Here is a 144,179-nt window from a genome sequence, read left to right on the forward strand (position 1 = left end):
AGCAGCGACATCAGCGCCGGGTGAGTGGATGCCGGAACAAAATTGCATTTGAAATAACCGTTTTAGAAGGACGATGGTTCGGCACTCGAGTGTCCCGTCTGTTTGTCTGTGGTAGAACTGTCAGTCTGAGAAGTCCTACCAACATTGTCAACGTCTATAAAAGGACCATGCGTCCACATGTCGTTACCTTTCATCCACGGACCGTGGAGGTGCAGTCGTGTCTAGTTCTAACCTAAAAGTCGTAATAAAGATCAATCCCTAAATTGGTGAGTCCTTCATTCGCGCAAGTCCAGAACACTTCAAATTACAGTGTACTGGATGTTTTAGGCTTTTCTGAAAGAGCACACGATTTTGAACCAAAATGCATCAATAACTCAAAAGTGATGAAAATGCATATGGGACATTGATGCGGTCAGGGGCAGTATATACACTGTGAGTTATTTCAAAATGAAAACGACAAATTAAATTACAAGTACCAAAAAATTTGCTCATTTTTTATTTATTTTATAGCATTTTTGTTACATTAGTACTTAGTGCTTTATTGGATAACATTATTGTAAATAATTCGAGGCTATATTATATAGATGGCGAATTTGTTATGCGTTTAGATTGCTTTCTTCTGACTCTTACAAATTGCAACAGAACCATAGTGATTTTACTCTTATTGCTCTTTACTGGTTAAATGTATTAAAATATCCTGCTCCATCTATCTATCGTAGGACGATTATATGCGAGTAAAATGTTGTCAAACTGATGATTGCACAAAAAACGAACTTATGGATGATTGAAATATATTTTTGTCCAACTTTTTCTGGGTTATTTCATTACGAGTGTGTTTCCACTTTAATAAACTTAACCGATATTGTCATATGTTTAGCCTAAAGTAACGGAATAAAATTCTCTAAAACATACGTAAAAAAGCACCGTATATAATAGTGACATAGTACATTTAAATGTTGCACTTTTTTTAGTTAAAACCATCATGTGTGCTCAATCATTTTCAGAAACTTTTTTTTAGTTTGTACATTTTTTATAGAAAGTTTTTTAATGATGTTGGGATGCAATCCAAGCTTTGTTTAGAGTCACAAATTAAAACTTTTTCCAAAGTACTGCAGTTACTACCGATATTCACATAAATGTCTCATATGCAAAAACAGCAAGCTGAGAAAAACGCATTTTTTGAAGTTTGTCAAGGCTACGTGTTATGTTTTTGCGAAAAAACTGGATTTCCTCCCGATTTCTAGAACACTGGATGTTGTAGGCTTTGCTGAAAGAGCATACGACTTTGAATCAAGTTGCATCATTAACTCAAAAGCGATGAAAATGCATATGGGACATTTATGCGATCAGGGGCAGTGTATTCATCCAGTAACTTTGCCTGACTTTCCAGTAAATTTTAGATCAAAGTAGTTTCGCAAATCAGTTTTGAATGTTTTTCAAACATTTCGAACCGTGACTAGCATGAGGCAGGTGGCACACTGATCGCCTCCAGATGCAACGCGAAAAAGTGACAAAGGTGGGCTGAAATTGTGATTTCTTTGAAGGTTTTAAACAACACGAATTTATTTTTTCTACAGATAACTAAGATATGCATGGGTTGCTTCTCGAAGAATATAACATCCAATGAACATAATAAGGCGCAGCATATTTTTCCGTTTGACGCTTTCGAAAACAAGTTTGGGGCTGTAAATGGATAATGTAACAATTATTAACGGATTTAACACGAATGAAACGAAGCTATACCTCAACGTTTAGAGCTAAAAGCATTTAACGACTGGTTACGTCTGTGTCAGTACAGTCCCGTGTTTGAACGGACTGGCGCAGGAATTTTTGAAACTCCCCGGTCGCCTCTCCGTGGCGAAATCACCGAAGGAATATCCTGTAGTCTGGCGCCTTCCGATGTGGTCGATAGAGACGAACCTTTTTTGAATTTTGCTTTGTGCGGCTCGACCGTGGCCACATTGCTATCAACAATTCCATTGTTTTTCACCCAATCTGTGGTAAAATCGTATTCACTGCCATTTCCTTCTGTCGAACTTTGCCGTTCACTGTTTGAGTACTTCGAGAGTAGGTTTTTAACTTTTTCAATTATTTGACTGTCATTTTCTGCAGCAGCTGCTTCCATCAATTGCTGTGCCAGTGTGGACTTTGTTTGGCCAGTTTTATTTGGCGACGTGTTGACCGAGTTACTGACTGGTTTGTTACGTCTACCATTCTTGTCGTACGATGTGGACGATGATCTGGCCGGTGAATTACGGGAGAGAGCCGAGCTTCCTTTGGTATCAAATGTATCCACCGCCAGAGATTGCCGTTGCTTGGTCGTTCTTCCACTCCACGTGTTATCCTTCTGATCAGCAGACGAAGGATTAATCTTGGAGCGTACCGATCGATAGGTTGGAATTTTACGATTAAGTGAGTTTGTCTTCTCGCTCGATGCTGTCGGAGTGTCCGCACTTTTGCGTCTAGATGGTGTGGGAGACATTGGTATCTTGCTTGCGGGGTGTGCTTTAGCAGTGGGAGTGGTAGTCGCGTCGAACAGGGTTTCTGAAAATCCCGTCTTTCTCAACCCGGTACTTCCAGCAATGTCGATAGTGATTTCATCGTCCGTTATAAATACTCCCGACCTGGCAAAATTCGTTTCTGGCGTGTCTGCGGAATCTGTGGTATCCATAAGCTCGCCAATCTTGTCTACATCATCTGATCTGGCTGTGACCTCATCTGAGATGGTAGTAACATCTTCATCATTTACTTTGGAGCTACTAGTTTCATCGGTTGGCGTTACTTGGGAATCCGAAGAATTTTGGTCGAGATGTGCTAAAACAATGATAACTGTTATTACCGCCAAACAAAAAAGTTCAAACTTTCAACTCAACATACCACATGTTTCAGCATCTTCATTCGAAGCTTGACTGTAGAGGGAAATGCGTTTCTGGGCCTGGTTAGAATTGTTGGGATGGATTATTCCTAAACTTCTGTAACCTTCGTCGCTGATTTCACTGCCGTTGTCACTAACGTTTTCGTATTTATTAATTTTGTCCTCGTTAGAAGACTCAGTCTTAACATCACTCACGATGGCACCATCTCGATCGCATTCAAAGTGCACTGTAGCTTGCTGAACCTGGACGCTTGGACCGATGGCAGCGTTAGCACAAGGATTCGCTTCAAGTGAATGTTGTTTTTTCTTCAGCTCAATTTTGCGAGGACTAGGCGACATGGATCGACGTGCCACACTTGGCGAAGCCAAATGGCTTCTATCGTGAGTCTGAAAAATTGCATAAGTGCACGTTAGATATAATACAGATTCCTCGAACCATTTTTAATACTGACCACTGGTTCGACGTTACTGTTAATTCTACGATGAGTGCTAGGACTTCGGCTACGACTGCGAGTTCGTGCCGGTGGTGATAATGTTGTGCTTCCAAGACTATCTGGCGGCGTTCCGTTACCGTTGGTCTTCCACGTTGGTGTTGATGATCTGCTTAGAGAACGAATCTGAAGTTCTGCAAATATTGAACTGCCTATAAACCTACCTATCATACAACACTTGAGCTTTGTGCAGTTCTATTCCGTTGCCCATATTGTTAGTCTTGGTAATAAGTCTTGCGGCAACCGAAGAACGATGCTGAGCCTTGCATCGGCACGGATCGTGCTTATCCAAATAGTGCGCGAGAGTGTCCCAACCTCCACCGACGCGGACCATAACATGGGAGCGCAAGATCTACAAAACAGTAATGAGTAGCATGCAAACAAGGATTCGTTATAGCATCAAAGCATTAGGAAGCTAATTAATTTAATTTAATTTAATAGACCTTAACGCTACGCGCTTCACTTACCCTCACAAAAATAAGTACTTTCGTATCACCAATGCGATATTTTCCTTCCGATACTCGCACCATAGGGAATTGTGAAGGACAAGTGCACTTTGCGACTAAATCGCGAACCTAAAATTAAACATATACATTAAATAATCTATATTTTACGATGAAGCTCAAATTTAGTGCCTGGGACAGATTTTTTAATTAATTTTTCGCTTGTACAGAGTTCCAGAAAGCTATAAGCTTGTTGTTTATACCTAAGGCTACCAACTGTACGGTTTTTTCCTTATCGTACGGATTTTCGACACTCTTCGCGGATTTTTAACTGGCCTAAATTTGTGTACGGATTTTACCGTTTAAAACGGATTTGTACGGAGTTTCAAACATGTTTCTTAAATTGAATTGATTTTTTGATTTTGCCAGTTATTTTACTAATTTGACATTTTTTTCAATTCAGTTTTTTATTTTTGAATAAACAATTTGTGTACAAAACAGAGTTTTAGAGTTCCTTTCAGCTGTGTGTAGCACTAATCCATGTTGGAGAAATTATTGTTTTGAGTTTAACTATGGGCTTAACAAAAAGTTAGAAAAATTCAAAAAAACTTACTAGAGTCACTAAGGAAAAGGGATAAGGGAGAAAAGCTTACAACTAGATCGTAGTAAAAATTCCCCTGGGCCTTGTAAAGTCAAGGGTGCATTAATTAAAATCATTAGTGATCCTAGCGCATTAGTTAAAATTTGGGTATATATTCTTTTTTATAAGCACTATGGACACCACTTCATGATACGAGAACTCGCTTTGCCGCAGCCCCAAGGCTTAAGCGTTGACCGATAAGCTGTCTCCGTGAACTAGGTAATTAGCTTTTTAAATAAATCTGTATCCTTTCCAAATCTATTTGATGTTAAAGTTAGTAGCAATTGTTAAGCAGGAATAATGCTGTCAATAAACTTTGATTGATGTAGAATACTAGGCATTCTTTTATGTCAAATTGTCCATAGAGTATCGATCAATCAATAATGTAATGATATCGGACAAAATTCGTAGATCTGTTGAACTAACGGTTTTCGGATTATGGTTGTATCGACCATTGTTGCGAATCGAGGAACTACGGATCTTTTGACGTAAATGGTTATTTCTTTTTCAAATTGCGACCTATTCCTATTTGTAAATCAGTTCATAATTTTTATTGTTTTTGATAGAAGTAGAACTACAACAGTTAAAGGAATGTTTAGTTTTGAACATTAAGTTTAGAGGATTTTAGATTAAAGTTTAGATTTTCAATCCAAAGTAGTTAGCAAATGAATAATTGAATAAGTTGGACTTATGAATAACACACAACTGTGCATTTATTCTAGAGTCAGATCCATACAGCGTCAGTGTTTATTTGGTCGAAGTGTAGGGGAGTGTGGGGTAATTTGGACACCCTAAGGAAATTGCTCTGTTACGGGCTGTATGGATATTTTAAAGGAATGTGGATGACAACAGAGGATAATAGAGACCATATTTGATGGAAAAATGTCATTCATTTCGATAAATTTTGATGAAAAACCCATTTTATCGCAAAAGTTAAAAGGTGTCAAATTACCCCCACATTTTTGTGTGGGGTAATATGAACACCCTATGGGGTAATTTGAACATGCCTTGTGGGGTAATTTGGACATGCCTTGTGGGGTAATATGGACATACCTTGTGGGGTAATATGAACACCTTTTGTGGGGTAATTTGGACACATGTTGAAGAATAAGTTCAACATTTGATTTTTTGAGCATGTTTTTTATCCTTCAACCTGGTTTTGTAATTGCTTTATGTTTTGAAGTGTTGCTCACAATATTTCATCAATGGTTTAAATAATGATTTTGTGATAGAACTATAATTCAATAGGTAGATAACAAAAAGTTCAGTGTAGTATACATAATTTAATCATTAATACTGAAATGATTTAAACATTGATGCTGGATCAGGCACACTATACTTGTTTTTAGTGATTAAGGTATCATTTATGTTTATATAAATCAATCTTTATATAGAATTTATTAGCCTGAAAAATATTTTTTTAATTTTTACATTCTGTAGCCCTTCAAATTTAAATATTATTGTAAACCAGCATAGAAATTAGAAATGTCAAAGAAGTTAATTAAAAGCAATCAACATTAGAATCTTGTTGAACGCCAAATGTACAGTAATCAGATTTTCATCAATTCGAATATTGGAATAAATTTATCTAAATTAAAAAATAGGGGTTTTGTGAAAGTTCTCATTGCTCACATTCATTTTTGATTGTTTTGACATATTAAATCCCACTAAATTTATCTAAATCTCTTTAAAAACTCATCCAACCATGAAAGTTACTTTTTGTTGCCTGACAGGTAGACTTTCAGGTATGTCCAAATTACCCCACAAGCCATGTCCAAATTACCCCATAGCATATTCTATCATAAATTGCGATTTTTGATGATAAAAATGGATAAAATGCACAATTTTTATGCGTACATATCTAAGGCATCGTCCAAGCAACCCCTTAAACAAAAATGTCCACTTTTTGCCATATAACCCTGCAAAACCTTATTTCCTAACCTTCAAATATTAGAATTTAAGGCAGTGCCAACCGGCCTTTGGAAACTTTTACACATTATACCAAAACTACTTAACCTATTCCAACTTTTTGGTTTGTCCATACTCCTAGGCCATTACTAGTACTAGCCTTATCATTTAAATTGCCGTTTTCACTTTATATCCGAAGAAAACGTGATTTTTAAAGGGGTGTCCAAATTACCCCCACTGTCCATATTACCCCAAACTCCCCTACTAATTCCTTGGCAGATCTGATTCTAGTTGTAATGTACGACAAGACTACTGACGGAAGTGACAGGACGAGGGCCCAGTTTAGAGGTTTCGACATCAACAATGTGCGGCTGGACCACCCTCCAAAAAAAAAAAAAAACAAGATCACAATAAAAATTCATCGAGTATAGATGTACTTGATGATTCATTCGCCTAGCGCCGCTACCGGCAACGACGCTGGCAAAAGATCGTCCCCAGCCAGGAGGAGACGCTGAATTGTTCGACGGAACCGTATGCTGCCCAGCTGCAGGAGCAGTTGTGCTTGTACTACGATGAGGAGGGCGCGATGCTGCAGGTTTCTTCTTCCTCTTTTCCTGATCCTCGAGATATGCTTTCAGTGCGCTGCATCCGCGGTAATTGCTGGTATGATTACCTTCGCAATTGCCACACCTGATGCGCGGCTTATTTTGGGCTGCGTCCGAATCCGCCTTTCGTGGCAGTGAACCAGCCGGACCCTAAGATGACAGTTTTCGTGAGTTGCGCGTATTCACCGACAGATGGCCAGTGGGCCTCGTCGGATCCGCCCATTAATTACGCAACTCAATATTTGCATGGGAATCTTTTTTTTCGTGACGGCTTTCGTGGCACGCTCCTTTCAACTGTTCTAGACTAATATTTGGACGAGGCGTATCTCTAAACAAGTTTTTACAAAATGATTCCAAACTGCTTATTTTGTCGTTTTAAACCGAAACAAGGCAAAAACTATATTTATTTAAACTATTCGCCATTTTCAAAAATTTGGCTACATAATATCAAGGGCCGCCATCTTAGGCCCACTGGGCCCACAAAAAGAGGTACGCTCAGTTTGTATGGGAGCTGTCAACATGCTCCCGGGCTGCAGTGAACACACCACGGAAAGGTGTGTGCCCCCGCATTTCACGCAATGCGGCTGAAGGTTGCAGTCAGGCCTGCAAAATGTTTCCAACCCAGCGTACACATGAAGCAAACCAAAATGTAAGTTCACTGCTAGCATGTGACTGTAAGCCTACTGTGTCCGTTCAACCACTGCCGCCTGACTCGTGCCGGTCGGCTGCTGGAGAATGAGAGACGTGAAAAAATGAGCTACACTCACCCAATTCGTGTCGTATGACTGACTCGTAAAATCCTCTCTAAACACTATTTTGACTATTTTTAAACAATTGAATAGTTCTAGACTGTGCAAAACACTTAAAACAACCTTAACTTATATTCAAAATTGCATTTCTACGCATAATTAGCAACTTTTTGTGTAAAAACTTGTTTCTTTATGCGTGTGCGTGCAACGTCGAATGAGCGTTGGTCGACTACTGCCTCGCATTGCAGCTGCTCAGTGAGCTAGGGCACTCACGACTGAGTCGGGTTTGTTTATGTCACGGTTTTGCGGTTCAGTGAATGGATCTGAAAAAATCGTGTATGCGTCGCCGATTTTCGCGTCAGGACCCCTGACATTTTCAGCTCTGGTTGCAGTGTCGTGAGCCGTGGCCGTACTTCTGGCAACGGTGACATTGCGCTGCGTCGTTCGGGTGTTTCGAGTAAAACCGCCAGTTTACCCAAAAACCGTCCAACGTTTTAATCCGCTGCAGGTCCTGGACCTTGACGGTGTCGCGGTTGAAGTACAACAAGTACAGCGTGTGCGTACCTGTCTCTGTTGTCTTGCGCGAAAGCACTTTTATCTCCCGCGGTCGTACTTTCGTATTTTGGAGGTGTTCCACCAGCGGCGAAATGGGGCGATCCATATACCCACCAAGGACAACTTTCACGGGGACGTCATCAGCATGGTTAAATGTGTAGTGCCTTATGCCATTTGCTTTGAGCGTCGCAATCACATCGGCAAAACTTTTTTTGTCGAGTGTGATCACTTGCACAGCAGTTTTGCCTAGCTTCAACGAATATTTATTGCCCTCGAGGAGCTCATCAATATCGTCTGCGAGATGGCCCAGACAATAGATAGGCGACGGCCTTCGTTCTTGCGATCGCGTTTTATTCTTTTCCTTTGCGCTGGACTCAGGAATGTTGCTATTGTCGTCGTCGTCGTCACTGCTCGTTTCGCCGTCTTCTTCCTCTTTCCCGCTGAGGGGCTCGTACGGGTTGCTGATAGTTATTCCACCCGTTGATTTATTGCCGTCTAGTTTCGGCACGTTCACCTGGCTGGAACCGGCGCCGACTCTCCCACGTGTTCTCACGGGACTACGCGGAGGAAATCCACGTGGGGAGATCCCACGTGGCCGGTATTAGGTTTTACACCGTGACGTCATTTGACAGCTCGTGTGCACTGTTTACATCGTCTTCGTCGATTGTCGACGAATTTCCCCGAACAAAATCGACGACCGCATCGAACTGTGCTAAGTCCATGTAAATAGTGCACTCCTTCTAACCTCCAAATTGAGTCGGCGTAAAACCTAATTCTGGGTGCAGGAGGTCCTTGTCGATGACACTTTCGCTCGTTTTAGCGATGGCGGCGGTTTTGGCGATGGTTTGTTTACCACCTTTTCGCACTCGACCAGCGGAGGAACATCACCGGCCGGGCTTCGGCATCTCGGGGAGGCAGTTTCGCGGATAAACTCGTAACTCGCGACGTTAAAATCGAAAAAAAAACCTGAAGAGCGTCGAACACCGTGTTGTTACTGGCTCAAGCGTTGCCAGGGTTGATTTGACATTTTTATCTAACTGTTAGTTCGATTAAAAAATCGTCAGTTGTGTGCTATCTTGTGACTACGACCATTAAGTACTTTTCGAGAAAATCGATTTTTAAAGTCGCTACTATCGCTTAACAAACGCTCCAAGTTACAACCTGGGTGCTGAATAGTGGTCCGCAAAACGGCCTCAATTTTGAACTGTCAAAGTGGAACCAATTTACTGTTCGCCTAAAGTAGAGAGTATTGTTATCGATCATTAAAAACTGTGTGTGTGTTATTTTTTGCGAGAGCGAAAATTGTGTGGCTTTAAAGGACCTGGAGTTGAAGTCAAGAAATCTTTAAAAAGTTGAAGGCGGGATCTTCATTTTTCATATTTATGAATGGATGTTGTTTATGAAGTCGATGTGTTTGTATCCATCCAGAAACTGTTTTTATTGTTTGATTCAATTTGAAAACCTACTGGTTTAGTGAAAATTTGCAGAATGACACTCTCGCCGCAGTTCTTTGCAACCCGTAAAATTAAAACTTGAAAACAAACAATTTTTCAGCAACAAAATTACAAAAAAAAAAACTAGACAAAATAAAACACATACTACTGATTATAAAACAGTTGATTTACCAGTAAGAAAAAAAGTCATGCTTGTGCATGAACAGCCTCCTACTTTATAGATGTAAACAAAGTGGGATCATTCGAAAATCACGTTACGCATTCTCTCTATTCATCACCCAGGTTACAACTAATTTGGTTACACCAGTTAAAAGATACAGTATATTATGTGATCAAAAATCTGAAAAGCACGTGTCACAAGTGTGTTTCGAAAGTAAATTTGTACTACGTGTCACAATTGTGCACAGAATTCCCATACAAACTAAAATAAGCTCAAATCAATGGTTTAATCGACTTAATCAGTATATTTTTATAAACAAAAGGTTGCTTGCCTTTAGAAAGTATGTGTGTACATAAATTTGTGAAAAACAAGAAAAAATTTCCACATTTTCCAACAACATGTATGACGTGTCGCAAGTGTGCACGATCATTTTGATGATAAATTGGTCTATGTCACAAGTGTGCATTGCGATATCAAGGAAACGGAAGCGAGTTTCCAAAATCGGGTTAAAGCATCTTGTAGTGTTTGTTAAGTATAGCAAAACGTCATCATTAACTCATTTTCGACCAAAATGGTCTATGTCACAAGATAGCACACAGCTGACGAAATGATAACTTATTTATACCAAATTTCTCGCAAGAATTGGCATTTAAATTGGCATTCATCAAAATATCGTCAGCTGTGTGCTATCTTGTGACATAGACCATTTTGGTCGAAAATGAGTTAATGATGACGTTTTGCTATACTAAACAAACACTACAACCCGATTTTGGAAACTCGCTTCCGTTTCCCGGATATCGCAATACACACTTGTGACATAGACCAATTTATCATCAAAATGATCGTGCACACTTGTGACACGTCATACATGTTGTTGGAAAATGAGGATTTTTTCTTGTTTTTCACTAAGGGACCATCCATAAACCACGTGGACACATTAGGGGGTGGTATAGCGATTGTCCATGATCCATACAAAAAGATTTTTTTGTATGGACAATTGTCCACGAAGGGGGGGAGGGGGTAACAGATTCCCAAAAAAGTGTCCACGTGGTTTATGGATGGTCCCTAATTTATGTTGATCAAATCCTTACGTTGGGTCCACGGCGCCCTTGGCGAAGCATCAATTTGGCGCCCCTCCCAAATTTACAAGAAATTTGAAATTGAGGTTAATTTTCAATGATTGCTTCAATGAGTTTTGATTTTATAATTGCAATTGCGGAGACCTTAATATGGTTAAATTCAGAAACACAGTTATTTATTAATTTTTATGTTTAATTTTTAAATAATATTAGACAGGTTGATTTGAAAATTCATTGTGGGAATTGCGTTGGCTGAATCTTTCTCAGATTTCATAGCACGATAATGAAAGCTAGGTTTTGTTTTTTATTAATTTATTTTTCAGATAAATGCACAGAATTGAACTATAAATGTTGCTTTAATTTGTTGGCAAATTTGATATTTTTTTCTAAGCCTGTATAAATCTGATCTAGTATTAAATTTATTGTATATATTATATATAAGCATAGAACTTTACCGGATTCGTAAAATAATTAGTTGATTTGGCTTTGGATTTCATTTTGGTGCAATTAGAAAAAAGAAAAAAATCTTTCTTCAAAATAAAAAAATAATTAGTCGATGCCCGTGTCCTCTTTTGTTTTATCTAGATAGGAATCCCAGCAAGCTTAGTACAATAGAGCAAACCGGCACCGAAGTATAATTTTTCAACATGCAGCGGCAGAGCCATATTTCGTCAAAATCAATTAAAGATCATTCAAAATCCAGCGCAATTCATGATGAAACTTATTTTAATATTTGGGCAAAAATATCAAGATAAGAAATTTTTATTCATTTTAAGTGATTCGCCCATACGAGGCTTGAGAATACACTCAAACCCCGATGGTTTGACACCAACGGTTGTCAAACGAACGGGGTCACTTTTTAGTTTGACGCACTCTTTACACGGAGTTCACATACACTACCAAACGTTTGTTTTGATAGTGTTCGTGAGCGCTGTGTAAAAAGTGACAGTTCGTCACTTTTTAGTTTGACTTTGACCAACCAACGGGGTACAAACTAAAAAAGTGTCAAACGAAAAAGTGACCAACCACCGGGGGTTGAGTGTATTTATCATAATTTTATATTTATAATTATATTTTGCATTGATTTTTTTGATTGGTATATTTTTAATTCGTGACATTAAATTTTATGTTTCAGAAAATTATTTTTTTAAGCAAAGCTATATCAATGTTTTCAAACCTTGAAAAAATATTTTTTTTTGTTTTTACTGGAAAAAAAAGTTTGAATCGTTTCTCATTACCAAAGCTTTTTAGACGATTAAAAAAGTAAACAACACCGGTTAAGCTAAAACTGAAAAAGTGATGTTTAGATCATTTTGTGTGCTCTGAAAAATATTTTTTTTCTTGAAAAAATAATGTTGGTCTTATTAGTGAAAATTTAAAGCAGTTTTCTTATTTCAAAACACTAGTATTTTGAAAAAAGCCTAGGCAAATTTCAAAGCACGAATTTGCATTTAAAAGCGGTGTATGCACTTCGGAAGGAATCGGTCAAGAAAAATTTCAAATGGGCAGCAGCGGCAGCGAAAGCAAGCCAGAGAGGGTGAATAAGAGCCCAAAAAAACGCTCCCTTTCCTTTGTTCTGCTGTTCGTAAAGCTGGGGGGGGGGGGGGGGCGACATAAACTTTGAAAAATATTTGCAACGGCCTAAAATGTAAAAATAATTCCAATTTCAAAGAAACTCGAAATATGACCATCATTTTTGGCTGATTGTGATTTACATCCAAATTAAAATAACATATAGTTGTAAATTTTTGTAGTCTGGAAGGTATTACTTAAACTTCTTTATACAATGTTCCAAACTTTAATGCTGTATTCATTTTGAGAAGCTCTTTTAGAACTCCTTGAACTTTCTGCCACTTGAGCGCCCCTTCTTTGATAAAAAAATAAATTTTCAAAAACACTTCGGTAGAAATATTCATATAATTGATTTTAACGCACCCAAATCATATTTTTTTTATATTTTAAACCAAATTATCTAGTTATTTATAGTTCTACTTTATAATTTGGCACCCATTCTGTTGCAAATACCTAATGAGAATGTTATAACTGACATGAAAATTTTGTACTATCATCGATTTCGGCGCCCCCCAAGGGCTGGCGTCCTTGGCGGTCGTCAACTGCGCCAACCCCTAGGTACGGCGCTGATGTTGATACACATTTTCTGAAGGCAATGCAATCTTTTGTTTTTGGAAATATACTGTCGGTTAAACTATTGATTTGAGGCTATTTTAGTTTGTATGGGAATTCAGTGCACACTTGTGACACGTAGTACAAATTTACTTTCGAAACACACTTGTGACACGCGCTTTTCAGATTTTTGATCACATAATTTGCTGTATCTTTTAACTGGTGTAACCAAATTAATTGAAACTTGGAGCGTTTGTTAAGCGATATTATACGAACCGATTGGTTCAAAAAGTTTAGCTCTACCATTCATAGTTTTTAAAATATTTATCATCAAACTGTTAAAATCGATTTTCTCGAATAGTACTAAATGGTCGTTGTCACAGCTGACGATATGATGAAAATTCTCAAAAATGCCAACACACTCAAAGCGGGGTGGTGGTTTGTTTTCCACGCAGTAATCAGATCGACATTTGCTTAAACACAGCCTGACATTGAATCAACAGAAAGTTAAAAATGAACTGGGTGTTTATTGGGAGTGACAACTTTTTATTTTCCACACATCACGGTACCATAAACATACCCGTTTTCAAATAAATTTATTCGGTTAAAAGCCTTATAACTGAAAACGTCATTTTACCCATACCTTCGTGATTGTGCCATCTTGTTTTAAGTGCAATTTAGGCTAAATTTTGTGCAACTTTCAATGCCTCTCCTTTTGACATTCCTTTCAATCCTGAGATATTCAATAACAACTATCGTCACTATTTGTATGAAAGTAGTTTCGATCTGATCTAGCTATCTGGACAACTTGCCCATGAATATTTTCTACACTCGGGATTCTGTTAAAAAAGTTCAAGATGGTATGTAAGAGACATAACCGAAAGACAAAGGACCAAGCAATTTTAACCCATTCCCGCCCAGTGCAAAATCAAGATTTTTTACGTTTTCCACATTACTCGTAACTGGATCAACCAAATTGGACGAAATTTTAATGGTTATTAGTTAAAATTCTTTATTAACTAATGCAGATTGAAGCAGCTTGAAAAAATTAATGGTTGCAGAGAAATTTAATTTTAAATCCAAAAATTAGTGGTGCTCTGGAGTTACCATGGGCGTTAGAGGGTTAATGGCATTGTTGATGTTTTTGGATTGCTATTGAAATTTAGAATGAGATTATTTAATTTTTGTTTCATGGATTTGTCAGCAAAATTGTCATAAATGTTCCTCCAAGGAGAACCTTCCATGAGGGCATCGGCCACTCCACTGTTGAAATGGCCATTTTCATGTTCAGTATCAAAAACCATGAATTTTGATACCAATATTGCCACAGCTCGTATGTTTCGGTAAATGTTCCCGCGGGCCCCGGGGGAACCTGCTTTGAGAGTACCGGCCAGTGGCCGCATCCGCTCTAACTCCTCTTTTAGAAGAACTTGTTTGGCATTTCGCGTAGATGATGCCCAGCATGTTGTGTCAGTGATTGGAGTACACTAATTAAGCTAATCTTTAAGGCTCCCTAAGACCTTGACAATTAATTTTGAAAACCAAGTGAGATATAGCGTAAGAACCTTTAAGCGCACTCAAAGAGCTTTTAAGAAGTACTTTTAAAGAGCTTAAGGTGAAGCCGTTGATCATTTTCGAAGAAATTTGATCATCACTATAAAATATTCTGTATTAAATTAAATTTAACGAATTTCAGCACCAAAATGAATCAGCATGTGCTGGTTGTTGCCATCTTGAAGCCACTGAAGGAATTTTTGATCTAAATCAATTGTGCTTCAAAATTTATATAATTTTGTGGCACAGTCATTGACGTCCTAGTTGGCAATCATTGATTAATGACGATTTCCATAACTTTACAAGGAATGGGATAATCGTTACCAAAAGGAATCAGCATGTGTAGGGCACTATTCCAAACAACTTGTTGAAGGAATTTTGTCAAAATATTGAAAGTGACGCAAAATTTATATCTTTGAACAAAAATCATGACAATGATGGAAGTCTTCACGTTAAGAGAACATTATACCATGAAAATAGCGCTAAATCGTTTTTCCGAATGAACCAATGTTTTCTACACATTATTGATGCCAAAAACAAGGGGGTTTTGCCTGGCAACAAGCATAGCCAGTGATCCCCGTGCACCGCGTTCAACCGCGTTCTCTGTTTTCTGTACTCGATCAAACACCCGCACCGCGTGTGCACGCGTACAAGCAAACCTAAACTCTGCCGTGTACAGGCTGTACCCGTACACGAACCTCAAGTTTAAACCGAACCTTGCACCTCGGGTACAAACCCCGTGCAGGTCGACGACGCAGAAAAGAGACAACAATATTTCCCTCACGCTCCCTCTGCTGTAAAGTGTTGTTTCATTCTCCACTGTATTCACACTACAGTGTTTTGCCACGGAGAGAGTGAAAAGCAGTCTTTTTTTCGTCTCTTTATACGCTCTTCGCTCGCACGGCGTTGTACCCGAGGTGTGCACCCCGAGTTTACACCTCGTGTAAACTTGAGTGCGCCGTGCGGGGAGAACTCGAACATGGTAGCCTGGTGTGTTTCAGGTTCATCTGCACTGAAAACTTGTACGGCGTATACGGCGTGCGTATGTTTCGGGAAGACTGAGCATAGCATTACTTTAAACGAAAATGCCATGTGGAACAAGCTGAGTGCCGTTAAGAAGAGCTCTTAGTGCCGATGAATGTCTGCCGGTCACTCCACGTTTTGGCCACCACTACTGTTGAAATGGCCTTTTTAATGTTCAGTATCAAAAACCATGAATTTTGATACCCATATTGCCACAACTCGTATGATTCTGTAAATTGTCCCGGGCCAAATTGAACATTGGACCTCGGGTTGCTGAGATGAAGCCGCTTTAAGAAAAAGAAACACGGAAATTGAAGTTTTCTAAGTCTCACCAAAACAACCCACCATTTTATAATGTCGATATCTCAGCAACTAAGGGTCCGATTTTTAATGTCAAAACATGAAACATTCGTAAAATTTTCCAATCTTCTCGAAAAAAATATTTTGAAATTTTTAAATCAAGACTAGCATTTAAAATCGGCGTACTATTCAATGTTTGGCCCTCTTAAAATGATTTTAAAAATTTCAAAACATTTTTTTCGAAAAGATTGGAAAATTTCACGAATGTTTCATGTTTTAACATTGAAAATCGGACCATTAGTTGCTGAGATATCGTCATTATAAAATAATGGGTTGTTTTGGTGAGACCTAGAAAACTTCAATTTTCGTGTTTTTTTTTTCTTAAAGCGGCTCTATCTCAGCAACCCGAGGTCCAATCCTCAATGTCTCTTAGACAATTTTATAGCAAATTGTCTGAACTTCTGAACTGCAAATATTTCACTAAAATCAAACTTTCGGTGGCTATATCTTGAAAACGGAGCTCTTTATTAAAATATCTGTGAAGTACTTTTCGATTGCAAAATCAATTTTGCATTTAAAAAATAATGTCAAACTTGTTTTTGCATGAATCTTCGATTTTTCCAAAATCACTATTTTTCAAAAAATCATAACTCGGCGTCAGACCCTGTTTCTCTATGGCCCAAAAGTTGCGGATTTTTGTCCCCTAAAACATATCAAAAAATCTCGAAAATAAAAAAAAAAATACTTATTTTGGGAAATTGAGTTTTAGTGAAAAAAAAGTTGATTAAAAAATCTGCAATTTTTTTTTCCGTGTACCTATTTTTTTTTTTTTCAAAAGTCCTCAACAATACCTACAACTTTGCCGAAGACACTAAATCGATCAGAAAATTCACTCAAAAGTTACAGCTGTTTGAAGATTTACAAACCATTTTTGTATGGACAGCAGCCAAAATTGTATGGAGACTTGTATGGGTGAACCAATAACGCAAAATAGCTTATTTGGTCATAGGGAAGTTTGAACCAAATCAAAAAATACAAATAAAATCCATTTCCGGTTTTGGTAGAGTATTGCTCCTATGTCAAAAAATCACTGAATACTCAAATTGTGTTTTTTATTGCTTACATTGCATGCCCTTGTTTCTGTTTATTCATGGTAAAAACATTAAAATGCATTTTTTAAAACAATAGCGCACCATTTGATTTTGCTGGCCGTACAAAATTTAACCTCACTTTTTTTCGTGTACGTACACGCAATACATGCGCACGTAGATAATTCTATCAAAGACAATCACACTACTAATATTCAACGGGTCAAACATAGAACGAATAGCTCCAGAAGGATAAGGCGGAATTTGAACCCGCGCCCCATAGCAACTTCGGGATCGGCAGCCGAAGCCGCTTACCACCGCGAATAGTTATTGCTTTAATTTCAAATCAGAGGTGCCCTCAGCTACCAATAAATATGGTCTGATGACAAAACCAAGCGACTATAAAGGGGTGACGATCATTGCCGAGTGGATTTGGTGTCTACGAAATCAGCATATCAATTGAATGCACAGACAATAAGACAATGAGGTCCGTTACAATTGAGATTTTCAAACATTTTGAACGATTGTTCGATCTGTATGTCTATGTGAAAGTCGAGAAACCTCTTTTTAGCACCGCAATTTTGCAACGGCAAGCAGTAGTACGCACTTCCTGCGTCTTAAACGAACAACAGTTTAAAATTAACCATAACTGCTTGAAAAAAAAACATACTTTTTTCATTGAACGTGCCAAAAATGTAAGAAATGTTAATCCTAATTTGCATGTCACCTTCATGGATTTACATCTTTAAAAAACATATTATTTGTTTCTATTAACACAAATTTCAACATACCATTTCATCCAAACTTTTCAAATCGTTAGTGACTATCTGGGGCTGTGGGCCGTACATAAGCATAGGTCCATTTGGATCCATATCCTCGTCTTCGCTGTCGGAATCGAACAGATCACCATCGTTTCCGGTAGCAATGGAGTGTGCGGTATTATCGGTTTGCGTGCCAGTGCCGATGCCATTCGCTTTGTTGTCGGCTGCAATCTCTCTATCGATTTGTCGCTCCATTTGCACCAACATGGGTGCAAGCATTCCTGCTCAAAAAAAATTATTTGAATATGACTGCGATGATTATTCAAATTATGTTTCAACAAACCAAACTTTGCTCCCCGTCGAGCTACTTCTAATAGGCACAAGATTACATGTTTTTCATTTTTTCGCATTATTAAATCGTCTGTCTCGAACAGCAGGCATTCGAAAATTTGTAAACTTTTTCTGGAAAGAAAACAATATTATTTATAAAATAATTACAGCAAAATCTATTCAAACGGAGCACATCAACCAGATACAACGAGATTTTTGTTAGAAACTTTTGAGGAATCTTTAAAACCTTAGTTTAGGCCCCAGAAGATGAAGTCCTATTGATCTTTGAAAAGTCGTAAATCATCGATGATAACTGATAAGACAACTAACTAACTAAATACCGGCGTTATTTAACACTGGAACGCCCAACGCATGTCCAACTTACACGGACGCCCAAGCCTCCCAAAAAAGGTGAAACGGTAACTTCAACTCGCTGGTTCTCGGGCATTACTCAACCAAACGGACGATTCTCGTTTCCAGTGATTTGTAAGAAGGTCTAGATGATCCTTAAAATTTTCAGAACTTGATTTGATCAAATCGTTCCACCTTTTTTTTTAAACAACTGCCTCCGCGGATTTTTCAGCGAATTTTTTTTACACCTGAAAAAAAAGTTGGAACGATGTTTTTGATCGTAAAAATGACAGATTTGATCAAATTAAGTTTAGGATCATCTAGACATCCTAACAAATCACTGGAAAGAAGAATAATCTTGATTGATTGAGTTATGCCCGAGAACCATTGAGTTGAAGTTACCATTCCAACTTTTTTGGAGCCTTGGGCGATGGAATGTTAAACTATCAGGTGTTAACAGCAAACTTACCGGCACCACGCTATGAAGTTTGAGACGTTATCTCGAGCGAAGAATGTCCCACTTTTGGCGGCAGGCAAAAAATGGACATTACCCATACTCAGTATCGGACCAGCTAAGCCGGATGTCATCGATTTCGTCATGGATTTGTTACGTGCTTGTCTTCTCGCCAAATACTCCTCAGCCGCCTTCCGCACGTTGTTTGCATGCTGAATAGAAAAAAAAAAAAACAAAATATGATCGTTAGTAAAGAATACGACTTTCTAGCTGTTGAAGGATGCCTCCTCAAAAATCTCTTCACTTCAGCAAGATTAACCTCAAAGAAGAAGATATCTGCCACCACACGTTTGATTGGCCTTTTTGGCAACGAATAGGCCAGACCAATATTCCGGCATTGAAATGTGAAAACTGTAGGCTTTGGTAAAAAAATGGCCTCTTGCAAACTGACTCGAAGGAAGTTGTCTACCAGACAGAGTGACCGGTAATTGGTTTAAGTCCAATGAGGGTCGCTTTCGCATTGCCACAAATTGCATTCACAAAATGAGCTCAATGGAAAAATAATCTGTAAACAAGGATCTTTTACATTCCATTCACATAAGTGCACGGTGTTCATCAAGAGAAGTCTGATGCACCAAGATTAGGGTGCCCAGAATAAGGTACATTTGTTCAACCCTCGCTCCACAAGCTAAACATTGTTTCCTGGGCTATTTTAAGCCTCTGAGCCAAAGATGAGCAAAAATGGACAATGATTATCGAGGTTGAAATTTGTATAAGAAAAATCGAAACAAGTTTTTCTACGATTTTATTAGCAGGTTGCACTGCTTCCATGCAAATATTCTTAACAGATTTTCAAAGTACACGACAACTTTGTCGAACAGATCTTGATCCTGAAAAGTTATCAGCGATTAAAAAAGGATTTTTTGTTGATAATCGTATTTTTTTCACCGACTTTAGCCTAGGGTATGGTATTGACCGAGCCACGTAGCCTAGAGCTAACGCTTCCGCCTCGTAAGCAATAGATAGGGGTTCGAGTCCCGGCTCGGACCAACACAACTGGTGATCGCTTCTCTTCTGAATTCGATTGCTTAGTCAAGCTGAACCTTATCACGACACCTTAGGGAGGCGACCTATGGAATATTAACATTGACACTGTAATATGTTAACTTTAAAATAAATTAAAAAATATTTTTCACAACCTGGCAACCCTAAGAGCCAGTAACAACACGGTGTTCGGTGATCTTCAAAGTTTTTTGATTTTTAACGCCGCGAGTTACGTTTTTATCCGCGAACCTGCCTCCCCGAGATGCCAAAGTCCGGCCGGGGCCGTGGCAGCTCGAGTGCGGCCTCGAAACATTCGCGAAGTTCTTCCACCGGCCGAGTGCAGAAAATGGTAAATAAACCATTTACCAACCCCGCCGTCATCGGCGAAGCATTTAATCCGGACCTGTTACATCCGGGGTACAAGCCCCCAGCTATTCCGCGTAGTCCCGTGAAAACTCGTGGGAGAACGGCCTTGGGCCCAGGGTTACCAGGTCTGAAGAGTAAAAAATCTGGGGAAAATCTGGCAAGCCACTTTTCTCAAAGTAATAAGTAATTTTTTGTTCAAAAACTGTGTATTTTAACTTTTTATACATTATAGCTTCACAAAATAAAAAAATACGCCAATAAAACAATGTGAGAAAGAAATAGAAAATTATTTTTTTCTAATTGGCGCTCAAAAAATCTGGCAATGCCAGATTTATCTGGCAACCTGGCACCCCTGCTTGGGCCTTGCCGACGTAGACGAGCTCCTCGAGGGCCTGCAATATTGTTTGAAATTAGGCAAGACCTCGTTCCAAGTGTTCACACACGACAAGAAATTTTTTGTCGATGTGTTAAAGACCCTCAAGCAAAACGGGATAAAGCACTACTCCTTTAGCCACGCTGAGGACACCCCCGTAAAAATCATCCTCGGTGGGTATCAGGATCGGCCAATTTCGGACCTGGAGGAACACCTCCATGGTGTGAAAGTGCGACCGCGGGAGATTAAAATTCTCTCGCGAAAAATCACGGAAACAGGTACGCACACTCTGTACCTGCTGTACTTCGACCGCGGCACCGTGAAGATACAGGACCTGCGGTGGATTAAGGCACTGGACGAGTTTTGGGTGAACTGGAGGTTCTACGCAAAATACCCGACGGAGGCAGCGCAATGTCACCGTTGCCAAAAGTACGGGCACGGCTCGCGGCACTGCAACCTCCAGCCGCGTTGCGTGAAGTACGGTGAAACACACCTCACCGAAGTGTGTTCACTGCCATGGAAGGCAAACCTGGGGGAGAATGCGCAGCAACTCAAGGCACGCATCAAGTGCGCCAATCGTGGTGGAAATCACACTGGAAATTACCGTGGATGTGCCGCACGCAAGGCATACCTTGAAGAGCAGGCGAGGAAGAAGAAAACACAGCTTCGCGCTCTCAGCGAAACACGAGCGCAACCGTTCCTGCAGCTGGACAGCGTACAGTTCCAGCGGATACACAGCAAAAAAAAAACGATGGTAAAATCGCATGCAAAAGCATGCACATCACCTTCGTCAAAATAAACACTTAATATTACACACTGCATGTACAATTTTTGCAAACACAAAAAAAAAGTTGCAACCCACAGGATTCAAACCCAGCACCAACAGTAAGGACTGGCGCCTTAGCCCACTCGGCCATCAGACCGATTAAAAGATGTAAGGATAAACGCATATATCACCAAATTTCCAGTTTTTGCTTTTTGGGTGTTTTTGAAACCGCCTTGAGTCAGGGGTTTTTAAAAACACCCAAAAAGCAAAAACTGAAATTTTGGTTTATTGGACCTTTAAAAAAAAACTCCAGATATGAGCTTGTTATTTCGCTCAAGTAGGTTTCCCATACTGATGGGCTACATATTTCAGGATGTAAAATCACATAAAATTGCATTAAATAATGCAATATTTATTTTACACCCAGGCCTTTACACGCAGCTGGATTACTACTTTTTAGCTGTGTAATTCTGCGTTCCCTCCTGGATGGGGACGCTCTTTTGCCAGCGTGGTTGCTTCTGGTAGTGGCAATGCGGCGCAGCAAGAAGTCACCGGTGAAGATCTCTTCACTCTGCCTGAGTTCTTTGCTCTCGCGGGAGAGATGATGACGCGGTTCCGGACTTGCCGTAATAAGGCAGAACAATTTATGGCGCTTGGCGAATTTATGATTAAGTACATCTACAACAGATAATTTTTGACTGTGATCTAGTATTAAGCCTTCCTTCTCTCTCTATCCCTTTCCGTAGCAATGTAGTAAGTATTTTCGATTTTTTCTTACTTTTGATTATGCCTTATTTAACATTTCCAATTGCTCAATAACGAATTATGATGCAAAACACAGCTGAAATGGACTCAAAAACTCTGCAACTCCTACACCTGGACTGAGCTAACGACCTAACCTCTAGGTTAAACCGGGCCCAGCATTTACTTCCCCGTCCGACGGAAGGCGTAAAATAAAAAAAAAAGACATTTCAATTAGTTGTGCAAAGAATTTTGAACTGTTGTGGATATTGAGTCTCGTCTACGCCCAAAGGAAAAATATATCTCAAAATCTGTAACAGTGGATTTGCTGCAGAAAAGCAAGCCCGTACATCATTTTTGCCCGCGTGTAAACATTTCAACGATCTGCAATTCTCACCAACACATATAATGCTGGCCCGTCCTCGAGCAACACTTTAAAGAGAATATGATGGTGCTCTTTCACTCTCAACAGGGTAGGTAAACCATCACCATCGCACTATCATTGATGCATATTTCGGTGCGTTCCTCGTCTCTTAAAATTTCTCTTCTCTTTCGCAGCCGAGTGATGGTCGGCTTGCTATCGCGAATACCGAAAGCCCATCACATCAACAAGAAATACACTATCGCTGGCTCCGATGGAACTATCGTTCCAACCGGAGAGACACGCACACGAAATTGCTGTATAAATTGCCGTTCAAGAGCCAAACGACAGGCGACACCTAGTGTTGAGTAGCAGAACAGAGCGAAGAATGTCGATTGAAATTTCCGCCCTTTGAGGTTATGTATGCGAATTCTGTTTTGTTAAATTCCAGCGTTGAAAACAACTTTTGAGCAAAAATTCGAGCTGATACTTAGTTAACTTTTGATGCTGTATCATTTTAAACAATATTATTTTTTCAAAATTATTTTTTTTTTCAATTTTTTTTATTGCGTTAATTTATAGAGGGCAAAGAGTTAACAATCGTACTACTTAAATTTTTTCTCAAAAGTTGTTCTATGAGCTGTAAATTCAATTTTAAGTTTGCATTCCTATGTAACCGAACAGCGAAAATTTGAATCGTCATTCTTCGATGCTTTGCGCCATCTGTCGGAATTTTTGAGCTTTTGATCGCGAATACACTAGAGCTCACACACACAAATGAACGCATTTCTACAAGGCTTACGGGCGAGAGAATTTCACGATTGCTCTTTCTCTTGCTTTTTGAGCGAGGGGACTGGCTGTGTGAGAGATTTTTTTTCCGTCTTACGCATCGGTTTGTTCGTTGCTCGCTATTTCATCGGCGTCGTTTTCACTTCGCTCTCTTGATGCAGTTTTGGGAGAACGCCGAAAATTTGATGATTCGAGCGAGGGACGATAAATAAAAGTCCTCGCCATCGGCGAGAAACGAAAAATACCATCCCTGACTCTCAATTCACCAAGCGTCCATAGCGCGTTGATAGCGTGTCGGATCAATTACCAAGAAGTTGGTGGTTCAATCCTCGTTCTGTTAAGAGTTTTTTGTGAAATACAACCAAAAAGCCAGGATGCTCCATAAGTTCGAGCAGAACTAGCGTCGGAAAAGGATAAATTCTCATAGAGAATAATCAGCTTTATGTGAATAAAAACAATTATTTTTCTTATAGGAGCGGCCGTGGCTGACTGGTTACGGTGTTCGCTTTGTAAGCGAATGGTTCTGGGTTCGATGCCCATCTGCTTCCAACGAGAAAGTTAAGAACACATAAATTTGAAATGATGAATATGACCGAAAAATCAAAGTCGTTCGAGGCGGAGTTCGAACTCCCGTACTTTGGATTGGTAAGCAAAAATGCTAACCACTAGGCCATGTCGACTTGGTGAGCGTGGACTGGAATTAGGAATACTGTTACAGAGAGCGAGTTGTGCTATAACCACGGCAAATAGTGTCCGGAGTACTAAACCTTCTTAGCATGGTGCTCCCAACGAATACAACCAAATCTCGGAGCGTAGATTCAGAATTGTGTTGTTGTTCGAACACTCCGTGCTCAAACTCAACCCAATAGGGACGTGGCGTTACATCGTGCTGCCACCTGTTTTTTTTAAGCGCAAGAGTGTAAAAGTGCTGAGTCATCGTCTAAAAATAGACGGCGTCCTATCTCTCCCAGCAAAATGAAGTCGATAAAGCAGTCGGTTTCGATGAGAAAAAGTGGAAAATGTGGTCTAAAAATAGCGACGCCATCCCCCTATTACGAGTCATCTCTGCGATACGGCTTTACGCAGTAGGCCTGGCCGTTTTAACGCTTGTGTTGTTTCAATGCATTCCGATGCAATGGCGCACTACAAATGTTAATAAATGACAAGAAGAGTGCTAGGCGTCATCTAACCTTAGGCACTCTCCAGGATCCCTTCGAAAGATTGGCTGCGCTAGGGTCTGATTAGATTAGATTAGATGAGATAAAAAAAATATTTTTTTTATTTTGCATTTGTTTCATTTGAAATTTAAGAAAAGAAAAAAAAACAACCAGGAACTAATGATAAATATTTCATTTCGATAAAAACACTTTATAGTTTTGATAACAATATTTATCAAAATGACCAATATTTTTATCGCTTGGATGAATTTAGCAAGTGACGTTTCTTTATTGACGTTTATCAAATTGATAATAAATTTTGCCAACATGATAAATTTTGTTTATCAAATTGATAAGAAAATTTATTGATTTCGATAAATTAAATTATTGGTTGTCAGGCGATAATTTTATTTATCGAATTGATAATTCATTTTTCTGCGTGAATGCATCAAATTTTTTCTCCAATCTACATACTGTCTTGAACGTTCAGCTTGATCTTTTCTCAGTCCCATTGCCTGGATTGACCCATATAATGATTCATCGCTGCTACCATTTAGAATACAAATATATCAGTACAATATAGATATGGATCGATCGTCATGCGCAGCCCCTTATTGGTCTAATTTATTACTAGAATTGAACAGACAAATGCATCCGAGCCTGCCGCTTCACGCTGGTTTGCCATATTAAGTGCATCTAGCAATTAAATTAATTGGTATTATTTCCGCCATTATGTACATGGCGGCCAATGTACTCCAATTAGAGTCCAAAAAACTACGTTCTATTAATTGCCCTCTAAGTGAAGATCAAGGCTTGTGTGTGACAACATCCTGGCAAATCAAATGAACTGTGCGCAAACAAATAAACTAGATTGTACAGAACAAAGCTAATTCCTTGCTCGCTGGACCAGCAGTAATGATATACCTTCTGAGACAATATCCAATCGATTCCTCAACCTTCGGTAGCTCTCCTATTCGGTCCACCAGAGGCTGTATGGATGGACAATGCTCATAGCGACCATCGGATGTAAAGCCAATCTCAAATAAAGTATGCAAATAATCGTGTCAAGACTAAACAGTATAGCGTTGAATAATGATGGACTACGGCGCCAGATTGATAGTTGGCTTCGTCTCTCCCACACAACTGCGGGTGCCGGCGGTATCGCAACTTAAACAAGTATGTCGGAATAATAAAAGTGCCCCTCTGAAGTGTTGTTCAGCGGTTGTGGCCTCTAGTAAGGAGCTTGAAAACAAAAGGTAATGATTATCCCAGACAAACAGTACAAGAATCTCTGACATTCCTTACGGGTAATGCCTATCTGGGTCTAGCTCATTTCCCCGAAAAGAATTTCCCCTAATTGGCCACATCCATGTCTTTTTCCATGACTAAATAACTTTCTTAATTAATTTCACCGAACAGCTTATTCGGGTATGCTGTTGATTAAATGTTGTAAATTGTTAGATTTTGTTTTTTTGTTCATTTTACATTTGTATTCAACCGTATAATTGACCGTTAAATTAATTAGATGTTGATTTTGAAAAAAATGCAAGAAATATTGTCTTTTTTTTCGAACTTTGTTCAAGAACCCAAAAATTTGATAGATATAGGAAATTCTCTTATGTTCAACCGTATAATTAACCGTTAAATTAATTAGATGTTGATTTTGAAAAAAATGCAAGAAATATTGTCTTTTTTTTCGAACTTTGTTCAAGAACCCAAAAATTTGATAAATATAGGAAATTCTCATATGTTCAACCGTATAATTAACCGTTAAATTAATTAGATGTTGATTTTGAAAAGTTTGCAAGGAATATTGTCTTTTTTTCGAACTTTGTTAAAGAACCCAAAAATTTGATAAATATAAGAAATTCTCATATGTTTGGAACTCGCTTTACTGAAGTTACCGGAAGCTTTACAGATGGTTAATACACCAATATAGACCCCCGTTGATCAGGGAGATCATCAGGTCATAGCTCCCGGGAGTTCCTGGAGGACCCATAACCATCCAATGTACCCCAGAATATCCATCGTGGTTCACTGAAATTCAAAATCAAAAAAAAATCAAACCATCCACATTAACGACCCCCGGGTCTTTTGTGGTCTCTATTGCAAGATTCTGCTCGAACCTAGGAGTCCGAAGGCTTGAATGGGGAGAGCACCCAAACCTCTTTCTACACCAAGGAACCTTCCACCCCAGTGTTTGAACTGACGACCTTTGGATTGCGAGTCCAACCGCCGCCAGCGATTCCACCGGAGTAGGCTTGGTTTGGTGTGTTGTTTGTACTTATGGCATGGAACAGGGCCGTGCACAGGATTTTCGAAAGGGGAGGGTTTTCTCGAAAGGGGCGCATGGGGTGCTTGTTTAGATTGCGAAAGGGCGCTAACAGTCAATCTTTAAACTCAATAAATAATACTTTGGTATATTTTACATATATTTTGCTGGTTCGAATCCCGCGGCGGACGCTCTAAAATTCTAAGTGTAAATATGGGTATCCGGCGCCGTCGCTCTGTGCCTTACTCAAACAGGGCGGCGAAGTCCTTGTAGTTAAAGGATGACAGTGGTTGGTCTAGTCCCGGGTGACAGATATAAAGTCAACTTCGTTTTTTATATATTTTACATTGGTGCAACAAGAGACTACACTTTTTGAATTGGTGCTGCAAATCGTGTTGAATAGCACCATGAAGGGGGGGCGTTAATTCGGAGTTTGAGCGAATTTGAGATTTTTGCGCAAATGAGAGTTTTGGCGTAAATCGGAAGAGGCATGGGCCGTTCACTTGTGGAGCGTAAAACGGGGTTTTAGTGAACAAGTGTAGCGGTAATTGCTCAAAACAAGTTTTCATAAGTTTTTTTTAAATATTAAGAGTAGTTCTCTACGATTTCGCAAATTTTTTTCATGATTTTTAGCTTTTCATTTTTTTGATTTGGATGAAACTTTGCCATGCACCATGCATTCCATATGTCAAAAGAAGCACAATTGCATAATTCGTTTTTCTATACAAATGTCCATACAATTCTGGGGCCGGTCATATTATTCATCTGGTTTAGGAGATATGATTTTTTTGAAGAAAAAAAACGTAAAAGTGGACAAAAATTGTTGAAGCAATTTTGTTAACAAAATGTACCGTTTTCAGGTTAAAGCCAATTTTAGGACTGCATTTTCAATTTATTTTGGTTTCTTTTCAAGAAAATTTTGTACAATTTTCTCTCTGAAACTTTCAAATCGAGCAATTTGTTTCTGAGATACACAATCTTAAAGAAATCAAATCGATGAACTTGATTTTTTCTAAGTGTTAACTCTTTGCTGCCCAATTTTTTTTCGATTTTTTTTAAATTTTTCCCTTGTCATTTTGAGCAACTTTTGTTCTACGAAAAAGTTTACGTCTCTTGTTTTTTGATGTTTTTGTTTCATTTATAGTTTTTATATTTGCATTTATCTTGTTTAGTTGATATTTGTTTTTGGTAGTATTTGGCCTACTCTAGCACCTAATTTGTCAAGTTTTTACAGCCAATTTTTAATTATTTTTATGTATGTTTTCATTTTTTTTTACTCTAGAACAAACCATTATCATTTAAATTGTTAAAAAATGCTTAGAGGTATAGTCTGAAACAATAGAAAAAAAAGTACAGAAAATATTAGTGAAAAACACAGCCAAGAAAAATTTTCATTTTTTTAAACATTGGTAAAGTCAAATAAAACAAGTCACACGTTCAACCCTAAAAAAATCAAATTTTAAGAGTTCACCTTTCCAATGCTTTTAAAGGTCAAAAATTGGTAAAAAAAGATTTTGGCGAATTATTAGATCGAACCCCGCCTAGAGGTGGGGTTGGGTTGTAGCTGGATAAACTGAAAGTGTTCAACTGATCATAACTCGGAAACTACTGGTTTTCAATCGACTTTTCTTTGCATTCCCTATGTCAAAAGAAGCAATTTTGCATCATTTGTTTTTCATGCAAGTCTCCATACAATTTTGAGGGCTGGAATGGGCATGTAAACGTATGAAATTTTGTATCTTTGGACGGAATTTTCTGAAAATCTGAAAAATTAGATAAGAAACTTCATTTTGGGTCAAACATTTGTAACAGATTTTTGAGTATAAAAATTAAAAAGATAATTTTGAATATATTTCTATCGATTCCTTGACTTTTCTGAAGAAACGTCCTAGAAAATCGATAAAAAGTAACAAAGTTGCTACAGGAAACAAAGATATATTTCGATTTACCCCAGAAAATGTTCCGAAAAGGCACCTCTCTCATAAACAAAATTTAAAAAATGATAAAATAATTAACATATTAAATTAACATATTACGCCTGAATAGCACCATAGAAATGATGAAAATATTTTGAAAATTAGATTTCAAAGAAAGTTTCACAACACGTAAAAAAAAATAATCAAAAAAAAGTTAGCTAAAGCAACATAAAAATGATAAAAAGTTGCGCCTTGTGATGAAATAATTTTTTTAAATAAAACAATTTGACTACCTTTTTGAAAATAAAATTTCACTAGAGGTGGCCTCATGACAAAATAAAAAAAATGAAAAAAGTAGAGCAACATAAAAAAAGATCAAAGATAAATATTTTAAAAATAGGATTTTACCAGCGGCGTTTTGTTGATAAAATTATTTGACTATCGGCGCTCCTCAAGCTATAAAGACTATTCAAAATTAGTCAAACAAAGTTTGCCAACCGGCGCAAAAAATTGTTGTAGCTAGAACGCTAAACAGAATTTTTATTTTTTTATGTTATCGTACGCCAAACTTTGTTTTGCTCTTATTAAACAGTCTTTATGTTGCTAGAGGGGCGTCGATAGTCAAACTTTTTTTTGTTGAATGTTTTAATTTTGTCATAATAGCGGTTCCAGTAAAATCTTATGTTTAAAATATTTTTATCATTTTTAAGCTGATTTGGGCACTGATTATTCAACTTTTTTCAATATTTTTACCAATTTTTTTCCCCACTCATAAGGGCGCCTCCAGTAAAACTTACATATTAAGAAATTACATAAAAATGTTTACGTCATAGGGGCGCCCCCATTCCATTTTCCATATCGAGAATTTGCATGATTTTTTAAGTCGTAGGGGCGCCTCAAATCAAAATGTTCATATCGAGAATTTGCATGATTTTTTTTAGTCATAAGGGCGCCTCCAGTCAAATTTTCATAAAAAAAATTGTATGATTTTTTTAAAGTCGTAGTCACGCATCCATTAAATTTTTCATAGCGAAAATTTTCATGATTGTTTAAGTCGTAGGGGCGCCTTCTGTCAAATTTTTGGTATTGAAAATTTGTTCTAAAAAATTTAAGTCACAAGTTGAATTTTCATAATAAGAATTTGTATGATTTTTTTTTAAGTCATAAGGGCGCCTCAATCCAAGTTGCCATATCGAGAATATGCCTTTAAGTCGTAGAGGCGTCTTCAGTCATATTTTTTACATTAACATTATTTTTTTTAAATACATATTTGAAAAAAAATAATTCATAGGGGTGCTTCCAGTCAATTTTTCATATCCAAAATTTGCATGATATTTTTAAGTCGTAGGGGCGCCTCCAGTCAAATTTTTAATGTTGAGAATATGTTTAAAAAAAATTAGGTCGTAGTGGCGCCTCCAGTTAAATTTTCGTATTGAGAATTTTCATAAAAATGTTTCATTCATAATTATCAAAGGTCACATTTTCATAATAGGAATTTGTATGATTTTTTTTTTTTTTTGAGTCAAAAGAGCGCCTCCATTCATTTTTTCATATCGAAAGTTGACCTGATTTTTTTAAGTCGTTAGGGCGTCTCCAGTCAAAATTTTATATTGAGAATTTGAATTGGAAAAAAATAAATCGTAGGGGCGCCTCCAGTAAATTTTTCATAATTTTCATAAAAAAATTTTAGTCATAGGGGCGCCTCCAGTAAAATTTTTCATATCGAGAATGTATGAATTTTTTGAAGTCGTAGGGGAGCCTCCATTCAATTTTTTATATCGTGAATTTGCATGATTTTTTAAGTCGTAGGGGCGCCTCCAATTCAATTTTCATATCAAGAATTTTTATAAAAATGTTTTTGTCATAGAGGCGCCTACAACCAAATTTTAATATCGAGAATTTTCATGTTTTTTTTAAGTCATAAGGGCGCCTCCATTAATATGTTTTTTTTAATGTCGTAGGGGCGCCTCCATTCAATATTTCATATGGAGAATTTGCATGATATTTTTTAAGTTAAAAGGGCACCTCCAGTCAAGTTTCTATATTGTGAACTATTATTTTAAAAAAATTAAGTCGTAGGCCTCCAGTTAAATTTTCATGATTTTCATAAAAATGTTTAAGTCAAAGGGACGCCTCCAGTCAAATTTTTCATATCGAGAATTTGCATGATTTTTTAAGTCATAAGGGCGCCTCCAGTCAAATTTTCATAATAAAATTTGTATGATTTTTTAAAGTCGTAGTGGAGCCTCCAATCAATTTTTCATATCGAGAATTTGCATGATTTTGTTAGGTCGTAGGGGCGCCTTCAATTCAATTTTCATATCGAGAATTTTCATAAAAATGTTTAAGTCATAGGGCGCCTCCAGTCATTTTTTCATAATAAAAAATTGTATGATTTTTTTCAAAGTCGTAGGGACGCATTCATTAAATTTTTCATAGCGAAAATTTTCATGATTTTTTAAGTCGCCACCTGTCAAATTTTTAATATTGAGAATTTGTTTAAAAAAATTAAGTCGCAGGGGCGGCACCAGTTAAATTTTCATAATAAGAATTTGTATGATTTTTTTAAGTCATAAGGGCGCCTCAATCCAAGTTGCCATATCGAGCATATGCCTTTAAAGTCGTAGGGGCGTCTTCAGTCATATTTTTACATTGGGAATTTGTATTTAAAAAAATAATTCATAGGGGCGCTTTCAGTCAATTTTTCATATCAAGAATTCGCATGATTTTTTTAATTCTAAGGGGCGCCTCCAGTCAAATCTTTAATGTTGAGAATATGTTTAAAAAAATTAGGTCGTAGGGGCGCCTCCAGTTAAATTTTCATATTGAGAATTTTCATAAAAATGTTTCATTCATAGTCATAGGTCAAATTTTCAATGGGTCATTCCATCTGAAGCGGAACAGCATTTGAAAATTACCCTCTCCGATCCTGCTCAAATTTGGCAGAGCTGTTGATACTATCAAAACATGCAAGAATCCCGAATTTCATCCAAATCGGACCACCCCCTTCATTTTTGTACCTCCCCAAAAAATCGACTTTTTGGCGATTTTTGGCCAAACCTCCTAGTTTCAAACGGCGATAGCTCAGGAACCACAAATCTCAGAAGGTCGGTCTTAGACTCAATTTTGAAGGAAATTGGACGTAGAATCCATTTCCGTGATCAAAATGTTGATTAATTTATTTTTCTACCTGTATTGCGCAATTGAAAACTTTAAACGGCCGTATCTCAAAACACCCCAACTTATTTTTTTTATTTGACCTCACCATCGTGTTCCCCGGCCAATTTTACATAAGAATCACCTATCGACAGAAATGAATATGTTTCGTTCCAGAGATATCGAATTTTAAAGTTTTGTGTTTTCGAGATTACCTGCATCAGCTTCATTCGCTGCATCTGCTAGAAGCACACAGGCGGGCTGATCAATAACTGCTACCTGGCCATTTATTGAAATAATATTTCATCATAAATAATCTTCATCAAATTGAGCAAAAATTAACTGTATAATACTGTAGGAAACTGAAGTTTAATCGCAAATGTTTATCTGCTCAAAAAAATTAATGAAGTGAATTTCTGTGTTAACCCACTGGACAGAGCAATGACGACACACAGTAAAGGGCAGAATTGGATTCCGACGGAGCGAGAGGAAAATGCAATTCTCGGATTAGTTTTCAAAAAGCCGTAAGAGCCATTGTTAAACAAAGTCCTTATTGCATTTTTTATTCGACCTACTTACGAAAAACCAATATCAAAATGCTCGAGATTGTTCATCTACACGTCCTTCAAGTGCCCCAAACTTAAAATAAATGAAATTTTGTTTCATTTTCTAGAAAAACGAAAATTAGTGTCAGAGGTCACAATGGCTCTTACGGCTTTTTAAAAACTCACCCGAGAATAAATCTTGTTAGTAACACTGAAAAATAAGTGCACGATACATTATTGAGTGAAAATATGAATTAAAATGAATAAAATTTGTTGATACGTTGTACTCTAGTGAAGGACGATCACAAAGAGTAGGAAAAGGATTTCTGGAATGTATAAAACTGAAAAATGTAAGAAAATCACAAAGTTTGATCTGCTGCAAAGCGGCTAATTCTCCAAATTTAGTTGCGATGATTTCGACACCGTCCGAACAACAGTGTTTTTTCATCTATCATTCTTGGATTCTTGGAACACAATACGGCTGCTGTCCTCACGTATAAGGATTTTTTAATTAAATGTACCTTGACCAAAATCATATTTTAATGAAATGGAGCTGGCTCACTATATAAAAATTGATTTAATATGATCAATCTAAACCATAAATCAGAATTACGGTAAAGTGTCAATAATAAACTATAATAATAATAATAATAAAGCAGGTTTTGGGGTTTTGCTGAATGGCACTATTTTGCTCCACTTCATTAATTTTTTGAGCAGATAAACATTTGCGATTAAACTTCAGTTTCCTACAGTATTATACAGTTAATTTTTGCTCAATTTGATGAAGATTATTTATGATGAAATATTATTTCAATAAATGGCCAGGTAGCAGTTATTGATCAGCCCGCCTGTGTGCTTCTAGCAGATGCAGCGAATGAAGCTGATGCAGGTAATCTCGAAAACACAAAACTTTAAAATTCGATATCTCTGGAACGAAACATATTCATTTCTGTCGATAGGTGATTCTTATGTAAAATTGGCCGGGGAACACGATGGTGAGGTCAAATAAAAAAAATAAGTTGGGGTGTTTTGAGATACGGCCGTTTAAAGTTTTCAATTGCGCAATACAGGTAGAAAAAATAAATTAATCAACATTTTGATCACGGAAATGGATTCTACGTCCAATTTCCTTCAAAATTGAGTCTAAGACCGACCTTCTGAGATTTGTGGTTCCTGAGCTATCGCCGTTTGAAACTAGGAGGTTTGGCCAAAAATCGCCAAAAAGTCGATTTTTTGGGGAGGTACAAAAATGGAGGGGGTGGTCCGATTTGGATGAAATTCGGGATTCTTGCATGTTTTGATAGTATCAACAGCTCTGCCAAATTTGAGCAGGATCGGAGAGGGTAATTTTCAAATTTGCACTTTTTCGTGCACAGTTGAGATGGAATGACCCATATAAGAATTGGTATGATTTTTTTAAGTCGTAAGAGCGCCTCTAGTCAAATTTTCATTATAAAATTTGTATGTTTTTTTAAGTCGTAGGGGCGCCTCCAGTCAAATTTTTATATGGCATATTCGTACTGAAAAAAATTAAGTCTTAGGGGCCCTCCAATTAAATTTTCATAATTTTCATGAAAAGGTTTTAGTCATAGGGGCGCCTGCAGTCAAATTTTTCATATCGATAATTTGCAAGATTTTTTAAAGTCATAAGGGTGCCTCCAGTCAAATTTTCATAACAAAATTTGTATGATTTTTTTAAGTCGTAAGGGTGCCTGCTTTCAATTTTTCATTTCGAGAATTTGCATGATATTTTAAGTCGTAGGGGCGTCTCCAGTCAAATTTTTATATTGCATATTCGTATTGAAAAAAATTAAGTTTTAGGGGCGCCTCCAGTTAAATTTTCATAATTTTCATAAAAATGTTTTAATCGTTAGGGCTCCTCCAGTCAAATTTTTCATATCGACAATTTGCATGATTTTTTATAGTCGTAGGGGCGCCTTCAGTCAAATTTTTATATTGCATATTCGTATTGAAAAAAAATAAGTGTTAGGGGCGCCTCCAGTTAAATTTTCATAATTTTCATAAAAATGTTTTAGTCATTAGGGCGCCTCCAGTCAAATTTTTCATATCGATTTGAAAAAAAAATCTCTTTGGCATTTTAGCAACATAGCTAAAAAAAATTGGCCCTTCGGGCCGAGGGGCGCATGGGGTGTAACTAACTTAATTTGCCAGGGGGGGGTTAAACCCCTAAAACACCCCCCCCCCCCTTGTACACGGCCCTGCATGGAGACGACTCCTACACCTGGAATGACAACAACCAAGGCCGGGACCGACATTTTACTTCCTCATCCGATGGAAGGTTGGAGCAGATGGGAATCTAACCCAGAATCATCCGCTTACAAAGCGGACAGCGTAACCATTCGGCCACGCACTGCTCCTGGTTCACTGAAGTTCCCTGAAGTTACCGGAAGCTATACCGATGGTCAACGAAACGAAGTTGACTTTATAGCTGTCGGCCACTATTGCTAGTACCAACCACTAGTGTCTTCCTTTTGTCTACAAGGACTTCGCCGCTCTGGGCTCCTAAGTGTATGAGAGTATGGCACGGAGCGACGGCACCGAATACCCATATTTACACAAAGAATTTTAGAGCGCCCGCCGCGGGATTCGAACCGGCAACCTCTGGATTGTGAGTCCAGTGCGCGGTCTGATTGATCCACACGGGCGGGATACCGATGGTCAGTTCACCCATATAGACCCCCGTTGATCAAGTAGATATCCAGGCCATGACTTCCAATAGTTCCTGGACGACCTATAACAATCCAACGTACTTCAGAGTATCCTTCGTGGTTCATTGAAGTTACCGGAAGCTATACCGATGGTTAATATACCCATATAGACTCCCTTTCATCAGGTAGATCATCAGGTCATAACTCTCGGGAGTTCCTGGAGGACCCATAACAATCCAACGTAACCCAGAATATCCATCGTGGTTCACTGAAGCTATCTGAAGCTTTGTCGATGGTTAATATACCCATAGGTAGATCATCAGGTTATAACTCCCTGGAGCTCCTAGAGGACCCATAATAATCCAACGTAACCCAGATTATCCATCGTGGTTCACTGAAGCTACCTGAAGCTATACCGATGGGTAATACACCCATATAGACCCCCGTTGATCAGGTAGATCATCAGTTCCTGGAGGACCCATAACAATCCAACGTACCCCAGAATATCCATCGTGGTTCACTGAAGTTAAGGAAGCTATATCGATGGTTAACACACCCATATAGACCCGCGACAATCCAACAATCCAACGTAACCCAGAATATCCATCGTGGTTCACTGAAGCTATACCGATGGTTAATACACCCATATAGACCCCCGTTGATCAGGTAGATCATCAGGTCAAAACTCCTGGGAGTTCCTGGAGGACCCATAACAATCCAACGTAACCCAGAATATCCATCCAGAATATCACTGAAGCTACCTGAAGCTATACCGATGGTTAATACACCCATATAGACCCCCGTTGATCAGGTAGATCATCAGGTCATAACTTCCGGGAGTTCCTGGAGGACCCATAACAATCCAACGTAACCCAGAATATCCATCGTGGTTCACTGAAGCTACCGGAAGCTTTACCGACCCAGATTTGTGGATGGTCCCTTATCCGTGTTTTGTGAATGACCCCTTATACAAATATTTCATTTATATGTAAATAAAGTACATTTAAAAAGAAAACCCCATTTTACGCCAAAACCCCGCAATAACGCTCCCCCGATTTGCGCTCAAACCCCGAAATAACTCTCCCCCCCTTTGCGCTCAAACCCCGAAATAACGCTCCCTCGAATTGGCCTTTCGATGCCTCTCGAGCTACGATGCTATGGGGAGGAATTTCATAAAAGACCCGTTCGAGCCTTCCGAGCAACGATGCTATGGGAAGGTCTTCCTGGTTAACACACAAGAACACTCGCACACGGTTATTATCTAATAAATTTGCTCCAATATTAACTCGACGATGCAAAATGATAAACGACACTATAGAAATTACTTTTTCACCGTGAAAATTTTGCATATTTTACGCAAGATTAATGCATAATTTACCCGACGTCGTGCCTTCTGAACAACGATGATAAAGGAAGGGGGTTTTTAACACCAATAACTCAAAAAAGGACGTTCGACACACGAATAACTCTGTAAGGCAATCGACTGAAGCAGATAACACAATTAGCACTAATCACTTAAAAATGACACTCAAAACACGAATAATTATGTCGTTTGGAAAAAAAAATTGCCATCCTAATTTTTCTTATAACATGCTATTTCCGCTTCAGGGAAAAGACTATTCAGGGATATGACTAATCGGGTAAGTGGCATTCGGGATTGTGGCCCATTCGGGAAAATGGCATTCGGAGATGTGGACGATGAGGGGAAACGGGAAACTCGGGTAAATGGATTTCGTGGATATGACTATTAGGGTAAGTGTATTTTCGGGGAAGTGGCATCTGCGGAAATGTCATAGATTCGCCTATCTCTGTTTTGGATACTAACTCGCAATTATTCGTGTAGGCTGCTAAACTTCGATGAATGATAAAAACAATCTGAATTATATTATTAATGTGTAATCAAAATCAACAGTTTGCAATCAGAATTAAAATAATCTCATACGTCGAAGCGACTTCAATCAGGTGCTAAATATAGAACATCAAACCTCAATGAATGGATGTTAACCTGTGAAAGCACTGATTAAGGACACCGCCACAGAATGGTTTAAAAATACTATGCAGCATACTAGAAGCTGCACCCAACAATGTCCTAATTTTAAAATTTCGAAAGCGTACGCACAACCGTCCTACGCAAAGTGCCATTGCGTAATCTACGCTAGAAACACTACTTCTTTGAAATCCCGGTTTAACCCTCTGCATCCTTTGGTTGTATAAATGTAAATGAAAAGGGAGACAATTTGAAAAAAAACATCAAATCGCACACAGAATGAAATCCTTCACCTTTTCGTAGTCTACGATTAGCAGAGCAGCGAGTCTGACGTGCATCCCTCGAACACCAAAAAGTGCAAAAATGCCTCACGGCAAGAAAAAGAGGCAGTCCTCACCAGCAGGATCGGCAGATTTGAAGAAGTTAAAGAATGCCGAAGCGCTACCTGCAAAGCCAGGCAGTTTGAGCAAGGACGCTCAAAATTCGTCTGGAAACCAGTTCGCTACCCTCCTGTGGACGTGAGCGAGAAGGAAGAATTTGAACGACGGGAAAAGGTGCCACCCATTTTTGTGAAAAACATCGCCATCGGACTCGGTGCGAAAGTGGCAGACAGGATTTATCAAATCTGGTGCTTTACGAGCTTCCATTCGCCTGTGTGCTGATGGACTCAAAGTTGTGCTACCTGGCAGAAAGGATTGCAACTTCGTTCGGGATTTCTTGAACAACACAAAGATTGAATACTACAGCCATGACGATCCAGGTAAACGTCCTCCGAGGCCTGTTTGACATAGATGTGAGTGTGCTGAAAGAAGAGCTCAAAACTCTTAAGTTGAACGTGATCGAAGTCTTCAAAATGACGAGACACAACAAGGACATCAAGTATCGTGATCAACTGTACCTGGTTCATCTCGAGAAAGGATCGACAACGCCGTCTGAGCTGAAAGCAGTTCGGGCAATTTTCAACATCATCGTGACTTGGGAACGTTATTGTCCAGTGCACCGTGATGTGACGCAATGTTCGAACTGTTTGCAGTTTGGACATGGTGGAAGGAACTGTTTCATCAAGAGTCGTTGTGCAACCTTCGGAGGTGAGCACAAAACTCAAGCTTGCAGCACAATTAACGAGAACATCGAAGCCAAATGCTTCAACTGTTGTTGGCGACCACTCTAGCAAGAATCAGCTGTCCAAAACGAGCTGAGTTTGTGAAAATTCGGCGGCAAGCAACGACGAGGCACCAACCAAATCGTCGCAAAACACCATCCGCATTTACGGACGTGGATTTTCCTGCTTTGGCGTCACCAGGAGCGGGATCTGTTCGCGTGGGTGCAAAACTCGTGCGGAACAAGTAAGAACGTTTGAAGGATCTATCTTAAAATACAGTTCGTAGTTTACTCGTTCTAATGCATTTGAATATTTCAATGGCGTTTTTTTAGTTTTAAGATAGGATTAGTTGTTAATGTGGTTTTTCCTTTTTTACCCAAATGTATTCGATTCAATGCAAAAATGTATAAAAATTTGAAGCAAATAAATTAATGTGAACAGTTAATAATTTCAATTTTTTTTTCAATTTGGTTTTATTGGTGAATAATCAAGATACAAGAAGTGCTTTTGAGGTACATAACAGAGTTTTGGAGTTCCTTTCAGCTATGTGTTACATCATAATCTTTTATCCTTAATCCTTTATAGATGTGCTTGATCATCAGCTCCCCAAAAGCCAGGACACCGCACCGCTTTGTTACGGCAGGTCCGAAACCGCGTCATCATCTCCTCTGCGAGAGCAAAGAACTCTGGCAGGGTAAAGAGATCTTCCACGGTAACTTCTTGCTGGGCCGCATTGCCGCTACTGGCAGCGACCACGCTGGCGAACGATCGCCCCCATCCGAGGGAACGCTGAGCTGTCCGCTGGAACCGTACGATGACCAGCTGCCGGCACGGTTACGCTCGTACTCCGCTGAGGAGGGTGAGACGCTGCTGCTTTCTTCTTCCTCTTTTCCTGATCCTCGAGGTAGTTTTTCTATGCGCTACATCCACGGTAGTTGCTGGTATGGTTACCCTCACAGTTGGCGCACTTGATGCGCGCCTTGGTTTGCTCTGCCTTGTCCCCCAAGCCCGCTTTGCACGGCAGTGCACACGCCTCAGAGAGGTGTGATTCACCGCACTTCACACAGCGGGGCGGGAGGTTGCAGTTCCGCGAGCCGTGGCCGAATTTCTGGCAACGGTGGCATTGTGCTGCGTCCGACGGGTTCTTTGAGTAGAACCACCAGTTTACCCAAAACCCGTCCAACGCCTTAGTTCGCCACAGGTCTTGAATCTTGACGGTGCCGCGGTCGAAGTACAACAGGTACAGTGTGTGTGTACATGTGACTGTTGTCTTCCGACAAGTCCTTCTTGAGGTCGGAGATCAGGCGGTCTTGGTACCCCTGCAAGACGACCTTAACGGCTGTCTTCTGCACGGGGTCGAATGTGTAGAACTTGAAGTTTTTACTATTCAATTTCTCCAGAACCAGGTCGAAGTTCTTTCCATCAAATGTGTAAACTTGCACTGACGACTTACCTATTTTAAGACAATATTCGAGGCCTTCCAGAAACTCGTCAACATCGTCCGCCAACGTGTCCAAAACATAAATTGGAGGTGATCTACGTTCCTTTGGAGAATTGTTCTTTTTTGGCGTCGTCACTTTTTTCCGTGCACGCCCGTCGTCGTCGTCGTCGTCGGTAGTCCTACCGTCGGTGTTATTGTTGTTGTTTTCATCGTTGCTCAGCATCTGAAACTCATTTCTGATGGGGATGTTGGCGGATGTTGAAGTGCCACTGGTTGTGGCACCAGAAGTACCTGAACGGGTTCGCACTGGTGATCTTGGAACATATCCGGGATGTAGTAACTTTATGTCGATTCCTTCTGCACTCACGCTCCCCTGCGCGATGGCGGTCGACACGGCGTTGGTTTGTTTACCTTTTTGCACACGGCCGGTAGACGAACTTCGCGGGTTTTTCGAGGCCGCACTCGAACTGCCACGGCCACGGCCGGCCTTCGACATGCTGAAGAAGCAAACTCGCGGGTAATCACAATCAATTACGGCGAAAAAATCCGAAAATAACGATAGAGCACTGAGCACTTGCACTTCACTGCTGCTTGCTCTCGTGCGTACACGGAGGTAAAAAAAAGTTAATAATAAAACGAAAAATACAATAAAGATGAAGAGCATGAAGCCATACAACTTAGAATGTAAATTAAATGAAATTATTGTAAGAAAGTTCAATAAGGACATATTTAACACTGGAACGCCCAACGCATGTCCAACTTACACGGACGCCCAAGCCTCTAAAAAAAGGTGGAACGGTAACTTCAACTCGCTGGTTCTCGGGCATTACTCAACCAATCTGGATGATTTTTGTTTTCAGTGATTTGTAAGAATGTCTAGATGATCCTAAAATTTTGTAGAACTTGTTTTGAACAAATCTGTAATTTCTGCGACCGAAAACATCGTTCCGCCTTTTTTCGAAATGACTGCCTCCGCGGAATTTTTGGCGAATTTTTTTACACGCGAAAAAAAAGTTGGAATGATGTTTTTGATCGCAAAAATTACAGATTTGATCAAGTTAAGTTCTGCAAAGTTCTAGAATCATCTAGACATCTTAACAAATCACTGGAAAGAAGAATCATCTTGATTGGTTGAGTTATACCCGAAAACCATTGAGTTGAAGTTACCGTTCCAACTTTTTTGGAGCCTTGGGCGTTGGAATGTTAATTTCAAATTTAATTTCACCTTTTCGTTTCATTTCATTTAAATGAATCAAAAATAATAACGCTACATTGCGTATCGGTTGGCAATCCGTGCGATACTCTGGAAGATAAATAATAGGATGTTACATAATTTTATTTATTGCAAGTGTACAGAGCCTAAATACCAAATATGAGATTGATTTGACGCAACAGTGGATGGGCCGACGCCGTTAATTTTTGCTATACCGTTTCGCTTTTTAAAACTAAGTTCCAACTTAGGAATCCCTTGCAGACTCCAGCCAACTTTAAAGTTGACTCATCAGCATTTTGGAATTCAATTACAGAGATAGATCGTCAAATCCCCGACGCAGTCCGAAACAATTGATGATCGTTGACTTCTGGATTCGATTCGCTTTATATAGAAAAGCTGTATATTATCTGAGCACCCAAGAAAAAGATCTATGTAACGTTAACATTAAAATGAACCTGTTAACATAAGTTTAGTGTAAATTTTGCTTATACCGTAAATAAATAAATAAAGAATTGTGGTATTGGAAAGCGATTTAATCAAATATGAGAAATGCAATCTATAAACTTAAAAAAAACACATGAAAGAAAAGAAATTGGTCGGTTGAGAGTTTAGTTTAAATCAAGAGGATGCGGAAAAAGTCATTTACCGCGTAATCCTCTATCGTTCAACATTATGTTGGCTGATAAAAATAGACATCTCCCCTACGGTATGCAACAGTTGAGCGGATCAGTTAGTTTTCTGCCGGGAATCAGCTTGTACTACAGTTGAACGTTAAACGATTTGCATGCATGGCAAAGCGACGGTTGCTTCATTTCATGTGGGCTGGTTGCTCAGCTCCTCGTTGATTAAAAGTGGTTGCTTGCAAGCGTTTTAATTTGCACGGCACCAACTGCGCTAGATATGACTGTTGCGTATCTAATGTTGCAATGCGTCATTCTCATTCCCACATCGTTTTAAGAACGCAGACCTGCAAAAGCCGGTATTGTTGAATGTAAACTTTCTCATAAGGCACAAAAACATTCACAATTTGTTTGATTTCATGAGTTTCATGAGATTAGGAGCAAGTGTGAATCAAAATTTTCAATTACCTATCTTACGGAATTTCAAGCTCGTACTCTAAATTATGCTTCCATTTCAGCACGATGGGCCTATTTTAAAACACGCTGAACCAAACAGGAAAGCTGAATGATGCAGCTGGTTTGTTGTTGTGCATTCCTGCAAACGTTCTATCCCATTATATTTCTAATTTTATTATAAATATCGTGCCCTGTGGTGGGTAACATTTGAGGAGGGAGCCTAGTCCGCATTGATGAACCACAACGTTCTTCTACAGAGATTCTACAATTAATTTCTAGCAGACTCCGGGGTTGAGCTCTGTTACGAAAGCATTCCGATGTATTTCTGATGCCTGTATTGTGTATGCATTAAATGTGTAAAAATAGTTTTCGTATGCTCACCTCTCACGAAAAAATCAACAAAAGGGTTTGGAAAGAAAGATTTGTAATGAGAACGAAGATGCTATACCGTAAACTGGGGTCAATCGGGACACATGGGGCGAATTGGGACAGCAGTTTTGTTGTTTATTTCACCACCTCCGTCTAACATGCTCAGGCTGTATAACCTTAAAAACTAACATTAAGTTATTCTTGTTTTAAACACAGTTTTGGACACGACATAATCAAAACAAGAGCAAATTTCATTAAATTGACGGAAACAAACATCTAGCGGGTTATTATAACCATAGTCAAATATATGTCTCGGGATCCACAGCAGGGGGCGTTCCCCTCTGAGTCCTTGGCGAGCCGGTTCATTGAAGCGTACGTTGTTCCGGATGCTGCGGCAGTCGATGTTGCCGCGCAGCAGATCGAATACGAAAAGTCACTGCATCAGGGTCCGACGCTCGGCAAGTGACTGCAGCCTAAACAGCTAGCAGCGTCCTTCGTACGATGGCAGGATCAGCAGGTTGTTCCATGGCAGCTTGCGCAAGACAAATCTCACGAAGGCACGTTGGACTCGTTCAATCCGTGCAGCCAGCGTTACGTGGTACGGTGCCCAAATAACCGCAGCATACTCCAGGACGCTCCTGACCAGCGACGCGTACAGCACTTTCAAAGCAAATGGGTCGTCGAAGTGGGCGGGTTGCGCTTCAGGAAGCCTAGCATCGCAAAAGCCTTTCCAGTTGTCAAAGCGATGTGTTCGTTAAACTTCATTTTTGCAATTCCATCGTGAAACTACTTACTTTTCCTGTCATTCTTGAACAACGAAATAGCCTACTTTTCTGTACCAAAAACACTTTTCAAAATAAATGCTGAAAAGTTCTACTTTTCAGCACTGAAATGGGTGCTGAAAAGTTGAACTTTTCAGCACTTGTTTCGAAAAGTAACACTTTTCAACATTTTTTTGATTCAAACGATTTATTGACAAAATACATGAAAATTTGACTTAAAATTTCACTCAATGAGTATTTTTCGGAATTGCAAAAAATGTTGTATGGAGCTCGTTGCAAAACTTGATTTTTTCAACACTTTTCGTATTTATCCAACTCGGTGAACCTCGTTGGATAAATGTACGACTCGTGCTGAAAAAATCCTCTTTTTGCAACTTGTTGCATAAACTACTATTTACGGTCCACAGCGAGGTCCACGGTCACGCTTAGGTCCCGGATAGAGTTTACACGATCTAAAGGACACCCATCGCCTGTCGTGTAGTCAAATCGCAGAGGGTTCCTTGAACGACTGAACGAGATAACCTTGCACTTCTTCACGTTTCATTCCATTTGACTCGCACCAGTACAGGAGCGCATTGACGTCCATCTGTAGCGAGCAGCAGTCGACATTGTTCTTCACTAAGCGGAACAGTTTCAGGTCATCGGCGTACATCAATGTGTTAGAATGTGTAAGCGCACATATTTCGTTCACAAAGAGAATGAAAATGAGTGGGCCGAGGTGGCTGCCTTGTAGGACGCCAGAGGGAATGTCAAATGTGCTGGAACGAGCGATTCGAAGATTGACAAAAGCTTTCCGATTTGTCAGGTACGAAAGCAGCCAGTCCAAGCAGGAAGACCGAGCTTGCGGAGCTTTCGAACGGTGAGTGCGTGAGGTACCTTGTCGAATGCTTTCTCGAAATCTATGTAGATGGCGTCAACCTGTTCATCGGATTCAAGGGCATTTACAGTTGAGTGTACACATGTTAGGAAGTTGGTTGTCGTCGAATGTTTCTGCATGAATCCGTGCTGATCATCCTAAATGATCGGACGCACCATCGCGTACAGCCTATCATACACAATCTTCTCCAGAACCTTGGCAAGACAGTTCAGGATCGATATCGGTCGGTAGTTCTCGACTTTCTTGGTGCTCCCTGACTTATGAATCGGAGTGATTGACGCCACTTTCCACATCGCGGGATAAACGCCTTTTCGAAGAGAATCGTCGAAAATCCTCTTAACTGGAACGGTGAGAGAATCAGCACAAGCTTTGATCAGCGACGGTGGAATTCCATCCGGACCTGGTCCTTTAGCTCCGTCCACTCCCGAAAGCGCCTTCAGAGTTTCCTCGTCGTTGAGCACCGGAAGCGGCAGCCGCAGATAGTGAGTTGGTACATATTCAAATTCGTGGTCGCGGGGTGGAATTGTATCAGAACTGTGCACCGACTTGAAGAAATCAGCGAAGAAGTTGGTGGCGATGGCTGGAGATGTTTAGTTCAAATCGCGGTACGAAACGTCTGTTGGAGTTCGATTGGCGTTTTTCCGGCTGTTCACGTAACTCCGAAACTTCGATGGATCGCTCTTTAGACTGCTTTGCGTGTTGGTAATGTAGGATCGGATGCTTTCTTGGTTCAGCGCGTTGTATTCGTCCTCGATGTTTTGCACCGTCACCTTGCCCCATGCTAACCATGTTGGAGCACAATATTTTGATTTTTCTGGTTGGTTTCAGTTAGGCCAACAAAATGTGTACATCCATTTCCAAATTTAAAAGCTTTAAGTGCTCTAAAAACTGCTGTCCCTATTCAGACTGTAGTCCCGATTCACTCCAGATTACGGTACTTTCACTTTGTAAATTTTTGGTGACATTACTATAATTTATAAATCATATCATTCAATTCAGTGCAATACGTTTTTGTTTTCCCAAGGTAACGTAAACCGGGGTGACTTTGATAGGATTTCAATTTGTTTTTGGAATATTTTGCAACAGGTAAGATTTTTCTCAAGATTATTATTTTTAAAAATGTATTGGGGTATGCCATGCACTATTTTGTATAAACAATTTGTTCAATAGTGATTAGAAAAAGAGTTACGTTAAAAGTTCTAAATTTAAATTCTGGGGTGATTTTGATAGTCATAGTTTTTCTGGTTAAAATCATATTTAAGATGTTCAAACTTTATTTGTTCTTTAAATGTACCATCACAAAAGTAGCTGATATATTAGCTTTTTTAACAAAATACATATAAATTGTAGGTAAAATTGTTAAAAGTCGAAATTTTGCCTGAAACTTGTTAAAACTAGTTTTGGTCATAAAATTATCGATTTATATTGCATTTTATACTGAATTCGAAGCACGAATCAAAAGTTTTAACATTTGACATGAAATTTGTTCAACTGAAATTGGCTATAAGGAGATTTTTTCGAATTGTGTTTCAAAAACACATCTTATTTATTATTTACAAACTTATTTAACCTTCTCCTAGTGGATAATTATCCAAAGAATCCGAAAATGCATTCCGTTTTCCGATTCAAAATCATGTTCATTGAGAAATTCACGACACTTTGAGAAGTTTAAAATAATGACTTTCATCAACATTTTCTTAACTATAGTTAACTAACTTTTTAAATTTTTCAAATTTTTATGAAAAGCTCTTATTGAGATACTTTGAACACTTCTCTACCACGGTCAGTATGATTCTTAACCATTCCGTACGTATTTTCATTGTATACTTCATTTTGCGGAAAAATCGCAAACCTATCAAAGTCACCCCGGCTTCTTTACGGTAATTTTCCTTCAATTATACAATTTACTTTATTCCATCATTTAGAATTATAATTTAATTTTCTGTCATATCCTTGAAAAGTTTTTTTTCAAAATCAAATCAAATTATTCGCTCTACAGCATTGCATTGGCGTTCTCGATTGCGAGATTTCTACTCGAAACTAGGTATTCGAAGACTTGATTGTTGAGGCAATTGCAACCCTCTTTTTACACCTTAGCTTCCACCCAGCCCGGGGTTCGAAATATCGACCTTTGGATTGTGAGTCCAAAGGAGACGACTCCTACATCTAGACTGAGCTAACGACCTAACCTCTAGGTTAGACCGGGGTCAACATTTACTTCCCCGTTCGACGGAAGGCGTGATCAAACAAATCTCGACTTGAAAAATGCCACCGGGACCTTCTCGGATCGAACCCAGGCCGACAAGTTTTTTTATTCATGTTTTTTTTTCAAAAAAATTTGAAACATTAAATAATATAGCAAGAGTAGTAAATAAAAATAGTAGAAAGAGCGTGAACAATGGCCTGGAATCCTTAAAAAACCTACGAATCTTTTATTGCAATATTTTTGCTTTAATGTTGTTGATGCACTTCAAAAAACCAATTGGAGTTTTCGACTATGTATTGCTCCACCACTAATTTGACCTTTTCAACATATTTGCCATGATAATGATCATGTTTGTAATGGTAGTTTTTTTTCAACCATGAGATTTTCGTAATTCTGGATAAATAAGAATACAGTCCAGACTTGATTATCCGCAGGCCTCGGAAAAATTTCACTTTGTACATATACCCTGATCTTTGAATAATCGAATCACGAAAAAATAGTTTGCTTCGTTGTCATATATCTGATTGTCGAGCTCGAATATTATCCCAACACTACTCTAAAGTGGTTTAGAATCTTCAAATCCATGATGATGATGACATATTAGGTTATACAGCGTGCACACTAGGGTGTAATATTAAAATCGATTTTCCAGCACAGCACTTTTCCAGTTCCTTTTGGGGTCCTAAACAACTCCCCAAAGTTTGGGCATGATTGGTTTAGTCCTCACTTTGCGCAAAGCGATTCAATTTTCCATATAAATTTGTATGGGAAAAACCATTTTTTTGAATTTTGATATTTATAAAATCCACGTTTCAAGCTGTACTAAATCCGGATTCATATTCGGATGCTCTGAAAGGTGCTCTACAACTTTCCCGAAAAGAGTATGGTGCTAGCATGTCCCTGAAAGAAGATACAGCGTCCTCAAAACTCGTCTAAAACGTGATTTTCGAGCAAAAAACACGTTTTAGACGAGTTTTGAACACGCTGTATCTTTTTTTAGGAGCAAGTTAGCACCATACTCTCTTCGGGAAAGTTGTAGAGCACCTTCCAGAGCATCCGAATATGAATCCGGTTTTAGTACAGCGTGAAACGTGGATTTTATAAATATCGAAATCCAAAAAAATGGTTTTTCCCATACAAATTTATATGGAAAATTGAATCGCTTTGCGCAAAGTGAGGACTAAACCAATCGTTCCCAAACTTTGGGGAGTTGTTTGGGACCCCAAAAGGAACTGAAAAATTGCTGTGCTCGCTAAATTTGGACAACTTAATTTTTTTCCATACAACCATATTACACCCTAGTGCACACACATTTTCAACGAGACACACGTGCAAAAAGTTTCAAACCTAAAAACCGAGTCGCCGTAAAACTTACACCCTTACCAAAAATCATGATTTTTTGAGTTTAATATTCCACTTTTCATGCGATTTTTTGAGTTCAGGTGCTACAACCATAAAAATGTTTATATGGGTTTTTTTAATGATAAGTGGGATGATTGAACTCAGAAAACCATGATTTTTGGTTAGGGTGTATTTTTTTCGTAATAGAAAATATTAATTTGGTATGCTAACAGACAATTAATCACTCAAAAGTTATAAAACAGAAAAATACGGAAAATATATGTTTTGTTTGTGATTCTATTTTTCGTAGTCCCATAGGTAGAATTATTAAAAATACGCATTAAATGACAAATAAAAATCGAGTACGGTTGCAATAAACGTGATTTATCGGGGATAAAAACAATATTTTGAGTCGAATCGCGTAAATCTTCATTGTTTATTTTTTATTTCTTACCTTGCATAGGGCGACTCCTGTGTCCAAGCGATCCATAAAGTTGTCCACGGTCATGCGAAGTTCTGGGTACATCATATTCAGCCATTCGGCCAAATCTTCGCGCATCGCGTACAGGTACTCCTCACTGGATTTGAACGGCCGATAAGCGCGAGATTCAAGCAGTACTGTCGACATGGTTGCTGCTTACTTTGCGTTGACCTTCGAATCAATCAGAGACTGTTTGCCAGCCAGCCGGAGTAACTTCAAACACGAACTAAGTCGCTTATCGCGCAGGGGGTAAACAAGTGCGTTGTGCTCTACTGACAGTTAAAACGCACTTGGCCACTGCCACCCATGAACGTTATTCTTCCGAACGTGCCACTGCATCAATAACGACCCATCAGTTGGTTGTAATATTTTTTTTCATTTCATTGATCAATGCTTCTGACGATCAACCTCATCGTGGCGGGCGCTCGTCTGACCGAAACGCCTTTCAATTCCTGCGATGCTCTGAAATGAGAGAGAATAAAAAACGATTAAATTAAATTTAAAAACTCCTTGCGGTTATGTACCATGTGCATTTAGTAAAGTTTTGAAAACAAACAACTGAAATGTAAAAAAAACTTCTCGTTCCGTTACGATGGATTGTTTCTTTCCGGTTTATTTTGATATGGCAAAAACAATCACGCCATTCTCTTTTTTTTTGTATTAGCGTATTGTACGAACGCGTGGTCTAATTGAATAAGATTGACCGCCAACTTGACAGAAAATAATGAAAAATGAAAAACATAAATTTAATTAAATTTTGATGAAAACCAGTCATCGGCCGAACCGTTCATTGTTTGAACTTCTGTTAAAATTTTGCCACCCGCGTCCAAACAGCAACTCTTTTGTGCGGATGTTCGAACATAAACCCAAGTTCACGTTGAGTTTCAAACTTTGGTGACTTTGGATTTGAGCTCTGGTGACAACAATTGTTCGGTTTGCACTGTTTTCTCGGCTAAAACATTTTTTTTGTCTGGAAAATTTCATGAATTTCAATAAAATAACTTTTCAAAGCTAAATTAAAGCTCATGTATTGCTTAACCCATTTGTTTAGAACAAATTTTCAAACACGAATTCAAACAATTGTTCGGCGATCCTGACGAACACTGTTTCAAACAGAACAGTGTTCAAGGTCAAACACGAATGAAGGTTCAAAACAAGGTTCAAAAGCAATCCGAGTTTGCCAGCATACTCGTCACTAGGGTTCGATTTCAATAACTAGGGGAGATGGGGGTAAGACGGCCACCCTAAGGGAGAAGTCTAATAAAATTTACACAACAGATTATTTTGATCTCAAATTACGTACATATTGTTCTACTACTAGTTCATTATAGAAATGACATAAATTAGTTGGTCTAAAAACCAATTTTCAATACATTTCAGCAATTTTAAAAAAGTAATCTAAATCGTATATATATGAAATACGCGGGGTAAGACGGCCAGCCATGTGGGGTAAGACGGCCAATGCTATAAATTAACTTAATAACTTTGCTAAATCCAGCCAAACACCTACATGGTTGGTTCAACAGAGTTCTCTGAACATCATAACTATTTTGGTTGAAAAAAATCAGGTTTCAAATGTGAAGAAAAATGCTGTTTAAAAAATTTCATATTTTGGCTCAGTGAATTTCATATTATTGCGACCACATTTTATGAAAAACTATGAATTTTTACTACAAAACAAACACAATTTGATACAAAAAAAAATAGTTTGTGTATTTTGATTAGAATAAGTAAATCAAAATTATGTAAACAATATTAAATTAGCGATTTTTATGAAAAGTTTGATAGGATTTCAGGAGTTTTGCTATATCACAGTAAAAAATGTTGTCGAAACGGTAGTTAACAGCATTTTGATTAAAAATGGATAGTTTTATTGAAAATGCTTTTCCTTTGGCTACAAATATGTCTTAATAGTCAAAAACCGTCAAAAATATAACCTATATCAAATAAAATCTACAAATTACGGGTGGCCTTACCCCCGGAGGAGGTGGCCGTCTTGCCCTCAAATAAATTATTTTTTTAAACATTTTTTGTAAACAGTTCATCGCATTTTTTGAACTTTTTCGAGGGACAAAATCTAGGAAAACTTCAATTTAACATGAAAAATATTTGAAGACAGAAAAACATATTGTTATTTAACAAAATGCCTAAGTTGTAATTCATGAAAATTACATCCAGTTTCAAGTTCAAAAATTATTTGTTTATTTTGAGCTATTTTTATACTATTTCAAACAATATTTCTGGCAAAGGTGACTCCATATGCATTATTTAGCATGAGGAACAGTATTGCTGAACATTTTAGTAATATTCATTAGTATACTTATTAAAACAGTGGGGTGGCCGTCTTACCCCGCCTGGCCGTCTTACCCCAGCTCCCTAATGAGACACCTTATTATGATGAATTTCTGACATCGTTAGCATAACCATAGAAGTTCAAAATAATTTAAACATTTTTGCGAAAAAATGCAAATAAAAGAAAGGGAAGCGGCCGTGGCTGACTGGTTACGGTGTTCGCTTTGCAAGCGAATGGTTCTGGGTTCGATTCCCATCTGCTCCCAACGAGAAAGTTAAGAACACATAAATTTGAAATGATAAATATTGAACGAAAAATCAAAGTCGCTCGAGGTGGGGTTCGATCCCCCGTCCTTTGGATTGGTAAGCAAAAATGCTAACCACTAGGCCATGACGGAGCGAATGGTGGTGTGTCCCCACCAGGGTTACCAGGTCTTAATTTGAAACATCTGGCAAAGTATTTATTAAAAATCTGGCAGACGAAAAACTAACAAATTTGAATGGTGAAGGGGAGGGAGGATATAAATTAATGCAAAAGTAACGACGTCAGCGGTATGGTAGACGGCGAGGACGAGCCAGCACCCACGATGAGGGAAGTTAAGGATGCCATCAAGAAGCTGAAGAACAACAAAGCAGCGGGTAAGGATGGTATCGGTGCTGAACTCATCAAGATGGGCCCGGACAAGCTGGCGGCCTGTCTACACCGGCTGATAGTCAAGGTCTGGGACACAGAGCAGCTACCGGAGGAGTGGAAAGAGGGAGTAATATGCCCGATCTACAAGAAGGGGGACAAGTTGGAATGTGAGAACTATCGAGCCATCACTATTCTCAACGCGGCCTACAAAGTGCTGTCTCAGATCATCTTCTGTCGTCTGTCAGATCGAGCAAAGGATTTCGTAGGGACGTACCAAGCCGGTTTCGTGGAGGGGAAATCGACGACGGACCAAATCTTTTTGCTACACCAAATCCTCCAAAAATGTCGCGAGTACCAGCTTCCGACGCGCCACCTGTTCATCGATTTCAAAGCCGCGTACGACTCGGTCGTTTGCGAAGAGCTATGGAAGATTATGTACGATTACGGCTTTCCCGGGAAGCTGATCAGACTGGTAAAATCAACGATGGATGAGGCACGGTGCACCGTGCAGCGTGAAAATTTCGGGGGCGATGTCCGACCCGATCGAGTCGCACAAGGGACTGCGACAAGGCGACGGTATCTCCGGCCTCTGTTTCAACATTGGGCTTGAAGGTGTTATGAGGCGGGCGGGCTTCAACATGCGGGGCACGATTATCAACCGGTCCAGCCAATTCATCTGCTATGCCGACGACATGGACATTGTCGACAAAACGTTCGGTACACCGAATTGAAGCGGGAAGCGGATAAGGTTGGATTGAAGGTGAATGTTGCGAAGACGAAGTATCTGCTGGCAGGAGGAATCGACGAGACGAGTTCGAGGTCGTGGAGGAGTTTGTGTACCTCGGATCGTTGGTTACGTCGGACAACAACTGCAGCAGAGAAATTCGGAGGCGCATCATCACTGTTAGTCGTGTCTACTATGGACTCCACAAGACCCTACGGTCAGGTCATCTTTCCCGGCGTACAAAGTGTACCATGTACGAAACGCTGATAAGACCGGTTGTTCTCTACGGTCACGAGACGTGGACGATGCTCGAGGAGGACCTGCAAGCCACGAGCTGGCGCAACTCTACGGCAAGCCAAGTATTCGGAAGGTCGCCAAGGCTGGCCGAATCCGGTGGGCCGGACGATTCTATGACAATTTCCGGAATTCCATTTCCCGGAATGGACGTTTTCCGGAATGGACATTATCCGGAATGGACGTTATCCGTAATGGAAAAAAACGGTTCCGTGGCTTAATGGTTACGGCTTCTGCCTCACAAGCTGAAGGTTCAGGGATCAAATCCCGGTCGGTACCTTTGAAATTTGGAATCAGTAATTTGAACTTTGAATATGACCAAAAAACGAAAATGAATCCAGGTGGGATCAGGGAAGCCAGATTTGCAGATTTCTCTGCAAATTTGAAGATTTCCGAAATTTGTTGCAGACAACTTTTTTGTTGCAGATTTTTGCAAATATTTTACCGGTGAGGTTTGTAAAAAAAACTTTAATCCTTCTGTGACAATTTCTTTGAATAAGATGAGTAACCCTACTGTACATAGCATTTTACAAATTCAGAAAAAAATCTTCTTAGACCTACTTCAAGTTTGATTACTGTCAAAATATGCAAGTATTTTACCAACCATTCTTTTTAATTACATAGGAATTGTCGCAAAAAAAATTACAAATCAGATTGTGCGCTCTACAACATGGCTTTGGTATACTCTACTGCAAGATTCCTACTCAAAGCTAGGTGTTCAAAAGGTTGAAGTTGCTTGTTTACCAAGATTTTGGCTATTGTTAAAAAAAAACGCTGTCCTTTATTCCAAATATGAGCTCATTCTGACCACGGGGCACTCCCTCTAATCGTATGAAGTTTGTATGGGAGAAATCGTCAAAATGTATGGAGAATGGCAACTGTTTCACTTTTTTACCCGGGGAGGACGCAATAGTTATCCGATTCTAACCATTTCTCAGATGTAGAACTTTCATTAATTTTAGAAAAACTTCCCTCAAGACACCATATTTTTAGGAACCCGTGGTCAGAATGAGCTCAAATTTGGAATATGTCCTTGTGATGTGTCAATTTTTGATTTCAAGGGGGAATTTGAATTACCCTAGGAAACAATTCGCAATTCTCAATTTTCAGTGTAAGAACGGGCCTTGACCGATCTTATGCACCAGGTTCCCGACGAACACGCACTGCCCTTACACCTACATCTCACCCTTGCTCTGAGTCATTACGAGCAACACGCTAGAACACGCTTTGAGTGTTCGTGCCAGGCATGCACACCTTCTTTTCCAGCTACGCATTTTAACTCGGCTGAGGGTGGTACATTACGTAAGGTTTGATGTATGTATAAGCGCCTAACCATTTATAGTGTGCCTATCAATTTTCATTAAAGTAAAAACTGTTTTATTTTTAGTTTGAATTCAAAAACTAGTTGTTATTCTACTGTGTACTGTTTTCTCCTGAAATTTTCCCTAATGTTGAATCGTGTTAATCTGTTGCTATTTCTTCTGTCGCGGTGTTTTGTTACAATGTTTTGGACCTAAGAATGTTATTCAAAAGTTTACCAATAGTACAAAAGTAATATTTGTGTTAATCAGTATCAAAACTGCTCTTAGTGAGCTCAAATGCAGGTAAAATTGGTTTGTGGACAAACGTGGTCGAACCTGGTTTTTATGGCAACTAGGGTGGTCTTAGATGACCTAGGGTGGTTCATATTCGTTCACTCTTATAAGATATGATTTTTTTTAAATTCGCATAGCAAGAAAAATAAAAAAACATTTTAACAAAATTCAAATACATCACCTGTTTTAAATAGTAAAGCAGCTGAGGATATGATATCAGATTAAGGTGGCTCAAATTAATTAGAATATAAAAAGATTAATGATTAAAGATTTTATTCGTTAGAAAATGTATTTTAACATATTGTTATTACTCTACGTTTTGGTAAATCGTCATAATTTGTATTTTTTTAAAAGGATAAAACTTTCCATGCATTAACTGTGTTAAAGGGTTCCATTTTGCATCATAAGTTGTTCCATACAAAGCTTCATACAATTTTGCCCATACAAAATGGGAATGTGAATATTCGTAAACATGATACATTTTCTTATCGATTTAGCGTCTTGAAAAAGTTGTAGCACATCCGCGGAACTTGAGGTTCAAAAACGGGGATATGCACGGTGCTGCCTCTAGCGGTGGAGAGCTCCAACTTTTCGACAAGTTTTTATAGCAGTTTTGCATCGACGGGTCGTCCATAGTGCATGTAGTTAGAATATTTTGAATTTCATAAAATTATAAAAAGTGGAAAATTATTTTTAATTATGTTGACAGCATTTATTTCCATCGAGAACATAATGTTGACTAAGCAGTACTTCAGAGAAGACTTGGTGTGACAATTATACGTAGAAGTGTAACGATGGGACAAACAGACTTGGTGTTGTTTTTGATGAGTTTCAGAACAAATTACTAGATATTATGTGTTTTTCTTAAAGTATACGACAAACTAAACTTAAAAATGTCAAATTCGTCTAAATATGACATGGGACAATTATGCGTAGAACGGCAGTACACATCCCTTGATGTTGTCATTGTTCTGTAGATTCTACCAATTATTGTTAGTAGATGTAGCTAGTGAGTAATCCTTATTTTATTTTAATCTACCATTTGTTGATAATAATTTTATGCTAACTTTATTTTCTTTTTCATCTGTACCCAATCTAACGCTTATAGTAGCGCAAAATAGCATTTGTTCGGCATCTTATTTCTCACTCCGTTGCAACGTCACGGAGTGATCGATGTGGCAAATGAAATGTTAGACTTAACATAAGTCTTCCAGAGTCACTACTTGTACAACATTCTTTTTCCAATCCAAATCTGTATTCATATTTATATTTGAAAAAGGTTTTAATATCATACGAGACATATTTCGCAAAAAGTGGAAAATTTGTGACGTTGCAACGCCTGAATGTGTCTTATGTATAACTGTAATACTCACAACCAAATTTCAAATTTCTAGTAAGTTTTATTATATTTATTTTTTTTCCTTTTGCGATCATTTTTTTAAATAATGCTTTTAATGTCCCGTCCGTATGGATCAATCGGACCGCGCACTGGACTCACAATCTAGAGGTTGCCGGTTCGAATCCCGCGGCGGGCGCTCTAAAATTCTTTGTGTAAATATGGGTATTCGGCGCCGTCGCTCCGTGCAACACTCTCATACACTTAGGAGCCCAGGGCGGCGAAGTCCTTGTAGATAAAAGGAAGACACTAGTGGTTGGTACTAGCAAAAGTGGCCGACAGCTATAAAGTCAACTTCGCTTCTAATGTTTTAAGTTAAATCTTAGTTGATAATTTCATTTAATCGTAAACTACATGAAATATGCATTGACCCCTCGTCCACTCAAATCTGGTATACTGAAAAGTTGCCTCAAGTAAACAAAATCGCAGCACTCCATGATTTGAATTTTCGTTTTGCTGCTCGTGCGACTCTCGTGTTTGTCGTTTGTTTTTGCGATTCTTTAACCTTTCCTGCTCCAAAATGCCAGAAAAAACTGTGCTTTATAAACTGCATTTTCAGATATCATAACTCATCATTTTTATTCGAATGCAAACAGGTATTTAGGTAGTGCATGGCTTGAATTCTTTGACATCGAATACGGGAAAAGGAGGAGATTCGCAGTGAGCTTTAATTGTTGATGAAGAGCATAAAAATTGAATCATTAGCAAAGAAATCGCATCACCAAAGCAACATATATTCCTTCATTAAATGAACGAATGCTTGAATGGCGCATGATACTTTTGTGCGAGTTACACTGAAAACTCTCATGTTCAACTTTATATTTCCGTACGATTGATCACTGTATTCTAAACTTCTGTCAACATACAAGTGGTATACATGTTTTGATCTGTCAATTTGCAAGAGGTATAATAGATTCAAATTTTACTGTTGTTTCCCACATTAACTCAGTGCGGACGTTACGCATCGGCGGCCGTTACTGATCGTGTGGTCCGCCCTAGAACCGCCCTGGCGGACCGAGGGCGGGCCGCCTGGGCGGTTGAAATTTGACATTTGAAATTTTTCAATTTCGTCCGCCCTCCATCCGCCTTGGCGTGCCATGAGCGCATCGCCTGGGCGGTTCAAACTGATCGCTGAAATGTTTCAATATCGTTCGCCTTTCAATCGCCGCGGCGAGCCAAAGGCTGATTGCCGTGGCGGTTTGCCTCTGAAGGAATTTATTTCGAATTTGACATTTCAGTCAGTGTTCAACGAGCTTCGGTGGGTGTTGTTATTTAATCGGCGGCTACTGATTTTCGTTGTTAACTTTGTGTTGGGAGAAGTGTTGTGTTGTTTAGATTGTTTACTTATGTAAACAAACAGTTGAAAGTGCGTTTGAAATAGTGATTGAAGGTTGTTTTGCAAGAATAATCGTTATTGTTGGTGTAATTTATGTGACACCCCTTATAAATATTGTTGGCAGATGTGCAATCATTTGGAATACTTAGAATTTGATATGTTTCATTGTTGTTATGATTTGATTTATTCTTTTTTGTATGTTTGTATGGAAATTTGGCGTACATTTTGGTAAAAGTATATCTTTCCCAGGAAACCTCTAGAAGAGTATCGAGGTGGCATTTACAAAGCGGATTTTGTGCCAATGTTTACTCAATTAATGTTAATGTTTTTTTGTGTGAATGTTAACACTCCAAAGGTTGCGGGTTCAGTGCCAGCAGTGGAGGCAATTAGTGATGCAGAAGCGATTTTTGTCTTTGTTTTGTTTGACGTTTTTTAGGTGTGCATGATGCAGGACGTGGGTAGGAAGTAATTTCAATTATTTTCAATTATCAGTTAAGCGGCAACAATATCATTTAAAATGTGTTTAATTTTTTTTAAAGCTTCCTGGATCATTTATAAATGAACTGCTTATATGTATTTATCTATTCTTCATTTGATTTATTTGAATGTTTATATCATTCCTATTCCTTGTCCTTTTTTCTACCATTCCTCCATACCATATATGATTAAATTTCATGAACTAACGACGATTACTGAAATAGCAATGGAACCATCTGAAATTTTTTTCTTTAAAATATAATTATCTTTCTTCCAGCTTCCGGGAATCTTCTTCAATTATAATGCCTACATTTATCTATTCACTAGATGATTTATTTAAATGTTTATATCCTTCCTTATCCTATTCCTTTTCTTTCAGCAATGGAACCATCTGGAGCATTTGTCTGTTTAATTATAGTTGTTGTTTTTGCAGCTTCCCGGAATCATCTTTAAAATTACTGCTTATTTGTATTTATCTTTTCACTGTAAGATTTATTTTTATATTCATATCTACCATTCCCCCATACAATATATGATCAAATTGAATGACAAGAAAGGGCATGGGGTGTAATCTACTAGGATACTTTCTTCGGATTAGCTGCGCTTGTGTTTGATTAGATTAGAGTATGAATTGTTAACATTCAATACGTTGACTGTTTATATGTAAGTACCAATAATACATGAACATTTTAAATAATTTAGTTTTTAAGAATTAGTTAAAGAATTATTTTTATTTGCAGGAAATGGAAAATCTTCGCAACAAGTTTGCTTATCAATATATTATTTTGTTTCTTTATTTTTTTCATCATTTCACCTCAGTGAACTAACAACGCACGTAAGATGTATTGAGAACAACATTATGTTGAAAATTATGTTTTTTTTCATATTTTTTGTTTTATTTCTAAATTTCAGCACACAAGAATCTACAAAGATCTGCATTTCTATATAAGGCACTTTGTGTTTTTTTCAGTTTTAGATGAACTTAAAAAAACACTATCAGAATCCTGAAGGAACCTGAACGGGTATTCTGCTTGGGCTGATGAAATATGTATGAATGGCGAATCGAGGGCGGGCCAAGGCGGTTGGGGCATTTTGGGCGGATGAACTTTATATAGGGGGCGGATCGGGGGCGAGCCGCTGGCGGACCAACCTATAGGGGCGGCTGAACCGTATATGAAAGGCGCATCAAGGGCGAGCCAAAGCGGTTGGGGCTTTTTGGGCGGATGAACTTTATATAGGGGGCGGATCAGGGGCGACCCGCTGGCGGACCAACCTACAGGGGCGGCTGAACCGTATATGAGAGGCGCATCAAGGGCGAGCCAAGGCGGTTGGGGCTTTTTGGGCGGATGAATTTTATATGGGGGGCGTATCAAGGGCGACTCGCTGGCGAATCCACCTACAGGGGCGGCTGAACCGTATATGAGAGGCGCATCAAGGGCGAGTCAAGGCGGTTGGGGTTTTTTGGGCGGATGAATTTTATATGGGGGGCGTATCAAGGGCGACCCGCTGGCGAACCAACCTACAGGGGCGGCTGAACCGTATATGAGAGGCGCATCAAGGGCGAGCCAAAGCGGTTGGGGCTTTTTGGGCGGATGAATTTTATATGGGAGGCGTATCGAGGGCGACCCGCTGGCGGACCAACCTACAAGGGCGGCTGAACCGTATATGAAAGGCGCATCAAGGGCGAGCCAAGGCGGTTGGGGCTTTTGGGCGGATGAACTTTATATAGGGGCGGATCGGGGGCGAGCCACTGGCGGACCATCTTACAGGGGCGGACGAACCGTATATGAAAGGCGGGTCGAGGGCGAGCCACGGCGGTTGGGGCTTTTTAGGCGGATGAACTTTCTATGGAAGGCGTATCGAGGGCGACCCGCTGGCGGACCATCCTATAGGGGCGGTTGAACCATACAAAACGGCGTATGTAGGGCGGATGAACGGCGGGTGAAACATTTCAAGGCAAACCTGGGCGACCCCGGGGCGAGTCGCTGGCGGACCAACGTCACGATAAAAAAATTGATCGTGCGCCAAATTGTTGCAAATTTTATCCGCCTGCGGGTCGCCCGTGGTCCGCCAAATCAAACGCTGGCGGATCGCCAGAGCGGTTTGGCGGTCCGCCAGCGAACCGCCGGCGGGCTGCCCAGTCAATGTGGGTTGATGCTGAGTAGGCTGTGACAACCCTGGACAAATTTCCACTATACCAGTGACAGAACTCAACAATCGTCCCTCTTTTTGAGCTAACAGATTGTATGGAGTTCCACCTATGTGGTTGTAGGTTATGATTTGAACCCTTAAAATAGTTTCAGGGAAAAATGCACACTTTAGAAATTGATATTGAAGTTGATTTCCCAAAACTCTTATTTTTTCTGAAAATTTGTTATATTTGTAAGGAAACATCTTTTAGGCTAGTGTTCAGGTTTTGTTGTAAAACCTGTTACTATTTTTTTTTTGATTAAATGCACCGTTATCATTATTTGCATTTTTAGGTAAAAAGATATAAATTGGAAAAGGATTCTCGTATTGGCATACTAATTATACAAAATGACTACTTTTGTCAAAGAAAATGCATAGAAAGTATTTTCCTATTTCAAAAAAATACAAATAAAAGACGATTTACCAAAACGTAGAGGAATAATAATATGTTAAAATACATTTTCTAACGAATAAAATCTTTTATCTTTAAATTTTTTATTGTCTAATTAATTTGAGCCACCCTAACCAGATATCATACCCTCAGCTGCTTTACTATTTAAAACAGGTTAAGTATTTGAATTTTGTTATTTTTTTTAATTTTCTTGCTATGCGAATTTAAAAAAAATCATATCTTATAAGAGTGAACGAATATGAACCACCCTAGGTCATCTAAGACCACCCTAGTTGCCATAAAAACCAGGTTCGACCACGTTTGACCACAAACCAATTTTACCTGCATTTGAGCTCACTAAGAGCAGTTTTGATACTGATTAATGCGATATTCATGTAAATTTTCTCATAGAGCATGGTACAAAATCTCATAAAATGACCATTTTTAAATCGCTGTAACTTGGGTTTAAGAAAAACCCTTTCGAGATGTTATATTCATATTAAAGAAAAAGTTTTGAGCTTTCAGATGCACCGCGAAGCGTATTTTTTTGTGTCCCCCTCGAAAAGATACAAACATTTGAAAAAGGCCTATTAAAAACTTTAAAAACGCTGTAACTTTTTACCAAAATGACCTAGCAACTTCGTTGACATTTCAAAAGACGCGTATTTTTATGCTCTAAATATGTCCCGAAGACACCAAAATTGCCAAAAATAATACAAAAATGATACGCAATAAAAACACTTTTTTGATGGGCCACCCTACTGCTTTTCATATAAAATGCTGTAGAATGATCAGATTAAGAGATAGAGATTTGGTGTCTTTGACAAAGTTGTTTGAAATGGCTAGTACTACAATACTGTCGAAGAAAGTATACCTCTATCTCATCTAAAAGCGAAGATAGTTTTTGAAAATATTAGAAATTTTTGGACCACCATAATATCGTTTTGACCAAAAGATGTAGAATTTCATTTTTAACAAATGCTTCTTAGACACCGAAGCTCGAAAATGCATCCCTGAAGCGGAAATAAATTATTCCTGCTAAATTTGCGTTTCCGACCACTGTGCAATGGCTCTTACGGCTTTTTGAAAACTAATCCGAGATCTGTTTTCGGATGTGGCCAGACTTTTCAACGAAATACACAGTTTTCAAATGAAAATATGGTAATTTTTTTTCATTTTCATATCTTTTATTTATCTCAAAAATTGCATTTTTCGAGCTCTACAACCACCCCAATTTTCATCCAGATTCATAATTTGGTTCTGGAGTTAGAGCCGTTTGATTAACCTACCATAAGAAAAAAAAATCCCTACAAAAGGTAAAAGCCCACCTGGTGACCTTCACCAACATTTTTCATTTTTGATTTTATCCGAAATTTCTTTCCACATTTATAGTACAGACCATGAGTGAGCATCTGAAACAAATTTGACATCTATCGGCAATCCCGATCAATTTTTAGAACGATTTTCTTTTTGCCTTTCTTACTATTGCCTTTCTTACTAAAGAAAGGTATAGGTTTTACTTTAAGGCTGGACGTCATTTTCATCTTCGTAAATAATACGATACAGCATGAATTTTAATCGGAAATGTCGCCTAAAAATCACACTACATCGATTTTCGACGCCAATTTGAGCTTCTGTCCGGGTACTTAGCTTGATGGTTAAGCGATCTGCCTTCCAAGCAGACGATCAGGGATCGAATACCGCCCGGTCACCTCGTCACCGATTTTTCGGTGGCAACTAGACCCCCTTGCTCCCTCTGGGAGCACCAGAACCCCGGTAATTAATTACCAAAACACACACGCACGCCGCTCCCCCCGCCTGAGCCTCCCCCCCCGAGCCTGATAGTGGTGGTTGAGTGCAAACAGGACGGGAAGATGACCAACCAACCACACCACAACGCGTGAAGGAAGGAAGGAAGACTCTTCCAAGAAGACCCCCCTGGAGATCATCATCATCCATCATGGACAAGAACAATAGATCTCGAAATCTATAAATAGACACACGGCTCCGTGATGGCAAAGCCGATTGAGCCAGTTAGGGTATAAGTTAAGATAGAGGACAAAGAATAAAAAAAAAAAAGTTGAGCTTCAAATACTGGCGCGAGAATGCTTGCGCATATATGTTTTGGCTCGACTTATACTCGTTTGTAGTAGCTTGTCTACCGATGTTTCCTTCAGCATGTAAGATATCGTAGCTTTTCGGTTTCTTTGGCCCTGTCCGTTTTGCATATCTGTCCAATGTTTATGCAAAAACTTTTGTGACATAGGACATTTATCCGGCTACAATCAATTTGTTTCCCGTTTGCTCCTAAAATCGCCTAAAAGTAGATTCCATTTTTTCGTGATTTCGTAAGTTTATTGAACAGGGTGCAATTTGGCGCCCTCAGCAGGGCCCAAGAGAAACATTTTTTTTTCTTAACTTATTTTTATTAGGTCCTTTTAGGTGCTGTGACCAGGTTGGGACCGAGGATCAGTAAAACAATTTATAATAATAAAAAAATAACTCCTCAAATTCCATACTTGGAGATCATGTAACTGACGAGAGTTACTTGGTCCAAGCGGGTCTTGCAGGTCTTGAACCTGCCGATGTACTCGGAGAAAATCCCCCACAGCTCAGCCGAACTGTAGAGTACCTCCCAGGCTTCCTTCTCCGTGGCTCCACCGTCTCGGGGGCCACCTTGGCTGCTTCCTGCGGGACGAGGGCGATCCTTCGATTTTCCGTTCGGAACTGCGCCTGGCAGCGGAGGGAACTCCGCCGGCGTGAACGCCGGAACTGCTGGAATCTGCTTCTCCGCCTTCCTTGCCGGCGGTTTTGATTTCGACGCCTGCTGTCGCCGCTGGATGAAATCCGCACGCTTGGGGCAGCTGCGGTCCGTAGCTTCGAGGGCTCCAGAGCAGTTGGCACACCGCTTTGGCTGGGCTTCCTGGACTTCGCACTCGTCCGTCTTGTGGGGACCCCCACAGTTGTTGCACCTCCCCTTGAGGTGACAGTTCCTGGTTGCATGACCCAGCTGCAAGCAGTTCCTGCACTGGGTCATGTTCGGTCGCTTGTTCCGGTAAGCCTCCCACCGGATGTGAAATCTTCTCAAGCGCTTGATTTCACTCAGCTGCTTGAGGCTGGTGTACCCCTTGGGGAACGTAACAATGTACGGGGTTTCCTCTGACGAGGCGAACTCTCCCTTTCTCTTGATGGCGTGCACCTCCACAGTATCCAGGTTTTGCGATTCCTTGAGGTTCTTCTTGACGAATTCAGGCGAAGCCGACGGAAGTCCTCGGACGACGACGCGGAGTTGCCGCTCGCTTCGTTTCTCGTGGGTGTAGAACTCCACTTTGTTCGCAATCAAGTGGGCCCGCGCGGTCTCAAAACGCTTCTCGGAGGAACACAGCAATTAGATCCCAAACGGAGTTAGCTTGTAACTTGGCTTGGTTGTGCACGGCGACATTACAGTCCTCAGCTTGGCGTAGCTCATATTCTTTACCACCAGAGGTGGTGGTTTCTTGGTCACTGGAACCACTGGAACCGGTGGGACGCTTCCTTTCCCGGCTGGGATACCATTGTTATTGTTGTTGTTGTTGTTCGCCGCCAGCGGGCTGAACTTGTTGTTGTTGAGAAGATTCTCCTCTGGGCCATCCCCGACTACGGCTCCGATGCTGGTCTTCCTCCGCTTCCCCGTTCCATTTACGGAACGAAACTCGTCCCCGTCGGAGGATTCTTCCACCTCCATCCGTAAGCACTGTGCCGCGCCACGAAAACAGCAGAAAAAACAACCGCTGTCTCCGGCTGTCAGACGTAAACTGTGCAAGAGAAACATTGCATTGCTCTATAACGTGTTCCGTTTTGATGATTCTTTCCTCTTTCTAAATGTTGTTACGTTGCTGAGTCGCTGTTCGTTTTATGCATCGCTAGCATACAATGACCGATGTAATGGTATATCAGGATCCGGTCTGAGATTGAAGTAAATATTTATTGTTCGCTGCGATAATTAAAATTATTGCGGCTGGAGTGGCTATTTATTGCCAAATCATTAAAAAATTAACCTTCCGTAGGGGTGAAATTAGTTCAAAATGATTATTTATGGACTTTGAAATTCCTCAGACTTTTCAATGAAACTTAATTCAGTTTAAAGGGTTTTGTAAGAGACAACTCAAAAAATGTTTTCTGAAAATGTCACATTCTTAGAACAAAACCTGTGTTGTTGGCAATTATATATATTTGGAGTACGTTGTTCAACATAAATGATTTTTCAATGAATTAACATCTTTCAATATACTTTTTGAAATGGGTCGAAAGTACCTCAAAGTTTGAAAATATCCACTTCCAATATTGTAGCATGTCAATACGATTTCTTTGAAAAAGTAGCACTGCTGAGTGACTTGTTTTGATCCTTTCTTTATATTTGAGCATTATTTTAGTTTCAATTTTCAAACGATTCATCAAAATTCCAACATATTTTTGGAAAATGTTGCTCAACCATCTAAGAACAATCCTTCGTTAAAAGTTTTTCGCAACCATTTAAATGGTTTTTGTTCTTAAGAAGTTATGAGAAATCTATCATTTTTTGACCCACAGTGACACAAACTGATGGTACATTAATTTAACTTGATACAATTTTCAATGTTGTTTAAAAAACTAACTTAATCCACCTATGTGGTTGATGCCTTCCTCACTTTTTACCAAAAATGGGTATATGAGTGGTTTCATCATTTTTTTTTTAGATCCAGAAAAAAGAACACAATGTATAACTTATGCGGTCATAACTCGAGACAGGGTTGCCAGATCTTCAATGTTTTAGACTCATTGGAAAGGCCTTTCAATTACCTAACCAACGATGGGTCGGATGATGGATCCAGACATAGTTTACATACATTTAAGTGAGATCCGGCTTCAAAAATGTAAATAAATATCACTTAAGTGGTCATAACTCGAGACAGGGTTGCCAGATCTTCAATGTTTAAGACTCGTTGGAAAGGTCTTTTGATAATCTAACCAACGATGGGTCGGATGTTGGATCCAGACATCGTTTACATACATTTAAGTGAGATCCGGCTTCAAAAAAGTACATAAATATCACATAAGTGGTCTTAACTCGAGACAGGGTTGCCAGATATTCAAAGTTGTGGACTCGTTTGAAACGGAATGAAAAAACGGAATCGACGTAACACCTTATAATGTGGCCCTCTTAAACCTTGCGGTTTCGTCAACGGATCCACAGGTGTGTATCGTTCTTTTTGCGACAAGACTCCGCCTCCCGGGTCTCCTAAGTGTGAAGGTATGGCACGGGGAGAGGGCACCGAATACCTATATTTTACACTTAGAATTTTTTGCGTCCGCCTCGGGATTCGAACCAGCGACCTCTGGATTGTGAGTCCAGTGCGCGGTCCGATTGATCCACACAGGCAGACAGACGTTTGAAAGGAGACGTTTGAAAGGTCTTCTAATAACCTAATCAACGATGGGTCAGACGATGGATCCGAACATCGTTTACATACATTTAAATGAGATCCGGCTTCAAAAAAGTACATAAATGTCACTTAAGTGGTCATAACTCGAGAAAGGGTTGCCAGATCTTCAATGTTGTGGACTTTTTGGAAAGGACTTTCAATTACCTAACCAACGATGGGTTGGATGTTGGATCCAGACATCGTGTACATACATTTAAGTGAGATCCGGCTTCAAAAAAGTACATAAATATCTCTTAGGTGGTCATAACTCGAGACAGGGTTGCCAGATCTTCAATGTTGTGGACTCGTTGGAAAGTTCTTTCAATTACCTGACCAACGATGGGTCGGATGATGGATCCGGACATCGTTTACATACATTTAAGTGAGATCCGGCTTCAAAAAAGTACATAAATATCACTTAAGTGGTCATAACTCGAGACAGGGTTGTCAGATCTTCAATGTTGTGGACTCTTTGGAAAGGTCTTTCAATTACCTAACCAACGATAGGTCGGATGATGGATCCAGACATAGTTTACATACATTTAAGTGAGATCCGGCTTAAAAAAAGTACATAAATATCACATAAGTGGTCTTAACTCGAGACAGGGTTGCCAGATATTCAATGTTGTGGACTCGTTTGAAAGGTCTTCTAAAAACCTAATCAACGATGGGACAGACGATGGATCCGAACATCGTTTACATACATTTAAGTGAGATCCGGCTTCAAAAAAGTACATAAATATCTCTTAGGTGGTCATAACTCGAGACAGGGTTGCCAGATCTTCAATGTTGTGGACTCGTTGGAAAGTTCTTTCAATTACCTGACCAACGATGGGTCGGATGATGGATCCGGACATCGTTTACATACATTTAAGTGAGATCCGGCTTCAAAAAAGTACATAAATATCACTTAAGTGGTCATAACTCGAGACAGGGTTGTCAGATCTTCAATGTTGTGGACTCTTTGGAAAGGTCTTTCAATTACCTAACCAACGATAGGTCGGATGATGGATCCAGACATAGTTTACATACATTTAAGTGAGATCCGGCTTAAAAAAAGTACATAAATATCACATAAGTGGTCTTAACTCGAGACAGGGTTGCCAGATATTCAATGTTGTGGACTCGTTTGAAAGGTCTTCTAAAAACCTAATCAACGATGGGACAGACGATGGATCCGAACATCGTTTACATACAATTAAGTGAGATCCGGCTTCAAAAAAGTACATAAATATCTCTTAAGTGGTCATAACTCGAGACAGGGTTGCCAGATCTTCAATGTTGTGGACTCGTTGGAAAGGTCTTTCAATTAACTAACCAACGATGGGTTGGATGATGGATCCGGACATCGTTTACATACATTTAAGTGAGATCCGGCTTCAAAAAAGTACATAAATATCACATAAGTGGTCATAACTCGAGACAGGGTTGCCAGATCTTCAATGTTGTGGACTCGTTGGAAAGGACTTTCAATTACCTAACCAACAATGGGTTGGATGTTGGATCCAGACATCGTGTACATACATATAAGTGAGATCCGGCTTCAAAAAAGTACATAAATATCTCTTAAGTGGTCATAACTCGAGACAGGGTTGCCAGATCTTCAATCTTGTGGACTCGTTGGAAAGGTCTTTCAATTAACTAACCAACGATGGGTTGGATGATGGATCCGGACATCGTTTACATACATTTAAGTGAGATCCGGCTTCAAAAAAGTACATAAATATCACTTAAGTGGTCATAACTCGAGACAGGGTTGCCAGATCTTCAATGTTGTGGACTCTTTGGAAAGGTCTTTCAATTACCTAACCAACGATGGGTTGGATGATGGATCCGGACATCGTTTACATACATTTAAGTGAGATCCGGCTTCAAAAAAGTACATAAATATCACTTAAGTGGTCATAACTCGAGACAGGGTTGCCAGATCTTCAATGTTGTGGACTCTTTGGAAAGGTCTTTCAATTACCTAACCAACGATGGGTTGGAAGATGGATCCGGACATCGTTTACATACATTTGAGTGAGATCCGGCTTCAAATAAGCACATAAATATCACTTAAGTGGTCATAACTCGAGACAGGGTTGCCAGATCTTCAATGCTGTGGACTCGTTGGAAAGGTCTTTCAATTACCTAACCAACGATGGGTCGGATGATGGATCCGGACATCGTTTACATGCATTAAAATAAGATCCGGATATATGTGAAAACACATTTTTATACATAACTTTTGAACTACTTATCGAAACTTCAAACAATTCAATAGCGATGTATAGGACCCTAAACCAAGTCGATTGCAACTGGTTTGATCAAAATCGGTTCAGCCAGTGCTGAGAAAACTCAGTGAGAATTTTAGTCACATACATACATACACACACATACACACACACATACACACACACAGACATTTGTTCAGTTTTCGATTCTGAGTCGATATGTATACATGAAGGTGGGTCTTTGAGCTTTTAATAAAAAGTTCATTTTTAGAGCAGGATTATAGCCTTACCTCAGTGAGGAAGGCAAAATGCTAGATTTTTATTTTAGTAAGATTTCATTATGGCAAGATAATTGTAATGCGATGGATTTTAACCGATTCGTTCATATTAACACCTAAACTCCCAAGCTCGTGATTGAGAGTTTAGGTACTAAGGAGAACAAGCATGTTCAAACAATTATTCCTGATGTCGGAGAAGTGATAAAAAAGCAAAATTTCAATCCATAATTTTTCTATAAATTGAATTTTTTCACTCCATCTGGGAACCCCTAGGTCTATCCACGACCGTTTCCAATGACCGTGAGAAGATGCCAGAAAATCCAGCTACGAGCTAAATCCACAATATATTCTTTAGTCAGAAAGGCTCTATCTCACCCCAGGTGGGATTAAATCGGGTTTTCAGTTTATAGCCGTAAATATGAATTTCGTATTAATTCATTAATAAATTTCATAAGTCTATTTGCAACAAAAATGTTTAATTTGGTGAAAATTATGTGCCCAACTACCAGAAAATAACTAAACCTGAGATTGTTGTAGATGATGATTAATCGGACGATGGTAAGTGAATTCAACTTTTAATTAAATTTTTTATAATACAGCAATTCCATTTGAAAAGAGTCTAAACCGAAAAAAAATTGGCGATGTCGAACCGTACGTTTCCAAGATATGATTTTTTGAAAATAAAAACTGAGTTTTTCGACGCGCCACGCGCAAAAACAGGAAAATGACGAAATCGGCAAAAAATCAACTTTTTTCACTAAAACTGCGATACCTTAAAAATTTCAGCGATGGCCTATACATGTCTGGGTATCAAAATGTTCGTAATTGAAAGACGCAACTTTTGGTACCCAGACATGTATAGGTCATCGCTGATTTTTTTTAAGTTATCGCAGTTTTAGTGAAAAAAGTTGATTTTTTGCCGATTGGAAACGTACGGTTCGACATCGCCAATTTTTTATATGATATGTGAAATTTTTCGAGGAATCCGATAAAAATATTTTCAGACATAGGCTCTTTGGTCCAGACACGGTCAAAACGCCATTTTAAGTTTTCATACGACTTTTTCAATAGTTAAGCTAGATTTTTGGTACTTCTTACTATTTTTCTCAAATAGCCAAACTCATCACCTTTCTTTTGCGTCTAAGACAGCTAAAATCGGATGAAATGGCGCGGAGATATGATTTTTCGAAAAAGTGGTTTTGCGAAAATGACGAAAATTGCCATTTTTCGAACCACCCTAGCACGATGTAGGTCACCCTAATGGCCAAACAAAAAAATACGGGTCTAATTGTTTTGGCCAAGGAACCCCCAGAAAAATTTTGAGCCCGATTGGAGAACTTTTTTTTCGGTTTAGGCTCTTTTCAAATGGAATTGCTGAATAAAAACAAAAACTTAGAAGATGGTGAAAATTTTGCTCGGTTTCTGTTTTAAGAGGAATGCGAAAATTATTTATTATTATTTCTTGGATTTATGCATGGTAATCTTTGAAAATATTAATCAAACTTATCAAGTTTTATAACAATGGTTTAAAACAAGTTATGTTCATTTGCATCTCAACAGTAATTTAATTACCTCATGCAAAAAATTATACAAACAGTCATAATTTTGGTCTGAATCAATGCTAATAAAACAGAATTACAAAAATGCAAGTTGCAAGACAAATAAAAATATTGCTTACTGAAACTAATTATTGACTACATGTACGAAAATCATTGTGTATTCAAGAAAGACATTAGTTGAACATTTAGCTAGAAATTCGGCCCAGCCTGTAACGTTAGATTATTAAACAAAATAAATATCAACACTTACATAAATTATGTTCAAATAAACAATGTTTTGCAACTAACCACTAATTATTTCCTGCATGCAAAAATATTTCGGTTGATACAACGTTAAAAAAAGTTGAAAAATATGGTCTAGCCAGAAAATTCCACAATGTTTCAGTTGAAAACAAAAAACAAGTTAGGGGAAGGTGGGGCAAGACGACCATATGGGGCAAGAGGAACAATCGCTCGTACGGCCGTAATTTTTACAATTTTGATTATTTCCAGTATGAGGAATTGTTGCTAGCATTGCAATTAGCTGATTCTACTACCACATAACCGCCAAAACGACGTAAACGCCACGGGGCATAAGATTTAATGAAGTTTTTTCAAAACCTTTGTTTTCTTATAATATTTGGAAAGTACAAAATAAGGCTTGGGGTTCGTTTTAAGACTCATTTTATCAAAATGCTATTTTTCCTAGATCAGTAGTGTTCCAACGAATGAGTTGCACCTATTAGAGAGTATGATTTAACTTTTGGTTATTTTTGTTGAGAGCTTTTAAAAAATCTTGTTCAGGTGGGGCAAGTGTACCATATGGATTTTGAAAATTACGAATTGCTGCAACAACATATTTTATTGGGAAATAAATACATGAAGGTACTTAAAAACTGATAAACAATTGTTTAAAAAAATTGTCCATACAAAACATAGTGATATTATGAAAATTAACTATTTATCATCTTAATAATATTTTTTTTCGTGAAAACGATAAAATTTTTAGTAAAACATTATTATTTAGTCTAAAAATGGAAGAAACCTTTCAAATACATTCTAATCTGATGTATCTAAGTGATAACAGTTCAATTGTTAGCTATTTAACATGTTTTTTCATGCATTGTTCCTCTTGCCCCAACGGGTTGTTCGTCTTGCCCCACTAGTTGAGTAGAACGTACGGAAAATCAAAATGTTTAAAATCAATTTTTTACATAAAAAACAGGATTTTTTTTAAAACTTGCTCTGACAAAGTCTTAGTCAAGACCTAGAATAAGATGATTATAATAAAATCCGACAGATTTTTTAACTTTTTGATGGGTTATAACGAGCATTTCCTTAGCTTGTTACACTTGCCCCACTTTCCCCTAATTTTCTCAAAAAAAAATATTGTAGCAGTCGACCGCTAGTTTTTTTTTTTTTGTAATTAAACCAGCAAAACTGGCAATTCCAACTAGTTTTTAGTCAACAATTTCGGGTTAACAAAATCAACTATCGATTGTTGAAAAAAAGCTGTGTAAAAAATCAACCCATACTTTTTCTTAGATTAACCAAGATTTTCTTAGATTTGCCCTGGCCGGTCTCTCCGTGTAAACCACATGTTTCGTCTTATTCGATAGATTTTATTTCGTGCATTGCACAATTATGGGATTCCCAAATTTTGCTCACAACAAGCTAGCTGACCACTATCCTGTAGATCAAGAGAGTCCTTATTCAGACCTTCCACCCATGCAAATTCTAATTAAAAGAAATCAGTTGTGATGCTGTCACTTCAATTTTTAGCATCCTTATTCGACCAGGTATAACTGATCAAGAGTCTGAATCCGATATACCTACGTTGATGGCTTTTTTTCTTTCTTCACATTCTTAAGAACCTGTATTTGCTTGCCGGTCACCTACAAATATCGAAGATTGTAACGCAACAGCTGTCAATTACCCAGATTTACCTACTATGCAAGCGAAAGTGGGCGTTCTTTTATAGCTTGTTGTTCTGCCTTCGATCACATGAAAGTTTGTCAGCGCTTGTGCTACATAGAATCGAACAAGCGGAACCAGTTTTTCGATGAGATTTCAGGATTTCCAAATTTGTTGAAAGAACTTAGATCTCATACTTCAGATTTATTACAGCGACTCTTTTATAAATCCAATTCAGACAGCACAGAATGTTTTTTAAAATGATAATTTAGTTATTTAGATTTTTAGTAACGTTTTTTTTTTTTATTAAAATACACTTTAAGTAAAATTGTCAAAACTTCCTCAATGATATATTTATTTACATTGTGATTCTTGAACCTGAACCCAAAGAATGCTGCTTCATATCGAACATAACAACAACCCACCGTTAGCACCGTCGAATGGCTGGGCAAACTGGTTCCCGACAGATTTTTTATGAAGTGGTTCAGGCTAATTCTGGATCCCTCTCGTGAATCGACATGATTCTTGCAGAGGTTCTCCGATTTGCCAAATTCGGAGTGACTTCGTGTGTTATTTTTGATAATCTGAAGCATTTTTGAATGTGTAAAATCGAGTTTGTAAGTCTTGTTATATTTAAGGGACCATCCATAACGTGGATTTTTTACATTTATTACCATTGTGGCCAACTGCTTGCACAATTTTTTTTTGCATGTAGGGTGGACAATCTAGTTTGGATCTGAACTTTTTACCAGACCTGAAATGTAAATTGTATATCTTTACAAACACCGAAAAGGGTCACGGTGTATTTTTTAGAACAAACTAATGATAAAAAAAATTCGGTATATCTGGTATTTGGCACCGTGAAAGACATTACTATGCCGAAATATTTCGTCGGGGGGTCTAGAACAACTTTTTTTTTGAAGATTATTTTTCGATTTTATGGGATATTTGTTCAAAAAAATCACAGAAAATCGATGCATTCATGTTGATATCACTCAAATTTTTTTATGAATATGCCTTGGGGACTCTAACCAACTATATTTGACCAATATTTGACCTCCAATAAAAAAAAATCGAACCAAACTTACCAGATTTCTAGCTTTCTTTGAAATTACCCCAAAATCCAAGCTGAAAACCCCGATAAGACCGAAAGTAAATCTTTTATTTGTACATTTTGTCATGAAATAACAGCAGCACACTACCCGGATGCAAATTTTAGCATTAAACAATGCAAAACATAGATTATTTATTAATTAGGCTGTTTATTACCCAATAGGTTCCAAAAATTATTGTTTCAATCCTCTGCCACATCACACTATTACATTTTAATACATTTTAAAATCAATCAATCAATCATCAATTTTGGTTCAATATAAGCAGAGATATGCTCAATTTCCTGAAATAAACAGTGCCTTTCTCCAAAATTTCTTAATTTAATTACCTTTCACATGATGGGCACTGCCTATTAAGATATTTTTAATGATGATAATATTTTATTGAAACATAAAAATTATAACAACTTGTTATTAACAAGTTTTGACGAAATTCATGAAAATATTTCTATAGCATTCAGTACAAAACTCAGTAGGCAGTGCCCATCATGTGAAAGGTACCGTAAACTGGGGTGACTTTGATAGCCCGGGGTGACATTGATAGAAATTTGATTTGGCCACTAATTTTGATACATCCAATGTAACAGTCATATTTTTGCATATATGTTCGATAATAAGCTATCCCTTAACGTTTGCATACTCAAAATTCTCAAAAATGTTTAGATATTAATTTGACAGGCATTCGAAAAACCTATCAAAGTCACCCCGGGCTATCAAAGTCACCCCAGTTTACGGTAATTAAATTAAGAAATTTTGGAGAAAGGCACTGTTTATTTCAGGAAATTGAGCATATCTCTGCTTATTTTGAACCAAAACTGATACTTTTTTATGGAACTTGTTCAGAAAACTGTTTTCTACAATGTGATTGATTCTAAAAAGTTTTAAAATGTAATGGTGTAATGTGGCAGAGGATTGAAAAAATAGTTTTTGGAACCTTTTGGGTAATAAACAGCTTATTAAATAAATAATCTATGTTTTGCATTGTTTAATGCTAAAATTTGTATCCGGGCAATGTGTTGCTGTAATTTCATGACAAATTGTACTAAGAAAAGATTTACTTTCGGTTTTATCGGAGTTTCCAGCGTGAATTTTGGGGTAATTTCAAAAAAAGATAGAAATCTGATAATTTTGGTTGGAATTTTTGTTTATTGGAGGTCAAATATTGGTCAAATATAGTTGGTTAGAGTCCCCAAGGCATATTCATAAGAAATTTGAGTGATATCAACATGAATGCAACGATTTTCTGTGATTTATTTGAACAAATATCCCATAAAATCGAAAAAACACCTTCAAAAAAAAAGTTGTTCTAGACCCCCGACGAAATATTTCGGTATACCCCGCAAAATGTCGGGAAAGAGCCCTTCTTTCACGGTGCCAAATACCAGTCATACCGTTTTTTTATATTTGAGGTCTCGAAAAAATACACCGTGGGTCGATATTTCGCTAATTTTTACACCGTTGCATCACCACGAAGTAACTGATGTGTAAATAGTTAGACTTAAAATCATTTTTCATCTTTCATTTTTCAGTTATGCATTTAAAAAAATTATTCTAATATGATTCAATGAAGCTATCAATCGACTATTGCCTTCTGAATCAAGACAGTAAAATAATTTAATAAGTATAATACTGTGATCTGTGTTCTGCAGTTTCCAATTTTCCCAAAAAATCTCAAACTCATATTATTTAATTTGTTAAACAAATTTTAAAAAGTCGATCCTCCTGCCTGGTATTTAAGCTTAGCTTAGCAAACAAAAGCTTTAGTTTTACGTCAGCGTTATAGAACTTGACGTATATTTAAATGGATTCTGTATAAGTATTCAGCAAGAATCACGACTTGCGCGTAGGCTAAACTATTGCCACGACACAAGGAACGATAAAATATCAGAAAAATGGACTGGGCACTCACACAGCTATGGTCATGATGGGAAACAGCATTTCTGGGGTTCTTTCAAGAGTTATTTATTTGAAGCTTATATCACCGTTTGGAATTATTTTTGAATAAATTTAGAATTAATCAGCTACCGTAATCTGAGGTGAATAGGAACAGCTATGAATGTATTTTTATGCAGATTTTGGTTCAATCCAGTTGAAGATATTTATCGATTTACTTAAGTTTATATTTGGTTAAACGGTGAAATTTCAAGTTCAAGAAAACATAACGCAACTCCATGCAAATATCAATTGCATTTACAGTTTCAGTCAAATCACCGAGTTGAATGATTAATAATTTATAATTTGAAGCAACATTCTTCGCAAAAAGAAATGTTTCGCAGACCACTTTTTGTATTCATCACACGCCATTGTTCCAATGAATGAGAGCATGCAGTCAAAGCAGAGTATAAATATAATTTATGCTACATGATAAGAAGAACGTCTTGCCTAAGGCCTGTGGTGCAGCCGGCAGCGTTTTGTCATAAAATTTCCCACCATTAGAAAACATCTCCAGCATGATTAAGATCAACCGTAATGTTTCAGAAAGGTAGCAAAGGCTAGTGTCTAATAAATTGTTTGAACTAGTTCCCAGAGGTCACAATTTGTGGTTTTCTGCAATAGTGCTGTTTCTCACTGCTTGACTTGGGCGATCTTTGTTGAATTTTGAAACATGGATTTAGCATGCTGCTTTCCAGGTAGAAGAACAGAAGAAGAAGGTTATAACGATAGTACATTTTGAGCAATTATTAAAAACATTTAGAAGTGAATGACCATGATTTGAACGAAAACTTAAAAAAGCAGTGCACCACTGTCAGAGGAGGCCTTGGAGGAGGCTCACGAAACAGGAATAAAGTACAACGTGACTTCGACTTTTCAAACAGAAGGGTTGTTGAGTCAAACATCCGGAATACTAATTCAATTTCATGATTGCCTCTATACACCACTAGCAGCTGATGTCTCGCGGGTTGACATAAAACGAAACCAACACATAAAAAGTCACTGCACTGTGACATCGTGGATTTCGATAGTACAAGTTTGTGTGTGACTCCATTCTGCAGGCCAGTGTAAATACATATGATGTATACTGGACTGTCGGAGGATTGCATGCTGCTGCTGATGTTGCTCAGATTCAACGCCTCTAGAAAGCCTTCAGAGCGAATTGAATTCGTTCTGTTGGTGCTCGCCGGATCGTTCGAAATGTTGCAATATGTACATTAATTTAATGTATTTTGATTTTTTTTCATGTTTAAAAATATCAACATGATTTGAATATGCTTACATTTTTAAAGAAATTTCAATGATTTATGAATTACTTAAAAAAAGAATCACAGATATTTATGATTTCTTAACAAAACATTTGTTTTGGAACATTTGTAAACTGGTTTGACGATTTCCAGAGTTTTTTTTAAAGGACCTATAAACTATTGAACCTATTGAAAAAACTCTAGATTTGAAATAATTTCCATAAACCAGGGTGGGCCACAAAGGGATAAACATTAAGACAAGCATGGCTCCATGGGTTGAACAAACGGAATCAAACAAGTTCAACGTATGTACACCATCGTGTTTTTGTTCTCCTCTCATCGGCATCGGCTCGATTCTTATTCGGTGGTAGAGCGAAACTTTTGATATCGATTTTCGTGGACGGCTCTTCCTGTCTAGACGACGGACGCAGAGTTGCGTCTCTCTAACCCGACTCTCTAGTTGGACAATATTTGTGAAATAAATACACCCAAACTAATCATCATCACTCACTTTTATGGGGAAGGACTGTTGTTGAGCCAGTCCAACATTTATATACATTATACATTCGGTTCGTTCTCGAACATAAGAAAACAGCATTAAAAACTACTACAGACACGACACACATATTGGATCGTCGTGTGTTTCCGCAAATAATGCCGCAAAATAGTACTGCACTGCAATGGAGTATACAGCAATGCAGCAAGGAAGTGATTTTTTCCGTAAGCTAATGTCTAGTCATCATGATTTTTTACGTAAGCGGAGAAATTCGCAAATTTATACAGCCTGGGAGTATTTTAAATAGGTTATTGCTTAACTATATTCTTTTCAAATAACATAAGGCCGTTGCAAATATTTTTTGAAAATATGTCCCTCGGCTCTGACCAAAGGAGGGCCAAAAATTAAAAAAATACAAAAATTGGAACAACAAGCCTAGGTTTCAACATTTGGATGAAATAAGAGTTTTCTTATGCACTCTACAGGCGTACAGTTGCTTTTCAATCATTAGTTTTGCAAATATCGAGGTTTGACGGATTTTTTCGCAAAATAATTTTTTTTCGTGGGACTGTACATTGCTATTTCACGCTAAATATGATAATAAACGCGGGAAAATGCATTTTAACTGGTTTTAAGTTGATTTAACTTTAATTTTCATTAAAATTTTGAAGTTTTTCGAAAAAATATTTTATTGCCCCCTGATTACTCAAGGACGTTTGGCATAATTGGTCCAAGACATCAAGGACGTTTGGCATAATGGACATTTGGCATAATGGACGTTTGGCATAACTCGTTCAAAAACCATCAAGGACGTTTAGCATAATTATTGCTAGATTTTTTTGCTTTATTTTATTATTTCTCATTTTTACGAATGAAAATATGTTGTTTATTTACCTTTTTATATAACTTTAATAGATTATTATTATTATTTTCGAAAAATGAGGTATCTCATATTTTCCCTAATAGTAAATTGTTTCCTTTTTGAATAATTCTCAATACATTTGTTTAATGAAATTTTGATATTTTTATTGAAAATTTAGTTAAAAGAAGGGAATATCTCTTGTTAGCTTAACATTTTCCCCTTTCAATATAATTAGCAATAATATTTTTTTAATAAAATTTTCCCTTCTTTTATATGAAATTAAACTTAAAGATAAAAAACCTCTTGCAATCTTCGACAATTGAGCTGTTATAATGCAATTTTCCCTTCTTGTGATCATAATTCAACTTGAAGAAGGAAAAATCTCTAGATAAATTCACATTCTTCCCTTCTTTTTTCGAATTCAATTTAAAGAACACCCAGAACTGGGCAGCACTCGTCCGACTCGAGAGTAGCGGTAAGATTTACAGACGCAGATAACACAGTTCTAGATGACCGAGAGAATAATGCCCTCGAGGCCATTTCAAGAAAAAAGTTCATCCTTCAAAACAATGAGTGTTGTCTACGGGAACTGAACCAGGGACCTTTAACAGAATAACTCAATGACTAAACTGCCTTGACCACAACAGCTTGGTGACACAAAAGTAGTCAGACGTCGATTTATGACTCTTGTTGAAGATTTACTGTTTTAATTAATTAATTAAAATAATTGTTTTGCAGGTGTGAGTTGGTACCATTATTCTATCGAGCATTGAGCTCTCTATAAATTTTGATGGAACTATACTCTCGACCCCTAGCTCGACCCTGTATTTTGGGTGATGGGATGTCGATTTTGCTTTTCTTTAAATATTTTGCAATTAGGTTTTTTTATGCAATTTTCCCATCTTTTTTTATATTCAACTTGAAGAAGGGAAATTCTCTTATAGCTGTTCTCTTTAAGCATTTCTATCATTTTTGCACATTTTTTGTCTGTTGCTTTATTTTTTGCAATAATGTTGTTTATGCAATTTTCCCTTCTTGTATTTATTTAAAACTAATCTTGAAGAAGGGACAATTGCTCAGAAAAAATATTGCTATTTAAATTGATTCTTTGAATAGAGGTAGGTGAAAAACATAAAAAAATAATGCGATTGTCAAACATTTAAAAGTTAAATTTAAAAAAAAGAAGGAAAATTTTCATAACAATTCATATTCATAAGGTTGAATATTAAAGAAGGAAAAAATCCATAAAAAAACAATGATTGCAAAATAATGAAAAAAACACAAACTGCACATCTTTTGAGAGATTTTGCCTTCTTTTAGTTTTAAAATATAAACTTTGAAAAATATTTGCAACGGCCTAATCAGATTTTTGTTGTTCCGGGGGGGCGTACTGGGCCCAAATTCCAAAAACCGTAAACCGGGGTGACATTGATAGGATTTCAATTTATTTTTGGAATAAGGTTTTTCTAAACATAATTACTTTTAAAACATGCACTGGGTTAGGCCACCAAGGTGCACTTTTTGTGAGAAAAAACGTTTTTGCAATAAAGTTTATTTTGAATTCCGGGGTGACTTTGATACCCCGGAATAGCCTTCCTCACCTTACTGATTTTACTTGTTCGCGTCTAACCACCCCCTTTTGGCTTTTCTCTGCCCCCCATTGAAAAAACGGCTAATATCCAGTTTTGGCAAAAACGAGTTATTAGCACCAGGTGGTAGAGGATGTTCCTATCCATCTTCTGAAACTTGAATTTCACTAAAATAGTGTTTAGATTTGGCTGCCGATGCGAAAATAAAAATATCTTTTTATAGGAGCAATTTAGTACCATACTCTCTTCGGGAAAGTTGTAGAGCACATTCCCGAGCAACCGAATATAAATCTGGTTTTAATATAGCATGAAACGTGGATTTTAAAAAAATCAAAATTCAAAAAACTATTTTTCCCATACAAAATTATATGGAAAATTTAATCGCTTTGCGGAAAGTGAGGACTGAACCAATCATTTTCAAACTTTAGGGAGTTGTTTAGGGCCTCAAAGGAATATCAATTGTCCACAGTCCATACAAAAAAGAATTTCTTTTTTGTATGGACAACTGTTCACGAGAGGGGGATGGGTAACAGATTCCCAAAAAAGTGTCCACGTGCTTTATGGATGGTACCAAGACATCATTTGTTGCAAATGTTGCATTAAATGTGATTAGTGAAGCTACCAGGAGTGAAATAATCCATTTAGCTCAAATTTCGTAACTTTTGATTGTTTTATAAAGCAGAAAAAGGGTAAGCCATTCTGCCCCCAAGTGGATTTTAAATTAACACTTCCACCACCAAGCCTCTAAATGATTTGAAGGTTCCGTTGTTGTTTGCTTACCTTAGTAGAAACATCTAGTAACATTATAAGCATTGTACAAACTTTTTCAAACTATCCAACTTTTCAGATAGCTTATTTAAAAACCTCGAAATAAACAACATTTGCGTGGTTTTGTCAATAAATTTACATTTGTGGTCATAATTCAAAAAATACATTTAATTCAAACGTCGTTTTCGGTATGGTGATGTTACTTGACGTCCTTCATAAGACCCTTGCATTACTATTGGTCTAAATCCACTCCAAAGCCCAAAACCAAGGGTGGCCCAAGAGGTCAAAATTGAAATGAAATGGAAATTGAGGAATAGAACCACGTGTTTCTGAAAAACTTCAATGGGACCATCCATAAACCACGTGGACACTTTTTTGGGAATCTGTCGACAAGACTGCTTATGTCGACTGCATGCTGTTGCATACAATATTGCATCCCGCTCAATTCCCATCTGCTCCAACCTTCCATCGGATGGGGAAGTAAAACGTCGGTCCCGGCCTCAGTTGTTGTTAGGCCGTTAAGTCATTTCAGGTGTGGGAGTCGTATTAAGACAAACAACACACCAAACCAAGCCTGCTCCGGTGGCATCGCTGGCGGCGGTTGGACTCGCAATCCAAAGGTCGTCAGTTCGAACCCTGGGGTGGAAGGCTCCTTGAAGTAGACAGAGGTTTGCGTGCCCTCCCCATTCAAGCCTCCGGACTTCTAGTTTCGAGCAGAAACTTGCAAAAGAGACCACAAAAGTCCTGGGGGGTCTTTAATGACTCATGCCCAGAGAATAATTCAACCTTTCTCTCTTTTGGCTGGCAGTCTCCATATCGATGTGTTTGGACATTTCATACCATTCAATAAAAAAAAAACATATAGCTCTACTTACATGCGATGTTATCGATAAAATTCCCAGAACGTTATGACGTGATGTGTGTACACTGTGTCGCGATTCCAAACTCGATTTCGTTTGGTCAGTCAGCCCTTATCAGCTGTGAACATACAACAAAAACACACACACAATTTCGCTACAAATTGCCCTTTGCTCGTTTTACACCAGAGAGCACATTGACTCACACTGTAGCGATAGCTGGCTCAGCACTATTGAATATCCTTCAACACAAAAGTGTTGATAAGAACACGGCGGTATTTCGCTCTCCTCGATCTGTTTAGTATGAAAAACACGCTGCCAAACTGGTTTTGCTTCCCCAAAGATGATGATGATGACGATGCTTCGCCTCTGTGTCCAAGAGGCAATGAATCGTTGTTCTGCGGCGGTGATGTAAAGCGAATCGAGAGAATTGGGTATGATTTGAAATTATGGAACCGCACATATAATTATAGTAGAGACCAATTTCGACCTATAGCACATCACACCATCATTGAACATTGAAGATCACACAGCAAAGAGAGCCTGCAGTTATGCGCCTGTCAAATGGCCAAAAGAAATATCTTTACACGAGGGAATAATATCCACCAGACACCACACAAAATCAGCACTAATCGGCACCTCAAGGTCAGCTATTATTTGAAGCAGAAAGCTTTAGTTTCATTTTATCCAGTTTTGTTTTTCAACTAAACACTATTTAAAACACAACACAAGATACTCTAAAACCGCATAAGAACAGAACAACTATCTTAGTCACCCAACAGAACAACACACATCAGCCAAAGTTGTAACGAGAATCGCGCAAACGCGAGAAAATGCACCCGACGTCGACAAAGTAAGTACAAAAACTGAACTTCAGCAGCTCCAACGAAATATATGTTTCTCGATTCTCGTCCAGCCACATGCTGAGCTGTTTCTCCCGCTCTTCTAGTCCTCGTCTCTCACTGTGTGTACAGTGTAAGCCTTCACTCTTCAGTGGTCTTCTGTTAAAAAAAGTTTCTTAGTTAATTTAGCAAATTTTTATTCATACTGCAAAATTGGTTTTAGTGGCAATGTTTTGCCTTCCTCCCCTCAATGAGGAAAGGCTATACAATAGGGCGTCTCAAAAAAATGAAAAGTTGTCAAATCTTTGGTGCTCACCCCTAGAATGATAGATTAGGATGTCAGGAACAATGTTTTCATACAACAAAAAATTCCCAAAAATGGTTTACAACTCGCGCGCGGAGCTTGAATGAAAAAACTAACTTAATCCACATATGTGGTTGGAGCCTTCCTCACTTATTGCCAACAATGACTGATATGATGGAATTGTACAAAAATTTAATCTATTGTTTAGATCCGGAATAAAAAAGTACATAAATATCACTTAAGTGACCATACCTCGAGACAGGGTTGCCAGATTTTCAATGTTTTAGACTCGTTGGAAAGGTCTTTTGATAACCTAACCAACGATGGGTCAGATGGTTAATCCGGACCTAGTTTACATACATTTAAGTGAGATCCGGCTTCAAAAAAGTGCATCAATATCACTTAAGTGAGCATATCTCGAGACAGGGTTGCCAGATCTTCAGTGTCTTGGACTCGTTGGAAAGATCTTTTGATAACTTAACCAACGATGGGTCAGATGGTGGATCCGGACCTAGTTTACATACATTTAAGTGAGATCCGGCTTCAAAAAAGTGCATCAATATCACTTAAGTGAGTATATCTCGAGACAGGGTTGCCAGATCTTCAATGTTTTGGACTTGTTGGAAAGGTCTTTTGATTACCTAGCCAACGATGGGTTGGATGGTCGATCCGGACATAGTTTACATACATTTAAGTGAGATCCGGCTTCCAAAAAGTACATCAATATCACTTAAGTGGGCATATCTCGAGACAGGGTTGTCAGATCTTCAATGTTTTAGGCTCGTTGGAAAGGTCTTTTGATGACCTAACCAACGATGGGACCCGAACATAGTTTACATACGTTTAAGTGAGATCCGGATATATGTGAAAACACATTTTTATACATAACTTTTGAACTACTTATCAAAACTTCAATCTGTATAAAACTCGATCTATGGGACCCTAAACGAAGTCGAATGAAACAGGTTCGGGTCAAATCGGTTCAGCCAGTGCCGAGAAACATGAGCTAGTTTGTTGGTCACATACATACATACACACACACATACACACAGACATTTGTTCAGTTTTCAATTCTGAGTCGATATGTATACATGAAGGTGGGTCTACGACGTTTTTATACAAAGTTCATTTTTAGAGCAGGATTATAGCCTTACCTCAGTGAGGAAGGCAAAAGTACATTTTCGAGTATTTTTCAGAAATGCGCGGAACAATCATACTAAAGTCATTCAAATTTGGTCGCCTTGTGCTTCAAGTGATAGTTTAATGTCCCTTGAACAAATTCCTGTACAGACATGGTCCATAAAAGCTTGTGTTTGAGCATGGCAGGGCGTTTTAGGGAGAAAAATTTGTAATTCTTAGCTAAAAATTTTCAAAAATTGCTTCCCAAAACGAGCCAAAAAATTTTGCAGCCAAATCTAATGCATTCAGCTTATAGGAAATTTTTCGGAGATCATTTTGCTATTTTTGACATTCAATTTATGTCCACGCAAAGCCGAGATATTGGCATTTTAGTGAACAAAAAGTGACGAATTTTCAAAATTTTTAGTATATGAGCGTTTTTAGCATAAAACATGAGCTACTATGATTACAAACGAGGCATATATTTTGGATATCTTTATTTTGCTCGCTCAAAAACGATATTTGTTAATCACATTTCATGAAAAAACATGAGATTTTCTCACAATGTGACGTCAACGACATATTTATAAGTACTGCTCTGTGATCTTCTCGATATTATCAAATAAAGCTCTTATGGGTAACTATTTTTGAAAAAAATATTTGTTTTATAGATGAATTTGTTTCATTCGGAGATATGAACTTTAATAAAATTACTTTTGATTTATGATTATTTGTCGTTTACGTCACATTGTTAGAAAATCTCATATTTTTTCATGAAATTTTACTAACAAATATCGTTTTTGAGCGAGCAAAATAAAAATATCTAAAATATATGCCTTCTCGTTTGTAATCATAGTAACCCACGTTTTATGCTAAAAACGCTCATATACTAAGAATTTTGAAAATTCGTCACTTTTTGTTCACTAAAATCACGGGTATGAATCTTCAAGCAATTTCAATATGGCAACTTGTATCAGAAGAAAGTGAGGCATTTTCGCTAGTTCTCACTGTTCTGTGTTCTGCGTGCACGACCTCAAATTTCAACGACACACATACTAACACAAAGCGCCACCAAGAGGCAAAAGAAAATTACGAATATTTTTGGCACTTTTGTAAAAAATATGCGGTTTTGCAAAAACAAACAACAAAACCAACTTTCAAGTGTAGTTCGACTATCAAACTTGTAATTCGTTGCTGATTTGTTAGGATTTTTTTTTAAATAATAAGTTTTTTGCAACACCCCTTTTGTGTGGACATTTCTGTTGTCACCTTTTGGTTCCTTGGATTAGCCATGGATAATTTCACAGTGTAATAAACAGCGCAGCTACCACCACGCGGCGCCACTGTTTTGATTGAGAAAATGATACAGGTTTTTCAGACGAGTTTCAATCCCGTGCTAAAATGCCAATATCTCGGCTTTGCGTGGACATAAATTGAATGTCAAAAATAGCTAAATGATCTCCGTAAAATTTCCTATAAGCTGAATGCATTAGATTTGGCTGCAAATTTTTTGGCTCGTTTTGGGAAGCGATTTTTGAAAATTTTTAGCTTAGAATTACAAATTTTTCTCCCTAAAACGCCCTGCCATGCTCAAACACAAGCTTTTATTGACCATGTCTGTACAGGAATTTGTTCAGGAGACATTAAACTATCGAAGAAGCACAAGGTGACCAAATTTGAATGACTTTAGTATGATTGATACGCGCATTTCTGGAAAATACTCGAAAAATGCACTTTTTTCATTCAAGCTCCGCGCGCGAGTTGTAAACCATTTTTGGGATTTTTTTGTTGTATGAAAACATTGTTCCTGACATCCTAATCTATCATTGTAGGGGTGAGCACCAAAGATTTGACAACTTTTCTTTTTTTTTGGGACGGCCTACTATACAATCAATCAGAAAATGAACTTCCTCCTTTGACCTCCTAGACCCACCCTCGTGTATACATAACGACTCAGAATCAAATTCTGAGTAAATGTCTGTGCGGGTGGTTGGATGTTGATCTGGCTCGGCACTGGCTGGACCGATTTTGGCCGTTTTGGTCTCATTTGGTCTGTATTGGGGTCCCCCCCTAAGTCACTATCTATAAATAATGATGTTTTGTTAAGTACTTTAAAAGTTATGCTTAAAAAACGATTTTGACTAAAGACAGAAAGATTGTAAAAAGGGTGGTTTTTGTAAGGAAACCCGTCATATCCCGAGCATGGGTAAATAACAAGGGAAATGCGTAATAATACCTTTCTCTGGTATCAATACCAAATTTTGGTATTCCTGGACCCTTTAAAATTTGTCTTAAGGATTATGCAAGAGCAAAATGTGGTATCATACCAATTTAAGGTATTGTTTTGATATTGCAAAATTGCAGAATTTGTCAATGATCGAACACCACATTTTGGTATTCTTTTGGTATTACAGTATTTTATCAAATTCCTCTGCAACTATGGGAAAATTTTGACCAATTTTGACAAAATAATTAATTTTGCGCTAAAATGATGTCTCAAAGCGAATGCTTTCATTCAAAACCGGAAATTTCAAACTTGATTTTAAACATTTTTGATATACCTCCTACAGAAATGACTTGAAATTGTGGAAAATTTTCTAAGTCAGGATGGCACATTTTGGTATTATTTTGGTATTAAAGTGTTTTATCATATTCTTCTGAAACTATGGGACAATTTTGACCAATTTTGACAAAATAATTAATTTTGCGCTAAAATGATGTCTCAAAGCGAATGCTTTCATTCAAAACCGGAAATTTCAACCTTGATTTTAAACATTTTTGATATACCCCCTATAGAATTGACTTGAAATTGTGGAAAATTTTCTAAGTCAGGATGGCACATTTTGGTATTATTTGAATATTGAAAGGTTTCATCAATTTTCTCTGAAACTGTGGGAAATTTGTTAAAAAAAATTACGAGTTAATTAATTTCGCGCTAAAATGACTTGAAACCCAAAAATGTTAAAGATGATTTTAAAAATTAGTGTGATATACCCACTAATATTTTTTTCAAAAACGTTGAAATATCTCTAAGTCGGGATAACCAAATACTTTGAAAAACGAGTCAATCGACAGATTAATGAATTTTGGTGAATTTCAATTCAGTTTCATTTTAATAATACTTATTTTTCAATCTTGTTATTTTTCAGAAACTTCAAGAACTTCAAGCACAGGCCGTTCATCAATGACAAATGCATTCGGTGTGGTGAAGAATATCACTAATAACAACATGGAATCATCAGGTGAGTAGATTTGGCTGTTGCATATGAATAATTTCCGTTTTTTCACTAACTGCAACTGCTGCACTAATAATGGTATGAAAATACCAAATTGTTGTTCAAATACCAGCGACCATAATGTGCTCTTGGTTGCCCAGTAATAGATGGTAAAATACCATGAAATCATACCAAAATCATGTATGTGAAAGACCACAGAAATACCAAAATATGATTTTCCAAGGGCGCGGGAATACCTAAAAATAAAACCATGGCAATACCAAGTTTTGGTATTCAAGCAATGTTCAAAAATCCAGAAGACCTCAACTTGGTATTGAAATGGTTTTATTTTGAGGTATTATTTTACCCTTGGAATAACATGGTTTGGTATTGTTGTGCCCTTACACATACAAGATTTTGGTATGATTTCATGGTATTTTACCATCTATTACTGGGCAACCAAGGGCACATTTTGGTCGCTGTTATTAGCCCAAGTAATACCAAAATTTGGTATTCCCGTGTTATTTACCCCTGCTCGGGATGTTATACAGTTTGGAAGGGGTATTTGGAAGACCTTTCCAACGCGTCCAAAACGTTGAAGATCTGACAACCATATCAAAAGTTATGGTCACTTAAGTGTTATTTATACACTTTTTTGAGGCCGGATCTCAAAAATTTGGATGAAAAAGTTGTCCGGATCTACCATACGACCCATCGTTGGATTGGTAATCAAAAATCCTTTCCAACGAACCCAAAACATTGAAGATCTCACAACGCTATCAAAAGTTATGAGTTGCATTGTTAATTTCAGAGTATTTTTTTAATAGGTCCTATAAACATTAGGGTGGGTACGTTTTTCAAAAGTTATCCGATCAAGTTTTAGTATGGTTCTCCTTGTAGGGCATGCCCATTGGGACTTTCATGCCAAATATCAGCTCATTTGGTTGTAAACTGGCTGCGCGCATCATGGTTAAAGTTTACATGGGAATTACTATGGGAAATTTGGACTTTTTGTTCAAACGCTCCTACAGGTCTGAGAAAATCACGCGCCAACTTCTGGTATGGTCAGGCCTGAGGGGAATGCTCTGGAGTACACTTTCCCGAAGAGAGCACACGGATTCATTGTACCTAGAGCTGGCGCATCGGCAAACAATCCGATGTCTCCGGAATCAACGGTTTTCCCTGAAAAATCATCAAATTTTCCTTAGCATGCTATGAAAGCTTGATGCACACCGCGACGCCATATGTCAGGTAGCTACATAGTAATTCCCGTGTAAACTTTAACCCTGATGCGTGCAGCCAGTTTACAACCAAATGAGCTAATATTTGGCATGAAAGTCCCTATGGGCATGCCCTACAAGGGGAACCATACTAAAACTTGATCGGAGAACTTTTTGAAAAACGTACCCACCCTAATAAACATATGAAACACAATAGTTTATTGGACCTATTCAAAAAAAAAACTCTGGATTTGATTTGGTTAACCGCGGTGGATTTTCTTGAAATAATCCGAACTGTCAAAAATCCACGGGTTCGATTGATCCACACAGGCAGACTTGGTTCATTCTATCAACTCCTATCATTACCTTTTTCCCTTTTAGTTTGTTCACATTTTCTGCTATAGAACTAAACCATTATCATTTTGGCTTGAACAACACTGGTAAAGCCACAATCATGGGAATGAGCTCTCTCCAAATTGTGAGAGGGAGAGCAAGATCAGAGTTTACCATGTGCTCACCGGTATTAGAAACATTTAGCAATATGGAAAAATGAAACAGTTCACACATCGACAAGCAAGATTTCTAGATATGCATCGAGGGTTCATGTTTTTTTTCTGGTTTATTTATGCGGTATGTACCAATGCACTAGCGCCAGCATAAATTTGTGCACCAAAGTTGAATTCTCTCAGATTCATTCATGCCACGCAGTGAAAGAACGTTCCCAGATGATTCAGCGGCTTATCCCGCTTATCCCTCTTCTGGCTGGTGCGGTGGTAGTTTAAGAATTTCCGAAAAATGGATTCAAACTATGAATCCAATTCCTGTGCAGTTTACCATAGCACCTCGGAATTTTAAACTCCATTTTTATGCACTCTCACTTTTAATGTTTGCGTTATTATTTTAATTCTAGAGTACTTTTAATTTTTCTGATAATTTCTTGAAACGTAAGAGATAATTTTATGCTTTTGAATATATTGATTCATACAAAAGTAGTTTAATTTTTTAATTACGTAAAATTAACACTTAAAAATTATATTCCATAAAGGCTACAAAGGTATCACTACGCAACGAATAGTGTTCATATTTTCGTTCAAATTTTCTATTGATTCAACCTTAAACACAAATTGATCAAAAAGTACCGTAATCCGAGACCTGTTATTTTCTCATAATTAAGGGTGATCAGCTGTCTTATCTTGGCAGAACATTTAACAAACTCCGGACAAACTTAATAGGGTAATTATCTACCAACTCACACGAAATCGGGAAAAGCTGCCCCAACCCCTCTTCGATTTGCGTGAAACTTTGTCCTTAGGGGTAACTTTTGTCCCTGATCACGAATCCGAGGTTCGTTTTTTGATACCTCGGGACGGAGGGGCGGTACGACCCCTTCAATTTTGAACATGCGAAAAGAGGTATTTTTCAATAATTTGCACAAAAGTTACTGTGTGAGTTGGCGGAGAATTACCCAATACTAATTTGACCGTGTCAATACCAAATATGAAACGTAATAGAAGTCAAGATAAATACGCTATTAATCGCGGAATCGTGGAATGCTTCATTTTTTGTCCACGTTCTGGCAGCATGATTCATGCAAACAGTGCCGAAGAAGACGATAAACAGTCGAAACCGTTGGTGCACTCAAAACTCATCCTAAGGTATAAAGATTACAATTTGGCACCATCGATAAACCACTTGGACTGTTTTCGCATGGTTGGTTTTTGTTATTCAAACAAAAATTTCACCGTTCGTCTAACTTAGTCCTGGGTGTAGTGTCCACTTAAAAGTACCTATAAGTTTCTGGTTCCATCACATTAAACGACCACTAACTAGGCTCCACACCACAGGTATAAGGCTACAATATGGGCCCCGTTCGTTTACCCTGATCTGATGTATAGTAAGGAAGCGAGTAAGTTTCGTCCGATGGCGACTCCGCGACGACGACGTGACGCGATCGTGAGCAATTTACCCCTTCCTCGTTGTTGTGTTGACGCATTGTCGGTCGATCTCCAGTGCTTATGAGCCGGTTGCTCTACGTACCACAGGCTCTCAATATAGTAGAGGTATATAAATAATCGTGAAATCTTGAAATTACCTTATACGGTTACTAAAAAGGGTTTCGCCATTGACATTGAAGCGATCGATCCAGTATGCTTCCAGATCGTGATTCGGATTTATGAAAATATACAGAAAAGTCAACAGCCTCCAATGGAGGAAGTATGTAGGTGACTGATGATGCTCATCGGTTAGGATCTGAAACATGAAACATGAATCAAGAACTATCCTTTTACAGCAATCATGAGATATTTCAATACCATACCCAAGTAACATTTTTTCCAGGAGTTCTACAAGAGCTCTTCAAGATAGCTACAGCATAGCAGTTTGGACCGCTGTAAGATACAATTCTCTCCAAAACATCCCCAGGGGTTTGGAAGAGTACTTGAAGAGAGTTTTATCCTACCGCGGTCCAAACTGCTATGCTGTAGCTATCTTGAAGAGCTCTTGTAGAACTCCTAGAAAAAAATGTTACTTGGGTAGTGATTGTCTGATTAACTTTGCCGAAGTCAAGTAGCAAAATCGATATCATTAAATAGAATAGAAAAATAATCCCGTACATGGTCAATGCAATTTTCCTTTTAAATTTCCCCAACAAATCAGGCGGTTAAAAATATTGCTGAAAATTTAAATTTTCACAAAAAAAACTTAATGAATCGATGGCTCTCGGTGGCCTTGTTAACCCACCGGCAGTCGCGTACGTAGGTAAGGGGGGGGGAGGGGGTTATGGGGTATCGAACCCAAAACATTCAAGATCTGACAACGCTATCAAAAGTTATTGACGGATACAAAAAGGGTGAAATTTGCAAAAGATCCGGCTGAGGCAGCACTAAGCTTTATAGAATGAGCCTCTTTAGCCCAAGCTTTCTTATGGCTTTTATGGCAGAAATGTAAGTAACGCTTTTATAGCATTTTGTTTGCATGTATTCAGGCGCAATTGAATGCAATCAGAAAGCATTTTCAGTTGATTTTAGGAGGTAGGCACCAATCACTGAAGTGGTTTAAAGTAACTTTTTTATGTTAAATTTTCTCTTCTGGATGGTTGAATGAAATTTCAGATAAAAAAATATACACGGCTTGGTGAGCAATGACTGGAATTAGGAATATTGTTACTATCAAACTAAATACGCGCTGGGTCTTTGTCCATTTGACAGGGGTTCGGAAGTTCTAAATAAATAATCCTATTTATGCAAACGTTCTTCAGGGCGGGGCTTGTCGATAAAAGCTGAAGAACCTCGCGCTCGGCTAGACAGCGTAGAAATGGGTCACCGAAACTCGACAGAGCTAACACTTTCCAAATGCCTATGCGAGTTATTTGCATGTATAGAATGTAGATCTAAAAATACATGGAAACAACTCAATTTGTAAGAAGTGGCCGCGTGGTCCCGTTTGGTTGGTTGCACACACTCACAGTGTCAGTAACAAATTAAGAAAATAACAACTTCAAATATGCATGTTTTAAAAATAAAAACAAACGCTTCTTACAATTATTTTAATTTTATAAAAAGAAAATCAGTTAACAGCTTTTTAGGAAAGGAACAACTCGTCGCTTTGTATTCATAGCTTTTTAAGCTTATCACGATTTTTTTTCAGGAAATTTTATTTAAATCAACAGAGAAAATCCATATTTTTTCTTTATTATTCAAACAAGACAACCATTAGAAAGTTTCAAGCTCTAAATGCTCGCTATGATTTTTTACATTTTGAATGCCTTCTTTTAAATAAAATAGGAAATTGAAATTAAATAGCAAACACCCTTTATTTATTTTTCAAGCAAGGAAATCAGTAAAGAGATTTTAGCTCTAAATGCTCTCTATGGAATTTGTTCATTTTATTACCTGAGCAATTCTCTACAAAATCGGCCGATTTCGACCATTTTTAAATTTGGCTCAAACTTTGTGAGGGCCTTTCCTATGACCAAAGAAGCTATTTTGTGTCGTTGGTTCGCCCATACAAGTCTCCATACAATTTTGGTACGTAAATATTTAAACAGCCGTAACTTTCGAGTGAAATTTCTGATCAATTTGGTGTCTTCGACAAAGTTGTAGGTGTTGTTGAGGACTATTGAGAAAAAAAAATTGCCGATTTTTAACATTAACATTTTTTTCACAAAAACTCAATTTCCCAAAATAAGTATTTTTGATTTTCGATATTTTTTTATATGAAAACCCGCAACTTTTGAGCTATAGAAAACTATGGTCAAAAAATCTGCCGCCGAGTTATGATTTTTTGAAAATTAGTGACTTTTGGAAAAAATCGAAATTTTACACAAAAAAAAAATACCTCAATTTTTATGTAAAACTTAAGAGGCAGTATTTGTAAATATTGCTCGGTTTGTTCTAGAGGTCCTATCGAGGTGCTCCGATTTGAATGAAACTTTCAGCGTTTGTTTGTCTATACCGTCAGTGGAGGTGACTATGGGTCAAAAACGATACACCTCTCGTATTTTCTTAATAACAAAAACAATTTAAATAACATCGAAAATCTTTCAACGTAGATTTGTTCTTAGATAGTTTACTAACATTTTCCCAAAATATGGTGGATTTTGATGAACACTACCTTAAATGCCTATTAATTGAAAATTGACCCAATCTCACCCTTCTTGGGTCAAATGAAACTAAAATGATGCTCAAATACAACGATATGGTAAAAACAAGTCATCCAACAGTGTTTCTTGTTCGAGGGAATCGTATTGACCAGCTACAGTGTTTGAAGTGGAGATTTTCAAACATTTGGGTAGTTTTCGAGCAATTCTAACAAAAATATTAGAAAAGAAAAATAATTTTTCGAGAGGTCATTTTTGGCCAAAAACGTACCCCAACTTTAGACAGCTGCCCAAATAACAGGATTTGTTCTAGGAACGAGATTTTTTCAGCGAAGTTATCTTAAGATGTCCCCTACACAACCCTTTCAACAGAATTCATTTTTATTGAGAAGAACCTGAGAAATGGTAAAATCCGTCAAAAATCACTTTGACCCAATCTCACCCTCCAGACCCAATGTCACCCCCACTGACGGTACATGAGATGAACTCATGCCAAATATGAGCCCTCTACGACAAAGGGAAGTGGGGTAAAACGGGCTTTGAAGTTTGAGGTCGAAAAAACATAAAAAATCTCAAAATTGCTCGCATTTTCGTAAAACTTCTTCAATTCCAGCTCTCTTAGATGCATTCGAAAGGTCTTTTGAAGCACTTCAAAATGTGCCATAGACATCCAGGATTGGTTTGATTTTTCTCATAGCTTTTGCAAATTACTGTTTAAAATGGATTTTTTTAAAACCTTAATATCTTTTTGGAACAGCCTCCAACACCATAACTCCCATAGGTCAAAAGATAGGTAATTTTATGGTCTACAAGCCTACGGTATTAACTTTTTGGCCAACTTTTAACCGCAGTTTTTCTCATAGTTTTTCGATTTTTCTATAACAAACATTTAACAACGTTAGTTTTTGCCCTGTAGGCCGCCATAGCGGCACTCTTTGGTCTCAATTTTGTCATATTCGGAATCCTCGGACAATTTCACGTAAGTTAGAAGTGTTAGAGTTGTAAATTTGATTTAAAAAATAATTAAATAAAACTTTTTTGGAAAAAGAAATAGATCTTTTTTACCCTGTGATCAATACGTCAAAATCTGTATCAAGTAGGCGAAAATCTGTTTTACCCCTAATCCGACAAAATGTAAATTTTTTTTTAATTCATTCTAAATGGCATTTTTTTCAATCAAATTTACAATTCCAACACTTCTTACGTGAAATTGTCCGAGTCCGAGGATTTCGAATATGACAAAATTGAGACCAAAGAGTGCCGCTATGGCGGCCTACAGGGCAAAAACTAACGTTGCGTATTTCAATTACGAAAATTTTGGTACCCTAACATGTATAGGTCATCGCTGAAATTTTCAAGTTATCGCAGTTTTAGTGAAAAAAGTCGATTTTTTCCCGTTTTCGTCTTTTTCCCGTTTTTGCGTGTGGCGCGTCGAAAACCCCAGTTTTTATTTTCAAAAAATCGTATCTCAGAGTTTTGAAACCATAACTACACCATTTTTTGATATGTTATGTGAAATTTTCCAAGGAATCCGATGAAAATATTTTCAGACATAGGCCCTTTGGTCCCGAGACCTTCAAAACAGCATTTTAAGTTTTCATACGACCTTTTCAAATGTTAAGCTAGATTTTTGAAACTTCTTACTATTTTTCCAAAATAGCCAAACTAATCACCTTTCTTTTGCGTCTAGGACAGCTAAAATCGGATGAAATGGCACAGAGATATGATTTTTTGAAAAAAGTGTTTTTTGCGAAAAATTACGAAAATTGCAATTTTTTGGACCACCCTATCACAGCGTAGGTCACCCTAATGGCCAAACAAAAAAAAAATACGGGTCTAATTATTTCGGCCAAGGAACCCCCAGAAAAATTTTGAGTCCGATCGGAGAACTTTTTTTTCGAATCATGCTGTTTCCGTGGGGAATTGCTGAATAATTAATAATAATAATAATAATAATAATATTAACAATTTTCTGTTAATAGTTTTATTTATTACCATTAAGAAGTTCATTCGACTGCTTCATCATAACTACAAAGCGACTCGGCTGATGTTAATTGAATGCGATGAAATATTATCGAAAACTTGCAGAACTCGCGCTTTTACCATAAAAGACGCGCCATGTGAGCAGAATCTTTTCGATTGACATGAATTATCACGACTGTGATATTTCGCTGCAGCTTCCGCATATGAACAACACAATGCTCATAAAACGGTTGTATCGGACACAGGAAGTCTTGTGGAGCCTTGTGCCTTTTCTTGAAGAAATATGCAGACGGCCTTAGCAGAAATTACGGTTTTTATCTACCATACTAGTTTCTCCTTCTTTGGATGGCAACTACAACGCTCGCTGTTGGGAAGAATACCTCTTGAACGTCAAGTTTACTACTTCGGAGCGCCGATTGACTTTAGAGAAGAGTTCAACAAACGTTTATGAACTTAAAGTTTCGCGGGCGCTGCGCACAGAAAAAAATACATTTTTGTTGTTGTTGTTGTTGTTATTGTTAAGTGTATGCATACTGAGTTGATAACAGTATAAATTTTAGAAACAGTTTGAAATTATCATCTACTTTATGCAGGAGCCACACTCGATCTACCACGATTTTTTTTCTGTGCATAGGATATGCGCAAAGAGTTCAATGTGTGAAAAGCCTGTGTTGTGACCGAGAACCATGAACGAGTCATGGTTAACGGACTTTTGACACAGCCGTGTGTCGTCAATACTGTTGAAATCGGATTTGAGATGTGATGATGATTAAACATTAAACCTTGTGGTTTTGTCCGGAAAAGTTAAGAACGGGTTATTTTCAAATTGGTTAAACAAAAGGATATGAACAAATTTATTAGCAATTCCTATGAGGCCGTTGCAAATATTTTTCGAAAATTGTCTGGGGAATCGATCACTATCGGTTTTTGAAAATTTTGACGTTTAGACCACTTAAAAAACAAAAGTTTTCGTAAATGATTTTTTGTATTTTTTAGGAGAGACATACCATCCTGCATTTTTCGTGAGTCTTTTTGTCACATTTTACGCTAATTTCTCCAAAATTTTGAACGAAATAAAACAGTGACATCACTCTAAAATTTAACTTTTAAACTTAAAAATTGCAAAATCTCATAGAATTGGCGTGCATTTTTTTTATAGTGCATTTTTTTCAGAGAGCTCGTCTAACTTCCTACAAGTTTGTCTTTGACCACTTTTTGATACGATGCAACGGCTCCGAGATACAGCAATATTTAAATTACAAAATACAAAAATATTTTTTATTTATTTATTTGCGTTTAAGGATACAAAAATATATAAAACTCACACTCCCTTCACAAATGTCATTATCGAGTGCAATTGGCTCCATATACACAAAAATGGCTTTTATAGGCCTAGGATAACATGTCTAAAAGTTTCATTGAAATCGGAGAGGGTCGGGAACAAAAGTACCAGAAAAAATCCTGATTTGAGCTGGAATTGCTCTATAATAACATGTCTGCTTCCAAAAATGATAAAAACTTGCACGATGATCTCAAAACTCTTGTTGAATATTTCCGGATTGACAAATTAACTTTTACTATTAATAAATCATTTAGGGGAAATATGCCCATTTTAAGCCTAATAAGCGGTCGTGTTTGAATGATGCTGGGTAATCTGGATTTTTCCTTTAAATTTACCAAAACCAAGTACACCAACGAGTAGAGCAACTTTTTGTGAACATTTCTGTTTATTTTCACTTTTATTGAAAGTTATGCTATTCCTTTTACAAGCATTTTAAAAAAATATTTCAAAAATGCATTCTAACATAAAAGTCTCCATATTGACCATTGTCATATGTCCAATCCTTGAGAAGATAAAGCGGTTTTAAAAATAAAAATGTTGAAAAAATAAGTTTTTTAGTGGTTTTTGGCAATTTCTTTATGACAGACTTGATTTTTCAATCTCGTAAATATTATTACCGGAAAGCTCGTCCAATTTCCCGATTGGAAAATTAAAAAGCTGTCGGAGGCAAACTTATGGGAAATTGGACAAGCTTTCCGGTAAAAATATTTACGAGACTGAAAAATCAAGTCTGTCATATAAAAATCATCTTAAACTGAAATATTTTTGCCTTTCTTACTAAAGAAAGGTATAGGGTTTGCTTTTGGCTCCGACGCCAATTCAAGCTTCGTTCCCAAATCATTTCTCGAGAAATATTCATTCGAAAAATCTGCAAAAAATCATGGACGATCGATTGTCAAGTTGAGCTTCACATGCAGACGCGAGCAATGCTGGCGCGTGATGCTGGCGCGTATAGAGTTTTGATACTAGATTACCCCCTTTTAGTGCAAGTTGCTTTATCGATTGCTCGTTCATCACACATCGCCTATCATTATTTTCTATGCTAAGCTTCAGTGAACGCAAACTTGACGCAAGCAGCTATCTGTTCTGAAGCCTCATGCTCATTCTTTTGCCTTTCTTTTTTGTTTTGCTCATTCTCTGATCGAACTCTGAGCGAACGAATTTCTGGGAAACGTCTAAGCTTCCCATGTGCCAGTGACAACGCACATCGCGGGTTTGGTTTTCTAGCTTCGGTACTAGCCTTTTTGTGTATTAGTATTTTTGTTCATCGTACCAGCGCACCAAGGTGGTTTATTCGGTACGTTTGCGTTTGTCGTAGTGAAGTCCCACCGAGCGCTCAGTCGTTGTATGCTTCCCAATCCCAAAACGCCTAAATGCTTGCTTATTGAAAGCTCACAATTTTGCCTAACGCCTAAATGACAGTTTAGTGAATTACAGTAGACGTTTCAAAGCTTTCAAGAACATTTATGCGGCTTTACCGTTACATCGTTGTTTACAACACGGCAAATTCTCGGGTGTTGAAACACTTTCTGCCAGTCATTTTGTAACCACTTTAACGCATTGGAGCAAGACGGAATTATTTTGTTTTCTCGTTAATTTTAAATATTTTGAAAAGTGCAAAAACACTTAGAGAATACGAACAATTTAGCGATATGCAGAAAACATTACGAACATCGCAAATTGTGAGCTAATTCTCTGCCTCAAAAATAATTTGTTCTGATTTTAAAAATCGAAAATGCTTGTGTGCGAGCACAGCTTACAACCGGCCATGGCAAATGGGGCAAAAACCAGCGCTTTATAAGTTATGTGAAAAAGTAAGGTTGAGTTTAGAGTTGTATTATGAATGGACCATTCATTCTTTATTTTGCTATTTCTTTGAAAAAAAAAAAAAATCAACTGCCGTTAACTTCCTTTTGTAAGAAAGGCTCTATCTCACCCCAGGTGGGATTAAATCGGGTTTTTTTTTTTATTTTATAAAAGTGTAACGGTACTGATGAAAACAAATTCTTCAAAAAATATTACTGATTTTGCATTTTAGTAATTTTTGCTATGAATTATTAATAGTTTCAAAATGCATGATTTATGCATTGTTTTTCTTACATTTTGCAAGTTATCGGATTCTTAATTTTTTATAGTTCGGCAATTAGTTGGATGTAATGTAATGCGTCAAATTTTGATAGAATGTTATTGCGGATTTCAGAGATTTTTAGGGAGCGTTCTTTTATTACATAACGCAGTAGGGGGGGAGGGGGGGGGTCGGAGGCCGTGTTACGCTCCATACAAAATTTTTAAAATTTGTATGGAAATTTTGTTACGAGGGGGGGAGAGGGGGTCTAAAAGTCCGATTTTTTGCGTTACGTAATAAAAGAACGCTCCCTTAGACAATCGTGCAAGTTGTGAAAAGCTCTCCAACAAAGTGCACACCTCAAACTACAGCAGAAAAAAAACTATCTAAGACACACACCCTAGTTTGAAACTGATCTAAAGTGGTCGAAAGCAACAAAGCTCAGTCGAGACACGCACCACTCTAGGCGAGCGCGCGGAGAAGGGGTAGGATTTCAAGTGTGCAAATATTTGGTGTGCAGTTATGATTTGCAAGGGTGGAGAATTTGGTGCAAAGTGTGCAATACAAACATACAGAATATCCTTTCGTCACGTCTGCATTCGATATTAGAATCAGTTTCCCACTTTAACTTTTGGGGGGGGAGCGGGCGATTATCGTGGGTTGCCAGTGCCAGTTCAGACCCTTCATCCAAGACGCAATCCCTAAATCCAAGACGCAATCCCTAAAAAAAAAAAAAAATTTGTGTTGCGCACGCACACCACTGAACTTCTTTTTTGCCCACACGCATACACCCTCTTACGAAGCGTTACGATACCACGAACTGTCATTTTTTTTAATTTTGTCGGAACGTAGGCTTCATCGTAATCTGTTCGGTTCGTACCTTTTTTTTGCCATTTGCCAAGGATTGGACAATCCGTTGCTGTGTCCACCTGTCGCGGTGGCGCAATTGGTGGAGCGGGAAGAAACGTCCAGGAAGCGGCGGGATCACCCGCGGAGCATGATCGGAGGAATCATTCCGGAGGAAGAGGACCACACGTGGCAAACAAACCTAAGTGTCGCCCCAGATGGCGAGAACCGGCCAGTGTGACCACGATCGGATGTTTTCACGAGCAGGAGTTGGAAACTAAAAGAATATCCTCGGGGACCTTCTGGCGATGGAAGGTTCCGGCAGTTAGTGCACCAGGTTGGTTGAATGTATTATGTTTGAAATGTAAATTCTGTACGGGATTCCTTTTTAGTTGTCCACCTAGCACGGGAAAAACGGCATCGGCATCTGACAAACAACACGGTCCAAAACAAAACCATCGATATTATCAACGTGCCGCCCTCCATCGGGTCACTGGAAAAGGGGTGACGTCATCTTCCGGCAGTGCACGGCGCTGCCTTTTTCTCGCAAAAAGTCATGCCGAGGAAGCCTCGTCGTAGTGGTCGTCCTGTAGCAGAGTTGAACGTCAAGATTGCGACAAGTGCTCGGAGTTTGCTGCCCAAAACGACTTCACTGAAGAAATTCAGTTTTTCGGGACGTTCCTGGATCCAGCTATCAGAAGCGGATGTAGCATCGACCGGGGCGAACCATTTGCAGTACCTGATGTAGCTGCTCACCATCAGAGCGAAATCTGGCGCCGCAAGCTCATGAAGAAAGTCATGAAAAACGTCGTAGCCGACACAAACCAACAGCAACAGCAGCCGGCAAGTCAACAGCCGCGCATTCCGGCCCCACAAGAGCTCCAGTTCCACATCCAGAGATGAACAGCGCAAGATGCTGCAGGCCTTCGAACCGGCCGTCCAGCAGTTTGTCCAGTTCGTCTGCCCCAACATCCAGCGCATTATGTCGCTGCTGAGCCAAACGGTCGCCGGAGCGAAACAATTCTATGCGCCGCCACCGCAGCAGTCTGTGGCCAACTCATTGTTCCCCGGCAGTCCAACTCGCTGCAGCAGATTCAACATCTTGCAACTTCAGGGACGCCACGCCGCCGGGGCCGGCCAAGGTCGCTTCGGCAAGAGTTTCGTCAGCGTTGATTAGCTAAAGTGCTGCACATTTGTTCCTATTTTTTCTATTTTCGAGAGAGAATTGACTTCTCGCACCCTTTTGTTCCGCTTCATCTGCAGGAAAGTAGCTTTTCTTTAACTATTCAAAGTTCATTTTTTTTTAATTTAATTTGAATTTCACCTCAAAACAATAATTTTTCGATCCATTCTTAACTCTGTTTCGTTCCCTCGCTATGTTTTACGACTTAAAGTTGCCATCATTACTAAATATTAAAAAATGCAAAAGTTCTTAGTTACAAAAAAACTAAAATACAAAATCACAAATTACAAAATTTTAAAATAACACAATTACAAAAAAAAAACAAAATTATTCAAAATTGCCTAAATGCAATTTTACCTAAATTTCACTATATTCATCAAAAATTTGCTTATTTTACCAAAAATGATTTGATGTTCACAAATATTAACTATATTAATCAAAATTGAATAAAATTGAACTCAAAAAAATGTCATCCAATAATAATAAACTTACCTCGTTTTTATTTAATTTACCATAATTAATTTAATTGTGTAACTAAATTCAGCTAGTATTAATTTTTTTCTAATTTTATACTGAATTTTAACGAAAATTTACTAATTTTTAACTTGTAGTTACTAAGTTTTACAAACTTAAACTAATTTGTACTTATCTGTTAAAATTTTACAATTTTAGACTAGTTTTATTCTATTTAAACTGAATTAAACTTATTTTAAGTAAATTGAACCAAATTTTAATCAATTTTCCTAAATTTTACTTCATTTAACTAAATAAAACAAATTTTGCCATGATTAAGTAATTTAAATCAAAATTTGCTTATTTTTAAGTTCTATTCTCTTATTTTGACTTATTTTGAACTACCGTCATTAGGGGTAACATTGAGTCTGTGGGGTGAGATTGGGTCATACAAAAATGCTGAAATTTGTATGACCCAATCTCTCATCAGGGGTGACATTGGGTCTGGGGGTGAGATTGGGTCATACAAATTTCAGCATTTTTGTATGACCCAATTTCACTCCCCAGACCCAATGTCACCCCTGATGACGGTAACTAATTTGAAATTTAGAAACTAATTAATACCTAATTTAAGCTTATTTAAACTAATGTTTACTTTATTTTGACTTATTGAAACTAAATTTGATTAAAGTTAACTAAATTTAACTTAATTCAACGTAATTTAACTTAATTCAACTTAATTTTACTAAATTTTACTAAATTAAACTTGATACTCAATTAACGTAAATCATGTTCAATCAATTTAAATTAAGATAAATTAATTTAAATTCAGTTAAATTTTGTTAAATTTTGTTGAATTTATGTATTTTTTTAAATAGAATTATATTTAGTTAAATTAAGTTGAAATACGTTGAACAAGGTTAAATAAAGTTGAATTATGTTAAATTTAGCTAAAAATAAAGAAACATAGATAGACTTAGTTAATTGAACATTATTAAATTTCAAATAACTTTATTTAACTTGGGTTATTTAAATTAAGCTTTATTTAACTTAATTTAGCTTTATTAAACTTAAATTACCTTAATTTAGCTTAATTTATCTTTATTTAAATTAAGTTATTTCAATATTTAGCTAGAAAAGAAACTAAGATAAACGTAGTTAATTGAACATAATATAAATTCAAATAACCAAATTTAACTTAGATTTTTAAAATAAAGCTAATTTGACCTAATTTATTTTTATTTAACCTAAATTTCCCTTATTTAGCTTAATTTAGCTTTATTAAAATTAATTTAACTCAATTCTACTAAATTTAACAAAATTTAACTTAATTAATGTATTCTGAACTAAATTTTGCTTAATTTATCTTTATTCAACTTAATTTAAATAAACTTACCTAAATTAAATTTAATTTAGTTTAACTTAATTTTACTTGATTTAACTTAATTTAACTTGATTTAACTTAATTTATTTTAATGTAACTTAATTTAATTTAATTCAACTTAGTTTAATTTAATTCAACTTAGTTTAACATAATTTAACTATATTTAACTTAATTTATCTCAATTGAACTGTATTTAACTAAATTTAACTTAACTGAATTTATTTTTATCGAATTTTATTTTACCTGATTCATCTTTATTGAACTTAATTTACCTTAATTTTACTTAGATTATTTGAATTTATCTTTTATATCTTAATTAAAATTAATAGTACCTAATTAACGTAATTCAACTTAATTTTACTGAATTTAACAAAATTTAGCTCTATTTCTCAAAAAATAACTAAATTCATCTAAATTCAATCAAACTTAATTTAATTTAACGTAATTCAACTTATTTTAACTTAATTTAACATAATTTTACTAAATTTAACTCAATATAACGTTAATTATATTCAATCAATTTGAATTAAGATAAATTTTGTTAAATTAAGTGAAATTTTAACTAAGTTTGATTAAATTTAGTTAACATTTAACAACATTTAACATAATTTTACAAAATTTAACCTAATTAAACATTAATTATGTTCAATCAATTTAAATTAAAATAAATTATCTTAATTTAAGTGAAATTAAGTTAAATTTAGTTAAGTTTGATTGAATTTAGTTGAATTCAGTAAAAAAAATTAAATATATTTATATTTAGTTAAATGAAGTAAAATTAAGTTGAATTACGTAGAATGAAGTTAAATAAAAATGAACTTTGTAAAATTTAGCCAAAAAAAACTTAGTTAATTGAACACAATTTAACTTCAAATAACTTAATTTAACTCAAGTTATTTAAATGAAGCTTTTTTTAACCTAACAAAAATTTTCCCTATTTAGCTAAATTTAGCTTTATTCATCTTTATTTAAATTAATTTAACTAAATTTACTAAATTGAACAAAATGGAACTTAATAAATCTATTGTGAACTTAACTTTGCTTAATTCATCTTTAGTTTACTTAATTTAACTTAATTTAACTCAATTTAACTTAATTTAACTTAGTTTATCTCATTTAACTAAATTCAACATAACTTTTTTTTTTCTCAAATTTTATTTTACCTGGTATATCTTTATTGAACCTAAATTACCTTAATTGAACTTAGTTTATATGAATTGATCTTTATTTATATTAATTTAAATTAATTTAACTTAATTAACGTAATTCAATTTAATTTTACTTAATTTTATTCTATTTAACAATTCAACTGAATTCAACTCAATTCAGTCAAACTTAACTGAGTTTCACTAAATTTAACTTAATTCAATTTAATTTATCTTAATTTAAATTGATTGAACATAATTTACGTTAAATTGAGTTAAATTTAGTAAAATTATGTTAAATTAAGTATAATTTAGTTGAATAACATTAAATTTAGTTATGTTTGATTAAATTTAGTTGAATATAGTTATTCTTATTAAATAAAATTTAATTTTTGTTAAATTTAGTAAAATAAAAATGAATTACTTTAAATTTAGCTTCAAAAGACATAGATACACTTAGTGAATTGAACAAAATTCAACTTCGAATAACTTAATTTCACTAAGATTATTTAAATTAACTAGCATTTAACATTATTTAACCTTATTTAACTTTAATTACCTTAATTAATCTAAATTTATCTTTTTCAACTTAATTTACCTTAATTTTACTTAATTTATATCAATTTAACTTTATTTAATTTATGTTATCTCAATTTAAATAAATTTAACTTTATTATCGTGATCTACTTTATTTTTTACTAAATTGAACTCTAATTAACAAAAAAATAACTAAATTCAATCAAACCTAACTAAATAAAACTTATTTTGACCTAATTTTATTTAAATGTATTTTAATTGAATTTAATTTTACAAAAACACTAAATTAAGTTAAATTCTATTAAACTTTATTAAATTTAACGTATTTCATTTAAATTTAACATAATTTATCTTAAGTTAACTTAATTTATATTATTTTTTCTTTATTAAACTTAATTTATTATAATGTAGCTTAATTTAACATAATTGAACTTTATTTAATTTAACTTAATTGATCTTAATTAATCCTAATTTATCTTTATTTAAATTTATATGACTCAATTTATCATAATTGAATTTAATTTAACTGAATTTATCTATATTTAACCGTATTTAACTTAATTAACAAACATTAAACTATTTGTTACTAAATTTGTATTAATTTAGCTGATTTTTACTAAATATTTCATAATTAAATCAAATTGACAAAATTTAACATAATTTTAATTAATTTTACTAAATTTTACTCCAATAATAATAAGTTTAGCCTAATTTAACTTTATTCAACTTTATTTAACTAAATTTAGCTAAATTCAACTGAAATTTACTCAATTTAACTTAATTTCACTAAATTCAACTGGATTTCACTACATTTAACTTAATTTACCTTAATTTTAATTAATATAATTGAATTAAATTGAATGTAACATAATTTTACAGATTTTATTAAATTTAACTAAATTCATCTACATGTCGCTAAATTTAACCATTTTCAGTTAAATTTAACTAAATTAAGTAGAATTCAGCTTTTTTATTTTTCTAAATTTAAGTAAATTTTACCTAGCTAACTAACTTTAACTAAATTGAAACTAGCTGGAATTAATTTTGTTAAATTTTCACTTATTTTTACTTAATTAAACTAAATTTGCTTGTTTTAGCCTATTTTTTTTATTATTTTATTTAAATTTAACTCAATTAAACAAATTAATACTAAATTAAACTTAATTTAACGTTATTTAACTTAGTTTACTTAAATATTACTAAATTTAGCAATATTTAACATAATTTAACTTTATTATACTTTATTTAACTTGATATATCTTTATTTAACTTTACTTAACTTTATTTAACATTATTTAACTTTATTTAAGTTTATTAAAGTATATTAAACTTTATTTCACTTTATTAACCTTTATTTAACTTTATTTAACTTTATTTAACTTTATTTAACTTTATTTAACTTTATTTAACTTTATTTAACTTTATTTAACTTTATTTAACTTTAATAAACACAATTTTACCTTAATTTAACTTAGTTTATCTAAATATATCTTAATTTAACTTAACTTAACTAAATTCACTATATTAAACAATACTTAGCAAACCCAATTTAACTATAGTTTAATTTAGTTTGAAAATTAACTTAATTTATCTAAATTAAACTTAGTTTAACTAAATTTAACTAAATTTAAGAACAACTGATTCTAACTAAATTTAAAGTCAAATGATTCTAACTAAATTCAACTGAATCAAACTAAATTTAACTGAAATAAACTAAATTTAAATAAATTAAACTAATTTTACAAGGTTTAACTTGAATTAACTATATTTTGCTGAATTTAACATGTTGTAACTAAATTTAACTTAATTTTGTTTTATTTCACTAAATTTTACCGACTTTAACTTAATTGAACTAAATTTAACAACATTTAACTAAACTCAGCCAAACTTTACTAAATTTAACTAAATTCAACTAAATTTGACTAAATTTAACTAAATTTAATTACATTTAACTAAATTTTACTATTTTTAATTATATTTAACTAAATTTTACCAAATTTAACTTTATCGAACTATATTTAGACAAATTTAACATTTTTTTCTATATCTGTCATAGTTTAACTGAATTCAACTTAAATTAGTTTACTATAGCTGAACTTATTTAAAATTAACTAAATTTAACCAAAATTAACAAAACTTTACTAAAATCAACTAAATTGAACTAAATTTTACTAAATTTAACTTATTTAAACTTTATTTTACTGAAATTAAGTGAATTCATCTGAATTTATTTAACTTAATTTAACTTTATTTAGCTTTATTTGACTTAATTTAACTTAATTTAACATTATTTAACTTTATTTAACTTAACTTAATTTAACTTAATTTAACTTATTTAAACTTATTTTAACTTAATTTAACTTGATTTAACTTAACTTAATTTAACTTGATTTAACTTAATTTAATTTAACTTAATTTAACTTGAGTTAACTTAATTAATCTGGACTTACATTTGACTGAATTCAAATAAAATTAAGTTAATTAATATATTTTTTTATGAAATTAGATTAATTATATTCAAATTAATTCAGTTAACTACATTTAACTAAATTTGTTTAAATTTTATTAAATTTAACTAAGTTTTATCAAATTTAACTAGATTTATCGAAATCTATTTCAATTTTAGTTAATTTATTTAAATTGAACTGAAAAATACAATAAATTCCTTTCAATTCAACTAAATTTATCTAAATTTATCAAAATTAATCTTAATGTAACTAAATTTAACTATATTCAAATAAGTTCGACTAAATTTAATCAAATTTGACTTGATTTTACTTAATTCACATCAATTTAACTTAACTAAGCTAAATTTGACTGTAATATACTACATTAAACTGTTTTTAACTAAATTAAACTAAACTACCTAATTTCAACTAAATTTTAATAATTTCTACTAATTTTAAGTTATTAAAACTATTTTATCAATAGTTTTATCAATTTCAGTTATTTAAACCAATAGGACCAGTTCAAATTTATTTAAACTTATTAATTCAACTTTTATTTATATAAGCTAGTTTTAAATAGGATTAGTGGCTTTTATTGTGATTTTAAGAATTCTTTGAATAAACATTTTAATCTGTTTTGTTTTTTTGTCACCCTATTTGTATTGATCACCCTAACCGCTTTAAACTGAATCCGGAAATACTAAAGAAGAAGAAGCACCCCCAAAATGCGCCCGTTCCGCCATCGCTTTTTTGCCCGTTATCGTGGTCAAAACGGGCCCAAAAGCGTGCCACAGACGGGCGTAACACAGCGGCCAAAATGCGTAACGCCCGCCTAAATGTTGCATTCTGGCACGCAATGGGCCACAACGAGGGGAAAAAGCGTGCTGAAAATCGGGCCCGCTTTCAGGCAAAACGTCCCCGCTTTTTGGCCGTTTTCCGCCCATTTTTCTATGTGGGTTATGTTTACCTTCAAGTCCCGTCTGCTAAATAAATTAACACATGGGTCATTCCACCTGAAGTGTGCAAGAAAAATGCAAATTTGAAAATTACCATCTCCGATTCTGCTAAAATTTGGCAGAGCTGTTGAGACTATCAAAACATGCAAAAATCCCGAATTTCATCCAAATCGGACCACCCCCTCCATTTTTGTACCCTCCCAAAAAATCGACTTTTTGGCGATTTTTGAGCGAAACCTCTATCTTCAAACGACGATAACTCAGGAACCATATATCTTAGAAGGTCGGTCTTAGACTCAATTTTGAAGGAAATCGGACGTAGAATTCATTTCCGTGATCAAAATTCAGATTAAAATATTTTTTCTACCTGTATTGCGCAATTGAAAACTTTAAATGGCCGTATCTCAAAACAGCCCTATTTATTTTTTAAATTTGACCTCACCATCGTATTTCCCGTCCGATTTTACATAAGAATCACTTATAGACAGAAAGGAATATGTTTCGTTCCAGAGATATCGAATTTCATAGTTTTAAGTATTTGAGATTACCTAAATTAGCTACACCCGCCGCATATGCTAGAAGCACTCGGGCGCTCTGATCAATAACTGCTACCTGGTTATTTATTGAAATAAGATTTCATCCCAATTAATCATTAGCAAATAAGGCAAAAATTGTAGGAAACTGCTGTATAATCTTAAATTAAAAAAAAAAAAAAAAAAAAAAAAACATAGTATACGGTGAACTTGTGTGCTAGCCCATAGGACAGAGCAAGAACGACACGCAATACAGGGCAGAATGAAATTCCCGCAGTGCTAGCAGGAAATTGCAATCGATCTTGTAAGTAACACGTTAGAAAAAGTTTACGATACATTATCGTGTTAAAAATTATGAATCAGCATGAATAAAACTCTCGTGAAGCATGATTAAGGAGGAGGATTTCTGAAAAGTATAAAACTGAAAAATGTAAGAAAATCACAAAGATTAATCTGATTTATTTTTATTTTTTATTTTTTATTGTAAGAAAATCACAAAGATTAATCTGATTTATTATCTGATTAAGATCAACTTCAGTGGTGTTGATTTCGACACCGTCCGAACAATAATCTTTTTTTTTTGTTTGTCAACCATTTCGAAATCTTGGAAGGCGATACAGGTGCTGTCCACATGTATCAGAAGTATATGGTTTTGTTTTTGAAATTAAATGTACCAGAATTGAAAAAAACATCAGTTATTCAGATGAAACTGGCTCACAATATAAAAGATCGCTTTAATATGATCAATCTTTCAAATCACATTTTGGGGATTTTGCTGAATGGCACTATTTCGCTACCGCACATCAGGGCCGTGTACAAGGGGGGTTAGGGTTTAACCCCCTGGCAAATTAAGTTAATTACACCCCATGCGCCCCTCGGCCCGAATGGCCGTTTTTTTAGCTATGTTGCTAAAATGCCAAAGAGATTTTATTTCTTTTTTCAAATCGATATGAAAAATTTGACTGGAGGCGCCCCTATGACTACCAGATTTTTATGAAAATTATGAAAATTTTACTGGACGCGCCCTTAAGGCTTAATTTTTTTCAATACGAAAATGCAATACAAAAATTTGACTGGAGGCGCCCCTACGACTTAAAAAAATCATGCAAATTCTCGATATGAAAAATTGAATGGAGGCACCCCTACGAATTTGAAAAAAAATCATTTAAATTTTGTTATGAAAATTTGACTGGAGGCGCCCTTATAACTTAAAAAAATCATGCAAATTCTCGATATGAAAAATTGAATGGAGGCGCCCCTACGACTTTAAAAAAATCATACAAATTTTGTTATGAAAATTTGACTGGAGGCGCCCTAATGACTAAAACATTTTTATGAAAATTTAACTGGAGGCGCCCCTAAGACTTATTTTTTCAATATGAATATGCAATATAAAAATTGGACTGAAGGCGCCTCGACAACTTGAAAAAATCATGCAAATCCTCGATATGAAAAATTGAATAGAGGCGCCCCGACGACTTTAAAAAAATCATACAAATTTTGTTATGAAAATTTGACTGGAGGCGCCCTAATGACTAAAACATTTTTATGAAAATTTAACTGGAGGCGCCCCTAAGACTTATTTTTTCAATATGAATATGCAATATAAAAATTGGACTGAAGGCGCCTCGACAACTTGAAAAAATCATGCAAATCCTCGATATGAAAAATTGAATAGAGGCGCCCCTACGACTTTAAAAAAATCATACAAATTTTGTTATGAAAATTTGACTGGAGGCGCCCTTATGACTTAAGAAAATTCTGCAAATTCTCGATCTCAATACGAATATGCAATATAAAAATTTGACTGGAGGCGCCCCTACGACTTAAAAAAATCATGCAAATTCTCGATATGAAAAATTGAATGGAGGCGCCCCTACGACTTTAAAAAAATCATACAAATTTTGTTATGAAAATTTGACTGGAGGCGCCCTAATGACTAAAACATTTTTATGAAAATTTAACTGGAGGCGCCCCTAAGACTTATGTTTTCAATATGAATATGCAATATAAAAATTGGACTGAAGGCGCCTCGACAACTTGAAAAAATCATGCAAATCCTCGATATGAAAAATTGAATAGAGGCGCCCCTACGACTTTAAAAAAATCATACAAATTTTGTTATGAAAATTTGACTGGAGGCGCCCTTATGACTTAAAAAAATCATGCAAATTCTCGATATGAAAAATTTGACTGGAGGCGCCCCTATAAGTAAAACATTTTCATGAAAATTATGAAAATTGAACTGGAGGCGCCCCTAAGACTTTATTTTTTTCAATACGAATATGCCATATAAAAATTTGACTGGAGGCGCCCCTACGACTTAAAAAAACATACAAATTTTAGAATGAAAATTTGACTGGAGGCGCTCTTAGGACTTAAAAAATCATACAAATTTTATTATGAAAATTTTACTGGAGGCGCCCCTACGACTTATTTTTTTTTTTTGAAAATTATGAAAATTTAACTGGATGCGCCCCTAAGATTTATTTTTTCCAATACCAATTCTCAATATTAATTTTTGACTGGAGACGCCCTAACGACCTAAAAAAATCAGGCCAATTTTCGACATGAAAAAATGAATGGAGGCGCTCTTATGACTTAAAAAAATCATACAAATTCTTATTGTGAAAATTTGACCTATGATTATGAATGAAACATTTTTATGAAAATTCTCAATATGAAAATTTAACTGAAGGCGCCACAACGATCTAATTTTTTTAAACATATTCTCAACATTAAAAATTTTACTGGAGGCGCCCCTACGACTTAAAAAAATCATGCAAATTCTGGATATGAATGATTGACTGGAAGCGCCCCTATGAATTATTTTTTTAAATACATATTCTCAAGGTAAAAATATGACTGAAGACGCCCCTACGACTTTAAAGGCATATTCTCGATATGGCAACTTGGATTGAGGCGCCCTTATGACATTGAGAATATTCAATGTAAAAATATGACTGAAGACGCCCCTACGACTTTAAAGGCATATTCTTGATATGGCAACTTGGATTGAGGCGCCCTTAAGCAGCTTTAAAATGATAAAAATATTTATAAATAAGATTTTACTGGAAACGCTATTATGACTAAATTAAAACATTCAACAACAAAAAAAGTTTGACTATCGACACCCCTCTAGCAACATACAGACTGTTTTTAAAGAGCCAAACAAAGTTTGGCGTACGGCAACATAAAAAAAATAAAAATTCTGTTTAGCGTTCTAGCTACAACCGTTTTTTTGCGCCGGTTGGCAAACTTTGTTTGACTAATTTTGAACAGTCTTTATAGCTTGAGGAGCGCCGATAGTCAAATAATTTTATTTTGTTTTGATTTTAACATCCTATTTTTAAAATATCTTTGATCTTTTTTTATGTTGCTCTACTTTATTCATTTTTTTTATTTCGTCATGAGGGCACCTCTAGTGAAATTTTATTTTCAAAAAGGTAGTCAAATTGTTTTATTTAACATTTTTATTTCATCACAACTTTTTATCATTTTTATGTTGCTTAATTTAACTTTTTTTGATTATTTTTTTACGTGTTGTGAAACTTTCTGTGAAATCTGATTTTCAAAATATTTTCATCTTTTCTATAGTGCTTTTCAGGCGTTGATAGTATTTTTTTTAATATGTTAATTATTTTATCATTTTTTAAATTTTGTTTATGAGAGAGGTGTTATTATCATCATCAATTTTTTAACCAGTTTTCGACCTTTAAAAAGCATTGGAAAGAAGAACTCTTAAAACATGGATTTTTTTTAGGGTTGAACTTGTTTTATGTGACTTTACCAATGTTTTAAAAAATTGTTGTTTTTCTTGGCTGTGTTTTTCACTAATATTTTCTGTACTTTTTTTCTATTGTCTCAGACTATACATCTAAGCATTTTTTAACAATTTAAATGATAATAGTTTGTTCTACAGTAAAAAAAATTAAAAACATACAAAAAAATAATGAAAAATTGGCTGTAAAAAACTTGACAATTAAGGTGCTAAAATAGGCCAAATACTACCAAAAACAAATATCAACTAAACAAGATAAATGCAAATATAAAAACTAAACATGAAACAAAAACAGCATAAAACAAGAGAACTAAAGTTTTTCGTAGAACAAAAGTTGCTCAAAATGACAAGGGAAAAATAAAAAAATCGAAATAATTTGGGCAGCAAAGGGTTAACACTTAAAAAATCAAGTTCATCGATTTGATTTCTTTGAGATTGTGTATCTCAGAAACAAATTGCTCGATTTGAAAGTTTCAGAGAGAAAATTGTACAAAATTTTCTTGGCTCATCAAAAGTATTTTTAGGGGTACTTTAAATTCCAGAAGTATTATTTTAAAATAAAAAGAAACCAAAATAAATGTCCTAAAATTAGCTTTAAACTGAAAACGGTACATTTTGTTAACAAAATTGCTTCAATCTTTTTTGTCCACTTGTTCGTTTTTATTCTTCAAAAAAATCATATCTCCTAAACCAGATTTTGCACCATCACTAAAGCTCCGAAGATGTCTTTTTTAGTCCCCTAAAATTCGCAATTCGCAATTTTCAGTGTAAGAACGGGCCTTGACCGATCTTATGCACTAGGTTCCCGACGAACACGCACTGCCCTTACACCTACATCTCACCCTTGCTCTGAGTCAGTACGAGCAGCACGCTAGAACACGCTTTGAGTGTTTGTGCCAGGCATGCACACCTTCTTTTTCGGTTACGCATTTTAACTCGGCCGGGGGTGGTACATTACGTAGGGTTTGATGTAAGCGCCTAACCATTTATAGTGTGCCATCAACTTTCATTAAAGCAAAAACTGTTATATTTTTAGTTTGAATTCTAAAACTAATTGTTATTTACTGTGTATTGTTTTCTCCTGAAATCTTCCCTATTGTTGAGTCGTGTTTATCTGTTGCTATTTCTTCAGTCGCGGTGTTTTGTTACAATATTTTGGTCCTAAGCATTTTAGAAACGTTTTTCAAAAGTACAATAGTAATATTTGTGTTAATCCTTTAATCATTCCATAAATTGAGTAAGGGCTCGAACCTCACTTGTTTGAAGAAAAAGGTGAAGTTTCAAAACAATGGACAGTGAAGGAAATATACTATGTAAAGAATCAATAGTAAAAGAAAGATAGTAATTTATGAAGTAGATAAACAAATTAACAATAGTTAATAAAAAGAGGTAACAAACAAGCTTAGATTGTATTAAGGGCAATTTACAGGGAAGATGAGAAATTATTCAAATAGATAAATAAAGGAAAGGCACATGATAAACAAAATTTACATCGCTGCCAAATTAAGGGAAAGCAGACAGTTTGTTACAGCAGCATCAATTGGTAAAATAGAGTGAAAAAGCGTTGAGAAATAAGAGAATCAAATAAGTAAAATCGAAATCAAATGGAGGATAGTAAAAAGAAGCCGTTTTAGAAAATCAGTGAAACAAAATAAACAGAAGATAGCTGTTAGCTGAAATGGAAAGAATAGAAACCCCGTTGAGCGATGTTTCAGGTACAGCAGTTGACTCAACATACTGCGGATCAAAACAATACCGTCTACAATCACAAATTACTTCCCTTTCCCACATTGACGCGCCCTTTCTTCTAGCCGTCTCTACTCTGACCCTCGCTGGTCAAAGGTTTACGAGTCGTTACCACAGGCCACCAGCTAGGTTACACCTTGTCATCATGATGACTAAACCAAGCCAACGTGGAGGTAAGAAAATAGGACACTTGCAAGGAACCAGAGCCATGCTGTTTTTTACAAACAGCACTACGGATGTACACAGTATTATAATATTCCTGTGAATTTACATTATTTATCATGTACCAAAAGGTATCATGATAAATGATGTATATTTACATTAGGTACATCGGAAATTTACATTAGATTCATTGGAAATTTACATTAGTTTTGAAAATTTACATTACTTTTGGAATTTACATTAGTTCAAATCAACAAATTCTAATTAGCCAATGGGAATGAGAAGCTCGACTTGGATTGCAGTAGGAAAAGGGTGTGGCCTATGTTCTATTTTAAAATGATTGAAGCGGGCAGCAAAAGGAAATTCGGATTTTAAAAAGTTGTTTCACAGGTAGGGGACGCTTTCTCGTCGACGGCCAAGTGGAATAACGCTGGACTGGAATCGAACGGACGGACGATGGGTAGGATGTTCGGTGTTACTGCTGCTACCTGCTGCCGACTGAGCCATCTTCGCATTTTATAAACGAGCGGCTAAAGCATCAACTTGTTCAGGCCGATGCTCACGCTCAGGCAGTGGGCCAGCGAAGTATGAGAGCGATAGAAAGAGAACCAAATATAACTTTTTTTAGTTCGGGTAGTTATGAAGTTAACGTTTGGCAGAAATACATTGGATATATGATTTACATTGAATAGGAATTTACAGGAAGCCGAACACGGGTAGAAATTCATCAGATTTGAGTTTCCATGCTCAACGTTTCCATTATATTCATGATTTACATTAGATTTAGATTTACATTGGAGCAATTTCCATGACTTTTTACTCTTTACATCATATTTCAACATTACATTGAGTGAGTTTACATAAGAAACAGTAATTACATGCTGTGTAAATTTACATATTTTTTTCTGTGTAGAGAATGCATGGTGAGTGGCAAAGTTTCATCCAAATCAAAAAAATGAAAAGTTAAAATTCGTGAAAAAAATGGCGAAATCGTAGAGAACTACTCTTAATATTAAAAAAAGAAAACTTATAAAAACTTGTATTGAGCAATTACTGCAACACTTCTTCACTAAAACCCCGTTTTACGCTCCACAAGTGAACGGCCCATCCCTCTTCCGATTTACGCCAAAACTCTCATTTGCGCAAAAATCTCAAATTCGCTCAAACTCCGAATTAACGCGTTTAAAGATTGACTGTTAGCGCCCTTTCGCAATCTAAACAAGCACCCCATGCGCCCATTCGAGAAAACCCTCCCCTTTCAAAAATCCTGTGCACGGCCCTGCCGCACATGGCAAAAGTTCTAGAACCCATTAGAATTATTTTATCTACTACAGCCAGCTCTACATTTGTTCTCGCTTCAAATAAAAGAAATAATTTGATTAAGTGGGAAGGAATGAAGAATTAGGAAAAACATGAAAACAATAGAAAAATATTTATTTTTTTGCAAATAAATATTAAAAGTTCACATTTTACTTAATATGGTTCAATGACACTGTGATCAGGAAAAACAGTGCATTCAAAATTACCCAATAGATTGTTCAAGGTATTGATTATCTCAAAATCGTATTAAATTATAATAATAATTCATCTTACAGAACACCAGGTAGTAATTATTGATCAGCACGACTGAGTGCTTCTAGCACATGCGGCGAGTGTAGCTAATTTCGGTAATCTCAAATACTCAATATGAAACATATTCCTTTCAACCGATAAGTGATTCTTATGTAAAATTGGACGGGGGATACGATGGTCAAATTTAAAAAAATAAATAGGGCTGTTTTGAAATACGGCCATTTAAAATTTTCAATTGCGCAATACAGGTAAAAAAATATTTTAATCTGAATTTTGATCACGGAAATGGATTCTACGTCCGATTTCCTTCAAAATTGAGTCTAAGACCGACCCTCTAAGATGTGTGGTTCCTGAGTTATCGTCGTTTGAAGATAGAGGTTTCGCTCAAAAATCGCAAAAAGGTCGATTTTTTGGGAGGGTACAAAAATGGAAGGGGTGGTCCGATTTGGATGAAATTCGGGATTTTTGCATGTTTTGATAGTCTCAACAGCTCTGCCAAATTTGAGCAGAATCGGAGATGGTAATTTTCAAATGCTGTTCCGCTTCAGATGGAATGACCCACATTGTAATAAATTATTAAATGAGTGTTTATTATAAGATTGAATTATTAATAAATAAGAGTTTAGAGCGCAACAAAAAGTGTGCACCTTCATGAGTATTGCCTTGTTAGCTGACAGATTGGTAGCTGACAGACGCTAGCGAACTGCGAGAGAGAACAACGAGCGAGAAAACAACGAGATGCGTGCGACCGGCAAAAGAGAGAATGAAGATTGTCAAATCAGTTTTGTGGTTAATTTGTGTGGAATAAGACGTGTTGCAAAATATCTGTGTTTTTATTATAAAAGAAAGTCCCCGATCACGACAGGACCTTTTCAAAAAAAAAAACTCTAGAAATGGTTTGCAATCGAGTTTGCAATAGTTTGTTGGCTAGAGCGGTTTCTTGGGGCTTTTCTCCACCCTCTCTGACTTGCTTGCGCTGCCACTGCTGCCCATTTGATTTTTTTTCTTGACCGGTCCCTTCCGAAGTGCGTATCGCGAAATTAAAAGTGAGAGTGTGTGCGTGCAACATGGAGTTAAACTTTTCGAAGTGCCATGGAACACTTCACAGGAACTTCACAGAAAGTTTAACTCCATGTTGCAGATTTGGCAGCTCGTATCGCTTGTAAGAGAACTGTAATTTCTACCACTCGAATTGTTACTTTCACACCTGAATCACACGCAGAAAAATATTTTGTAGAATCAGACTGCACGAGGTTTGATTCAACAAAAATTTTGTTGAATATAATCAACGCCGATTTTGCGTTGAAACAAACCTTGATTTTTTCGATTCCACAAAAATCTTTTGTTGTTTTGAAAAAGTAGCTTTGACGTTTAGCGTTGATTCAACAAAAATCTTGATTTTCAAATCAACAAAACGTTTTGTTGATTCAAATATAGAGTTATCTACGTGCGCATGTATTGCGTGTACGTACACGAAAAAAAGTGAGGTAAAATTTTGTACCGGCCAGCAAAACAAATGGCGTGCTAGTGTGCGTGAGCTCGGGCTTAGATAACTCTATAGAGTTATCTACGTGCGCATGTATTGCGTGTACGTACACGAAAAAAAGTGAGGTTAAATTTTGTACCAGCCAGCAAAACAAATGGTGTGCTAGTGTGTGTGAGATCGGGCTTAGATAGCTCTATGCCTTATTTTTCTGCGTTAATTTAGTCAAATCTGACAGATGGCCCCTTTACTCATTTATGAGTAGGTTAGGTTTTGACGAAAACTGAGTGATTTTGAACGTGCTTCTACAACCCACTCTAACGTTTGGGGGGGCAGCGGGCGATTGTCGGGCTTCGCCAGGGCCAGTTAAGACGCTTAACCAAGACACGCACCTTAAAAAAATTCCATTTTTATGTTGCACACTCACACCAACATAATTTGCGCTAGTCAGCACGCACATTGCCTCAGCTTTCGTAACGCGCAAACTGTAAAAAAAAAGTGATTGCTTTTGTCAAACGTGTTCAATTCTGTTGGCTGCACACCAAATTCTGATGTTCGTTTTCAGTAAATAAGTTTACTGAAAATTTTCAGTAATCCTATTTTTACTGAAATTCAGCATTCTTCTTTTGAAATTACTGAAAATCAGTAAACCGTATCAAATTTACTGAAAATCAGTAACATTCCTGTCAGTCTATTTATGTTTCTGACATTTGCTCTGCCAGTCTATTTGGTTGCCATTTTAGTTTGTTCTCGAAGCTAGCCGTTGGAAGTCGAGTTTTGATCCACGTCCGAACAAAATCGGTTCTCAGTTTCGCTGCGGCCGGAAGTGGATTCCTGTTGTTTTTTTTGTGTTTGGAAATCGTATATAGTAATAAAAAAAGGCATTTTTATTGTTCTTAGGACTATCTGTTACGCGATCTTTTGTAGAACTGGCTGACCATTTCTCTTTTTTTCACTTTTCTTCCACGCGAAAACGAAAAAGTAGCCAGCGAAAAAAAGCTGGACTTGCTCCGAATTCCGTAATTTGCCATTATCCGGGATTCACTGAAGTACCGGGAACCGGATTAGCTGAAGACACAGTTCAGTTTGACAGTTAAGAATTACTGAAAATTCAGTATTGTCTGACAATTCGGGCTTACTGAAAATTCAGTTCAATTTGACAGCTTATCAATTACTGAAAATTCAGTTTTATTTGACAAGTCTTTATTTACTGAAATTTCAGTTCAGTTTGACAGATCTTCGATTGCTGAAAATTCAGCATTTCTTACGTCATTTTGACATTTTCAAACTTACTGAAAATCCAGTTTACCATCTGTCATCCTGATTGGTTTCAGAAAACTGAAGTTTCAGCAATTTACTATTTACTGAAAAACTTGCTGAAGATTCAGTAGTGCAGATTTCAGTAAATTTTTACTGAATTTCAGTGAAAGAAAGTTGCCATGGTTGTTGCTTTTTCGTTTTCGATTATTTCGAAAAATACATGAAATTCAAGGTAAACTATAGTTTTAATTAATCAAATAACACATTCTCATGGAAGTTTTATTTCCCGGCAACAGGTTTGTTGATTTCTACAGCCTCTGGAACAGCCACCGGGGACGACTAAGCAGCTTCCTCTCCCGCCACCTCTTTCAAGCGTCGCACCGCTGGCATCCCCGACGGCCAAAATAGTCACCGTGGCCCTGACCAAACTACGCCCAACCCGGATCGTGCTTCAGCAAGTGGTTCCGCCGTGGTGGCGATAAAAGTTGACCGGGGCGAACAAGCGTTCCTATCGAACAACGATGCCTTCGGCTTCCCCCCGTAGCAGAACCAGCGTCCAGAAGAATGTTTAAGAGCCTGTTCGACATGGTGGCCCATGGTCCCCGGGCATTCCGTCCCAGCAAGGGCTGCAGTTCCACACCCAGAACATTATACAGAACGTGCTGTTGCGCAATAAGCTGAAATACCAGCCACTGCGCTCCGGCCCAATCCGCCCGTCCAGCAGTTCGTCCAGGACGCCGAAGCAAACAAATTCTTGGGGCCGTTGACTGTCAACTCAATGTTCCCCGACGGATCAACCGCGGCCGAGCTGCCCAATTCACTGCAGCAGATGCTGCGTCTTAAGCAAACCCTAGGGACGTCACAAGCCGGGGTCTGTTCGGCAAGGGTTCTGTCACCTGGAACCTCAACTGACCAGCATTGATTTGCTTAAGTGCTACACATTTTTGTTTCTTTTATTTGCTTCTTTTTTTAAGTTAATTCAATTCTCCCACACTTTATAGAGCAGCCTAAATTTCGCAATTCGCAATTCGCAATTTTCAGTGTAAGAACGGGCCTTGACCGATCTTATGCACTAGGTTCCCGACGAACACGCACTGCCCTTACACCTACATCTCATCCTTGCTCTGAGTCAGTACGAGCAACACGCTAGAACACGCTTTGAGTGTTCGTGCCAGGCGTACACACCTTCTTTTCCGGTTACGCATTTTAACTCGGCCGGGGGTGGTACATTACGTAGGGTTTGATGTAAGTATAAGCGCCTAACCATTTAAAGTGTGCCTATCAACTTTCATTAAAGCTAACACTGTTTTATATTTAGTTTGAATTCAAAAACTAGTTGTTATTTTACTGTGTATTGTTTTCTCCTGAAATCATTCCTAGTGTTGAGTCGTGTTTATATGTTGCTATTTCTTTTGTCGCGGTGTTTTGTTACAATTTTTGGTCCTAAGCATTTTATAAAAGTTTTTCAAAAGTACAATAGTAATATTTCTGTTGATTCTTTGATCATTCCAAAAATTGAGTAAGGGCTCAAACCTCACTTGTTTTAAAGAAAAGGGTGAAGATTGAAAACAATGGACAGTGAAAGAAATATATTATTGAAGAATCAATAGTAAAAGAAAGATAGTAATTAATGAAGTAGATAAAGAAATTAACAATAGTTAATAAATAGAGGCAACAAACAAGCTTAGATTGTATAAGGGCAATTTATTGGGCAGATGAAAAATTATTCAAATAGATAAATAAAGATAAACAAAATTGACATCGCTACCAAATTAAGGTAAAACAGACAGTTTGTTACAGCAGCATCAATTAGTAAATAGAGTGGAAAAGTGTTGAGAAATAAGAGAATCAAGAAAATAAAATCGAAAACAAATGGACGATAATAAACAGAAGGCGTGTTAGAGAATCAGTGAAACAAAATAAACAGAATATAGATGGTAGATAGAGAGCCTGGAGCCTGTTAGAGGACGGACACCTCAAACCAAAAGCACCAATCGAAGCACGAGAACTTTCAAACGGAGGTACCAATCGAGCAAAAGACAAAGGATTTTGCTCGATAGGCACCTCCGCTTGACAGCTTCCGCGCCTCGATTGGCACTTCAGGCCTGAGACGTCCGTTCTCTAACAAGCTCCAGGCTCTCTAATGGTAGATAAAAACGGAAAGAAGAGAAACCCCGTTGTGCGATGTTTCAGGTACATCCACAGCAGTTGACTCAACATACTGCGAATCAAAACAATACCGTCTACAATCACAAATTACTTCCCTTTCCTACATTGTTGCGCCCTTTCTTTTAGCCGTCTCGACTCTGACCCGCGGTGGTCAAAGGTTTACGATCCGTTTCCACAGGCCACCAGCTAGGTCATCATGAAAACCAAGCCAACGTGGAGGTAAGAAAATAGGACACTCGCAAGGAACCAGAGCTATACTGTTCTGATCAAGATAATTCGGATGATCTAACAGAACTACGGATGTAGTTAGTTACGCTCCTTCCAGGGTGTTTCTTACGTGGACGTCAACCGAAGAGCACGCAACAAGGTCAGTGCCATTGCATGCTCTTAGGTATCAATCCTTGGCCTGCACTTTATAGAGAAGCCTAAATTTGCATAAATATCCAAAAACAAAAATACAATACAAGGCAAAATATAAAAATACTAGAATAAAGAAAACAAAAATGCTCAATACGAAGCACAAAAATACTAAAATACAAAGATACAGAAACACCAAACTACAAACAAAATAAATAATAAAAATCAGAAGTAGTATAAAACTACTAAAATAATACAAAAATACACAAAAAAATACAAAAATACAAAAACACCAGCAAATACAAAAATACAAAAATATAAAAATACAAAATTACAAAATTGTCTCAATTTTGTGAAGTTTAATAAAATGTATTAAACTGATCTGAATTCAACAGAATTAACCAAAAATTAACCAAGCTTAACTAATTTTAGTCAAATTTAACTAGTCAAAATAATAAACTTAACCAAGACAATTAACACAATTTAACTTAATTTAGCCAAATTTAGCTAAAATTAGCAAAATTCAACAAAATTTTACCAAAATTTAGCTAAATAAAAAAAATAACTTAATTTCAGTTAATTAAACTTAATTTAACTAAAAGTAATTAAACTGTATTTTGCTAATTTTGTCTGAATTTAGCCAAATTTAAGTAAAATTAACTCAATTTAAATATTTTTTAGTGAATTCAGCTAATTATGCTTAACACTACTTTATTTAGTCAAACTTTACTAAATTATGCGTAACTCAATAATATTTAATTCAACTGAATGTAGCCAAATTAAACTAAATTTTGCGAAATTTAGCTAAACTTAACATTTTTGAACTAAATTTAACTTTATTTAACTAAGTTTACCTTAATTTAATTTAGTTGACTTGAATTCTACAAAATTTAACTTAATCTTGCTAAATATAACATAATTTAACTAAATTTGACTTTATTTTACTTGATTCTACCAATTTTAACTTAGTTTATCTTAATTTAATCCAATTTAACTTAGCTGTCAATAACGAAGTAGCTGCTACGGGTAGACACCAATGCTATGCTATGCTATTTAATACAATTTAACTTAATTTAACTCCATTTTACTTAATTTTACTAAATTTAACAAAGCTTATTAAAAATAATTAAACTTAACTGAATTCAACAAAATTGAACAAAGATTTACTAATTTTCACTCAATACAAGTTTCTAAGTTTACCTAATTTAATGTAATTTAACTAAATTTAGCCAAATTCAAGTAATTTATAAAAATTCCGCCATATTTAATCAAATTTTACTTCATGTTTAACAAAATTTAAATAAATTCAACAAATTTTATGTAATTTTACTTAATTTAGCAAAATTCAACTTAATTTAGCCAAATTTTACTGAATTTATCCAAACTTAAGTTAACTTAGTTTAATACAATTTAACCAAATTAAGGTAAATTAAACATAATTTAGCATTTAAATTTAACTTAATTTAACTAAGTTTAACTAAAAATAACTAAATTTTACTGAATGTATCTGAATATAACTCAATTTAACTAAATTTAACTTAATTTAACTAAATTTGACTTAATTTAACTAAATTTAACTTAACTTAACAAAATTAAACTATATTAAACTTAATTCAACTAAATATAACTAAATTTAACTTAATTAAACTAAATTTAACTAAATTAAACCAAATTTTACTAAATTTTATCAAATTCAACTAAATTTAACTACATTTAACAAATTTTTACTAAATTTAACCAAATTTTAAATTTAAATAAATTGGACTTCATTTAACTAAATTTTACTTAATTTAATTAAATCAAACAAAATCAAACTAAATTTAACAAAACTTAACCAAATTTTACTAAATTTAGCCAAATTTTACCAAATTTAATTAAATTTTACTAAATTTTACTAAATCTAACTAAAATCAACTAAATTTTAACAAATTTAATTAAATTTACCAAAATTGTAACAAATTTAACTAAATTAGGTAAATTTTACTAAAGATAACTCAATTTAAGTCAATTTATCTTAATTTAACTAATTTTATCGAAATATAACTTAATTTAGCCAAAGTTAACTAAATTGAAAGCGAAATGTAACTAAATTCAACTAAGTTTTGTTAAATCTTACTAAATTTGATTTAATTTAATTCAATCTTACTTAACTTAATTTGACTAAATTTAATTAAAATTTACTGAATCGAACTAAAATAAACTAAGTTTAACTTAATTTAACCATATATAACCCAATTTAAGTCAATTAAACTTAAAGAAACTAATTTTAACTTGATTTAACTCAAGTTAGCCAAAGTTAACTAAATTTAAATAAATGAAGCGAAATTTTACGAAACTTGATTAAATTTTACTTAATCCAACTAAATTATACTTATTTTAACTAAATATAACTAGATTCAACTAAATTTAATGAAATTTTAATTAATTTAACTTAATTTTACATTATTTAACTATTTTTAACTATATTTAATTAAAGTTTTCTGATTTTTACGGAATTTTTCTGATTTTGACTAAATTTATCTTAACTTAACTAAATCTAACTAAATTTGACCAAATTACCAATAAAATCAATTTAAAGTCCTGTTAACATACTAACCCAACATATAATTTTTGTGCTAGTTAGGTTAAGTTAGTTTAAGTTTTGTTGTTAATTCAATATTTTTTTGAATAAAAAAAATCTGTTGTTTTTATTTGTCACCCTAATTTAATTAAACACCCTAACTTGAAATCCGAAGTAAACAGGAAGGAGAAACCCCCCGGTTTCCGGCACGTCGGTCCCCCGTTTCTAGGCCCGTTATCGTGGTCAAAACGGGCCCAAAAGCGTGCCACAGACGGGCGTAACACAGCGGCCAAAATGCATAACGCCCGCCTAAATGTTGCATTCTGGCACGCAATGGGCCACAACGAGGGGAAAAAGCGTGCTGAAAATCGGGCCCGCTTTCAGGCAAAACGTCCCCGCTTTTTGGCCTTTTTCCGCCCATTTTTCTATGTGGGAAGTTTACAGTTTACAGACACGTACAGATCTTTCGGCATTAAAAATGCAGATAAATTTGACAACTTGATGCCAAACAGCTCTTTTTTACTTTGATATCCCATTCACAGTTCGATGAAGAGGGTAAACTTTTCAAACGTAAACTGTTTTGATTATTTCTTGCAATAAATCGGAAAATTTATAAGAATATTTACTTTTTTGTGTAAAAGTGAAAATAATTTGAAGTAATATTCGTCATGGGTACATTGTTTGATCAGCTTAAAACTCTGTTTGACTACGAACTATATTCGAACTCCAAGACACTCGTAAGTGCAACAAAATTTGATTGTTTCTAAATAAATTTACTGTTTAAACATTTTTCCAGTCCAATTTGATATTGGCAGTCTTTGAAAACAATCGGTCAATTTTGACTCAACAGCAACATTTCAACACGCTCGTCTATTATGCGGAATCGCTATTCCATATGTCCGAGTTCCGCGAGGCCGAGGGCGTCTATAGACAGGCCTTGCAGGCTAAGCGGATGTTGCCGAAAACAAAGTCTCCAGCCAGCAAGGTATCGGAGACTCCGTCGGACATTTTCTCCGAAGTTGAGATCAAATTCAAAACTGCCAAGTGTTTGATAGAGATCAAGCGGTTCCGGGATGCGATCGTTATGCTGCAGTCACTCACGATTAAGCAGCGCACGGCGGCCCCCAAAATCTCCATGCTGTTGAGTCGTCTTTATCACGGACATGGCCACGAACGCAGCGCAATTGGCACGTACAAAGAGGTGTTGAAGGACTGCCCACTGGCGTTTGAGGCCATTGAAGGTATGTTTCGTATTAAAAACTAGCTCAGTGAACACTTAAGACAACTTGTACTCTTTTTTGCGTACCTTCTGTTTTTTTAACCCTAGGTTTGTTAGCTCTTGGAACGAACGGAATCGAGGTTAACACTTTGGTTCTCAACACAACTCTCGAAGCTCAGTGCAGTGACTGGCTGCCCAACTGGATTAAGGCCCACGCCCACATACAGGGCAGAAAGTATTCGGAAGCGATCCAAACTCTTAGTGGACTCGAGTCCAAAACTGCGCTGTCGAATTATCACCAGCTTTTAGTAACTATTGGCGAATGTTACTACCACAATGGAGAGTACGAAAATGCTTATTCCTACTTGAAGCGAGCCCATAACTTGTATCCTCACATGAAAAACGGAATACAAATTCTGGCCATTTTGATGGCTAAAAAGAAAAAGATCAACGACTTGGAGAAGATGATCGCACCAACATCGACCTTTCCTTACGAATACTCGTCAGAAATGTGGTTCGTGATGGCGCAATATCTGTACTCAACGGCCAAGTACGATAAAGCCGTTTACTTTGTGCAGAAGGCTTGCTTCCTAAATCCTAAAAATGCTGAAGCACTGATTCTGAAGGCGGAAATTTTACTCCAGTTGAAGAAACCGAGCGAAGCTATCGCCCATCTTCGGTTCGCGCAGCAATTCGCACCCTACCGCTACGAGGTTCACCGCTGTCTTGTCGACACGTACATCAACATGAACCGACTGCGGGAGGCTCAAGCCCAGGCAATGAAGGCGCTGAAATCAATCGGAGAGACTCCACGGCTGCTGGTGGTAAGTTTGTGCCAGGAATACGTAAACATCAAAATTTATCAGAGACGTTTCCCTCAGCTCCTAGGCCGAACCTATCTGAAAGATGACAGCACGAGGGCCAAAGCCAAAACCTTGTTCCAGAAGGCGTTGGAGATCAACGAAAATTATCTTCCCGCGGTTTATCTGCTAGCTGATTTGTACCAGCAGGAAAACGACGTTACAAACTGCATGAAGCTGCTGAAAAAGCACACGCTGCTCACGCAAAACTGTAAACTGCACGCCATGCTGGGCGATTTACTTAGCCATGACAAGGACCATTCTGGAGCGCTGGAGCATTACACGATTGCTCTCAAGTAAGTTGTCTAAATGCGTTTTTTTTTTTTCGCTCAAATGGGCTTTTGGATATTGATCGATGTGTATTTCCTCCCCAGCCTGGACCCCACAAACCGTTGCGCCATGGCCGGCCTGCTGGCTATGGGCCAGTCTAGCAGCGGAACAAGCGGCATCGTCAACACTTCCTATCTGGACACCTCGATGGCGGAGGAGGGTTGTGAGCAGGATAATCCACTGGAGATGATTGAAATTCCACAGAGCGTGCAAAACGACATCGAGGACAGTGAGATTATGTGGTCGGATGTTGAAATTGAAATTAATCAGTGATCTTCTCTAATGCAATAGAGCCGAGAAAAGGGGAAAACAATTTTTTGGCTAACGCATTAATAAAATTTTAATTGCATTTCTTTCAGCTTTAGATTAAAGAAATTTATCTGCATAGTGCAATATCTCAAACCCAACCTCAACCATGATAAGAATAATTATCATCCATTCCAATCGAACGTGGTGATCGTCGTTAAGATTTGAACTTATCAGGTCTGCCAGTTCGACGCAATGATTAAGCTTTTCGTTCATAACTCTTGTGCGTCGATTGATGCTGAAATATGAACTCGTCTGTTGGTAAAGGTGCTCCAGTTGTTCACGATCCCAGTAAAAATCCGGTACGTCCAGCAAATCTGAGCTAAGATTAATCAAGTGACGCAACGCGAAGAGTTCTCCAGTCTTGCGAAGCATTTCCGGGCGCGATATTTTAATGCTGTTACCCTTTTTCAAATCGTCCGTAACAAAAGCCATCGATTCGATGTAGCGTTCCAGTGACGCCTCCCAGATTCCCAGCTTTACCGACAATGACATCGCGTTGGAAAACGTATACTTCTCCAGACCGGTGTCGTCCGCCTTGGAAACGTAAAAGCTATTGTTCTTCAACCGAGCCACGCTATCGCTAGTGTTGTACAGCATAGATTCACTTTCTTCCAAAACGGTTGACTCGTCGTAAGAATCCTACGAAATAAATCAATTCAATTCACTTTTTCTAAAGCTCAGAGAAGACAGCTTCTCTCACCTGTTCAAACTGCTTCAAAAACCGAAGAATGTTGCTGTTTTCCAGGTCGGTGCAATTCCACAGCACCACGGTGCCCTCTCGGAAAAAGTACAGATCACGGGACTCGTTACCCACCTTGTACTTGGCGGTGACGTGCAATACATCCGGATCGGTGTCGTTGTCCCCGCTGGAAAGGAACTGCTTCGGTTCGTACAGGTTCTGGTCCTTTAACGCAGCCAGTAGCCGCTCCAGATCGTACTCGCCGGCTGTGGCAAACGCCGTCACAGTTAGATAACCCTTCTCAAGCTTGCTGATTTCATCCTCCCGTCGGAAACGGCGGGGCCGCTTCTTCAGCTGAATGCTGTCGTGAAGATTTATGATACTGGATGATGAAATTCTCTGACATCGATGTTTCTCGGTGGTCTCAACTGATCGAACCAGCGACTTTTTCGGCGAAAACAGCTGGTTAAAGTTTGTGTTCCTGTTGCTGGCGTACCGTATTCCGGAACTACCGGAACTTACAACGGCAATCGAATGCAAATAGCTGCGGCCATTCAGCGCGCGGATCAACCGAGTCGAAATCATGTTTACTTTGAATACTCACTGCCCACATAGAAAAATGGGCGGAAAACGTCCAAAAAGCGGGGACGTTTTGCCTGAAAGCGGGCCCGATTTTCAGCACGCTTTTTCCCCTCGTTGTGGCCCATTGCGTGCCAGAATGCAACATTTAGGCGGGCGTTACGCATTTTGGCCGAGCTGTTACGCCCGTCTGTGGCACGCTTCTGGGCACATTTTGACCACGATAACGGGCAAAAAAGCGATGGCGGAACGGGCGCATTTTGGGGGCGCTTCTTCTTTTTCTTCTTTAGTATTTCCGGATTCAGTTCAGAGCGGTTAGGGTGATCAATACAAATAGGGTGACAAAATAAAACAAAACAGATTAAAATGTTTATTCAAAGAGATCTTAAAATTACAATAAAAGCCACTAAACCTATTTTAAACTAGCCTGTATAAATAAAAGTATAAATAATTTAAATTGGTCCTGTTGGTTCAAATAACTGAATTTGATGGAATTATTTTACGAAACTAACCAAAATAGTTTAAAAAACTTTTAATTAGTAGTGATTATTAAAATTAAGTTGAAATTAGGTAAATTTGGTCAAATTAAGGTAAATTTAGATTAATTGAGTTAAATGTCAAGTTTAGTTTAATTTAGTTCAAGTCAGTTTAAGTTAGTTTAATTCAGTTTAAATTAGTTTAATTAAGTTTAGTTGAGTTAAATTGATATGAATTAAGTAAAATCTAGTTAAATTTTATTAAATTTAGTTGAACTTAGAATTCAGTTAAATTTAAATAAGTTAAGATTGATTAAGTTAGATTAATTTAGTTAATTTTAAGCTGTTGTATGAATTTGTTGTATTTTTCAGTTTAATTTAAATAAATTATGTTAAATTGATTTTTTTTTCGATAAATCTAGTTAAATTTGATTAAACTTAGTTAAATTTATTAAAATTTAGTTAAATGTAGTTAACTGAATTAATTTGAATCTAATGAAAATAATTAAATAAAAAAAATAATTTATTTAAATTTATTTGAATTTAGTCAAATTAGTTTAATTTCGTTAACTTATGTTTAATTGATTAAAATAAAGTTGAATTTAGTTGAATGTAATAAAATTTAGTTTATTTATGTTAACAAAATTAAGTTTAATTTAGTTAAACTGATCAAAATTTATTTTAATTTAGTATAATTTATTTATCAGTAAAATTTAGTCAAGATTAGTTATATTAAGTGAAATTAAGAAAATATTAAGCTGCATTAAGTTAAAATAAGTTAAAACCAGTTTAATTAGGTTAAATCAAGTTAAATTAAATTAAATTAAGATAAATTAAGTCAAATTAAGTTAAATTAAGTTATATTAAGTTAAATTAAGTAACATTAAGTTTAATTAAGCTAAATTAAGTTAAATTTTGTTGAATTAAGTAAATTAAGTTTAATTTAATTTAAGTTTAATTAATTTAAATTAATTTAAATTAAGTTAAATTAAGTTTAATTAAGTTAAATTAAGTTAAATTAAGTTAAATCAAGTTAAATTAAGTTTAATGAAGTTAAATTAAGTAAAATGAAGTTAAAATAAGTAAAATAAAGTTAAAATAAGTTAAATTTAGTAAAATATTTGGTTAAATTTATTAGAATTTAGTTAGGATTCGTTTAAAATTAGTCAAATATAGTTTAATTTCGTTTAACTTACTTTATTTTTGTTTAATTGAGTTGAATGTAGTAACAAATGATCAAATTTCAAATTTGATTTTGGTAAATTTGTTTAATTAAGTTGAATGTAGACAATTTTAGTTAGACTGTTGAAAATTGAATAAAATGTTGTTAAATTTAGGTAAATTTCATTAAATTTGGTTTTTTTTAATTTTGTCAAATTTAGTTTTATTTAATTAACTTAATTCAGTTAAATAAAGCTAAATTGATTCAAAGTTATTTCAATTCAGTTAAATATACTTGAAATTAATCAAATCTAGTGAAAAATAGTTTAGTTTAGTCATATTTAGTTAAATATAGTTAAATTAAGTTGAGATCAGTTAAATTTTGGTATGTTAAATTAATTTAATTTTTGTTAAGATCAATTTAATTAGTAAAATTCAGTTAAAACGAACTAAATTTTGTTGAATGTACTGAAATTTAGAAAAATTACGTTGAATTTAAATTTATTTAGTTAAATAATGTAAAATTTTGTTGAATTTAATTACAATAAGTAAATTTAGTTAAATTTAATTTAATTCAGTTGAATTTAATTTAATTAAATTTAATTAAATTCTATTAAATTTAGTTAAATTCAGTGAATTTTATCTAAGTTTTGTAAATTTAGGTTAAATTAAGTTAATTTTAGATAAGTTCAGTTAAAGTAAACTAATTTTAGTAAAATTCAGTTAAACTAAGAAATTTTTTGGTAAGTTTGTTTAATTTGTCTAAATTTAGTTACATAAAGTTAAATTTTGTAAAATTTAGTTAAACATAGTTAAATTAAATTAAATTTAGTTAAAATTAATTCAATTGATAATTTTAGTTAAATTTTGGTTCATTCAATTAAATTGATTTTAGTTAAGATCAGTTAAAATATGTTAAATTCAGCTTAACTAAGATTAATTTAGATAAATTCAGTAAAATATGGCTAAATTAAATTAAATCTATTAAAATTTAGCTAAACTTAGTTAATATCAGTTACATTTAGCTTAATTTATTTAAGTTAAGTTTATTTTAGTTCGATTTAGTTTAACTCTGTTAAATTTAGTAACTTTAAATTTATTTAAATTCAGGTAAACTAAATTAAGTTAAATAAAGTTAAATAGGGTTTGCTAAGTATAGTTTAATATAATTAAATTAAGTTAAATGAAGTTAATATAAGTAAAACATTGATAAATTTAGATAAATTTTGTTAAATTTGGCTAAATTTAGTAAAATGTAGTTAAATTAAGACAAATGTCGTTAGAAAACTTAGTTGATATTAGATAAATTTAGTTCAGTTTAGCTCCATTCTGTTTAATTAAGTATAATTTAATTAAATCTATTACATTAAATTAATTGAGCTTAATTTAGAAAATTTGATTGAAATTTCGTTTAATTTAGGTAAATTTGATTAAATTTCTACAAACTTAGAAAATTTGATTACATTTTGTTAAATTTGATCAAATTTCGTTAAATTTGTATAAATTTGAAAAAATCATCTTAAATTTGGTTTAATTTATTTATATTTTGTCAAATTAAGTTAAATTGATTCAAATTGATTTCAATTTAGTTAAATTTATTTGAAATTAATAAAATCTAGTAAAAATATTTCAATTTAGTCTAATTTAGTTGAATATAGTTAAAATAATTTTAGATCAGTTGAATTTTGGTAAATAAAATAAATTTTCTTTTAGTTAAGATCAATTAAAGAAGCTAAATTCAGTTAAATGTAATATTTTTTTTAATGTAGTTAAATTTAGTTAAATTACGTTGAATTTGAATAAAGTAAAACTTAGTTTAATTTAATTACAATAAGTAAATTTAGTTATATTTAGGTAAATTTAGTTCAATTCAGTTAAAATAAGTTAAACTCAGTTAACTTTAGCTAAGTTTTGTTAATTTTGCTTAAATTTAGTTAATTTTAGTTAAGTTCAGTTATATTAAACTAATGTTAGTTTAGTTACAAAGAGTTGTTAAATTAAGTTAAACCTAGTCTAATATAATCTAACAAATTAAGTTAAACAAAGTAAAATTTAGTAAAATTATGTTAAATCTTTTAAAATTTAGCTAAACATAGTGAATATCAGTTACATTTAGTTAAATTTATTTAAATTTAGTTTATTTCAGTTAAATTTAGAATTTAGAATCAGTTAACTTAACATTTGGTTGAATTCAGTTAAACTTAGTTAAATTTAGATAAATTAAGTTAAATTTAGCTAAATTAACTTAAATGAAGTTTAATAAAGTTAAATAGGGTTTGTTAAGTATAGTTTTATATAGTTAAATTATATTAAATCAAGTCAATATTAGTTGAAATTTGTTAAATATTGATAAATTTTGTAAATTTTACTTAATTTAGTAAAATGTAGTTAAATTTAGTTAAATTAAGACATATTTCGTAAAAAAAATCTTAGTTGGTATCAGTTTAATTTAGTTAAATTTGGTTCAATTCAATTAAATTTAGTATAATTCAATTAAATTTAGTTAAATATGATTAAATTTAGTTAGAATCACTTAAATTCAACTAAATTTAGTTATATCACTAAGAATAGTTAGAATTACTTAAATTTAACTAAAATAAGTTAAATTCAGTAAAGGGACCATCCTTTTTTTGTATGGACAATTGTTTAGGAGAGGGGGAGGGGGTTAACAGATTCCCAAAAAAAGTGTTCACGTTGTTTATGGATGGTCCCAAAACTAAGTAAACTTTAGTAAAATTTGGAGAATTTTAAATTAAGTCAAATAAAGTTAAATATGGTTATATTTGGTTAAATTAGTGAAACTCTATTAAGATCAGTTGAATTTTGGTAAATCACATTAAATTAATTGAAATTTAGCTAAGACCAGCTAAATTTAGTAAAGTTTAGTTAAATTAAGCTAAACTGAGATAAAATTAGTTAAATGCATTTCAATCAAGTTAAATAAAGATACAGTAAAATGTAGTTGAAATTTGTTAAATTTAGTAAAAAGGAGTTGAAATTAGATAATATCACTTAAATTTAGTTTACAAAAAGTGCAAAAAATGTTCGCTCGTAGTTGACCCTTAATTTTCTTTTTATTTTTGTATTCATGTATTTTTGAATTTCTGTTTTTCTATTTTTGTTTTTTTTTAATTTTTGTTTTTTTTTGTGTTTTTTGTATTTTTGTAGTTTTGATTTTTTTGTATTTTTGTTTTCTTGTGTTTTTGTAGTTGTGTATTTTTGTGTTTTTGTATTTTTATAGTTTTGTTTTTTTGTGTTTTTTAGTTTTTGTATTTTAGTTTTTTTTTTATTTTTTTTTTGTATTTGACTATTTATTGTATTTTTGTGTTTATATATTTTATGTATTCCTGTATAATTTTTGTTGTATTTTTGTTTATTTTGTTAATCTTTGTTTAAATTGTTTGTAGTTGAGAATATTAGTATCATTGTTTTTAGTGTTTTTGTTCCATTGTATATTTGTGGCTGTGGATTTTAATATTTTGTTTCTTTGTATTTTTTAAATAGGGTATTTCTGCATTTTTATAACTATTTAGTAATGATGAAACTTTAAGTCGTCAATGCTCGAGAGACGAAACGCAGCAAAAAATCGATAAAAAAAGAATGAGAACTTTGAATAGTAAATTGTTCTTTCCTGCAGATGAAGTGGAACAGGGTGCGAGAAGGCAATTCTCTATCGAAAAAAAGAAGCAAGAAAAAGGAACAAATGCGCAGCTTAAAGTGCTCAACGATTTTCAGTTGAGGTTCCAGCTGACGGAACCTTTGCCGAAGCGACCTCGGCCCTGGCGGCGTGACGTCCCTGGGGTTTCGAGAGATACAGTATCTGCTGCAGCGAGTAGGAGATCCGTCGGGGAACAATGAGTTGGCAACCGCCTGCTGCGGTGGCGGCGCAGAGAATTGTTTCGCTCCGGCGACCGTTTGGCTCAGCACCGACAGACTGCGCTGGATGTTTGGGCAGACGGACTGGACAAACTGGCCACGTTAGCTCCGGCCGGTTCGACGGCCTGTTCGAACAGCATCATGCGCTGGTCTTGCAGCTTTATGCAGAGCAGCGCGTTTTGCATGATGCTCTGGGTGTGGAACTGCAGCTCTTGCTGAGTGGGAATGCGCAGCTGTTGACTTGCCGGCTGCTGTTGGTTTGTGTCGGCCACGTTGCCTTCGTAAGCATAAGTTGCTGGCACGATTTTGGGTCACCATGAAGACCAGGCACTTGAACGCCGTGTCGGACGCTGGTTCTGCTGCTGGGGGAAAGACTGTTGCTGTTCCACAGGAACGCCTGGTGAAAGTTCGCCCCAGTCTACTGTTTGTTTTCAATCGCACCTTGGCGGAAACCCTTGCTGAAGCGCGATCCGGATGGGGCGCCACTGTTGCTGGTGCAGTCCTGAAAATGGAGACAATCTTTATAAAGTCTTACGTTATTCTTGTTGACCCCGTCCCGCTGACCTAACCTCTGCTTCTCATCCCCTTCCGGCGACCACCCACTCCGGATCCTCCTCGATGAACGTGTCCTGGAGGCGGTGGTGCGCGTGCCCGGTTGAGGAAAGTGCTGCGTTGCCGCCCATGGTCTTGTTCCGACGTTGAAGTGCACCACCTCGAACCAGATTCCATCTTTGTCTGGCTACGGTGGCCGTTTTCCTCGTCGGGAATGGAAGCGGTGTGCCGCTTGGAAGAGGTGGCAGAGGAGGAAGCTGCAAAGTCGTCCCCGATGATTGTTCCACAGGCTGGAGAAATAAAAAAAAAACTCTGTTACCGGGGAATGAAGCTATCAAGGCTTGAATGAATAATTAATATGATCACTTACCTTAAATTTTGCAAATCGTTTGAATAAACGAAAAAAACACACCAAACAACCAACTGTTTCGAACACGATTGAAAAAAGCAAACAAGTGTGTTTGACAGCTTACGCGTTATGAAAATTGAGGCAGTGTGCGTGTTGGCGAGCACAAATGATGTTGGTGTGCGTGTGCAAAACAAACACCAAAATTTTTATGGTGTGTGTCTTGGCTTAAGAATCTTAACTGGCACTGGCGATGCCCGATAATCGCCCGCTCCCCCCCCAAAAGTTAAAGTGGGTGACAGATACCGAACAGGGATGCCAGAAGCAATAAAAAGTATACTCAAAATCAGAATAACCCTTAAAAGGGTACTTTCTATCCTTTTTTCAACTTAACCCGTCGTCACCCTTTTGAAAGGGTAAGAGGGCAAAACCCTTCAAAAGGGTACTGGCCCATTACCCTTTAAAAGAATACATGCAACATGGCGGTGCTGGAAAAGACGTTCGGAGATCTCGGACCGGAGCAGAAGATTGGTCTGCTGTGCAAGCTCATCAACACGAAGCTTGTGAACTGCAGCACGATGGCCGACTACGTGAACCGGATCGTGACGACGTCGATGCAGCTGCGAGGGATCGGTTTCAACGTCGACGAGGAGTGGGTTGGAGCTCTACTTCTCGTCGGATTGCCGCCGGAGTACAAGCCCATGGTGATGGCGATCTCAAATTCCGGATTACCGATCAACGGGGACGTGATCAAGGCGAGACTGCTACAAGAGGTCGAGGAACCGCCAGTCACGGTAGCCCTAGCAACGAAGGACATGCGGTATCCCACTAAACAAGCGGCAGGTCAGTCGAAAGGACCGAAGTGTCGGTCTTGCCACAAGTTCGGGCACATCGCCAAGGACTGCCAGAGCAAGAATCGACTAGGAGTAAAAGGACAGAGCGCCCTCAGCACCGTTCTGTCCACGATTGGCGTAGCTGAAGAAGACGAGTGGTATTTCGACTCTGGAACGACCTCGCATCTGATGAAGGACAGAGGTCTGCTGGAGAATCTACAAGACGGTAGCGGAATAGTGACGGCAGCCAACAATGGTGCCATGAAGGTGGTGGCCACAGGGGACGCGAAGCTGAAAGCAAGCTGTTGCCTTGGAATCCCAGCCCTCGATGTCCGCAACGTGCAGCTGATTCCGGAGTTAACCACGAACCAGCTTTCCGTATGTCAAACAGTTGAGAAGGGAAACAACGAAACGCTTAGTTGAAGTTTTTGATACTTTTTGTTTAACCTCAATGGGCACGGAGCCAACTCATTTCTTCACATCCGGCTGTACACTTTTGGATTTGTTTCTTGTTTGCAATCGTGATAAAATGCTGTCTTTTAGTCAAATAGATGTGCCAGGACTTTCCAATCACGATATGCTTTTTGGTTCATACGACATTGCGATAACACGAAATGAACAGCCAACCTCATCGTTTCGAGATTACAATCGTGTTAACGCAAATCTACTGGCGGAGTGTATCAATGCAATTCCTTGGGCCCATTTTGAGGAATTGAGAGATCCTGATGACTGTTTAGCGTTCCTGAATCAACATCTGCACCAGGTCCGGGATAAGTGCTTTCCTATTCGAACTGTTAGTGGAACTAGACGACACAATCCGTGGTTCAACGATGAGATCCGGAAATCTATTATCGAAAGAGATCTAGCATACAACGATTGGAAACACGCAGACCAAGCTAATAAACTTACGAAGCATAATACTTTCAAAACTCTCCGCAACAGAACGAACCAGTTAATACGTGATGCGCGGTCTAGGTACTTTTCGCGTGATGCTGGTTATACGAAACTGTTTTGGCGTAAGCTGCGGACAGCTGGGGTTGGAAAATGCAGAACTGATCTATCAGAAGATCTGTCGCCAAACGATATCAACGACTATTTTGCTGGCTGCTGCACAAGATCATCAACTCCAACTAATGTCGCAGTTGATCCATTTAGACACGGATTTTGTTTTTCGGCAAGTTGATGTTGTTGAAGTTGTAAATGCTTTGTTTAGTATCAGCTCTAATGCAACTGGTTTTGATGATCTACCTATATGTTTCTGGAAGTGCATTTTTCCACTTGTTGCTAATGAAATTACATTTTTCTTTAACCTGATGTTTGAAACGTCTCAGTTCCCCAGTGCTTGGAAAAAGGCCAAGGTTATCCCATTGAAAAAGAAACCTGACTTGAGTGGTCTTACTAATCTCCGTCCGATTAGTTTGCTGAGTGCTTTATCTAAAGCTTTTGAAAAATTGATGAAATCACAGATCAGCAGTTACCTAGATGAATTGAAGTTGTTATCGGAGTACCAGTCAAGGTTTAGATCTAAACGTAGCACAAAAACAGCATTATTAAAGGTTTGTGATGATATCATGCGTGGAATCGACAGAAAAGGCATTGCAGTTTTGTTACTCTTAGACTTTACAAAGGCTTTTGACAGTATCTCACATTCCAGATTGCTGAAAAAGCTGAGAGATAAGTTTGGTTTTGGAAGCTCGGCGGTTAATTTAGTGCATAGTTATTTAACAGGTCGTACTCAGGCAGTGTTTTTCAATGGACTCGTTTCGGAGGAAGTATTGATTACTTCTGGCGTGCCCCAAGGATCAGTGGTTGGGCCTCTGTTGTTTTCGATGTACATCAACGACTTGCCGAATGTTTTACGCCATTGTTTAGTCCACATGTTTGCGGATGATGTGCAGCTTTACTGTTTTGATCCCAATGTTTCAACTGACGAAATCATTCATCGTATCAACGAAGATGTCTGCCGTATTGTGGAATGGTGTAATCGCAACACTCTCCTCATCAATCCAGTCAAATCCCAAGCAATAGTAATGAAGCTTGGAAGAGCTTTTAATGCAACAGTACCTCCTATCACCATAAACGGCCAGCAAATCGAGTTTGTTTGCCATGTAAATGATCTTGGCGTTGTTTTACAAGAAAATTTCGTTTGGGATAAAATGGCATCAAGTGTGTGTTCGAAAGTTTATGCCTGTTTGCGCTCGCTGCGAGTTTGCACTGCACAGTTTTCCGTTGCTACGAAGTTGTTGCTGTTCAAGTCCTTGATTTTACCACACTTTTTGTATGCTAATGTTGTTTATAAGAATTTGTCTGCCGCCGCATCAAATCGTTTAAGAGTTGCATTAAATTGCTGTGTACGATACATCTACAATCTGGGATCAAGAGCTCACGTTTCTCATCTCCAACCAAATCTCATTGGATGCCGTTTTGAACATTTCTACAAGCTGAGATGCTGTTTGACGCTGTTTAAGGTGATTTACGGAAGAGACCCCGACTACCTGTACGAGAAGATGACACCGTTCCAGGGACGCAGATCAGGAAACTTCATCATACCGTTAAATCGTTCAGCAGCGTATGGAAATTCATTTTTTGTTAGAGGCATAGTTAACTGGAATAGCTTACCAACTGCTTTGAAATTCGAAAGATGTGAAGCAACATTTAAGAAAGGCTGTTTAGAACACTTTAATAGTTTGTAATTTGTTAATCTTAGTATAGTACTTGACTGAACTTGTGATTTATAATGTATATTTGCGTTGGATGGCAATTTAAAAGGTTTACCTTACGTCATCTGGATTAAATAAAAATTAAAAAAAAAAAAACACGGTGATCTTCGACAAGCGTGGCTGCCAAGTGAACCCGGATGGAGATGTGTTCGCAACCGGAACCAGGGTGAACAATCTCTTCCGATTCGACGCTGAGAAGCAATCTCGAGCGATAGCGAGTCGAGAATCTGGACAAGCGGAGCTGTGGCACAAACGGATGGGCCATCTAAACGTGCACGGACTGAAGCAGCTCAAGAATGGTTTGGTAACCGGCATCAAGTTCAGCGACGACGGCATCGGCGATTGCAAGGTATGTGCCCTCGGGAAGCAGACGAGACTACCGTTCGGGAAGGCCGGGTCTCGAGCTGAAGAGCTGTTGGAATTGGTCCATTCCGACATCTGCGGACCCGTGGAGGAGACGTCGATGGGAGGCAAGCGATATTACATCACCTTCATTGATGACAAGTCGCGGCGCATCCACTTCTACCTCCTGAAGACCAAGTCAGCAGAAGAAGTCCTGGCCGTGTTTCGGGAATACCACTGTCTGGTCGAGAGGCAAACTGGACGCAAACTGAAGACAATCCGAACGGACAACGGTAAGGAGTGCATTAACCGCATGTTCCAGGATTATCTGAAGACGAATGGGATTCGGCATCAAACGACGGTTGACTATACGCCCGAGCAAAACGGGATGGCCGAGCGAGTCAACAGATCCATCATCGAGCGCTCCAGGTCCATGCTCTTTGAAGCGAACCTACCGAAGCGGTTCTGGGCAGAGGCAGCATCCACAGCGGTGTACCTGCTGAACCGGTCACCGACGAAGGGACACGCGAAAACTCCGAAGGAAGTCTGGTCTGGCAAGAAGCCGGATTGGTCTCACCTGCGCATCTTTGGAACATCGGTCATGGCTCATGTACCGAAACAGAAGCGATCCCAAGTAACATTTTTAAACCAACTAGCCACCACCAAGTTTTATTGTAGCATCTTGATTGCCTTATAGTTTTATTTGGGCATTCACCGCAACCAACAAGCAAGAGCTAATTAATAGGTTCTAACAGGGTTTTATGCCTCGGACATAAAACCGGGTAGAAATAAAAGCCGACTGGCTTTCAATAAGGTTTTATGAAAGTTTTGATAAAGGCTTGAAAACCAGATGGCAATGCCATGCCAAACGGTTTTATCGCATGCTTTGTTTTGGGGCAGCGAATGACCGCGAAGGTTAAAGCTGCCAAAAATAAACAAATAAACAACAACAGCATGCTTTGTTAAAACTTAGGGTGTTGTAGCTGTCAAGTGCCTATAGGCATGTAAAAAGCTCACTTAAAACCATAAGCTCCTTAAAGAGCATTTATCGCGGCCAAATAGCAGTGCATAAAAATGGCGCTAAACGCGTGCTCTGACTGAATATGATTGACCGCCATCTTGATTGAAAAAAAAAGAAAACTGAAAAATTTGATTTAAATTTGATGAAAACACACATTTTTGCTGAATTTCTGGTATGATTTATATAGCGATAGATGTTTAATAATATTTTGAACATTTTTTTCAAAGAATTGCAATAAAATATTTTTTAACATTAAACACTATGATTACAAAATATTGATTTTTGATGAAGCGAGTTGAATTTTTTGGCTCTATCTCCCCTACATTTATCAATAAAATTTCAACCGCAGCTGAATTTGAGCCATCAATTGCGAGAAATAAGCTTTCAAATTATTTGAATTACCTCTAATATCTATTATTTATCATCGCCAATTTTGACAACCATCTCCATAATTTCATTTGGCAAGACGAAGACTTATTTTTGCCAAAATAAAACCTATTTGGCATAAGACGTTGGAAGACGTATGAAATGTCATTTTTCATTAACTCCTGAGCATGAGCATGAGCATGAGAGACCACCCATGGTTGTCCTTCTCCGTTGCTGAACAGGACCATAATATCCCATCAGTAGGCTTAGTGATTTTTCACGCTCGAAAATTGCAAATTTCACGGGGACCTCAATTTCAAAACACAAAATTTCACGCAAATTTCGCGGAACATGAAAAATGTTAAAATAACTCTAAAATTCCTACGTTTAAATCACAAAAACTAGTTTTTTATACTTCATTGTTTATTATTCTTCAATAAACTTAAAAAATCTTCACTAAACTTGAACGTGACACCAAAAAAAATGTCTTAATTTTCAAAAAAGTTTCCACATGGTTTATGGATGAGCTTTATATATATTTTGAAACAAAATGTAGGGCATGTGTATTCTCTTTTACTGAACTACTTTTTTCAATATTCCACCAATAAAGCTAAAAAGTTTTCGTCGATTTGCTTCTGTTTTAAAATTTTACATTTTATAAAATTTAATGTCAAAGCAATATTTTACAATCTTGTCCAGCCAAAGTTACTAAAATAAATTAAATTTTCTGCGACATTTAGGCCTTTAAACATATTTTAAAAGTTTTCATCTCACTTTTCAAAAACTAAATTTAAAATTTAGTAGCCAACATTTGTATAATTTTTAACAAAATCGAAATTTTTATTCTAAATAAAAAAGAAAACAAAAAAGTACTCATTTTTAAGTTTCACGGGAACTATCCACCCAAATAAACAAATATCATTAAACTTAAACTGGACTCAGAAAAAATTAAATGTTTTTAAAAGGTGATTTCAAAAATTTAACATACTCTTCATTTTATTTTGAATAAAACAAGGCTTGATTCTTTTCATTTTTTAACTATACCTTTCAAATAAGATAGCAGTAAAATTTGTATTACAGCAAATGAAAATATTATTCAGTTAGTATCTATAAAACTCAAAAATATGAACATTTCTTCATAAGGTTACTAACAAGCTTTTCAATTGAAAACTAATAAAATTTACTTAAATATTCTTTATGGATGAAAAATTTATTATGCTGTTATTAAAAAAAAGTAAATGAGAAAATTGATAAATTTCACGAATTTCACGCCGTCCACAAAATCACTGTTCCTATATTGGTAATCAAACCAGGGTATTCACTCGTTTAATTCTACAGTAGTTAATATCATTCTTTTTAATCCTATTTAAGTTTGATAAATTATTTTTAGAAAAATAGTTACATTTTCACACAAACGTACAATTTCACGGGATTTCGCGGAAAAAGCCAAATTTCGCGGATTTCACGCTGTCCGCGAAATCGTGAAATTTCACTAACCCTACCCATCAGCACAACCGGTCACACGCTTCAACGATCAAATGATGTTTCCCTTATCAACAGCATGCATGAATGCACTGAAAAGATAAAACATCACGATCATCAAAACTAGAGCCGGTGCGAATAGGAAACAGTCGTTGGCCACCAACGGCGCCCGCCATGTCAGTTTGTAGATCTCGAGGGAATGGGACGGGAATGTTAGTTAGCACAGGCTGCTACCAAGGGTGGGTTCTATACGATATCCACACCCCGCGTGTGCCGGAAAACTACTTCTACTTGGGATTTTGTTAGTGGGTAAGGGTGATGGCCAGGATTCAACATAGAGGATGATGATGCGACCCAATAATCAATAAATTTTGTTTAATGGTGTGATGTATTATGCATTCTCAAGGCAAACAGTCGGAGTATGCGGATGAGACTATTCCCGGTTATTTGGTGTTGAGTTTAGCATAAATGATTTAATCTTAGACAGCCGGCTGTGGAAAGATAAAACCAACTAAAATGCGAAAACGCGAAAACGCCCGGATCGAAATACACGCACAATCGGGGGGACAACAAAAACGGAAACGGCAACGAAAATCCTGCGCGAGGACCGCGACGCACACCGTTCAAATTCTCCAACTCAACTGTCAAACATCCCGAAACCGCCCGGATCGAAATACACACACAATCGGGGGGACAACAAAGAAGGAAACGGCAACGAAAATCCTGCGCGAGGACCGCGACGCACACCGTTCAAATTCTCCAACGCAACTGTCAAACATCCCGAAACCGCCCGGATCGAAACACACACACAATCGGGGGGGCAACAAAGACGGAAACGGCAACGAAAATCCTGCGCGAGGACCGCGACGCACACCGTTCAAATTCTCCAACGCAACTGTCAAACATCCCGAAACCGCCCGGATCGAAATACACACACAATCGTCATTTTTCCATAACTCCTGACTAGGTTTTAACAAAGGTTTTATCAAGGCTTTGAGGATGTTGGTTTTGGCTGATAGGTTTTATAGCGACTGTGACAGCTTTGATAAAGCCTAAAATGTTACTTGGGATGTAAGTGGGATGCCAAGGCGGAGGAATGCGTTCTAGTTGGTTACGAGGAGGACACCAAAGGTTACCGAATCTTTAACAAGACGACCCCGTCGGTCACGGTCAGCCGGGACGTGAGGATCATCAACGAAAGAGAAACGAGTCACGCGGAAGTTGCGGCCACCGAGCAAGGTGCCGTGTACGTGAAGCTGGATTTGCTGGAATCGCCGGCACAACCTGGTACGGACGGTACTAGGACGACGCCAACCGGGCAGCAGCCTGAGCTATGTCAACCCGGGCCAAGTCGTGAGCCAGACATTCTGTCGGATCAAGAGGATCAGTTCGAGGACACCTCGGATGACGAAACGTCCGGAGACCAGCTACGAGACAGTTGAAGAAGATCCAGTAGACGTGACAGTGACGCTTTCTCCGGCGCTCCCTCCACGCACATCTTCAAATCCACCCGTGTCACAGGTGTTGTGGCGAAGTGGTCGGGAGCGCGCGTTACCAGGCAAGTTGAAAGATTTTGATTTGGGCAACAAAGGTGTACCGCGATCCAATGTTTCAGACAACCCCGGCTCTGGAAATGCGCCGGCAGACGATCGACAAGGCCTGATTGCATCTGGACGTCCAAGGAAGCGGCTGAACAAAGCGAGCAGCTGTACTGACGATCCATGTACCGTGGGCGAGGCGCTCGGCGGTGGGCAATCTGCGCAGTGGACGGCTGCGATGCAGGAGGAGTACGACTCACTGATGAAGAACGGCACGTGGGACCTGGTGGACCCACCCGCGAACCGGAAGATCGTCGGCTGCAAATAGATCTTCAAAACGAAGCGTGACTCCGAAGGCGCAGTGGTTCGTCACAAGGCCCGATTGGTCGCACAGGGCTTCACGCAAAAGTACGGGTACGACTACGGCGAAGTAGCTGCGAAGCGGAACATGGTGGTGAAGCAGTATGATGTCAAGACCGCGTTTCTCAACGGCGATCTTGAGGAGGAGATCTATATGCGCCAACCGCCAGCGTTTGTTGCGGACGGCAACGAGCGGAAAGTGTGCAGACTCAAGAAAAGTCTTTACGGCTTCAAGCAAGCAGCCAGGTCGTGGAACAACAAGCTGCACACCGTACTCGCCAAGCAAGGTTTTTTCAAGGTGGTGCTACGTACTGGTGTACGTTGACGACTTGATCGTGGCTAGCGATGCGAGTGGACTCCATCAAGAGCTGGTAGCTGCACTTGAAAAGAATTTCGAGATCAGTCAACTGGGCGACATCCACTACTATCTCGGAATTGAAGTCGAGCGCGATGACCGAGGTGATTTCTTCATCAACCATGCGAAGTACATCAACCAGGTCGTCGTGAGCAACGATCTGGGCGATGCGAAGGTCTCCAAGATGCCCCTGGACCCTGGGTATCTGAAGCAAGAAGCGGAAGGAGAGCCATTGCCGGACAACGTCGAGTACCAGGAGGTGGTCGGACAGATGTTGTACCTGTCGGTGAACACGAGACCGGACATTTCCGCAGCGATTTCGATATTGAGCAGGAAGACAGCTGCACCGACTCAAACGGACTGGACCGAGCTCAAGCGGATCATCCGGTACCTGAAGGGGACCAGCCACTACCGTCTACAGGTGAGCAAGACCGTTGAACGAGCTGGACTGATCAGATACTCGGATGCAGACTGAGCGGAGAGCACCGCGGACAGGAAGTCGAACAGCGGACAGATATTCCTGCTCAACGGTGGGACGATCAGCTGGAGCTGTGGTAAGCAGACGTGCGTGGCGCTGTCAACGGCGGAAGCAGAGTTCATCGCGTTGGCTGAAGCGAGTTCCGCTCCGATACCATCCTTACCATAGCTGCTAAGTTGTCGTTGAACTTCTTGATGACATTCTCATAGTTGGCCCAGCTCTTAAAAATCACCAAGCGGATTTCCCTAGAAAACTCCGTTGAGTTGCTCGTTGGTATAACTTTACAATCATCAATTTGAGGACATAAAATAAGGTGCAATCTGTTAAACCATAGAATAGATTCTATGGTTAAACTAACTTAAAAATGCAACGAAAAACTAACAGAGAGAACATGCGACCATCCTAACAAGAACAGCAAAGATAACACCATATAAATCCAAAAACCTACGTAATAGAAGAGAAAAGCAACTCGCGGCAAAATTTTGAGGCTAGGAATTTCGACAGTTATGATTTTCATAAAGTATAAAGGAGAAAAGCTCGGAACTTAACCTCAAAGGTAAATAACCGAATGAACTTTTTTGACAGGTGTCAGTTCCGGGACTTAAAAATTATAATTAGGTTCCGGTTGTTCCGTTTCGCATGGGCACAAACACGACCAGGAACACGGCAAGGACACGGCCACGGGAATGGCCAGGAATAGGCACCTACACGGCCAGGAACACGAAAACGGCCAGAAGCACGGGCACGAACACGGGCAGGAGCCTGGACAAGGACACAGCCTAGAGCACGGCCACGGGAACGACCAGGAACAGGCAACTACGTGGTCAGGTGCACGTACACGAACACGACCAGAAGCACAGACAAGCACACGGGCACTAATACGAAAAAAAACTCGGATTATGACGTTTCGAGCAATCGGAAGCAAATTCAAATTCAAAAAAATGCTAAGTTCCGATTTGACACCTGTCAAACCACTCAAATGGCACTCACAAAATGAATACTGAGTTCTTTGAATTCATTTGCTACGTCACGGTTTTCTTTATAAAAGGAGAAAAGCGCGGAACTTAACCTCAAAGGTAAAAAACCGAATGAACTTTTTTGACAGGTGTCAGTTCCGGGACTTAGCATTTAAAGTTATAATTTTGTTCCGGTTGTTCCGTTTCGCATGGACACAAACACGACCAGCAACACGGCAAGGACACGACCACGGGAATGGCCAGGAACAGGCACCTACACGGCCAGGGACACAAAAACGGCCAAAAACACAGGCACAAACACGGGCAGGAGTCCGGACAAGGACACGGCCTAGAGCACGACCACGGGAACGACCAGGAACAGGCAACTACGTGGTCAGGTGCACGTACACGAACACGGCCAGAAGCACGGACAAGCACACGGGCACTAATAGGAAAAATACTCGGGTTATGACGTTTCGCGTAATCGAAAGCAAATTCAAATTCAAAAAAATGCTAACTCCCGATTTGACACCTGTCAAACCACTCAAATGGCACTCACAAAATGAATACTGAGTTCATTGAGTTCATTTGCTACGTCATCTCTCCCACAGAAAAAGTACGGACAAAGTAGCTGTCAAACTAGGCAAAATTGCCAAAATTGTTAAAGTCACTCACAAAATGAACTTTGAGTGATTTGAGTTCATTTCTGACGTCACGATTTTTTCCTCTTAAACTAACAGAGAGATCATGCGACCATCCTAACAAGAACAGCAAAGATAACACCATTTAAATCCAAAAACCTATACGTAATACTAAAGAGAAGAGAGTAAAACAAATCGATCTTATGGAATGTACCTATAGGAACGGCGCGGTCTTGTGTGTGATCACTTTTTTTCATTTTAATGCAATTTTTTTTTTTTGAAACAAATGCTATGACGGCGAAGATTGCTGTTGTCTGTTGTTGTTGTTCGTCGCGACCGAGGACTGTTGTGGTGAGATTGTTGTGAGTGCATGCAATGATTGTAGGAATTGGGTACTAAAGCCCTATGTCAATTTTTGTGTACAACGGTAAAAAACACGATTAAAAACCATTTGTGATCACTTTTTTTCATTTTAATGCAATTTTTTTTTTTGACAAGACAACATTTTTTCGATGGATCAACTATGGTTCCCTTGGAACGAGCTGTCAAGTAGAAGCTTTTCTGTCAAGAAGGACCACGAGGTTAAGTTTTCAAAATTGATTAAAAAATCCATTTTAAACTCTTTGTGGTTACAAAGGGTCATTGTACTCAGAAAAATAAGCTTTATCACTGTAAACAATAATATCAGCAATCTAAGCTTCATTTTAGGACCCAATTGGCAATGGCCAAAACCGTCCTTAGTATGGAATTTCTACGTACGAGGACCGGATTCCGTATGAATCAAAAACGCGTTGTTAGCTTTAGTGTGGTTTTATTTTAACTGACAAGAAATCGTGTAATCGGTGAAAACCTTTTTCTCTTCTTTTGTTCAGCGCATCAGCGCCCTTCAGCAACGTCTGCCGCCAACACTCCTCCTCGCTGATTGCTGAACTTCCGGTTCTAGGACTCCTGAGTGAGCCCCAGATTCTCCGCGAACTTCTTCATCTTGGTCGCCCCGAGAGGCTTGGTAAACACATCTGCAACCATACTGTCGGTCGGACAGTAGTTCAACTGGATCACACCGCCCGTAACCAGGTCCTTCGCATGGTAGTATTTCGTGTCGATGTGCTTGCTCCTCTTGTTCTGACGATCTTGTGACACGAAGTCGATGCAGCTGCGATTGTCTTCGTTCATGATCGTCGGCTCCTTCTGCTCCTCGCCCAGTTCGCACAGCAATCTGCGCAACCAGACCGCTTCTTGCGCCGCCTCCGAAAGTGCAACGTACTCGGCCTCCATCGTTGATGTAGCCACGCAGTTCTGCTTCCGACTTCCCCAGCTAACAGCTGCGCCGCCGAGTTCGAAAACGAATCCGCTCGTGGACTTCCGATCGGTCGAGTCTCCGGACCAATCTGCGTCGCTGAATCCAACGAGCGTGAGGTCCTTGACGCTCCTTCCCAGCTTCAACTCGTAGTCCTCCGTTGCGATCAGGTATCGCACGACTCGCTTTAGTTCCAACCAATCACAGTCGCGTGGGCAACTGGTCTTTCGGCTGAGAATCGATACAGCTGCTGCGATGTCCGGCCGCGAGTTCATCGCCACGTAGAGTAGCGCTTCGACCAAGCTGTGGTACTGCTCCTTGTCGGCCAAGGTTTCACTGGACAGCTTGTAGTAGCCGGCATCCAACGGCAACTGGCTTCCTTTTGCTCCTTCGAGACCGAATCGCTGTGCGATGTCCCGAATGAACGCGCGCTGGCTGATCGAGTAGTAGCCATCCGCGTTCTTGCTGACTTTTATCCCGAGGAACTGACTGACTTCGCCGTCATCGCTAGAACCAGGGTTGCCAGGTTGCCAGATAAATCTGGGAATGCCAGATTTTTCAAGTACAGTATGTAAAAAAAGTATTTACA

General features: G+C 37.0%; 3 protein-coding genes across 12 annotated transcripts; 1 reads left to right on the plus strand and 2 right to left on the minus strand.

Annotated features, from left to right (window-relative positions):
- Window positions 1-488: 488 nt before the first annotated feature.
- On the minus strand, window positions 489-80,468 carry LOC119768736 (GAS2-like protein pickled eggs). Of its 10 annotated transcripts, none has more exons than XM_038259621.1 (12): window positions 80,329-80,468; window positions 79,572-79,847; window positions 47,948-48,436; window positions 18,960-19,156; window positions 18,153-18,271; window positions 17,840-18,090; window positions 3,834-3,941; window positions 3,531-3,718; window positions 3,328-3,475; window positions 2,878-3,262; window positions 1,744-2,814; window positions 489-1,683 (listed from the first exon to the last, which is right to left on the minus strand). In XM_038259621.1, exons 3-11 carry the CDS (start codon window positions 48,119-48,121, stop codon window positions 1,790-1,792), a joined length of 2,595 nt encoding a protein of 864 aa, XP_038115549.1. In that variant the 5' UTR covers window positions 48,122-48,436; window positions 79,572-79,847; window positions 80,329-80,468; the 3' UTR covers window positions 489-1,683; window positions 1,744-1,789. The 10 variants fall into 10 exon arrangements, with proteins under 10 accessions (XP_038115549.1, XP_038115547.1, XP_038115550.1 ...); XM_038259619.1 differs by having other exon boundaries at window positions 79,572-79,951; window positions 80,329-80,465; XM_038259622.1 differs by having other exon boundaries at window positions 80,346-80,447.
- A 40,864-nt stretch (window positions 80,469-121,332) lies between these two features.
- Window positions 121,333-123,587, plus strand: LOC119769819 (anaphase-promoting complex subunit 7). Its single transcript, XM_038263504.1, has 5 exons — window positions 121,333-121,551; window positions 121,611-122,055; window positions 122,142-122,857; window positions 122,915-123,189; window positions 123,268-123,587. Exons 1-5 carry the CDS (start codon window positions 121,483-121,485, stop codon window positions 123,494-123,496), a joined length of 1,734 nt encoding a protein of 577 aa, XP_038119432.1. The 5' UTR covers window positions 121,333-121,482; the 3' UTR covers window positions 123,497-123,587.
- Window positions 123,529-124,982, minus strand: LOC119769820 (required for meiotic nuclear division protein 1 homolog). The gene is made up of 2 exons (XM_038263505.1): window positions 124,233-124,982; window positions 123,529-124,171 (listed from the first exon to the last, which is right to left on the minus strand). The coding sequence occupies exons 1-2, from the start codon at window positions 124,794-124,796 to the stop codon at window positions 123,590-123,592; spliced, it is 1,146 nt and encodes a 381-aa protein (XP_038119433.1). The 5' UTR covers window positions 124,797-124,982; the 3' UTR covers window positions 123,529-123,589.
- Window positions 124,983-144,179: the final 19,197 nt, after the last annotated feature.

The sequence above is a fragment of the Culex quinquefasciatus genome, chromosome 3, assembly GCF_015732765.1.
Source record: "Culex quinquefasciatus strain JHB chromosome 3, VPISU_Cqui_1.0_pri_paternal, whole genome shotgun sequence".
In the NCBI taxonomy this organism is placed as follows: Eukaryota; Metazoa; Arthropoda; class Insecta; order Diptera; family Culicidae; genus Culex; species Culex quinquefasciatus.

Coding starts and splice junctions, on each gene's coding strand:
- LOC119768736 (XM_038259621.1), bottom strand. CDS start 48,121: ATGTCGACAGTACTGCTTGAATCTCGCGCTTATCGGCCGTTCAAATCC. Junction 3,942..17,839: donor TGAAAAGTTTGGATGAAATG/GTATGTTGAAAT, acceptor GTTTAATTTTAG/GTTCGCGATTTAGTCGCAAA. Junction 3,719..3,833: donor AAGTACTTATTTTTGTGAGG/GTAAGTGAAGCG, acceptor ACTGTTTTGTAG/ATCTTGCGCTCCCATGTTAT.
- LOC119769819 (XM_038263504.1), top strand. CDS start 121,483: ATGGGTACATTGTTTGATCAGCTTAAAACTCTGTTTGACTACGAACTA. Junction 121,552..121,610: donor ATTCGAACTCCAAGACACTC/GTAAGTGCAACA, acceptor ACATTTTTCCAG/TCCAATTTGATATTGGCAGT. Junction 122,858..122,914: donor AGACTCCACGGCTGCTGGTG/GTAAGTTTGTGC, acceptor CGTTTCCCTCAG/CTCCTAGGCCGAACCTATCT.
- LOC119769820 (XM_038263505.1), bottom strand. CDS start 124,796: ATGATTTCGACTCGGTTGATCCGCGCGCTGAATGGCCGCAGCTATTTG. Junction 124,172..124,232: donor TTTTGAAGCAGTTTGAACAG/GTGAGAGAAGCT, acceptor TTTATTTCGTAG/GATTCTTACGACGAGTCAAC.